This window comes from Camellia sinensis, chromosome 1 (assembly GCF_055761805.1).
Source record: "Camellia sinensis isolate YWXY chromosome 1, ASM5576180v1, whole genome shotgun sequence".
Taxonomy (NCBI): domain Eukaryota; kingdom Viridiplantae; phylum Streptophyta; class Magnoliopsida; order Ericales; family Theaceae; genus Camellia; species Camellia sinensis.
Genome location: NC_138961.1, coordinates 140,551,685 through 140,695,863, shown reverse-complemented (window position 1 = coordinate 140,695,863; position 144,179 = coordinate 140,551,685). Strand labels below are relative to the sequence as shown.

The following is a 144,179-nucleotide window of genomic DNA, read 5'->3' as shown; positions in this document are numbered from 1 at the left end:
GGTAACGGCTCACTTTTCAGTTTGTATAAAATTAAGAATTTCAGGTGAAGAACGTTATCATTGTTTACTTTATATGACTCATTTTTTAGTGGTTCATGTCTTCTGAAACACTGTTTGTTTTGCATTTTTTTTATTGCATTTATGTCTTTTATATCTGTATCAAGTAGTATCGTCTATTTCTCTAGTAAGTACGACCTTCTGATTTCAAATTTGATGCTCACTTTCACCTCACAGATTATCCAATTGGTGTTTTGTAGCCATCATTTTTGTTTAAGCTGAAAGAGGTTATTGTGAGTATTGACTCACAACCCTGTCTGGGTGGATGTTACATCAAGAAAATCTGGAAAACAGTAGTTCATTGTGCTGTGGTCCTATATTGTCCAACAATGAAGCATGAGTTGAACTGAAGTCATATACATATATATTTGGTCGACAACGAAAAGGCATTTTATTAAAAGAAAAAAATGTACAAGAGGACAAAGAGTCCACCAAAAGAAATAAAAACAGGAACAAAGGAAATCAATTTCTCAAACTACACATCACACACAAACTGCCCTCCAATCTCTAGAGATCATAAAAAGAGAAAAGAAGAAAGGAGTCCCTTTAAATGAAGAAGAAGTGGACGCCTAAAAAGATGCCAAACAACAAACTCTATCCCATGATGACTTAATATCCTTGAACATATCCTAAAGAATCCTAGCATTCTGTTCCAACTACAGGACCCAAAAAAGTGATTAAGTCACACAATTCCATAAAGCTTATGCTTTCTTGTTGCAACGAAATCCCAAAAATCAATCGCAAGCATTTGAGCACATAGAGCTTGAACCTCCCAACAAATATTTGCCAACTAAAAGACCAAAACCAAAGGACATTGCAAGCATAAATGTTCCAAAGGTTCCTCATTCCTCTTACACATACATGACGCTCCAAAGATTGCGATTAGGTTTTCTTTTTTAGAGTGTCATTAGTCATGATGATACTTCTATAGGCCAAAGTCCACATGAAATCTTGACTTCAAGAGGTACAACCACTTTCCAAATTCTTCAAGAGGTACAACCACTTTCCAAATTCTTGTAAAATGAAAGACGAAATCCGATGGAATTGTTGATAATTTTGTCAAAAAGGATTCACATGAAGAGATAACCAGAGAATTAAGAGACCACATTCTTTTGTTATTGACATTGGTCTCAAGGAAAAATCATCAAGCATCCAACAAAAGACATCTACTCAATAGTCTCCCGGTCATTGGGATTTCTAAAGAAAATGAAATTTGAAGATCTCAAAGTCAACTACGAATGAGTTATAGATGAATGAAAAGATAATGGGCGCAAGCTAACCGATACAAATGTGGAAACAACTCATCAAACGAAGAGTCACCTACCCAAAAGCCAAAGTGAGTTGTTCTACAGAGCCCAAATAATCTACCAAACCTTTCACATGGGTGTGAGACCTACACACATGTGGATTTGTGTGGCTCCCACCATGTGAGAGGTTTGGTAAAAAATTTGGTAAATTATTTGGGATACATAGCATTTTCCAAAGCTAAAGTAATATCATAATAAAGAAGAATGTGCAAAACTTTCAGAAAAGTGCTCTCCCTTTTGTAGAATTTTTTAATGTTTTTTTTTTTAATTTTTTTATTTTGTAAATAAATGTATTATCATTTAAGAACTCTGTTAGTTTCCCGGCTGGCGACTACTTTGGTCATAATTGAAACTCAATAGCACATCACAACTAGATTACACGGGTTCTTTGGTTTTTAGGAGATACTTGTGTTGACATGACACTGGTATGATTGTGTGATACGGTCGGAACACGACACTTTGCATATGGATATGGCATAACCCTAAATGTAGAAGAGAAAGAGAAGAGAGCAAGAGAACCTAGTTGCTCAAAGGGTGAAGACATCAATCTCTTCTTCTCTCTCTCTTAATCTCCTTTTTAATTTCGACGTGTCTTGTCTCCGCTTATTCTCATTCTCTCTCTCTCGATCTAACAAATAATAAATAAAGTAAATAAAAAAACCTAAGAAAATCATCTATTTTATATATAATAACAAATAAAATAAATCATCTATTTTTTTAAAAAAATAAAAAATAAAATCATATATATAATAAAAAAAATCTAATAAAATTTATAAAATAAATCATCTAATTTTTTTTTTAATATTTCTTCCAACATAATTTGTTATTCCTTATTTTGTTACACTTTTATTTATTTATAATATATATATATATATATGTATAGATGTCAATTAAAAATAAAATATATATATAGATAAATTAAAAATATTATTTTTCAGAAATCATTAGGTGTGGTACTTTTGGTTTGACAAGAAATTATAATAGAACCGTCATGTTATCAAAAAAAAAAAATACATAATATTTATCAGAAAAATACATAATATATTTTTGACACATTCATATATAGCTGTATCCACGTACACATATCTAATTTTTTGAGTGATTTTTAGTTATACCTGTGTATCTCCATTTATTGTCGAATCGGACTTCTAGATTACGTGTTCACAGCCAACACTCGTATCCAAGTTCATGTAATATAACTTCACAATTTGTACTTGTGGAAAAGACAATTAAAATTTGTTTGCTCTTACATTTAACTTTGTAACTTCACCTGATTATGACATGTTCTGTTTGTTTGTTGAGGCCAGTGGCTTGAGTTGAGGCTGTCTGCTTTGTCTATTAAAGCCTTCGTTTGGTAAACATATTGGGACTAAATAAGTATATAAAGGCAAAAACAGTTCACAAAATAACAAAATGACAAAATACTTGACTTTTGATGTAAAATTATCAAATTGATTCATATATAAACAAAAAGTCAAAAAATATCATTTTCAAGTGGAGGGCAATTTTGTCATTCTAATGCAAGAAAAATAAAAAATAAAAACCAAATAAAAAAATCAAACGAACAAAAAAGTCTCAGATTAAAAAAATTAAAAAAATCAAAAAGTTAAATTTGTCAAACGACACCTAAGAGATGTCTTTGAATATGGGCGGCTGCCATTGTTGTCGGCTGCAAATCCTCAGTGTGTATGCAGATATCATACAGCTAGTTTAAAACAGTTTTTAACATGTTGTCTTGGTGAAACGTGCACTGTTGTAGCAGTGTATGCAGACATCATACAGCTAGTTTAAAACATTTTAACATGTTGTCAGACCTGTGTAAAGTTAATTTGCTTTTTTTGTCTTGCTGTTTATCCATTTATTAACTGTTCCAATGTTGATTTTTTATGGAAATTTCCAAGCTTGTTGAATTTCTAATTTTGTCAAAGGGGGATAACGGTGACTGAGTTGGGAATCACTAGCTATACATTAATTTGTATTTGATTCATTCAAATGATGGGATGATCATTCAAAAATATTAAAAGTTCTAAAAATTTTGATAAAATTTTTACTGAATGTCTCATATGAATATGGGACTCACATGAGACTCACATGGTGTGAGTCTCATACCTATGTAAGATATTTGATAAAAATTTTAATAGAACTTTTAGGTTCTCTAACATTACTCATGATCATTTTCATAACATAGTGAAAGATAATTTTATTTATAATGCGTTTGTCATTATAATTTTTATTTTTTATTTATTTTATTTTATTTTATTTTTTTTTTGGTTACAGGAAAATCCTTCCACTCTCCCGCAGGTCCAAGGCAGCGCTCGCATAGCGGCGGAGAATTAAACCCACACCAGGTCCAAGGCAGCGCCCCTTGAGGAGATCACCAGGGTGTTCGGTTGTCCGTTCCGAGTAAGAGACTATAACCTGGAAGCTTGTCCCGACCTCCCAAGGCAAGCTCCGCTTAAGTCAGGACTCGCACAGCGGGAGAGAATTAAACCCACACCAAGTAGCTGATAAAGCATCCTTGAGGTCAACCTCCTAACTAACTGTGCTACGCCTAGGAGATTGCCCCAGAGGGGAGTTGAACCCAGGACCTAGGGGCTTAAACCCCAGGCCCTTACCAGGTTGCCACTCACCCCTGGGTCATTGTCATTATAATTTTAATCCAACCAAATAAGAAAATAAATATTTTGATAAAATAGTAATTCTATTTTGGTTCAATCCAATGAACCAAACATTACCTAAGTGTTTGGTTGATTGTGTTTTTATTTTCGCTTTACATTTTCTTTTATTTCTTACTTTTTATTATTATTTATTTATTTATTTATTTTTTTTTGTGTTGTCGTTGGAAATGAAAAAACCAAAAGTTAGAAGTTAGTCATCCATTTTTTTTTGTACGAAATTAATTAAAAACTAAATTTTCAACAAAAGCTTGTGTAACGTTTGTCTTGACAATGCATTAAAAAAGAGGGGAACAACGAGAAGTTATTGGTTGGTATATTGGAGCGCCGTCATATGGTGTCTCAATGGTATTGTGATTGGTGGAGAGGATGGGGTTCATGAATTTATGTTAGGTAATTGGAGAACATGATGAGATATGGTGAATTGTGATTGGTATGGGATATAATTACGTGGCGCTCCAAGACTAACCAATAATTTTTTAGAAAAAAGGTAAAATTCATTGTCAAAGTCATTGGAATTACACTTTGTTTGTCCAGGCAAGAAAATATTTTTCATTTTTTTTAATGTTACAAAAAAAAAAAAATTGAAAATTAATGGAAAATATCTCTGTAATCAACAGAAAATATGCCTATTTAGATAAAAAAATATTTTCTACTTTTAAAAGGTAGAAAATATTTTTCGAATTAAAATCTTATCACTGCACCACCACCACTATTGCCTTACCATCACACCACTGCACCACCCTACCTCCACCTTTGCCTTGCAGTCGCCACCACTAATAGAATCATTAGTACATTAGTTTCAAGAATGTAATCAAACTTAGGAAAACGTTTTTTTTTAAAAAATATTTTTTGGAAAAGTTTACATAAAAAATATTTTTCATTTAAATAAACAGAGTATTAGAATATGCTAAAGAGTGCTGGTAATTGCCCCACTATTCTTCTTTGGACTCTCACCTCTTTAATTTTTTATTTTTTTTAAACTATTTTTTTTTTACTACAATTATCATATCATAAAATTTTCATACTACCCTCATTCCTAATCTTCCGAACCTTAACACTAACTTTAACTCCGCCTTAGCTACCACTCACCAACACCTCTGGCTGTCACCCCAGACCTTGCCCTCCCCTCTGTTGCTATCCCATTTCTCCTAACCCTCCTCTACTACCCTAGCCATTTCCATAACTAGCCCTACCACTCGCAAGTCCTTCATCACCCTTTCATACCCCTTTCCTTGAGAGAGAGAGAGAGAGAGAGAGAGAGAATTGTGCAAGAGAAAAAGAAGACAAAGAAGAAACGAGTCTCTGTGGTGATAAAGGCTTTGAAGGGTAGTAGTGGTAGGTGGAGAGAGGTTGAGAAGTGGCGGGGTGGATGAGGAGTGACAAAGAGGGGAAGAGGAGGGTGGCTGGGCACTAGAGGTTGTAGTGTAGTAGGTTGAGAGCTATTAGTGCCTGGAGGTGGTGATGGTGTATGAGTTAGAGGTAGGATTAGAATTTGAAAGAATTGATAATAATTTTAATATTTAATAAGGTGTTTAAAGAGATTTTATAAAACTTTAAAATTTGAGGTGAGGGGGCAGAGTCGTAATATTGAGAGCACAGCAGACTATTATGCTCCGTTTGGGAAGTGGGTTGGCTTTTTGGCTATTTTAGCCTGGGCTATTTTAGCCTGGTTTGGGAAGAGCTTTTTGGCTTTTTGGCTTTTTTGACTTTTTTTGTGAGAGAGGATTGTAATGATTATGGGTTGGATTTGATGTTTTGTTTTTTGTGGCTAAAATAGCCTATTTTGTTTTTTGTGGCTATTTTAACCAAAAAAAGCCTGGGCTTTTTCTTGCCAAACGGAGGCTAAATGGGTTGGTAAGCACCATATACTATCAATCCTGGGGAATGAAGTCACATTTGACCACCCATTAAATTGGATCCCACTAGAGATATAAAGTGAGTTTCAGAATGTGAAAGCAACCAAAAAAGAGCACAAGTTTTTGATCGTGAATGGCATATAAGAGTCGTATAAGTTTCTTTTCCGATGTACCTGTAAGATAAATTGATATATATTATTGATTGATTTTGTATATTACAAGATTGTTGTATATAGATTTTGTATATTACAAGCTATTATATAGGAGAGGTGTGAGGTAGGTGAGTGGTGGTAGTGGATGGTAGTGGAGGTGGTGGGTGGTAGTGGAGATGGTAAGTGTGTTAGGTTTAGTGGAGTGGATGTAGTGGGTTGGGTTAGGTTTAGTGTACATTAACAGCCCCCCTCAAACTCAAGGAGGTTAGACACAAACCAACTTGAGTTTGGAGAGAGTTACAAAACAGAAAAATAAACTGATAAATAAAATAAAACAGGATAGGAGACACGGTATGGTCGTGTCAGACCGTTGTAGCAGACAGTTTACGGGGTCATGTCGGACCGTTGAAGCAGACACTGTGTGGTCGTGTCAGATGTAGAAGACAGTTTACGGGGTCATGTCGGACCGTTGTAACAGGACAGTTTACGGGGTCATGTTGGACCGTTGTAGAAGACAGTTTACGGGGTCATGTCGGACCGATGTAGCAGGACAGTTTACGGGGTCATGTCGGACCGTTGTAGCAGACAGTTTACAGGGTCATGTCGGACCGTTGTAGCAGACACTGTGTGGTCGTGTCAGACCGTTGTAGAAGACAGTTTATGGGGTCATGTCGGACCGATGTAGCAGGACAGTTTACGGGGTCATGTCGGACCGTTGTAGCAGGACACTGTGTGGTCGTGTCAGACTGATGTAGAAGACAGTTTATGGGGTCGTGTCGGACCGTTGTAGAAGACAGTTTATGGGGTCATGTTGGACCATTGTAGAAGCTGACCGGAATCAATGTCGGGACAGTTTATGGGGTCATGTCGGACCGTTGTAGAATGTTGTGGTGGTGTACCAAGGGGGCGACTTAGGGAGTGCGCCATGAGTGACTTATACATGATACTGTGTATAACCCCCCCTCAAACTCAAATAGGTGTGAAGATAGAAACCTATTTGAGGTTGAAACAAAGGGATTGATAAAGCTGACTGGTGTAGAAGACACTGTATGAGTGTGTATATAGGCTGCCCAAAAGATATACATGGATGTAGATATCGAGCCCTCAAAAGTCGTGCCCTCAAAAGGTGTGTCATCAAAAGGCGTGTCATCAAAAGACGTGCCCGAGTCATGAAAAGGTGTGCCATGAAAAGGCGTGCCAGGTTGTCGGTGTCAAAAGGCGCGCGATGCGCGTGGCTGTCTCTGTGTCATGGTCGTTATAAACCGAAGCGGAGGAGGCAGAAACTGAGACAGAAAAACTGAGAGAAACCTCTGAAAAATTCTTCATTTTGCTGAGAAAGAGAGGTCGTTTTGCTGAGAGAGATAGTCTGTAACACTCTGTTGCTGTTGCCCAGAAAATGGCTTCGTCGTCCCGCGGGCTGCTCACCCTCTTTCCCGACCTCAACGAGTCCACAGGAGAGAGAACTGGTGCGGTGGCCAGTGAACCTCAACCAAACACCGCTGGGTTTGCTCCGCTGAACTTTCCGATGCAGTCGGTGGAGCAAAAAATGGCAGTGCAAACGGATGTGGAGGCGAATCAGTATACTTTGAAGGCATGTGTGGAGTCCATGACGGCGGTCACAAACTTGTCGCACCGGCTGCAGAGTAGGACAAATGAGGTGCAACAATTAAACTCCCAGTTGGCTCTGCTCCAACGCATGTATAAGGATGCGCGAGCAGAGATAAGCGTGCTAAGGGCAGAAAACAAGGAGCTGAAGCGGAAGGCCACCGTGATGTTCCGATTTGGAGGGCCGCCATATGCTGCAGTGGAGGAGCAGGGAGGAGGCAACTTGCTTGGTGGTCTAGGAAGTACGGAGGCAATACCGGCAAGGGCCGCCCAGGACGGAGGCAAGAAGAAAAGACCGGCGGCAGAGTAGAGAAGAAAAATCCCGCCTGTGGGTTTGAACATTTTTTTTTTTTTTTTTTTTGTGGTGTGTAATTGTGATCGGGGTTGATCCCTGAGATGAATAAAATAAGGTAAGGTTTGGTGTGCAAATCGTTATCACACGGATATGAAAAACAGCAATGGTGTTTGGAGATGTTTTTTTTTTTTTTTTTTTTTTTTTTTTTTTAATAATAATAATAATAATAATAATAATATATTAAGATAGAAACCATATGTGCTGGTGAGAGTTGCATATAAAAGATATAAAAGAGAGATGTGATAAAGAAAAGAATGGTGTTGGAGAGAAAAGGATACGGGTAGTGGAAACATAATGATGATGATAAAATATGATGATGGAATTAAAAATAAAATAAAAGGAAATGATGATAGAGTTAAAAAAAAAAGAGTGCAGGTTGGGGTAGTGCCCTGCAAAAGAGATACTTTTGTGGAGTGGGTCACATGGGTGAGGAGAGAAAAACCCAGGTCTCTACCATCTACCAGAGAAAGAGAGAGACCGTAGCAGCTTTGAACATTTTTTTTTTTTTTTTTTTTGGGTGTGTATATGAGGTGCATGAAGTGACTGTGTGCTAGAGATAGATAACCAGAGAGAGGGAGAGGGCCTCGTGTGGCTGCTGGATGTGATCGGAGACCGAGAGAGGAGAGGGGCCAAAATCAGAGAGATAAAGAGAGATATAGAAAGGAGTTGCTCTCTTTCTCTCTCTTCCCGATGAACAATTTGTAGGGTTTGAAGAAACAAGTGATTGTTGCTTTACGGAAGGAGATTATACACAGTATGGCGGGGCCGCTTGATCAATGCACAAGGCCTTGCTGTGAGGAATCCTCTAGTTATGATGAAAGAAAAGAACTGCAATCAGATGAGGAAATCTCGGAGGCTTTCCAGTGCCTCGTCTCATCTCTCCAACGGCCGAGATCCTTGAGCAGAGAGAGTTGCCGAGAGATGATGAAGGAAGCCAAGTCCCTCCTCCAATGCTGCAGAGACAACGACGTCAATTTCTTCGACAACGCCGAGGTCGACGCCAACGGCCGAGCCGAGGAGATCATGGGTCAGGCGATCCGCGAACTGGGTTGGAAGCGATCCGACATCGTCGTGTCCACCAAGATCTGCTGGGGCGGGTCTGGACCCAACGACAAAGGCTTGTCCAGAGAACACATCATCGAAGGCACCAAAGCCTCGCTCAAGAGGCTTGAGATGAGATGGACTATGTGGATGTGATCTATTGTCATCATCCTGATTCGTCGACGCCGATCGAAGAGACAGTGAGGGCAATGAACTATGTGATCGGATCTGGTGCTGCGGTGGTGAAGTGTTGTTGAAGAATCTGCCATTGAAGAAGAAATTAGGAAAAATTTGGGTTTGTCCGGCGGGCGGCCAGGGCGAGATTGCCGCCCGCCGGTGGAACGAAATTACTAGGTTCTTAACCTAGCTCTGATACCATGTAAGATAAATTGATATATATTATTGATTGATTTTGTATATTACAAGATTGTTGTATATAGATTTTGTATATTACAAGCTATTATATAGGAGAGGTGTGAGGTAGGTGAGTGGTGGTAGTGGATGGTAGTGGAGGTGGTGGGTGGTAGTGGAGATGGTAAGTGTGTTAGGTTTAGTGGAGTGGATGTAGTGGGTTGGGTTAGGTTTAGTGTACATTAACAGTACCAAAAACAGAATGACATATAAGAGTCCTAATTGGGTGAAGCCTCTCACCAATTTTCAACAACAATATCCATGGATGCGCTGGTTTCCATGGTCCCAGCTCGACATTCTTGTCCCTATGTGCTGCTGCTACTACTATTTTCTCTTCTTTCTTTCTCTATTTTCTTCTTTTTTTTTTATTTTTTTTTAATTGTAATAAAGTGAGGTAAAGTAGTGTGAGCGAACTATCAAATACTAGTAATACACTGCACAACATAGCAGCCTCACAACACAAAGTATATTGAGAAAATTACATCTTAATGAAGTAAATACAAAAATTACACAAATATGGAGCGTGTGCAACTCAAAATTACACCCTCACAATAAATGAGTTGTACCCACCACATAAAGAATTGCACCCTCATTTTTATAATAAATAAATAAAAAATTTGTGTTCTATCCTGTATTGTTATTTTTTCCAACTATAGTTGACCCTTTGAGTATGTTTTTAGCCTTTCTTTTGGGGTTGGGGTTAGGAGAAGGGTTAGGGTTGGGTTGTGGGGGTCGGGGGTGGGGTCGTGCTGTGGGGGTTGAGTGTGTTTTTAGCTTTTTCTTTTGGGGTGGGCATGGGGTGTTGGAGTTGAGTGTGTTTTTAGGTCGGGCTGAGTTTGGGTTGGGCCCGTGTTACATAATAAGAAATTGTGTAGCACGGTCTGACCCTAATATCGGGTCTCTGTATCTATCTAAATCCGGTTTAAAAAATAATTATAAATCTCAAATCTATCCATTGGACTATATGTTAAAAAAATAAAATAAAACATTGCATAATTAAATTCAAGCACACATTATATTTCTTAAATAAATATATTGACATTATATATTGAAAGATTCTGTGTACCAATTAAAGAATTTTTAAAATAAATTCAATCACACGTCACCACAAATGTGAGTTTTAATAAAATCAATAAAAGTAAAATCTATATTCCAATATATATATATATATATATATATTATAAACAAATAATTAATTAAATAGCTGGTTAGGTCGGATTGAGTTAAAAATATAAATTTCAAACCTAATCTATTAATATTTTAGACTAAAATGAGATAAAACAATCTTCCCAAATATTAAAGGGAGACTTATTTATAAGTCTTTTTTTAGACATTTATACTAGGTTAAGTCCTGTGTAATTTCTTATAAAATCTCAAGTCCTATTTAGATAGGAATGTGTTTTACAAGATCCTACATAAACGTAACGTAACGTGACGTGACACTTACATAAACGTAACGTAACGTGACACCTACATAAACGTTACGTGACACCTACATAAACGTAATGTAACATGTCGCGTTATGTTTCGCAAACTTAATGAGTTTTTATTTTTTTAAATTGAACGTGAAATATTACTGGTTTATATTGGTGTCACGTTACGTTTCATATAAATATGATCTATGGCAACATTCAATTTCCTTCACGTTACGTTTATATAGGTGTCACGTTACGTTACGTTTATGTAGATATGATCTATGACAACATTCAATTTCTTATGAAATTGAATGTTATCATAAATCATAGGTGTCATGTTACGTTTATGTAGGTGTCACGTTACGTTACGTTTATATAGATATGATCTATGGTAACATTCAATTTCCTATATATGGTTTTACTATTATTTATGATATTAACCACTAATATTGATGGTAAATATGTCAACAAACTTCTCACAGGACTTATGAGAATATAAATTTTTTAGTCAAACCATATGTAGCATAAATCTCCTAATAGAACTTATAAATAATTTTCTCAATATTAAAAGAATAAAATTTGGTCAAACGAACTAGGCGGGCCGATGTCTATCCCTATGTGGTGGTGGACGTGGGGTGTGGTGGGGCGGGGGTTGGTGCCCCGTGCCCACATGGCATTCCATTCTCCGGCCAAGCACGTGAACTGTTAGGTGTATTTATGGCAACCACATTATTCACATGGATTTAATGGGCCTCAATTACAGTGATCTTGTCTTTAGTAAAAAAAATTAATATTTAGTTTTTCGTTTTGAGAAAGTCTATTAGGTGCACTCTTTTTTTTGGCACATATAGTATGTATCTTATATAATAAAATATTATTTTTTTCATAAAAAACCTTTTACTTCTCACCAAAAATATAATTTTTTACTTCTCACAAATGTTTATACATAATTTGTATGTGCATATCACAATTTTATCATTTATAACTTTCATTATAAAAATCGTAACTTTCATCATAAAAAATTCACAACTTTTATCACAAAATCTTAACTTTTCTTACAATGCACAAGTGCACATTGTAGCATTTCCCTTTAGTTTTTATTTTTTTTTAAATACACTTAATTTAGATGTATTTAAAAGGTAAAATATATAAAATAAATTCAATAAATATCAATAAATATAAAAATTTAGTGAATTTACATATATTTTTTGTGTTTTGTGAATTTAAAAATATTTTTCACAAACATTTTATTTTTTAGGTACATCTTAAAAAGTAAAAGAAATGATTAAATTATTAAAAAAGTTCACTGCAGACACAAAAATATGGAAAATAAAAAATTTAAAAATTCAAAACCAAATAGAACAATTTGGAATAATTACATTAATTTTCGTTTCACTAAGACTCCAGGGACCAAAACTAATGTGCATGATATGAATGAATGCAATATTATAAGATAGTAAAATATACATTTACGTATAAATATTAGGAAAAATTATAATTAAGCGAAACTTTTAAAAGTTTTTGCAGTTTTATGAAAAATTTTATGATTTTAATTATTAATATTAAGGGTGGACAACCATCCACTCGATCCGCCAAAACCAAATGGTCCGAACTAATCTGCCACAAAATAAATAGTTTCAATTTTCGTAAATGAATTTTAATCAATCCATATAAGTTTGAATAGATAGCGGATGGGAGGTTACCCGATCTGCCAATACTCCTAAGAAAATGAAGTTATACTTTTATATTTTAAAAAATTCTATTTATGAAATATGAAAGTTGGGCCTTTATTTTTTATTATAAAAAATGAAAAAGCAAAAACTTTTGGGCACAAAATTGTAAAAAAATAATGGAAAATAGTTCGAAAAAATACTCAAAACAGTAAAGCCCAAATCGCCAAACTAATCTCCATCCAACCGCCACCTCGCTCAATTTGCATCTGCTAACCAAGCGGACGGATGCAAATTGATTTTTTCAATTAGCCTAAATTTGGACGGAGCGAATAAGAGATTACCTGACTCAACCTAATCCGCGAGCATCCCTAATTAATATTTATAAAGTTTATCACTGATTTATAATTATTTTTCAAAACACCACTTATTTGATCCTAAATATTACTAACAAATTACTTTTGAAATAAATAGGGATTAAGTATTATATGAATTAAAATCTTAAAATGTCAATGTAATTATGATAAATTTGTGATACTGATTGTATTTTTTTAAATTCTAAATTTCAAGGAATATCAATGTTATTTACTTATTTAATTACAATAGCATGAAAAATATATTGCCAATTTTACTCATAAAATAAATATTGATTCAAATTCAATTTTTATATAATGGGATTCACATTTGTACTAAACATGGACCATATGCTTATTTTGTGGGTAAATTTCTCAAAACGTTTTACAGAGTGCCTAAACTTGCTATTGTTTAAAAATGTTACCAATATATAGGTTTGCAACTCATTGGATTGAAATTTAAAAAAATTATACAATAATACTGTGGGGATATATTTTCTGAGTACCAACACGTGGCCAAGGTGACGCCGACGTGTCAGCCGAGGTGCCACGTGTCCTAGTTGTTATGCCGAGGTCGTCTCGGATAGGCTGAGGTTACCTCCGAAGATATCGGAATCCGAGATAAGCGGATGAGGGGCAAAAGTCCTAGCATAAGAGAAGACTTCAGTTTGTATTAAGATAAAATTCATAGAGAGTTTATCCTAATCTTACTGGGAGTCCAAGATTAGCAGTAATCCTGAGTCCATAGAAGTTAGGCTTCTATTGGGACTAGGTTTATGTTGGCTATAAAAGAGAGGCACTCCCATGGGTCTAAGGTATGCTTTTGATACTCAAGCTTGTGAGTTTAGCACTTGATTTATCTTTGAGAGATATATTGACTTGATCGTCGGAGTGCCCCCGGGTGGACGAACCACCGCCGAAATCTTCTCTTTCTGTTGCAGGTCAGCCAGGTGCCATCTATTTTGCCGGTGCTCTCCAGCTGGTTACTAAGCGGGCAGTGTGGTCAGAATATCACCCATACAATTTGGCGCCGTCTGTGGGAAAGAAAGAAGAATAGATGGCCAATGAAAGAAAGAAGAATAGATGGCCAATGAGGGACAGAAGGATCAGATTGGAGACAATGCTCCTGCTGGGAGTGGGAGACCTATCAACCTCGACGTTGAAGGGGACAACCGCAATACAGAAACTCGTGACCAGAGTCACGGAGTGAAAGACGCCGGCTAGAAAGGTGACGCACCAAAGACAACATATCGAAGCGGATACTACAACGAAGATGACCTCTAGGTATGGAAGGATAGATAACTGCGGAGGAACGAAGACCCTTCCAGAAGGGATGCAAAGACATGGGGCATGAGCGCTCCCAAGGAGATAACATTCAAGTATAGAAGAACTTATCCTAAGTGAGCAGATCCCGGATTCCAGATCCTAGATCCCGGATCCTAGAAGACATGATCTCGGCCTAGATGAGTAAGTCCGAGAAGAGAAGAGCTCAACCTGAGTGAGCAGATCCAAGATTCTAGCAGACAAGATCTCGACACTTAAGTCCGAGAAGAGAAGAGCTCAGTGAGCAGATCTCAGATCCCAGAAGATAAAAAAAGAAAACACACAAGGTTGGACTGCAGTTAGCCAGGTTGAAGACCTTTTATAAAGTTCGCAAAGGAGAATGTGGAAGCCATGCAGGGGGCAGAGAAAAGAATAATATGTTTACCACTTGTTGAAATTTGTAGCAATTTATAAGTTGGTTAAATCGAGATGATATTTAACACTTGTTGAAATTTGTAGCAATTTACAAGTTAGTTAAACTGATATGATGTTTACCATTTGTTGAAATTTGTAGCAATTTACAAGTTGGTTAAACCGATATGATATTTAACACTTGTTGAAATTTGTGGACAATTTACAAGTTAAAGTTAAACCGAGAGTATTGTTTAACACTTGTTGAAATTTGTGGACAATTTACAAGTTGAAGTTAAACCGATATCATTGTTTAACACTTGTTGAAATTTGTGGACAATTTACAAGTTGAAGTTAAACCGAGAGCATTGTTTAACACTTGTTGAAATTTGTGGACAATTTACAAGTTGAAGTTAAACCGAGATCATTGTTTAACACTTGTTGAAATTTGTGGACAATTTACAAGTTGAAGTTAAACCGAAATTATTATTTAACACTTGTTGAAATTCTGTGTAAATTTACAAGTTGAAGTTAAACTGAGATGATGTTTAACACTTGTTGAAATTCTGTGTGAATATACAAGTTGAAGTTAAACCGAGATCATATTTAACACTTGTTGAAATTTTGTGTGAATTTACAAGTTGAAGTTAAACCGATGTGATATTTAAACACTTGTTGAAAATTTTGTGTGAATTTACAAGTTATAGTTAAACCAAGGTCGTATCGAAAGGAAGATGGTTTAACACTTGTTGAAATTTTGAGAAAAATTTACAAGCTGAAGTTAAGCCGAGGCTATGATAAAGGATGATGGTTAAAAGACTTGTTGAAATTTTTTAGAAAAAATTACAAGTTAAAGTCAAGCTCAAGCAATATCTGCGTACTTGCCGAGACTACCAAATTGTCAAAACTTGAAATATGAAAAACTGAAGTCTTGATAGAAGACATTGAGAAAGTGACAAGTCTTAAGTAACACTTGTGAAAATATTTGTTACAATATTTTCAAGTGTTAGGACAAGGCCGAGATGAGCAAGATTAGAAGTTGTGACAGAGGTATTTTACCCGAAGAGAGTGCACAGTCAAGGTGTACTTTGAAGACATGCAAATTATTCTAAGTGTAGAATCATACAAGAGCAGAAAAAAGAAGACATTCATTCAAAGAAGAAATTAGAGAAATGCATTTAAAGAAGAAAGAAGGCACTTCGGCCTGAATATTGAAAAATAAATTATTCAGACTACAAAAATGGCACGTCAGCCGGATTAAAAGCATACAAAGAAGGACAAAGTACAAGGTACAAGGAGTAAAAGAAGGAAACAAAACTAGTCGGCATCAATGGCAGGATATAGAAGACAGTTGGAAAGACTTCTCAGCAGCCTTCTCGGCCTCGAGCTCAGCATCGATCTCCCGAAGAGTTTGATCAAAGCTCTTCTCGGCGATTGGCACTTCGGAGTTTGAAGGCAAGGATTGAAAGCAAGAATCTGGAAAAAGACACAGAAAACAGAAACAATTCGTAATCAAGAATGATGATGAAGCTGTCAGGAAATCAAGACAAAAAGATTGCACAGGTGTGTCAAGCCAAGAACAGTGGCAGACATCAAACATATGTGTGAACAGTGTGTATTCAAGAAGATCATTTGGAAACAACAAGTAAAACAACAATGGTGATTAAACAATGAAACAGAGCTTCTTGGAAAGCAACAAGAAATAAAACCAGGAGGAACAGTGGCTTACCAGAAAGAGGGAAGCTGGAATGAGAATTGCCGAAGTCTGACGACGGATGCGAAAATGACAAAATGACGTAAGCTTCACCGGAGGAGAGGAACGAAAACAATTACAGAGCTTGAAAGCTTGGAACAATGACGGATTTAAACAAAAGAGCTAGAAAAGAAAAAAAAAACTAGAGGATTGAATGAAAAAAGAGAAAAATCAGAGTCAAGAAGACGACAAAGTTCAAGAATAAAGCCAAGTGCACAGGTACTAAGTAAGTATGTGAAGAATAAGAAAGTAATGACCCAGACATGATACTAGCAACAGAAAGCGGATATGGCAAGAACAGTGCCAGGCGTTCAAACAATTCAAAACTTGAAAACAGATGAAAATAGAAGACAACAGAAGGCAAGTAAACGGATTTAAAAGAATTATGAAAGATTGAGCTTAATAAAAGAGTTTATGAACCTACCAAGAGAAATGAACGCAGATATGAAGATCGCCGGAGTCAAATAGATGACTGGAAGTCGGGAACCCACCGAAGAATGTGAGTGGAGCAGTTGCAAAGCTCTTCGAGTTTATGAATTAATGGAACAAGAACCTCGGCTAGGAGGTGTGATCTCGAGCAGCTTGGAAAGCATGAAGCTTGATACTTGACAGAAGTGGACAGTAAAGTCCAGAGAACTTTGAGGTCGGCGAGTTTGATCTCGGACAAAGGGGCACAGATCAACGAACAGTGTAGGTTCCATCACCTCAGAATGCCGAGGTAATAAAACCTATGGGCAGTTGTGGGGATATATTTTCTGAGTACCAACACGTGGCCAAGGTGTTGCCGACGTGTCAGCCGAGGTGCCACGTGTCCTAGTTGTTATGCCGAGGTCATCTCGGATAGGCCGAGGTTACCTCCGAAGATATCGGAATTCGAGATAAGCGGATGAGGGGCAAAAGCCCTAGCATAAGAGAAGACTTCAGTTTGTATTAAGATAAAATTCATAGAGAGTTTATCCTAATCTTACTGGGAGTCCAAGATTAGTAGTAATCCTGAATCCATAGAAATTAGGCTTCTATTGGGACTAGGTTTATATTGGTTATAAAAGAGAAGCACTCCCATGGGTCTAAGATATGCTTTTGATACTCAAGCTTGTGAGTTTAGCACTTGATTTATTTTTGAGAGATATATTGACTCGAAATCCTCTCTTTCTGTTGTAGGTCAGCCAGGTGCCATCTATTCTGCCGGTGCTCTCCAGCTGGTTACTAAGCAGGTGTAGATGTCCCCGAACGCCCCCGGGAGGAACGAGTCCCCCCCGTTCCATTCGATATTGGGCTCACTACAGTTCAGGACTCTCAATTGTCATGGTTCTTAATCTGAACCAAAGAGTCCAAATCCGGCAAATCGTTTTGAGAAAACAAATTTTTAGAAAAGAAGTGCCAAACATGGACTGCTTTGCCAGATACAGAGTCGCCACCTAAATATTTTATTTTGGGAAAATTTAGGAAACCCTGACTTATTTGCCTAAGGCCACGTGTCCGTCATCACCAAAGTTGCCTCGGCTCGGGAACTTGGGTACGATTGGGGAAGGTCACTTCGTGAGCACCCCCGCTCGCCCGATCAAAGATCGGCCTCTACTAACCATGATATCTATTTTTAAAAAAATTGTGTGTTCTTATTCCGGTTATTAGCCTAGATTACTATGTGATGCGCACAGCATACAAGTATAGACTGGATCGCCTAAATGGGAACAAAACATTTCATGTTTGTTTGTTTGAAAATGGTTTGATGGTGCTATCCGCAAGTAGGCTAATACGTGGATTTGCCACCCTTGAGTGGGCTTAGAAAAACATGATTTTGCCACTATCTAGTGGGCTTAAAACACACATTTGATGAATTGTTCCGATTCAAATAACCTAACCTTCACCCACAGGCATTCAGGCAGTTATATCACATAAGCATATAGCCTCATGGTAAGCATGCTATTCATGGCAGTCACTCACACGCATGCAAGGATGCTAAAGCATAAAAACTCATCAAGTACTCCAAGCCAAAACAGAAACCGATTAGAAATCCATGCATAATCCTAATTATACAGAAATTCCTAATGCAACACATACAAAAATGTAACTATAGCAGGCTCGGCTATTCTAAACATGGCATATGAGATGCAACAGCTAACAAGTACTCAATTTGGAATTGAAATACGAATGCAGTTAGTATGATGCGCCGAGCCCGGCGCGTGCAAGACAGATGAATGAATGCAAACATGCTATCATACTGTATGCTAATTGAAACATGCCCTAATCTAACCATCATAAGTAGGTAAATAAAAGGGAAGAAAGACGTGGGGTTGGAAGACATACATCACACTCACCCATACTTATTACAATTATGCCCTCGCACAGAGGGTCCGAATAAATAATATACATTCCCGAATAATTACAGTCAGTATAAATAATACAGTCCGAATATGTACAAAGATCCTAATTAATTACCAAATTAACTAAGAAAGCTTATAAACTAGCATGCAAACCAGGGACTGCCTTGACTCCGCTTCGGATGATGAATGATGCATGCTCGGGTTGCCTTGCGCAGAAATCCACTAGGATGCCCCAATTAGCCTCTGTTTGTGATGGTTCTTGGAAAGCGCGCCAAACTCCGGAAGGCTGCTGATTCTTGATTTGCTGCAACAGAGAGCAAGAAAGGGGCATGGCAATGTATTTTCACATATGTATGCATGTCTCGATCCTCGTGCCACCAATCACGCATCTCGATGCATGATGGCCGAGGAGTCGAATTGCACAACTCAATATAGAATGAATGCACATGAAAACTCAATTAAAACCTAACTCCATCATGGATAATCCGGAGTGTCGGTGACTGGGAATTGAGACACGTTCCGTCACTCGGAGTACGAAATGCCCCTCGTTTCCCATGCTCGGGCTAACTCCTATCCCAAGCACAATGCAATATGCATGACATGCATGAATGCAACTAAGATACAATCTAACATGCACAATGCTACGGAATGGCATACACGATGCACGAGATAACATGGCATACACAATGCGCTAACATACAACCTAGCATACACAATGCTGTGAATCGGAATGGCATACACAATGCATAATGGACTTACACCAACACAAGTGGACCTCAGCCACACTCACATAAGAGGCCATTAGATGAAAATGAGACAATTCGAGATGCGTGCACGCATGCACGCAAACCGAGGATCGACCCTAAGTCACAAAATGCCACTCTAACCAGACATGGCAAGGCATGGAATATGGCATACAAGCATGCAAATTTCAGTACCGAAATACGATGCAAAACAGCCCCGAAACATGGCAATATGGTACCCGATGCACGGAATGAACCCGAAACACGAAACTAGGCATATGCATTGGCCTATAGCTATACAAAACATGCATTATTTGAACATGAAATGTGAAGAAAGATTCAAGGCAGCCCCAAAACAAGCATGTTTACAGTTTTAAGTAAGGCCAAACAATGAACACAAATGGGGCTAAGCTAGCATGCGAAAATGGCCCTAAATGTGAGATAAAGAAGCAAGTCACAGCTGCTGACCCCAAACAAGAGAGGGCCCTTCAGAAATGTTGAAGAGGGACCCAAAACATGGCATTTTACAGTTTATGATCAAACCCAAAACAGTGCACAAGCATGCTCAAAATACTATGCAAAACAAGGCCAAAAAGAGAGCTATAACACAAAGTACAAAAATTATGCCTCAAATAGTAAAAGACCATTAATGAAACATGAAGAGGGGGTCAAAATAAGGTCATTTATAGTTTGGACCAAAGCCCAAAAACAGAAGCACAAGAGGCTAACAAATCATGCAAAAACGGAGCCAAAAGAGAGATATAAAAGCAAGTGGCAGATGGAAGCCTCAAACAGTGATGAGCCCTTCAACAATGTTGAAGAAGGGCTCAAAATAAGCTTCTTTACAGTTTAGCTCGGAGCCCAGAAATGCTTAAAAACAGGGATAACATATCATGCAAGAATAGGCCCTAAAAGAGAGGTAAAGAACAAAGGGGGAGAAGAAGACTTCAAATAGCAAAATGTTCTTAATCAAACATGAAGATGACCTCAAAATATGATCTTTTTCAGTTTAGATCGAAGTCCAAGAATACTTTCAAGTAAAGCTAAACAATCATGCAAAAAAGTGCAAGTTTAAGGGAAATAGGGACTCACTCTTGAAGAACAACTTTCCAGCAGCTTTTAGTCCGAAAATCTGAGCTTTCAACCTCTTCAAATGTCCTCCAAGGTACTGAAATGAGTAATGGAGGTGATAGGCTAGGGGTTGTAGTGTAAAAATGGTCCAAGAACAAAGGGTTTTGGAGCTTGGAAGAGAGGGAGAGGGAGGTTGTGTGTATAATGCTTCAAACAATTTTTTGTAACCCTCAAACACAGCTGGGAGCTGCTGGTTTTATAAGCAAAAGAGGTGGAAAAGAGGGGGAAAAATGGGGGGGGGGGGAAATTGAAATTCAAATTTCACCCCAAAAAGGCCAAAAAGTGGGATATAAAGGCAAGTGGTAGCTTCTGGACCCAAATGGCCGAGAGCCCTTCAACAAAGTTGAAGAGGGGCTCAAAACAAGACACTTTGTAGTTTATGACCAAGTCCGAAACAGCTCACAAGTAAGCCTAAAATACCGTGCAAAAATAGGCCTAAAAGAGCGTTAAAGAAGCAAGTGATAGGAGGAGATCTCAAAAAGGAAATGGTCCTTAATAAAACATGAAAAGGAGCTCAAAATATGACTACTTCTAGTTCAGGTCGGAGCCCAAAAATGCAGAATGAAGGTTCGGGAGCCAAAACACGCAGTTCGGGGCCCCGAAAGTGGGCTGTTAGGCACCAGAAGTGGTGTCCGACCACGAAGTTGGTCTCTCGGACCGCAGTGTTCCTCAAAAGGGAGTAAATAAGATGCATGCCAAAAACTGGAGCAAACGGAGGTGGTTAAGCGGTCCCGAATCGAGGCACACGACCAACGGCTCCGAAAAACCGGAAACGGGACTCCAAACGGGCAAAACGGCCTACGACCACGAAACGTAGCCTACGGCCACTGAGAGATGATATACGAGACCTCTCCCTCCCTTCGGGAAGAGAAAACAGAGAAAATGAAGCCTGGTTCGCAAACCGAGGCAAAGCACAAAAGAGTCTGGAAGTTTGGAGGCAAGGCTCGCAGCCGAGACTCTGAAACTTCTGAACGAGCACAATATACAATATCACCGAGCGCTCAACTGGTGACGTCTGAGTCTCAAGGTCGGTCAAAAATGAGGTGTCTACAGTTGCCCCTCTTTGACAGAACTCGAAAGTCATAAGTGACGGGAGTGAATGTCAAAGCCCAGAGATGACCCATTTTTGACAAGACCGAAGACTTAGACAAACATACAAAATAACACAGATGTGCCCGCAGGCATGCCCCCAGGGAGGGGCAAAATGCAACTGCCAATGCAAGAAGCTGAACATAATTTATGATCATGCAAAGAAAACTGTAATGAAGCATACCATGCAACAATTTTAAGCAAGTGAATACAAATCTAACTACATTTCATGTAGAAAGGATGTAAGAAAATTATGCAATTCTCACTGCGTCTCACGCGGAGAAGGCTAAAAGTGACTGTTGAGAATACCCGGAGTCTTACACATAACATCTCTCTGCGTATCACACATAGGAGAGGAAGAAGGTAAATCTCTCAGCGTATCACACGCAAAAGAGGAAAGGTAAACTTCTCAGCGTATCACATGCAAGAGAAGAAAGGCAAATTCCTCAGCGTATCACACGCAAGAGAAAACCTCTCAGCATATCACATGCAAGAGAGGAAAGGCAAATTTCTCAGCGTATCACACGCAAGAGAAAACCTCTCAGCATATCACATGCAAGAGAGAAAAGGGAAATTTCTCAACGTATCACACGCAAGAGAAAACCTCTCAGCATATCACATGCAAGAGAGAAAAGGGAAATTTCTTAGCGTATCACACGCAAGAGAAAACCTCTCAGCATATCACATGCAAAAGAGAAAAGGGAAATTTCTCAGCGTTTCACACGCAAGAGAAAACCTCTCAGCATATCACATGCAAGAGAGAAAAGGGAAATTTCTCAGCGTATCATACGCAAGAGAAAACCTCTCAGCATATCACATGCGAGGGAGGAAAGATAAATTTCTCAGCGTATCACACGCAAGAGAAAACCTCTCAGCATATCACATGTAAGAGAGAAAAGGGAAATTTCTCAGCGTATCACACGCAAGAGAAAACCTCTCAGCATATCACATGCAAGAGAGAAAAGGTAAATTTCTCAGCGTATCACACGCAAGAGAAAACCTCTCAGCATATCACATGCAAGAGAGAAAAGGTAAATTTCTCAGCGTATCACACGCAAGAGAAAACCTCTCAGCATATCACATGCAAGAGAGGAAAGGTAAATTTTTCAGCGTATCACACGCAAGAGAAAACCTCTCAGCATATCACACGCAAGAGAGGAAAGGTAAATTTCTCAACGTATCACATGCAAGAGAAAACCTCTCAGCATATCACATGCAAGAGAGGAAAGGTATGAATGAACACCGGAACTCGTTCGAATGTTCGAAACCGAAGATGTCCTAACGCACCGCATGCGAGAGGAGAAAAGACGACAATTGCAAGTGAAAAGGCTCATAACGATGCAGGTGAAGTGTACATCACAATGCAAGTAATGAGCATAACAATGCTAGATAGATGTGCATAACAATGCAAGTAATGAGCATAACAATGCTAGATAAATGTGCATAACAATGCAACGAATGAGCATAACAATGCTAGATAGATGTGCATAACAATGCAACGAATGAGCATAACAATGCTAGATAGATGTGTATAACAATGCAACGAATGAGCATAACAATGCTAGTGGAACGCGCGTGACAACACCCGTTTCAAACAAAAATACCGAATAAGGGAATACAAGCCTTAAGTAGACCAAATTCCAAACGCAACCTCCGATTTACCTCTCGGAGGGGTCACGATACATTCCAAAAAGGATACACCTCGTGCATGCCGACTGACGATGAGCTACACATCGAAGACATGAGTTGAAAATTCCGCAGAAACATTTTGAGCTGAAAAGAGTGGGTTCTTCTTGCACTTTCTTGATTGTACTTCCAAACCGCAGTTACTACCTTTCCTTCCTGGCCATGTTCATAACTTTCCCTATTCTCCAACGGGGTGACAGACTAGGTTGATTCAGTATCCAGAATCGAGGCACATTCACATGCTATCTCAATCTATGGGGCTGCCATACAGATTTCAAGCCGAGGATAGACCCCTGGGTATTTAAACCAGACTTTAGTCTCGGAAATTCCGAACCTTTGCGTTCTAGGCGATAGCCGTCCGAACTCTAGTTTCCACCGTCGCAGTTGGTCTTCTAGGAACTCATTGCAAACACAACCAAGATGCATTTGGCAGGGGCTGGTTTTCTGAGGGAGCACTTCGATTGCCATTCTGGCATTGAAGTAGGCTTGAGTTTGGGAGTAGAGGCACACTCATACTTCGGAGCATTGACAAGGCCTGAAGAGGTACATCTGGAGTATAATAACAGAGAGTATAATCACGGAAACTGAAACAAACTCAAATGCTCCAATTTTCCCTCTTTTCTTTTGCTTCGCAGCCTGGAACCTATATAGCTTCAGATAGATCCTGATTTTACTGTTCTCACATGACTTGGGTTGAACCGTGCGGTTTTACGAAAGAACGAATCTTGTTTTGCACAATCATAAAGAATGGCACAGCACTCTGAGCACAAAACGATTTTATTTTTGAAATTAAGAAATGAGTTCTTAACCGGGTATTGAGCCTACGACTGAACACAGCGAAAAAGACTCAACAACGAAAGACAAAAAGGTAAACAACCTAAACACAACGAGACACGCTCGGGATGGCTCAAAGCAGGAATCGAGACAAACAAAACAAAAGACACGACACACAGACGTATCACAAAGATGACAGACCTCTCAGATCGCGAGGAGCCAGTTTCTCCGGATATTGTTTCCCACCCTTTCTCATTTGTGTCTCTCACATCACTCGGCCCTCAGGCTCTGTTTTTCTGAAAAAGCCCTTTCCTCACTTTTTGTCTCAGCGCACATCTCTCTATTCTTCAATCTCTCATTTTTTATCCCTCCCCTGGGTGGTTGATGGACAAACAGAAAGTTGCGGGCTCTTGCCCCTAGCATTCCGATAGATTTTTCTTCTTGTTCACAACAGTGAGTTTCTCCCACAGAGGGGTTGTGATGCGGCTGGATGTGCAGCAGATCTGTAATTGACATTGGTTGATGATGCTCCACCGGGGAGTTTGGACGTGATCAGATCATTCCAGTTTGTGCTTTGCACTTGGCTTGATACCTCGCTGCTTGGAGGATGTTGAGAGCTTTCAGCCCTTTTCTGCTAACTTCAGTTGTGCCCTCTTCTGGCGAATACGATGCCCTTTCTGGCAAGTAGAGTGCCCTTTCTGGCAAATGCATTGACAACGAGGAAAAGACAGGAAGCCTGACTCAACTGTGCCCCTAGTTCATCAATTTGACCATTTTTTGTTTTGGCTTTCTAAAACAATTTTGATCAAAATGAGAGTTAGATTAACGCGCTTGTTTGATTTTCTGGTTTGAAATCATGCAAGTTAGGTTGTGAGCACTAAAAATTTTCCCTTTTTGGGGTCCAAGAAATGGTCCAGTTTTGGAAAAATGGAATAATTTTTGAGAGAAAATTAGTCAACTTCATTAAAAATTCTCAAAAACTATTTTTGCAAACGGCCACTGCTCAACGAGCACGGAACCCGCTCTTGAGATGCACAACTTCAGATTCGAAGGAAAATTGCCCCTTGCTTGAGGGGAACTACATGGCAACGGAAAGTTGCCCCTTGTTTGAACGGCACCGCGGCGCATTGAATGGCAACGGAAAGTTGCCCCTTGTTTGGATGGCACCGCAGCGCATTGTAGGCAGTCCTCAGAGTGACGAACACAACCAAATCCTCAGATACAGAGAAGACAAAGATGACCAGAACCATCGCATGGACACAATCGAATTGTTTTACGGCTGGACTTCAGAATGAAGTTGCCTACGTATCCCAAAGATGAGAATCAAGCCTTACGTAGTTCGGGGTTAAGGTACACTCGGGTATTTAACCTCTCCTTTTTATGCTCTAACTTTTGCCAAGGCGCCTGTTGCGGGTTTTCGACCTTGCGAGCTTTGTTTTTCTTTTCTTTTCAATTCTTTTCATTTCTTTTCTTTTTTGATTTTCTTTTTTTTTTTGTTCTTTTCTTTGCATTTTTCTTCATTTTTCTTCTTTTTTTTTTCTTGCTCTAACTTTTGCCCGAGCCGCCCTTCCGGGTTTTCAGCCCAGCGAGCCTCTCAAAGGGTAAAAGTGTAGCTTTGTCCATGTCCAATGGTTTTGAGATCCTGAAGTCGTCTGAATCCAGGAGAATGGTTGTTATTTGCTGACGAAGTAGAAGTCCATCCAATAGGGGTTGAATTTGCCCCTAGTGTTGTGGATAGAAACTCGGCTGTCCTTCAGCAATACTTTCTTCTTTCCTCCCTTCTAGGATTTGGCATTCTTGCCGATCTTCATCGACTTGCGGAATGATCCGCCTTTGGCTCTTCGAGCTGCCTGACATTTTTTTTTTGCCCCTAGTTTGCCCCTAGTTCGAAGGGTGCTTCTGACCTAGCTTCGCAAGCTTCTTTTGATGACATCTGGTCTTCTTGATCTGACTTTGGTGCCTCTTGTTCGAGGGCTGTTTCAAATCTGGCCACACAGGCCTCCTAGCGCGGTTGACCGTTGAACACTCTGAATCCAAGGTTAAGGTTTGAAAGCAAGGGCTCAAGTCTCGAGGCTGAGAGCGATCCTAAGCTGCACAATCTCAAGAGCGATTCCACACAGGTCTTCGCAGGACCGCGCAAAACATTTGTTTTTGAAAATTTTTAAGAAAGCGACAAATCGCTCGCGCTGAAGATAATGTGAAACCAGTCTGGATCAAGCCAGGGTCCTTCTCAGTACTCACGCTAACAAGCATGATTTCATTCATTAAGGGACTTAGCACGCCTCTCTTTCTCTCAATTGATCAAAATTTTGCAAAACCCGAGGAATTCCTTCCTCTTCGTTTTCACCGCAGTGTTCAAAAAGTTTTGGAAAACTTAGGTCGATGCAATGAATTCAAGGCACAGAAAAGACACAGCTTCTAGTCAGATACTGCCATCTCATTTGGAATTTCTGGTACAACTAGCACACGGCAGAAGCAAGCACAAAAGCATGAAAAACCACTGCTATTTCATTCAAATCTTCGGGTGTTACTGGCTCCCTGACAGAAACAGACTCAAAACAAAATGAAAAGACAAACACAAAACAAAATGGTGATGCCTGAGGCAACACCCCTTGGAATCACCCGACTCCTATACAACAGGACTGACTCGATACAACAAGACAGACCCAAAACAAAAAAAAAAAGAGATTGACTCAAAACAAAAAGACAGACTCAAAACAAAACAACAAGACTGACCCAATATCCAAGTCAGAAAGCACAAAAGCTAGCATTCGCAAATGCTCAAAACAGTGCATGCCATCAACCATATCTGAAATAAACTGAACGCCGCCCGCAGGTGGTTCATCCCTCGATCACATCACATTATCCCCTATACGTTCACTGATCAAGCGCCGATAGACTTTGCAGGACCTGGTGCGGGGATGACCCCGTTGTCAAACAGATCATGGCGCAGATGAAAGCAGTCGTCGGTAGTATGGCCGGTTTGCTGATGGTACGCGCAGTACTGGGTAGCATCATGTGTAGCCGGAAGAGGGTTCGGGAGAGGCCGAGGCTCAAGGGGTTTGAGATGGCCTTGTCCAATAAGGATTTGGAGAGCTTTGGACAAAGGCATATAGAGGGCATGGAAGACCCTCTGACCTCGGGGTTGGTACTTCAAAGTTTGTGGATTTTTGCTGGACGCACCAGCAGAGGGATTAGCAGGTGCTGGCCTGGTTTGCTGATCTCTTCCGAGTGCAGGATTATAGCTGAAAGGAACGTTTCTGATGCAACGACCCTTCTCCCGGCTTGCCCCTTGATTCAAACTGCCCCCAACTTGAGTGGCGAAAATGTCGTCCACAGTTTTTGCAACAACTGCGAGCACTTGCTCTTTGTTCAGTCCCTCAGCTTTCAAAGCCTCAACAACCAACAGAAGATATTCATAGGGATTCATGTCCGCCCCCATCTTGTTCCTTCCACTCGCCTCCACTTTGCCAAGGGATTGGCATTCCTCATATACAGCCCGTTCCAAGATTGGGGAGCCTTTTGACATGAACTTCCTGGTATGTGATGTGGTTGATGACGGAGCCGATGTCCTGGAGGCCAAATCTGTCACAGTTCTCTGAAGATCCTCGATCATTCCCATCAACTCAAAATTAGTGGGTTCACGGGTTTGAAATAACTGGGGTTCCCAGATTGGATGTGCGGCGGGTGACCTGGGTGGGTGTGGCACTTCAACATCGGTATCACCCTGTAATGTGATTCCTTGGTCTGATGCGGCTGCCATAACCACACTTTCTTCCGAATTTTGCATCATCACAAGTCTGCTGAACTGATCGGAGGTGATGTAACTGGTGACTGACGGATCAGATGGACCGGACTGGTGATTGACGGATTTGAAGAACCGGTGAACCTTTTCCTGTCTTGCCTCAGCAAAGGAGAGCACTGGTTGCTCTGAATCGAGTCTCTGAACCTAACAAAGTCTATCAGCACTAGTCCAATGTACCCAGGGGATATCGAAGCCTTCTGAAGCTATGGTTCCCAGACTACCCCCTAGCAAAAGAGAAAACATGCAGCATCTCAGCCTAACTTCACCAAAACAGATACGAGCATAGTAGGATGACTGTGCCCTCTACTGAATTCTGCCCCCAAAATTCTGCCCGTAAACTGATACCCTCAGGTGAACTGAATCCCAAAGTACTGAATTGGTGCCCGCAGGCCTGATGCCCAGATTACTAAACTGGTGCCCGCAGGTCCGATGCCCAAACTCGTAGACTGATATATGCATTCCTATAGAGACGCACTCTAAAAGCACATAACAAGCAAGTGAGAGCCAAAACACCCCTATGTTGGGGGTAGGGTTTCCCTGTCCTATTTTGTCAGGAGCTAGGGTTTCACTACGCACGCAGCGGTTTCAAACAACCTATAAATGGGTAAGCAACCTGTCCTAGTTTGGAATGGTCACTATGGATTCCAAATATGCACTAGGTCGAATGGTCAAAAGGGTGCCTCGGTAAAACCGGGGTTTGTGTTCCCATACTGGCAGAGCCCACAACCGGTCAGCCTTATGGTCATGCCTTGACAAGACAAGCCTCCGGCAAACCGCTCAGGAATAGCAGATGGCAAACATGGTGTCCTAGGCGCACCAATGCAAATGCAATGCAAAGAAACACATAAGTGTAATCAAAACAAGATATCATGAGTTCGAGTCAAGTTCTCTAAATCCCCAGCAGAGTCTCCAGAAACTGTAGATGTCCCCCGAACGCCCCGGGAGGGAACGAGTCCCCCCCGTTCCGTTCGATATTGGGCTCACTACAGCTCAGGACTCTCAAATGTCACGGTTCTTAATTTGAACCAAAGAGTCCAAATCCGGCAAATCGTTTTGAGAAAACAGATTTTTAAAAAAGAAGTGCCAAACATGGACTGCTTTGCCAGATACAGAGTCGCTACCTAAATATTTTATTTTGGGGAAATTTAGGAAACCCTGACTCGTTTGCCTAAGGCCACGTGTCCGTCATCACCAAAGTTGCCTCGGCTTGGGAACTTGGGTACGATTGGGAAAGGTCACTTCGTGAGCACCCCCGCTCGCCCGATCAAAGATCGGCCTCTACTAACCATGATATCTATTTTTAAAAAACATTGTGTGTTCTTATTCCGGTTATTAGCCTAGATTACTATGTGATGCGCACAGCATACAAGTATAGACTGGATCGCCTAAATTGGAACAAAACATTTCATGTTTGTTTGTTTGAAAATGGTTTGATAGTGCTATCCACAAGTAGGCTAAGACGTGGATTTGCCACCCTCGGGTGGGCTTAGAAAAACATGATTTTGCCACTATCTAGTGGGTTTAAAACACACATATGATGAATTGTTCCGATTCAAATAACCCAACCTTCACCCACAGGCATTCAGGCAGTTATATCACATAAGCATATAGCCTCATGGTAAGCATGCTATTCATGGCAGTCACTCACACGCATGCAAGGATGCTAAAGCAGAAAAGCTCACCGAGTACTCCAAGCCAAAACAGAAACTGATTAGAAATCCATGCATGATCCTAATTATACAGAAATGCCTAATGCAACACATGCAAAAATGCAACTATAGCAGGCTCGGCTATTCTAAACATGGCATATGAGATGCAACAGCTAACAAGTACTCAACTTGGAATTGAAATACGAATGCAGTTAGTATGATGCGCCGAGCCCGGTGCGTGCAAGACAGACGAATGAATGCAAACATGCTATCATACTGTATGCTAATTGAAACATGCCCTAATCTAACCATCATAAGCAGGTAAATAAAAGGGAAGAAAGACGTGGGGTTGGAAGACATACATCACACTCACCCATACTTATTACAATTATGCCCTCGCACAGAGGGTCCGAATAAATAATATACAGTCCCGAATAATTACAGTCCAAATAAATAATACAGTCTGAATATGTACAAAGATCCTAATTAATTACCAAATTAACTAAGAAAGCTTATAAACTGGCATGCAAACCAGGGACTGCCTTGACTCCGTTCCGGATGATGAATGATGCATGCTCGGGTTGCCTTGCGTAGAAATCCACTGGGATGCCCCAATTAGCCTCTGTTTGCGATGGTTCTTGGAAAGCGCGCCAAACTCTGGAAGGCTGCTGATTCTTGATTTGCTGCAACAGAGAGCAGGAAAGGGGCATGGCAATGTATTTTCACATATGTATGCATGTTTCGATCCTCGTACCACCAATCACGCATCTCGATGCATGATGGCCGAGGAGTCGAATTGCACAACTCAATATGGAATGAATGTACATGAAAACTCAACTAAAACCTAACTCCATCATGGATAATCCGGAGTGTCGGTGACTGGGAATTGAGACATGTTCCGTCACTCGGAGTACGAAACGCCCCTCGTTTCCCGTGCTCGGGCTAACTCCTATCCCAAGCATAATGAAATATGCATGACATGCATGAATGCAACTAAGATACAACCTAACATGCACAATGCTACGGAATGGCATACACGATGCACGAGACAACATGGTATACACAATGCGCTAACATACAACCTAGCATACACAATGCTGTGAATCGAAATGGCATACACAATGCATAATGGACTTACACCAACACAAATGGACCTCAGCCACACTCACATAAGAGGCCATTAGATGAAAATGAGACAACTCGAGATGCGTGCACGCGTGCACGCAAACCGAGGATCGACCCTAAGGCACAAAATGCCACTCTAACAAGACATGGCAAGGCATGGAATATGGCATACAAGCATGCAAATTTCAGTACCGAAATACGATGCAAAACAGCCCCGAAACATGGCAATATGGTACCCGATGCACGGAATGAACTCGAAACACGAAACTAGGCATATGCATTGGCCTATAGCTATACAAAACATGCATTATTTGAACATGAAATGTGAAGACAAATTCAAGGCAACCCCAAAACAAGAATGTTTACAGTTTTAAGCAAGGCCAAACAATGAACACAAATGGGGCTAAGCTAGCATGCGAAAATGGCCCTAAATGTGAGATAAAGAACCAAGTCATAGCTGCTGACCCCAAACAAGAGAGGGCCCTTCAGAAATATTGAAGAGGGACCCAAAACATGGTATTTTACAGTTTATGATCAAACCCAAAAAAGTGCACAAGCATGCTCAAAATACTATGCAAAACAAGGCCAAAAAGAGAGCTATAACACAAAGTACAAAAAGTATGCCTCAAATAGTAAAAGACCCTTAATAAAACATGAATAGGGGGTCAAAATAAGGTCATTTATAGTTTGGACCAAAGCCCAAAAACAGAAGCACAAGAGGCTAACAAATCATGCAAAAACGGAGCCAAAAGAGAGATATAAAAGCAAGTGACAGATGGAAGCCTCAAACAGTGATGAGCCCTTCAACAATGTTGAAGAAGGACTCAAAATAAGATTCTTTACAGTTTATCTTAGAGCCCAGAAATACTTAAAAACAGGGATAACATATCATGCAAGAATAGGCCCTAAAAGAGAGGTAAAGAACAAAGGGGGAGAAGAAGACTTCAAATAGCAAAAAGTTCTTAATCAAACATGAATATGACCTCCAAATATGATCTTTTTCAGTTTGGATCGAAGTCCAAAAATACTTGCAAGTAAAGCTAAACAATCATGCAAAAAAGTGCAAGTTTGAGGGAAATAGGGACTCACCCTTTAAGAACAACTTTCCAGCAGCTTTTAGTCCGAAAATCTGAGCTTTCAACCTCTTCAAATGTCCTCCAAGGTACTGAAATGAGTAATGGAGGTGATAGGCTAGGGGTTGTAGTGTAAAAACGGTCCAAGAACAAAGGGTTTTGGAGCTTGGAAGAGAGGGAAAGGGAGGTTGTGTGTATAATGCTTCAAACAATTTTTTGTAACCCTCAAACACAGCTGGGAGCTGCTGGTTTTATAAGCAAAAGAGGTGGAAAAGAGGGGGAAAAATGGGGGGGGGGGGGAAATTGAAATTCAAATTTCCCCCCAAAAAGGCCAAAAAGTGGGATATAAAGGCAAGTGGTAGCTTCTGGACCCAAATGGCCGAGAGACCTTCAACAAAGTTGAAGAGGGGCTCAAAAAAAGACACTTTGTAGTTTATGACCAAGTCCGAAACAGCTCACAAGTAAGCCTAAAATACCGTGCAAAAATAGGCCTAAAAGAGCGTTAAAGAAGCAAGTGATAGGAGGAGATCTCAAACAGGAAATGGTCCTTAATAAAACATGAAAAGGAGCTCAAAATATGACTACTTCTAGTTCGGGTCGGAGCCCAAAAATGCAGAATGAAGGTTCGGGAGCCAAAACACGCAGTTTGGGGCCTCGAAAGTGGGCTGTTAGGCACCAGAAGTGGTGTCTGACCACGAAGTTGGTCTCTCGGACCGCAGTGTTCCTCAAAAGGGAGTAAATAAGATGCATGCCAAAAACTGGAGCAAACGGAGGTGGTTAAGCGGTCCCGAACCGAGGCACACGGCCAATGGCTCTGAAAAATCGGAAACCGGACTCCAAACGGGCAAAATGGCCTACGACCACGAAACGTAGCCTACGGCCACTGAGAGATGATCTACGAGACCTCTTCCTCCCTTCAAGAAGAGAAAACAGAGAAAACAGAGCCTGGTTCGCAAACCGAGACAAAGCACAAAAGAGTCCAGAAGTCCGGAGGCAAAGCTCGCAGCCGAGACTCTGAAACTTCTGAACGAACACAATTTACAATATCACCGAGCGCTCAACTAGACGTTTAAGAATTAATGATACAGAGCACTAGTTACTTTGCTTGGTTTGAGTTTTCTAAAAACATTTTTTAGAAAATTCTATTTTCTTGTTTTCTGTATTTTTTTTTACTGAATTTGAAAAAACCGAAGTGATTTGTGATTCTAACTAGCTTTAATTGCAGCAACTCCCAAACAATTAAAACAAACAACCTAAATTATCTAGCACATAGGAAAGTGATTTAGATTGTTGCTTTGAAAACAATAAATTGACACAAATGATTTTTACTTGGAAAAACTACAATTGGAGCACCTCTAATTGTGATAAAAAAAACTAATGGCAAAACGCCACAAATCAATCCACTACGAAGGTAAGAAAGAATACAAATTTACTAAAACAAATTACCCAAAGGCAATCAATTTGTTTTCAACAATCTGTATCTCTTTCACCACCGCCTTTGTCTTGGAATTGACCAGCTTGATGTTCAATCCACAACATCCATGTCGAACCAACGACTACGCACAGCTTCGAACTCCTTCGAACTCTCCATACAATCTCCAGATTCCATCGAAGAAGAAGAACACTCTTGAAGGTAAACAATCAAACTCTTTGATGTATGCTTGTCAAACCATGAGTTGAATACTTAATCAAACATCGAAGAAACCTAGCAAAATAGCTCTAGAAGAAAACCGTAAAACCCTCAAAGAAGATTTGGAAGCCGTGCCCAAGATTTGGACCAACCTGGAGTTTTATAGCTGCTGAAATCGCGATGTTCGCTCGAGCGCAAGAATGGACGCTAAAACGCGTGTTCCAAACTAGGATTCACGCTTGAGCATAGGAACTTACGCTCAAGCGTAAAATCACACCTCACAGTATATTTGCAGACTAGCCAAAGTACTGGAAAGGCGAAAACTCCGCTCGAGCGCAACTTTTCCCGCTCGAGCGAAAAGACTAAAAATGGAGGAAACATTACAACTCGATTAACCCAAGCATGTTCGCAGAATTGGCAATAAGTATGGTCCTAACAATCTCCCCCTTTGTCAATTCCTAGACAAAACTTTTCTAATAATGTTTCCTAGCAAACACATGCACTAGACAACTAACATAATTAAAAGCCTCGGCCAAACAAAAAAAACAACAACTGCAAAGTCACACAAGCCAATTTTGAACCCTTTTGAACAAATCACCTGTGGAAAACATCAAAATACCTCACCAACCAAAACAATGGAACGAAATGAGATAACAAAGATAAATAGAGAGAAATAAGCAACATATCCACATATGTATAACCAAATCTATCTACGCCAAAAAGTCTAACATATCCCAATATACCCACATATATATAACCAAATCTATCTATGCCAAAAAATCCAACATATCCCAATATCCACAATCCCTAAAACTACTCCCCTTTTTTGTCCGGGAGACAAGTACAAAAAACAACAAAACAAAAAACAAAACACAGAAAAAAAAAACTGGAAAACAGTAGAGAAAAAAAAAAGTGTGCATAGCAAAATACCTTGTCCAGAGAGAGAGAGAGAGAGAGAAACAAGTATCACTGAGCCGGCGACGGCGAAGACTGTTGTAGTTGAAGCATAGTCAAGATCTGAGCAATATGATGGGAAGATTGAGCAATAGACTCCTCAATGCGGCTGGAAGAGGCCTCCAAAACAGTGAGTCAGACATTGGTGGTGGTCTCAAGATCAGTAAGTCCAGCTTTAAAGATATCCATCTGGCCCTCTAAGCGATCAAAACGGGAAACCATGGCTTGTTCAAACTGACGCAGCTGGCCTCTGAGAGAACGAGTCGGAGGAAGCTGCTCCCTCTCACCTGTAGCAGCAGCGTTATACTCGACCTCCTCGGCCAAAGGACCATCTCCTACACTTGCACCAGAACTACCCACTCTTGAAGGAACCGCCTTGACATAAGACTGACTCTGAGAGACAGTCTTTTTGGTGAATGGGTGGGTAAGAAAAGCAAATTCATTCTCGTCAAAAGAAAGAACCTCAAATTTGGTGAGAAGACGGTTAATAAGGCAACCATAAGGAAGATCTAAGTTGTTTCGCTCAAAAGCAGCTACCATTTTTTGAATAATGAGGGTGGCAAGATTGATAAAACGGTGTTGATTAATGAAAAATAGTACAAAGCCTTGTTCTTGATTGATTTCGGAGCTATGGGTGGCGACTATGATGTTGGCACAGACAATGAGATTTAGCAAACGAAACTGGAGAAGAAGCTCATGTTGTTTTATCAAGGTGCCCTTAAACCAAGGACGGGATGTGCCACACAATGTAGTGGCCACCTCGTAAAAATCACAGGTGGGTTGGACATGGAATGGATAGTGACACGAAAAGACCTCGCCTATACCTAAAAGCTCACGGATAAGATTGGGGGTAATGGTGATAGACTTAGACCTAACCCAGGTCTTGAAGGAAAGGCCTATATCATCAATACTGTCGATGTTATAACAAAACTCCTGTATCCAATCAAGGTTTTGACAACTCGACAAAGAAAGAACCAAGTCACCCCCTAATGGATTAAACAATGGGCGAATGGGAACGGACTCAAAGGTGTTGGGCTGTACATTACGCTCTAAATAAATTGTTCTAGAGGTATAAGACTCTTGAAACGACTTGGCTTTGTTTGCCGAGGGAAACCGATCGGTGTTATAAGAGGAGCAAGTGACAATGGACTTCTGACGTTTGACAACCCAATTATAACCATAACCCCCCAAACCCAACAGTAACCAAACCAGTAGTCAGAAAAAAAAAAAAAACAAACAAGATTAGTAACCAGAAAACATTAGTGACTAAAGACAAATGACTAATATCTAGTAGATTATAATCCATTAGTGGCAAACCTTAGCAGAAACATAATCAATGAGTAACATTAGATTAGAACAAATGCAGATGAAAAACAAACAGATTCAAACCAATGATAGACTTAAGGCCACAACACGCAGATGCCAAAACACAACAGAGTATAAACCAGTAAAAAATAACTATAGAGCAAACTCAACTCACATAGGAACCAAAAATCTATAAAAACAGACACGACCAAGAGAATGTGAAAAGAAAAATATAAACGAGAGAAAGCATGCCTGAGGCACGTGAAACAAAGCACTGAGATGAGCACACCAATCCAAAAACCAAAGAGGGATGAAAACAGAGTCGCCAAAGGAACCCTAGGAGAGAGAAAGATGAAATTTGGGAAAAAAATTCATGACCCAAACCTGCCCCTATAGGTTTAGCGTCGTAACCGGCCAGTAATCCGTGATTACAAGGCCTGTTTAACAATAATGACAATAATACAATATAAAGAGGCTGGCGGAAGCCAATCAATAACATATATTGTCCAATGAGCTGTGAGGACCTGAATGGAAATAAACTTTCATATATATGGGTATATACGCAAACACTTAAGTCTATAACACACATGTGTACATAACAAAACATAAGCTAGGAAATTAAATCCCATTGCCAAAAGTAGTTAACAAAACTCAATAAACATTCTTATCTCATAAAAATAATGTCAAAAGGGTGGATTTGAATCACCTATTAAGCCCTGACATGCAATGGTTTGGAACCTCATAGTGAGGCACAGTAGTTGGCTTAACAAAAACAGGGTTCGGGTCGACGCCGCTAACTCTGATCCGGTGCCCGATCACCTACATATATAATAAATAATGAGCTAGAGCCCAGTGAATAACATCTGCGTAAAGAGGTTATGAATGATGTCCTCACAATATTTGAAACAATCGATTATCAATAGAATATTTTCTCAATTAATATCTTGTGTCAATCAATCATTCAATCGTTCAATTTAACAATCATTCAGATTCATATAAGTCATACATGGTACATCTAATAGCAACAATACAATTGGTCTTAAAGATCGAACAATCAATTGATGGCCATCAAACAATAGACAATAGTTCCAAGAATTAGAACTGACAAAGGTCTCTATAAACAATAGCGATAACAACATCAATAACAATAGCAATATGCTAAGGATGCCACGAATACAATTCAGAAAATAGGATCATTATTCAACTGATAAAAAGTATCACTTCAGAAAACAATATAATTTATCAATCAGAAAATAAATATGATTGAACATATCTTTACAACAATGTTACTCACAGTGGGCTCCTGAAAACATGTACTATTTGTGCGGCGTCTTACCTAAACAAATAAAGTCGAGCACAACACAATTACAATCACACTCATATAATTCTATTCAATTCGATTTCACTCATTCGGTTCTAATTGCTCATTCGTTCGATTCAATACACTTATGTAATGCAAATGCATGTTTAAGCACTTTAAAACCATGCAAAGGAGGCTTGGAGGATAGAGAAAAGAAGCAAAAATAAAACCAAAATTTTTCATGAAATCACACGTGCGGTAGCCCCATTCTGCACGTACAGAACTGCTAAAAATGCAGCCCGAAAATCTGCTTTGTTTTTGGAATCCTTACTTTCAAAATCTAACTTCATAATTTGTATAATTCAATCCCTAACTACTTATGAACTTTAATTTGCAACCATCAATTTCAAACCATAAATTTATAACAATACTTAATTATTCAATTTATAACCAAAAATCTTTAAAGCAAATTGTAAAATCTTAAAATGTATATTCAAGCTACAACTCAAGTTTTTAAATGAGAATTTCTTAGAAATTATCAGAGACCAAGCAAGAATTCATGTATATAAAACAAATTTGTCCATGAGATGATCATATTTCTTGGACTCAAACATTTTCAAGTGTAAAATCACCATTATATATACAAATTATGTTCTTTTCCATAACTCTTGAGATTTCCTTCTTAAAGTTCATACATCATGCAAGAAAACAATTGTTTTGTTCGTGGATTCTTGAAAACATTACATGCATGTAAGGATCATGCAACTTAATAAGTGTTTGACTAAAATTATGCCATGCATGTATAATTTGTTTCCAATTTTATCAACAATATGTACAAATAAGCTCATGTTCTTCCTCTATGATCTTGATTTCCAAAGTTATGAGTACAACACTTCAAATTCACGGGAGTAGGGAGAAGAATCTTAACTAGAGGGAGTGAATTGAGGAGAATTAGGTTGATTTTCAATAGTTTCTAAAGCTTCTTTTTCAATTTTCTTCTCTTTCTTCTTGGTGTTCTTGATGACCTCTTACTCTCTCTCTTGATTCTTCCTCTTTATGGGTGTGTGTTTCAAGGGATGAAAAAGACCACTATCCTCCTTTTTTTATTCACTTAGTTGATGAGTAGAACTCATACATTACTTAATTATAATTATTTATTTATTTTCTTTTTATGTTATTTCCTAAATTAATTTACATGCAATTATTTCTAATTAAATTATATCTCATAATTTCATAATCTCAATTATACTATATTAAATTATACTAATGTGAATTAGGCTTTAATTCCTATCAAATTATTTAATTCTAACTTGTTAAAATTAGTGAATCAGACAGGTTTAATTTTCATTCTAACCTATCTGTTCAAACAATACAAGTCAATAAATCTCATAACAATCAATAACACTAAATCACATAATGAACATGTAGGAACATAATTAATAGTTCCATTAAGACTCAATTTAATCACAGACAATTTTAGTAAACTGAATCAATTTTCAATTAAAATTTCCAAATGGCTCTAAAAATTCTCATGAGTCCATCCATGCGCTCAATTTCAATTTGTGCACCCAATAAGATTGTCGATTTCAGTTTCAAAGTTGTAACCTTAACAGGTACATTTCCAATTCGGACATATATGCACAAATTAAATTACTAGGCACTTAGTTCAATTAGAATTAACACATAATTAATTAATTAAAATCACGATTAGCAAGTCTAGATCGTCACAAAAAATGAAGTGAACAGTCAAGGGCTGGGTTTTCAAAGCAAACCAATCCGCTTGAGCAAGGGTTTAAACACTCAAACGAGATCCTGTACACGCGTGGCTACGCTCGAGCCAAGAATCATGTGCTCAAGCTCCAAAAACACCCTGTTAGAAGTTTTTCGCTTCTGCAAAAGTTCTGGAAGAGTGACATTTCTGCTCGAGCGCCACTCTCACCGCTCAAGCGGGGTAAAAAAAAAAGCACAAGGCAAAATGCACCCTTCTGAGCAGATTAAAAACACCCACATTGTTGAATGAAACCTAAAACAAGAGGGGTGAGCACAATTGCAAGAATGTGACACTAGGATGAAATAATCCACATACCATGAAACCCATGAACTCGCAATTTTGACAATATAAAACACATATCATGAGCAAATCAGGTAAATATCGATCAATGAGCATAAAATACATGGGAATGCAAAAATAAAAAACAAACATGAGAGCTCACATACTGAATGTGTATTGTAGACGGCGCCCGCGCGTGCCTCATGCTACAGTTCGGACTCGCGATTTTGTTTCACGGTTCTAAATCTGAACCAAAGAGTCCAAATCCGGCAAATCGTTTTGAGAAAACAGATTTTGAAAGAAGTGCCAAACATGGACTACTTTGCCAGATACAGAGTCGCCACCTAAATATTTTTTATGGGAGAATTTAGGAAACCCTGACTCGGTGCCGAAGGCCACATGTCCTTCATCACCGGAGTTGTCTCAGCTCGGGAGCTTGGGTACGATCGGGGAAGGTCAGCTATGAGCACCCCCTTTCGCCCGGTCCGAAGACCGGCCTCTACTAACCGCGATATCCGTTTTTGAAAACTTTATGTATTCTTAATCCGGTTATTAGCCTAGAATTACTATGTTATGCGCACAACAAACAAGTATAGACCAAATCGCCTAAATTGGAACAAAACATTTCATGTTTGTTTTGAAAATGGTTTGCTACTCGCAAGTAGGCTAAAATGCAGGTTTTGCCACCCTCAAGTGGACTTTTAGAAAAGATGGTTTTGCCACTATCTAGTGGGCTTAAAACTCACAGTTTTAATGCATTATTCCAATTTAGGTAATTCAGCCTCCATCCACAGGCATTTAAGCAGTTATATCACATAAGCAGCTAGCCTCATGGTAATCATACTGTCATGGCAACACTCACACGCATGCGATATGCTAAAGCATAAAAGCTTACCTAGTACTCCGAGCCAAAACAGAAACTAGTCAGTAATCATATGCATGATCCTAGTTCATGTTAAAAATGGCTAATGCAACACATGCAAAGATGCAATCTAAACAGGCTCGGCTAACCCTAAAATGGCATATGAAATGCTACAAGTAACATGTATTCAATTTGGAATTGAAAAGTACAATGTAGTTTGTATGATGTACCGAGCCCGGTGCATGTCAACAAATGCATGAATGCACGCATGCATAGCATAAGGTATGCTAATTTAAATATGCCCTAGTCTACCATCATAGGCAGGTAAATAAAAGGGACAAAGAAGTGGGGGTTGGAAGACATACACACACGCACGCACACTTATTACAAATATGCCCTCACTCGGAGGGACCAAAATAATAATACAAATTAATTAACTACGCAAGCTAATTAAATATTACAAATTTCTTAATTAATTAACAAATTAACTAAACTAAAGAAAAATAGTAAACCGCCTCGGGGCGAGGGCCAGATGCAACACATGCTCGGGACTGGCTCGGAATTGCACTGCCATGCATAGTTTGTCTCTGTTTTCCCTGCTCTGCTCCTCTGAAAACTGCCAAAGTCTCAGGGATGCCTCTCAGGACACTGGGGGATATCATCGGCTGAGCAGAATTTCCACCGGCAGTAGCATTTAGTCACCGGCACAAAATAGATCCACCGGCCATCGATTGACTGCCGGTCGGCACTAAATACTGCCGGCCGGCAATAAATTCCTGCAGAACCTGCAACTCACAGCAGCAGAGGGCAAAATCTTGCATGGCAATGCAATTCAAGCAATTTAGGCACCCATCACATTCCTTATCATGTTAATGACTCAAAGGAGGATGTACCCCAATTCTCGGACCACCAATCACGCATTTCCATGCATGATGGCCCGAAGAATCAAGTGTGCAACTTCAATTTCAAAATGTATGCAAACCAAATAAACACACAAGGAGGCCTAACCTCTATCATACTCATCTCAAGAGGCAAGGTGATGCATGCAAGATGCAATGCAACTTAGGCATACGAGCTAAGGATGCAACATGCCGATACAATCAAACATGCAAGGTGAGCATGCAAATAAGCAAAGGATGGTCTTAAACATGAATTAGGCAGCTCTAGTTAGGCCCAAAACAGTGGCCAAAATGCTAAGTGCATGGAGGCAAATGACATGCAAACATGCATAGATACATGGTCCAAGACTTAAGCATAATGAAGCCACTTTTCAACACATTTGAAAGGCACAAACATGGACAATTTTCATGCGAATTTCAGAGGCGATAGGTGATGCAAAACAGCCCCGAAACATAACGAAACGACACTCAACGCATGGAATGAATCCCGAAATGCAAAATTAGGCACATGAAATGGCTTACAGCTATACAAAGCATGCATAATATGGACATGGAGCATGAAGACAGAAGCAAGGCAGCCCTGAGATAAGCATTTTTACAGTTTATGACATGGCCAAACAGCAAGCAAAGATAGGGCTAAAATGGCATACAAAAACGGGGCTACCACATGGATTTCAAAGCAAGTAGCACATAGAGTATCCAAACAGTGTTGAGCCCTTCTTCAATGTTGAAGAAGGGCTCAAAAGAAGCAACTTCACAGTTTATAACATGCCTCAAAACAGATCACACGCAAGCCAAAAATATTATGCAAAATTATGGCATAAAGAGGGCTAATGAAGGAAGTGCTAGCTACTGTCCTCAAACAGCAAGGGGTCCTCAATCAAACATGAAGAGGACCTCAAAATATGATGATTTGAAGTTTGGGTCGGAGCCCAAAAGTGCAAGCAACTATGGCTTAGATATGAAGCAAGAAAAGGCTAGAAAAGGGAAGATGAGGACTCACCCTTGAAAACCAGCAAACCAACACCTCTTGGACCAAGTTTAGGTGCTCCTAAGCTCTGAAGAACAGCCTCAAGTTGCTGCAATGGAGTAAGGATGCCTTGTGCTATGAGTTGATGAAGAAATGGCCCAAGAACAAAGGTGTTTGATGGTTGAATGGGAGAGATATAGTGAGAGATGAAGGGATATATGTATGTATATATCAGATATATCTATATATCTCTGGTTTTTTGTTCCAAAAATCCAACCTCACCAATGGAGGAGGAGAGGCCCCTTATATAGGCAATACTAAGCTTCTAAGACAAGCTTCAAAGGGTCAAAGGGGTTTAAAGGGGAGGTCAAGGCTTATTGGAGAAGCTTGGACAGCTGGTAGGCTTCTTGAGGAAGCCAAGATAAGGGGTCAAGGCTTCCTCAAGAAGCCTTGAGCAAAGGGTGCAAAAGAGGGGTCCAAAGGTGGTCAAGGGTTCAAAATAGCAACATATATGCACGGGGGAGTGTGCTGGTGCATTCCAACTGGCACAGCTGGGATGCACCAGGCTTGGAGAGTGCAAATGGTGCAAACCGGCCAGAAAATTTGGTCGTCGGCCAAAATAAAGTGCCGGTCGGCATAATATTTTGCCGGTCGGCAAAATAGATTGCCGATAGATGATTCCAATGTCAAAAAATGGCCGGTGGGTATGCAAATTGAAGCCCCGGATGTTATCTTTCCAATGGCGCAAACCTTGCATCAAAATTCCTCCTGTGCAAAAAGTTATGCCCTTTTTCGTGAAGCCGCGCAGATTCGATCCAACCGGGATGATGCCCGACTTCAACTGATCATATCTCCCCCACCCGGACTTGGCTCTAGGAGATTCTTGAGTGCAAAATGAAGCCTCGGAAGTAAGCTTTCCGACGGTGGTGGCCCCATAGCTAAACTCCAAGTGTACAGATAGATAAGCCCGATTCAGCGAGGGCTGCTCGACTCGCTTCTACCCGGATTCATGCCGAACTTCTCCCAAACTAGTTTTCTCCTCTCCTTTCCTCTCTTCTTCAACTCCAAAACCCTAAACAAAGTGTTTTGAAGGATTTGCCTCTCTCCTTGCCGAGGAAACTGAACATTTGCCCTGCACACCTTTCTCCGCCAAGCAAACCATCAGTAGTGCCCAAGTCTTAAGGGCGGTCAAAAATGGGGTGTCTACAGTTGCCCCTCTTTGACAGAACTCGAAAGTCATAACAATGACGGGAGTGAATGTCAAAGCCCAGAGACGACCCATTTTTGACAAGGCCGAAGACTTGGACAAACAAACAAAATACCGATAAATAAATGGTTGTGCCCACAGGCTGCCTACGTATCCCTTTGCAAGGAATCAAACCAGCGTAGTTCAAGGGCAGGATGCAAATGATATGCAGGAAGACTTTGATAATTGGACTTATACGCCACGCGAAGCCAGTTTGCATTCAAAACAATGCAATGTACTAACAAGTACAAGTGAGGTGCGCAAAATAGCGCGAATGTAAACTGCACAAAACAGTGCGATGCGCAAAATAGCGCGAATGTTGAACTACACAAAACAGTGCGATGCGCAAAATAGCGCGAATGTAGCTGTGATGAAGCAATTATGCAAAATAAATGCAACATTTTAAGCGAATGCTATGCTAGCAAGTAGACATGAACCAAACTACATCTCATGCAGAAAGGATGTAAGAGAATTATGCAATTCTCACGAACATGTGCGTTAGATACACAAAAGTGAACGAAGTGTGATAGATACACTGAGTGGACAAACATGCGTGATAGATACACAAAAGTGAAGAGAGTGTGATGGATACACTAGGTAAGCATAGTGTGATGGATACACTAAAGGTGAACACAAAGCGTGATAGATGCACCTAGTGAACAAGTATGATAGATATACCGAAAGCGAACACGAAGTGTGATAGATGCACTTAGTGAGCAAGTATGATAGATATACTAAAAGGGAACACAAAGTGTGATAGATGCACTGTGTGAACAGAGTGTGATTGATACACTAAAAGCGAACACAAAGTGTGATAGATGCACAGTGTGAACAAAGTATGATTGATATACTGAAAGCGAACACGAAGTGTGATAGATGCACTTAGTGAGCAAGTATGATAGATATACTAAAAGGGAACACAAAGTGTGATAGATGCACTATGTGAACAGAGTGTGATTGATACACTAAAAGCGAACACAGAGTGTGATAGATGCACAGTGTGAACAAAGTATGATTGATATATTGAAAATGAACACAAAGTGTGATAGATGCACTATGTGAACAGAGTGTGATTGATACACTAAAAGTGAACACAAAGTGTGATAGATGCACAGTGTGAACAAAGTATGATTGATATACTGAAAATGAACACAAAGTGTGATAGATGCACTATGTGAACAGAGTGTGATTGATACACTAAATGAATGAAGTGTGATTGATACACTAAGTGAACATGCGATAGATACACAAAGTGAGCATAGTGTGATAGATACACAATGCGAGAGTGTGTGGTTGATACGCGAAGCGAACGGGTGTGATTGATACACAAAGCGAGCATGTGATAGATACACTATATGAAGCAAAGTGTGAGCGTGTGATAGATACACTAAGCGAGTGTGGTGAGCATAGTGTGATAGATACACAAAGGGTGAACACAAAGTGTGATAGATGCACTAAGTGAACAAAGTATGATTGATATACTAAAGGTGAACACGAAGTGTGATAGATGCACTAGGTGAACAAAGTATGATTGATATACTAAAGGTGAACACGAAGTGTGATAGATGCACTAGGTGAACAAAGTATGATTGATATACTAAATGTGAACACGAAGTGTGATAGATGCACTAGGTGAACAAAGTATGATTGATATACTGAAAATGAACACAAAGTGTGATAGATGCACTATGTGAACAGAGTGTGATTGATACACTAAAAGTGAACACAAAGTGTGATAGATGCACAGTGTGAACAAAGTATGATTGATATACTGAAAATGAACACAAAGTGTGATAGATGCACTATGTGAACAGAGTGTGATTGATACACTAAAAGTGAACACAAAGTGTGATAGATGCACAGTGTGAACAAAGTATGATTGATATACTGAAAATGAACACAAAGTGTGATAGATGCACTATGTGAACAGAGTGTGATTGATACACTAAATGAATGAAGTGTGATTGATACACTAAAGTGAGTGTGTGTGATTGATACACAAAAGTGAATGACCTTAAAACGGAACTTCTTTGAATGAACCGTGCATACAATATCGTGCATGACTGAGGAAGAAACTTGATAGGTATAATGCATTACAATGCAAGTGAAGTGGGTGCATAACAATGTAAGTGGAAGAGTGTATAACCTTGAAGCAGGATTGATCTTGCGCCTGAGGTAGAGGTACACTCATATTTCGGAGCATTGACAAGGCCCTGAAGAGGTACGTCCGGAGTACAATCACGGAATTTTCTGAAGTTGACACAAACTCAGATACTTCGATTTTTGCTCTTTTGTCTTTGCTTTGCAGTTTGGAACCATCATAGCTTCAGATAGGTCCTGGTTTCACCGTTCACACTTATCGGGGGTGGACCCTGCAGTTTTATGGAAAAAAGAATCTTGTTTTGCACAAACGTGAAGGATGGCACAGCACTCTGAGCACAAAACGATTTATTTTTGAAATTGAGAGATGAGTTTTCGACCAGGTATTGAGCCTACGACTGAACACAACGAGAAAGACTCAACAACGGAAAACAAAAGGTAAACAACCTAAACACGTCGAGACACGCTCGGAACGACTCAAAGCAAGAATCGAGACAAACAAAACAAAAGACACGACACAGACGTGCACAGGGAGCCTGTTTCACCGGGTATTATTCCCACCCTTTCTTATTTGTGATTCTCACATCACTCGGCTCTCAAGCTCAATTTTTCTCTCAAAACCCTTTTCTCGCTTTTTCTCTCAGCGCACATCTCTCTATTCTTTAATCTCTCATTTTTCATCCCTCCCCTGGGTGGTTGATGGATAAGCTGGAAATTGTGGGCTCTTGCCCCTAGTATTTTACCAAACTCTTGTTCACAACAGTAAGTTTCTCCCATAGAGGGGTTGTGCTACAACTGGGTGTGTAGCAAATCTGCAGCTAACATTGGTTGATGATGCCCTGCTGGGGAGTTCGGACGTGATTAGATCTGTCCAAACAAAGGAGTGGAATATCTTGATCCGTTCCCGTCCGTGCTTCGCACTTGGCTTGATACCTCGTTGCGTGGAGGATATGAGAGCCTTCTGCCCTTTTGCGGTCAGCTTCAGAGGTGCCCTTTTCTGGCAGGTGCCCTTTCTGGCAGATGCATTGACAACGGGGGAAAGACAGGAAGCCTGACTCAACTGTGCCCTTAGTTCATCATTTTGACCATTTTTTGTTTTGGTTTTCTACTAAAACAATTTTGACCAATATGAGAGTTAGATTAACATACTTGTTCGATTTTTGATTTGAAAATCATGCAAGTCAGGCTATGAGCACTGAAAATTTTCCTTTTTTGGGTCCAAGAAATGGTCTAGTTTTTGGAAAAGATGGAACAATTTTCGAGAAAAGTAGTCAGCTTCAGTAAAAATTCTCAAAAACTATTTTTGCAAACGGCCAATGCTTAACAAGCACGGAACCCACTCTTGAGACGCACAACCTCGGATTTGGAGGAAAATTGCCCCCTTGCTCGAAGAGAGCTACATGGCAACGGAAAGTTGCCCCTTGTTTGCATGGCACCGCAACGCATTGAATGGCAACGGAAAGTTGCCCCTTGTCTGAATGGCACCGTAGTGTATTGTAATCAGTCCTCAGAGCGACGATTGCAACCGAACTCCCGGATACAGAAAAGACAAAGATGACTAGAACCATTACATGGACACAGTTGAATTTGAAGTGTTTTAGGGCTGGACTTCAGAATGAAGTTGCCTACGTATCCCAAAGATGGGAATCAAGCCTTACGTAGTTCGGGGTTAAGGTACACTCGGGTATTTAACCTCTCCTTTTTAGGCTCTAACTTTTGCCAAGGCGCCCGATGCAGGTTTTCGACCTTGCGAGCTTTGTTTTTCTTTTCTTTTCAATTCTTTTCATTTCTTTTCTTTTCATTTCTTTTCATTTCATTTCTTTTTTTTTTGATTTTCTTTTTTGTTCTTTTCTTTGCATTTTTCTTTGCATTTTTTTTGTATTTTTCTCTTGCTCTAACTTTTGCCTGGGTCGCCCTTCCGGGTTTTCGCCCAGCGAGCCTCTCAAAGGGTAAAAGCGTAGCTTTGTCCATGTCAAATGGTTCTGAGATCTCGAATCCGTCTGAATCCAGGAGAGTGACTGTTGATTTGCAAGAGGACTCATCTTCGGCTCTTCGAGCACGTCTGACATCTTTGCCCCTAGTTTGAAGGGTACTTCTGTTCTAGCTTTGCAAGCTTCTTCTGATGAGGTCTAATCTTCTTGATCTGACTTTCTTGCCTCTTGTCCGAGGGCTGCTTCGAATCTGGCCACACAGGCCTCATATGGCGGTTGGCCATTGAACATTTTGAATTTAAGTCCGAGGTTTGAAAACAAATGGACAGAATCTTGAGGCTGAGAGCGATCCTAGGCTGCACAATCTCAAGAGCGATTCCACACAAGTCTTCACAGGACTGCGCAAAATATTTTTCGAAAGTTTTTAAGAAAGCGACAAATCGCTAGCGCTGAAGACAGTGTGGGACCAATTTGGATCAAGCCAGGATCCTTCTCAGTACTCACATTAACAAACATGATCTCATTCATTAAGGGCTTAGCACGCCTCTCTTTCCCTCAGTTTGATCAAATTTTGCAAAATCTGAGGAATTCCTTCCTCTTCGTTTTCACCGCAGTGTTCAAAAAAAGTTTTGAAAAGCTTAGGTCATTACAATGACTTCAAGGCACAGAAAAGGCACAGCTTCTAGTCAAATATTGCCATCTCGTTTAGAATTTCTGGCACAACTGGCACACGGCAGAAGCAAACACAAGAGTGTGAAAATCACTGCTGTTCATTCAAATCTGTTGGCACAACTGGCTCCCTGGCAGAAACAGACTCAAAAGGACAAACACAAAGCAAAATAGTGACATCCGAAGTAACACCCCTGAAATCACCCGACTTTAACAAAACAGGACTGACTCGATACAACAAGACAAACCCGACTGACTCAGTATGAAAAGACTGACTCAATACAAATTGAGAAGACTGACCCAATACCCAAGTCAGAAAACACAAAAACTAGCATTCGTAAAATGCTCGAAACAGTGCGTGCCAAACGCCACATCTAGAGTAAACTGAGTGCCGCCCACTGGTGGTTCATCCCCTGATCACATATTCGTACTATCCCCCGAGTTCACTGATCCAGTGGTGATAGACTTTACTGAGCTGGTGCGGCAATGACCTTGTTGTCAAACAAATCCTGTACATCATGGCGCAGACGAAAGCAGCTATCGGTGTCATGACCGGTTTGTTGGTGGTACGCACAGTACTTAGTCTGGTCATGCTTTTCAGGGATAGGATCGGGTAGGGGCCGTTGTTCCAACGGTTTCAGATGTCCTTTCCGGAGTAAGACCTCTAGAGCCTTTGACAAAGGCATATGAAGTGGAGTGAAGACCCTCTTGACTCGAGGTGGATATTTGGTTTTTTGTGAGCTACTTCCGGATGCACCGGTGAATGGGGTAGCTGTTTTTGATGCAGTGGTGGTAACCATGTCTACTTCAGAAGATCTTGCACCTGCATCACCACTGGTGGTCGCATTCGAACTGCGGGAAAACGCCCTCCTAGGCTGCTCCTTCTCCTGGTCAATGAGGCCCTGCTTCATAGCATCCTCAATATGTACCCCCATCTCATGTAAATCTGAAAAGGTGGGGAAGGGAAGAACAATCATCTTCTGCATGAGCTTGGGCTGGAGATTGCGCACAATCATCCGAATCTAATCTTTGTCAGTGGGCCTAGTGGTCATCATCGAGGCCTTAGCCCGCCATCTGGCTACAAATTCTGAAAAGTTCTCCTTGGGTTCTTGCCTCGTTGTCTCGAGATCCCGGGTCGTGATCTCGATTTGCGTATTGTATGAGTACTGCAGGATGAAGGCCTCAGCCATCTCGTCCCAACTTCTCTTGACGTCATCCTCCAATTTTGCATACCATGCGGCCGCTACACCCGACAGGGTCCGGCCAAATAAAGATAGCTTCTGCAGTCTAGTGAGGCCCATTGGCCTTAGGACGTCTGAAAATAGTCGTAGGTGCACCATGGGATCCCCAGACCCGTCAAAACGATCAATTTGTGGCATCTTAAACCGATCTGGCAGCGTCACGGCTGCGTCAGTGTATCCGTCTCCAATGTCCGGAATGGACTTCACACCTTGAGATTTCTTGAACAACTTTTCAAGCTTGTGCATTTTTAATGCCACAGACTCCACCTCGGGCTCGAAAGGAGAATCTGATTGGTTGATAGGAGTGGGTGCTTTGGATAGTTGAGGCGGGATCGGGAGCGGAGCTGGCCCCGTTGGAAGGTCGGTATCCTTCTGGACGTGGGTTGCCTCCCCAAGTATGGGAACTCTTGGTGGGGGGGGGAGCCTGGTGCGAAGTAGATACTCCAGTTTGCTGCTCCAATCTGGCAATTGTCTCTGCCTGTTGGGTTATGGCCACAGCCTGTTGTTTGGCGAATTCCGCTTGACGGACAGCGTCTTGCTGCATGGCTTTCATACTATCCTGGAGTTGGCGCACCATCTCTTCCAGACTTGACATACTGTTCTAATCTAACTGAGCAACCGGTATATCTGTGTCGGCAATAGGTTCGGAAATCTCAGCCTGACTGCTCAAAGATCACTGATCTGGTAGCTGTTGTACTGGTGGTCTGTGCCTGACTAGCCTTCTCTAGCCCTGATTACCCTTGAACTGAATCTCTGACTTGACAAAGTCTATCAGCACAAGTCCGATGAACCTCGGGGGATATCGGAGCCTTCTGAAGCTATGGTTCCAGGACTACCCTGCAAAAGGGAAAACAGACAGCATCTCAGCTCGGATATGATCATAGTGGAATGACTGTGCTCAACACTGATCACTGTTCCCCAAATATCTGTCCCAAAATTGATACCCTCAGGTAAAACTGATTCCCCAAATACTGATGCCCACAGGCCTGATGCCCAAACTTGCAAACTGATATATGCATTCCTATAGAGATACACTCTAAAAGCACATAGCAAGTAAAAAGAGCCAAAACACCCCTATGTTGGGGTAGGGTTTCCCTGTCCTATTTTGTCAGGAGCTAGGGTTTCACTACGCACGCAGTGGTTTCAAACAACCTATAATCGGGTAAGCAACCTGTCCTAGCTTGGAATGGTCACCATGGATTCCGAATATGCACTAGGTCGAATGGTCAAAAAGGGTGCCCTAGTAAAACCGGGGTTTGTGTTCCCATGCTGTCAGAGCCCATAACCGGTCAGCCTTACGGACATGCCTTGACAAGACAAGCCTCCGGCAAACCGTTCAGGAATGGCAGATGGCAAACACGGTGTCCTAGGCGCACCAATGCACATGCAATGCAAAGAAACACATAAGCGAAATCAAAACAGGATATCATGAGTTCGAGTCAAGATCTCTAAAATCCCCAGCAGAGTCGCCAGAAACTGTAGACGGCGCCTGCGCGTGCCTCATGCTACAGTTCGGACTCGCGATTTTGTTTCACGGTTCTAAATCTGAACCAAAGAGTCCAAATCCGGCAAATCGTTTTGAGAAAACAGATTTTGAAAGAAGTGCCAAACATGGACTGTTTTGCCAGATACAGAGTCGCCACCTAAATATTTTTTATGGGAGAATTTAGGAAACCCTGACTCGGTGCCGAAGGCCACATGTCCGTCATCACCGGAGTTGTCTCGGCTCGGGAGCTTGGGTACGATCGGGGAAGGTCAGCTATGAGCACCCCCTTTCGCCCGGTCCGAAGACCGGCCTCTACTAACCGCGATATCCGTTTTTGAAAACTTTATGTATTCTTAATCCGGTTATTAGCCTAGAATTACTATGTTATGCGCACAGCAAACAAGTATAGACCAAATCGCCTAAATTGGAACAAAACATTTCATGTTTGTTTTGAAAATGGTTTGCTACTCGCAAGTAGGCTAAAATGCAGGTTTTGCCACCCTCAAGTGGGCTTTTAGAAAAGATGGTTTTGCCACTATCTAGTGGGTTTAAAACTCACAGTTTTAATGCATTATTTCAATTTAGGTAATTCAGCCTCCATCCACAGGCATTCAAGCAGTTATATCACATAAGCAGCTAGCCTCATGGTAATCATACTGTCATGGCAACACTCACACGCATGCGATATGCTAAAGCATAAAAGCTTACCTAGTACTCCGAGCCAAAACAGAAACTAGTCAGTAATCATATGCATGATCCTAGTTCATGTTAAAAATGGCTAATGCAACACATGCAAAGATGCAATCTAAACAGGCTCGGCTAACCCTAAAATGGCATATGAAATGCTACAAGTAACATGTATTCAATTTGGAATTGAAAAGTACAATGTAGTTTGTATGATGTACCGAGCCCGGTGCATGTCAACAAATGCATGAATGCACGCATGCATAGCATAAGGTATGCTAATTTAAATATGCCCTAGTCTACCATCATAGGCAGGTAAATAAAAAGGAGAAAGAAGTGGGGGTTGGAAGACATACACACACGCACGCACACTTATTACAAATATGCCCTCACTCGGAGGGACCAAAATAATAATACAAATTAATTAACTACGCAAGCTAATTAAATATTACAAATTTCTTAATTAATTAACAAATTAACTAAACTAAAGAAAAACAGTAAACCGCCTCGGGGCGAGGGCCAGATGCAACACATGCTCGGGACTGGCTCGGAATTGCACTGCCATGCATAGTTTGTCTCTGTTTTCCCTGCTCTGCTCCTCTGAAAACTGCCAAAGTCTCAGGGATGCCTCTCAGGACACTGGGGGATATCATCGGCTGAGCAGAATTTCCACCGGCAGTAGCATTTAGTCACCGGCACAAAATAGATCCACCGGCCATCGATTGACTGCCGGTCGGCACTAAATACTGCCGGCCAGCAATAAATTCCTGCAGAACCTGCAACTCACAGCAGCAGAGGGCAAAATCTTGCATGGCAATGCAATTCAAGCAATTTATGCACCCATCACATTCCTTATCATGTTAATGACTCAAAGGAGGATGTACCCCAATTCTCGGACCACCAATCACGCATTTCCATGCATGATGGCCCGAAGAATCAAGTGTGCAACTTCAATTTCAAAATGTATGCAAACCAAATAAACACACAAGGAGGCCTAACCTCTATCATACTCATCTCAAGAGGCAAGGTGATGCATGCAAGATGCAATGCAACTTAGGCATACGAGCTAAGGATGCAACATACCGATACAATCAAACATGCAAGGTGAGCATGCAAATAAGCAAAGGATGGTCTTAAACATGAATTAGGCAGCTCTAGTTAGGCCCAAAACAGTGGCCAAAATGCTAAGTGCATGGAGGCAAATGACATGCAAACATGCATAGATACATGGTCCAAGACTTAAGCATAATGAAGCCACTTTTCAACGCATTTGAAAGGCACAAACATGGAAAATTTTCATGCGAATTTCAGAGGCGATAGGTGATGCAAAACAGCCCCGAAACATAACGAAACGACACTCAACGCATGGAATGAATCCCGAAATGCAAAATTAGGCACATGAAATGGCTTACAGCTATACAAAGCATGCATAATATGGACATGGAGCATGAAGACAGAAGCAAGGCAGCCCTGAGATAAGCATTTTTACAGTTTATGACATGGCCAAACAGCAAGCAAAGATAGGGCTAAAATGGTATACAAAAACGGGGCTACCACATGGATTTCAAAGCAAGTAGCACATAGAGTATCCAAACAGTGTTGAGCCATTCTTCAATGTTGAAGAAGGGCTCAAAAGAAGCAACTTCACAGTTTATAACATGCCTCAAAACAGATCACACGCAAGCCAAAAATATTATGCAAAATTATGGCATAAAGAGGGCTAATGAAGGAAGTGCTAGCTACTGTCCTCAAACAGCAAGGGGTCCTCAATCAAACATGAAGAGGACCTCAAAATATGATGATTTGAAGTTTGGGTCGGAGCCCAAAAGTGCAAGAAACTATGGCTTAGATATGAAGCAAGAAAAGGCTAGAAAAGGGAAGATGAGGACTCACCCTTGAAAACCAGCAAACCAACACCTCTTGGACCAAGTTTAGGTGCTCCTAAGCTCTGAAGAACAGCCTCAAGTTGCTGCAATGGAGTAAGGATGCCTTGTGCTATGAGTTGATGAAGAAATGGCCCAAGAACAAAGGTGTTTGATGGTTGAATGGGAGAGATATAGTGAGAGATGAAGGGATATATGTATGTATATATCAGATATATCTATATATCTCTGGTTTTTTGTTCCAAAAATCCAACCTCACCAATGGAGGAGGAGAGGCCCCTTATATAGGCAATACTAAGCTTCTAAGACAAGCTTCAAAGGGTCAAAGGGGTTTAAAGGGGAGGTCAAGGCTTATTGGAGAAGCTTGGACAGCTGGTAGGCTTCTTGAGGAAGCCAAGATAAGGGGTCAAGGCTTCCTCAAGAAGCCTTGAGCAAAGGGTGCAAAAGAGGGGTCCAAAGGTGGTCAAGGGTTCAAAATAGCAACATATATGCACGGGGGAGTGTGCTGGTGCATTCCAACTGGCACAGCTGGGATGCACCAGGCTTGGAGAGTGCAAATGGTGCAAACCGGCCAGAAAATTTGGTCGTCGGCCAAAATAAAGTGCCGGTCGGCATAATATTTTTCCGGTCGGCAAAATAGATTGCCGATAGATGATTCCAATGTCAAAAAATGGCCGGTGGGTATGCAAATTGAAGCCCCGGATGTTATCTTTCCAATGGCGCAAACCTTGCATCAAAATTCCTCCTGTGCAAAAAGTTATGCCCTTTTTCGTGAAGCCGCGCAGATTCGATCCAACCGGGATGATGCCCGACTTCAACTGATCATATCTCCCCCACCCGGACTTGGCTCTAGGAGATTCTTGAGTGCAAAATGAAGCCTCGGAAGTAAGCTTTCCGACGGTGGTGGCCCCATAGCTAAACTCCAAGTGTACAGATAGATAAGCCCGATTCAGCGAGGGCTGCTCGACTCGCTTCTACCCGGATTCATGCCGAACTTCTCCCAAACTAGTTTTCTCCTCTCCTTTCCTCTCTTCTTCAACTCCAAAACCCTAAACAAAGTGTTTTGAAGGATTTGCCTCTCTCCTTGCCGAGGAAACTGAACATTTGCCCTGCACACCTTTCTCCGCCAAGCAAACCATCAGTAGTGCCCAAGTCTTAAGGGCGGTCAAAAATGGGGTGTCTACAGTTGCCCCTCTTTGACAGAACTCGAAAGTCATAACAATGACGGGAGTGAATGTCAAAGCCCAGAGACGACCCATTTTTGACAAGGCCGAAGACTTGGACAAACAAACAAAATACCGATAAATAAATGGTTGTGCCCACAGGCTGCCTACGTATCCCTTTGCAAGGAATCAAACCAGCGTAGTTCAAGGGCAGGATGCAAATGATATGCAGGAAGACTTTGATAATTGGACTTATACGCCACGCGAAGCCAGTTTGCATTCAAAACAATGCAATGTACTAACAAGTACAAGTGAGGTGCGCAAAATAGCGCGAATGTAAACTGCACAAAACAGTGCGATGCGCAAAATAGCGCGAATGTTGAACTACACAAAACAGTGCGATGCGCAAAATAGCGCGAATGTAGCTGTGATGAAGCAATTATGCAAAATAAATGCAACATTTTAAGCGAATGCTATGCTAGCAAGTAGACATGAACCAAACTACATCTCATGCAGAAAGGATGTAAGAGAATTATGCAATTCTCACGAACATGTGCGTTAGATACACAAAAGTGAACGAAGTGTGATAGATACACTGAGTGGACAAACATGCGTGATAGATACACAAAAGTGAAGAGAGTGTGATGGATACACTAGGTAAGCATAGTGTGATGGATACACTAAAGGTGAACACAAAGCGTGATAGATGCACCTAGTGAACAAGTATGATAGATATACCGAAAGCGAACACGAAGTGTGATAGATGCACTTAGTGAGCAAGTATGATAGATATACTAAAAGGGAACACAAAGTGTGATAGATGCACTGTGTGAACAGAGTGTGATTGATACACTAAAAGCGAACACAAAGTGTGATAGATGCACAGTGTGAACAAAGTATGATTGATATACTGAAAGCGAACACGAAGTGTGATAGATGCACTTAGTGAGCAAGTATGATAGATATACTAAAAGGGAACACAAAGTGTGATAGATGCACTATGTGAACAGAGTGTGATTGATACACTAAAAGCGAACACAGAGTGTGATAGATGCACAGTGTGAACAAAGTATGATTGATATATTGAAAATGAACACAAAGTGTGATAGATGCACTATGTGAACAGAGTGTGATTGATACACTAAAAGTGAACACAAAGTGTGATAGATGCACAGTGTGAACAAAGTATGATTGATATACTGAAAATGAACACAAAGTGTGATAGATGCACTATGTGAACAGAGTGTGATTGATACACTAAATGAATGAAGTGTGATTGATACACTAAGTGAACATGCGATAGATACACAAAGTGAGCATAGTGTGATAGATACACAATGCGAGAGTGTGTGGTTGATACGCGAAGCGAACGGGTGTGATTGATACACAAAGCGAGCATGTGATAGATACACTATATGAAGCAAAGTGTGAGCGTGTGATAGATACACTAAGCGAGTGTGGTGAGCATAGTGTGATAGATACACAAAGGGTGAACACAAAGTGTGATAGATGCACTAAGTGAACAAAGTATGATTGATATACTAAAGGTGAACACGAAGTGTGATAGATGCACTAGGTGAACAAAGTATGATTGATATACTAAAGGTGAACACGAAGTGTGATAGATGCACTAGGTGAACAAAGTATGATTGATATACTAAATGTGAACACGAAGTGTGATAGATGCACTAGGTGAACAAAGTATGATTGATATACTGAAAATGAACACAAAGTGTGATAGATGCACTATGTGAACAGAGTGTGATTGATACACTAAAAGTGAACACAAAGTGTGATAGATGCACAGTGTGAACAAAGTATGATTGATATACTGAAAATGAACACAAAGTGTGATAGATGCACTATGTGAACAGAGTGTGATTGATACACTAAAAGTGAACACAAAGTGTGATAGATGCACAGTGTGAACAAAGTATGATTGATATACTGAAAATGAACACAAAGTGTGATAGATGCACTATGTGAACAGAGTGTGATTGATACACTAAATGAATGAAGTGTGATTGATACACTAAAGTGAGTGTGTGTGATTGATACACAAAAGTGAATGACCTTAAAACGGAACTTCTTTGAATGAACCGTGCATACAATATCGTGCATGACTGAGGAAGAAACTTGATAGGTATAATGCATTACAATGCAAGTGAAGTGGGTGCATAACAATGTAAGTGGAAGAGTGTATAACCTTGAAGCAGGATTGATCTTGCGCCTGAGGTAGAGGTACACTCATATTTCGGAGCATTGACAAGGCCCTGAAGAGGTACGTCCGGAGTACAATCACGGAATTTTCTGAAGTTGACACAAACTCAGATACTTCGATTTTTGCTCTTTTGTCTTTGCTTTGCAGTTTGGAACCATCATAGCTTCAGATAGGTCCTGGTTTCACCGTTCACACTTATCGGGGGTGGACCCTGCAGTTTTATGGAAAAAAGAATCTTGTTTTGCACAAACGTGAAGGATGGCACAGCACTCTGAGCACAAAACGATTTATTTTTGAAATTGAGAGATGAGTTTTCGACCAGGTATTGAGCCTACGACTGAACACAACGAGAAAGACTCAACAACGGAAAACAAAAGGTAAACAACCTAAACACGTCGAGACACGCTCGGAACGACTCAAAGCAAGAATCGAGACAAACAAAACAAAAGACACGACACAGACGTGCACAGGGAGCCTGTTTCACCGGGTATTATTCCCACCCTTTCTTATTTGTGATTCTCACATCACTCGGCTCTCAAGCTCAATTTTTCTCTCAAAACCCTTTTCTCGCTTTTTCTCTCAGCGCACATCTCTCTATTCTTTAATCTCTCATTTTTCATCCCTCCCCTGGGTGGTTGATGGATAAGCTGGAAATTGTGGGCTCTTGCCCCTAGTATTTTACCAAACTCTTGTTCACAACAGTAAGTTTCTCCCATAGAGGGGTTGTGCTACAACTGGGTGTGTAGCAAATCTGCAGCTAACATTGGTTGATGATGCCCTGCTGGGGAGTTCGGACGTGATTAGATCTGTCCAAACAAAGGAGTGGAATATCTTGATCCGTTCCCGTCCGTGCTTCGCACTTGGCTTGATACCTCGTTGCGTGGAGGATATGAGAGCCTTCTGCCCTTTTGCGGTCAGCTTCAGAGGTGCCCTTTTCTGGCAGGTGCCCTTTCTGGCAGATGCATTGACAACGGGGGAAAGACAGGAAGCCTGACTCAACTGTGCCCTTAGTTCATCATTTTGACCATTTTTTGTTTTGGTTTTCTACTAAAACAATTTTGACCAATATGAGAGTTAGATTAACATACTTGTTCGATTTTTGATTTGAAAATCATGCAAGTCAGGCTATGAGCACTGAAAATTTTCCTTTTTTGGGTCCAAGAAATGGTCTAGTTTTTGGAAAAGATGGAACAATTTTCGAGAAAAGTAGTCAGCTTCAGTAAAAATTCTCAAAAACTATTTTTGCAAACGGCCAATGCTTAACAAGCACGGAACCCACTCTTGAGACGCACAACCTCGGATTTGGAGGAAAATTGCCCCCTTGCTCGAAGAGAGCTACATGGCAACGGAAAGTTGCCCCTTGTTTGCATGGCACCGCAACGCATTGAATGGCAACGGAAAGTTGCCCCTTGTCTGAATGGCACCGTAGTGTATTGTAATCAGTCCTCAGAGCGACGATTGCAACCGAACTCCCGGATACAGAAAAGACAAAGATGACTAGAACCATTACATGGACACAGTTGAATTTGAAGTGTTTTAGGGCTGGACTTCAGAATGAAGTTGCCTACGTATCCCAAAGATGGGAATCAAGCCTTACGTAGTTCGGGGTTAAGGTACACTCGGGTATTTAACCTCTCCTTTTTAGGCTCTAACTTTTGCCAAGGCGCCCGATGCAGGTTTTCGACCTTGCGAGCTTTGTTTTTCTTTTCTTTTCAATTCTTTTCATTTCTTTTCTTTTCATTTCTTTTCATTTCATTTCTTTTTTTTTTGATTTTCTTTTTTGTTCTTTTCTTTGCATTTTTCTTTGCATTTTTTTTGTATTTTTCTCTTGCTCTAACTTTTGCCTGGGTCGCCCTTCCGGGTTTTCGCCCAGCGAGCCTCTCAAAGGGTAAAAGCGTAGCTTTGTCCATGTCAAATGGTTCTGAGATCTCGAATCCGTCTGAATCCAGGAGAGTGACTGTTGATTTGCAAGAGGACTCATCTTCGGCTCTTCGAGCACGTCTGACATCTTTGCCCCTAGTTTGAAGGGTACTTCTGTTCTAGCTTTGCAAGCTTCTTCTGATGAGGTCTAATCTTCTTGATCTGACTTTCTTGCCTCTTGTCCGAGGGCTGCTTCGAATCTGGCCACACAGGCCTCATATGGCGGTTGGCCATTGAACATTTTGAATTTAAGTCCGAGGTTTGAAAACAAATGGACAGAATCTTGAGGCTGAGAGCGATCCTAGGCTGCACAATCTCAAGAGCGATTCCACACAAGTCTTCACAGGACTGCGCAAAATATTTTTCGAAAGTTTTTAAGAAAGCGACAAATCGCTAGCGCTGAAGACAGTGTGGGACCAATTTGGATCAAGCCAGGATCCTTCTCAGTACTCACATTAACAAACATGATCTCATTCATTAAGGGCTTAGCACGCCTCTCTTTCCCTCAGTTTGATCAAATTTTGCAAAATCTGAGGAATTCCTTCCTCTTCGTTTTCACCGCAGTGTTCAAAAAAAGTTTTGAAAAGCTTAGGTCATTACAATGACTTCAAGGCACAGAAAAGGCACAGCTTCTAGTCAAATATTGCCATCTCGTTTAGAATTTCTGGCACAACTGGCACACGGCAGAAGCAAACACAAGAGTGTGAAAATCACTGCTGTTCATTCAAATCTGTTGGCACAACTGGCTCCCTGGCAGAAACAGACTCAAAAGGACAAACACAAAGCAAAATAGTGACATCCGAAGTAACACCCCTGAAATCACCCGACTTTAACAAAACAGGACTGACTCGATACAACAAGACAAACCCGACTGACTCAGTATGAAAAGACTGACTCAATACAAATTGAGAAGACTGACCCAATACCCAAGTCAGAAAACACAAAAACTAGCATTCGTAAAATGCTCGAAACAGTGCGTGCCAAACGCCACATCTAGAGTAAACTGAGTGCCGCCCACTGGTGGTTCATCCCCTGATCACATATTCGTACTATCCCCCGAGTTCACTGATCCAGTGGTGATAGACTTTACTGAGCTGGTGCGGCAATGACCTTGTTGTCAAACAAATCCTGTACATCATGGCGCAGACGAAAGCAGCTATCGGTGTCATGACCGGTTTGTTGGTGGTACGCACAGTACTTAGTCTGGTCATGCTTTTCAGGGATAGGATCGGGTAGGGGCCGTTGTTCCAACGGTTTCAGATGTCCTTTCCGGAGTAAGACCTCTAGAGCCTTTGACAAAGGCATATGAAGTGGAGTGAAGACCCTCTTGACTCGAGGTGGATATTTGGTTTTTTGTGAGCTACTTCCGGATGCACCGGTGAATGGGGTAGCTGTTTTTGATGCAGTGGTGGTAACCATGTCTACTTCAGAAGATCTTGCACCTGCATCACCACTGGTGGTCGCATTCGAACTGCGGGAAAACGCCCTCCTAGGCTGCTCCTTCTCCTGGTCAATGAGGCCCTGCTTCATAGCATCCTCAATATGTACCCCCATCTCATGTAAATCTGAAAAGGTGGGGAAGGGAAGAACAATCATCTTCTGCATGAGCTTGGGCTGGAGATTGCGCACAATCATCCGAATCTAATCTTTGTCAGTGGGCCTAGTGGTCATCATCGAGGCCTTAGCCCGCCATCTGGCTACAAATTCTGAAAAGTTCTCCTTGGGTTCTTGCCTCGTTGTCTCGAGATCCCGGGTCGTGATCTCGATTTGCGTATTGTATGAGTACTGCAGGATGAAGGCCTCAGCCATCTCGTCCCAACTTCTCTTGACGTCATCCTCCAATTTTGCATACCATGCGGCCGCTACACCCGACAGGGTCCGGCCAAATAAAGATAGCTTCTGCAGTCTAGTGAGGCCCATTGGCCTTAGGACGTCTGAAAATAGTCGTAGGTGCACCATGGGATCCCCAGACCCGTCAAAACGATCAATTTGTGGCATCTTAAACCGATCTGGCAGCGTCACGGCTGCGTCAGTGTATCCGTCTCCAATGTCCGGAATGGACTTCACACCTTGAGATTTCTTGAACAACTTTTCAAGCTTGTGCATTTTTAATGCCACAGACTCCACCTCGGGCTCGAAAGGAGAATCTGATTGGTTGATAGGAGTGGGTGCTTTGGATAGTTGAGGCGGGATCGGGAGCGGAGCTGGCCCCGTTGGAAGGTCGGTATCCTTCTGGACGTGGGTTGCCTCCCCAAGTATGGGAACTCTTGGTGGGGGGGGAGCCTGGTGCGAAGTAGATACTCCAGTTTGCTGCTCCAATCTGGCAATTGTCTCTGCCTGTTGGGTTATGGCCACAGCCTGTTGTTTGGCGAATTCCGCTTGACGGACAGCGTCTTGCTGCATGGCTTTCATACTATCCTGGAGTTGGCGCACCATCTCTTCCAGACTTGACATACTGTTCTAATCTAACTGAGCAACCGGTATATCTGTGTCGGCAATAGGTTCGGAAATCTCAGCCTGACTGCTCAAAGATCACTGATCTGGTAGCTGTTGTACTGGTGGTCTGTGCCTGACTAGCCTTCTCTAGCCCTGATTACCCTTGAACTGAATCTCTGACTTGACAAAGTCTATCAGCACAAGTCCGATGAACCTCGGGGGATATCGGAGCCTTCTGAAGCTATGGTTCCAGGACTACCCTGCAAAAGGGAAAACAGACAGCATCTCAGCTCGGATATGATCATAGTGGAATGACTGTGCTCAACACTGATCACTGTTCCCCAAATATCTGTCCCAAAATTGATACCCTCAGGTAAAACTGATTCCCCAAATACTGATGCCCACAGGCCTGATGCCCAAACTTGCAAACTGATATATGCATTCCTATAGAGATACACTCTAAAAGCACATAGCAAGTAAAAAGAGCCAAAACACCCCTATGTTGGGGTAGGGTTTCCCTGTCCTATTTTGTCAGGAGCTAGGGTTTCACTACGCACGCAGTGGTTTCAAACAACCTATAATCGGGTAAGCAACCTGTCCTAGCTTGGAATGGTCACCATGGATTCCGAATATGCACTAGGTCGAATGGTCAAAAAGGGTGCCCTAGTAAAACCGGGGTTTGTGTTCCCATGCTGTCAGAGCCCATAACCGGTCAGCCTTACGGACATGCCTTGACAAGACAAGCCTCCGGCAAACCGTTCAGGAATGGCAGATGGCAAACACGGTGTCCTAGGCGCACCAATGCACATGCAATGCAAAGAAACACATAAGCGAAATCAAAACAGGATATCATGAGTTCGAGTCAAGATCTCTAAAATCCCCAGCAGAGTCGCCAGAAACTGTAGACGGCGCCTGCGCGTGCCTCATGCTACAGTTCGGACTCGCGATTTTGTTTCACGGTTCTAAATCTGAACCAAAGAGTCCAAATCCGGCAAATCGTTTTGAGAAAACAGATTTTGAAAGAAGTGCCAAACATGGACTGTTTTGCCAGATACAGAGTCGCCACCTAAATATTTTTTATGGGAGAATTTAGGAAACCCTGACTCGGTGCCGAAGGCCACATGTCCGTCATCACCGGAGTTGTCTCGGCTCGGGAGCTTGGGTACGATCGGGGAAGGTCAGCTATGAGCACCCCCTTTCGCCCGGTCCGAAGACCGGCCTCTACTAACCGCGATATCCGTTTTTGAAAACTTTATGTATTCTTAATCCGGTTATTAGCCTAGAATTACTATGTTATGCGCACAGCAAACAAGTATAGACCAAATCGCCTAAATTGGAACAAAACATTTCATGTTTGTTTTGAAAATGGTTTGCTACTCGCAAGTAGGCTAAAATGCAGGTTTTGCCACCCTCAAGTGGGCTTTTAGAAAAGATGGTTTTGCCACTATCTAGTGGGTTTAAAACTCACAGTTTTAATGCATTATTTCAATTTAGGTAATTCAGCCTCCATCCACAGGCATTCAAGCAGTTATATCACATAAGCAGCTAGCCTCATGGTAATCATACTGTCATGGCAACACTCACACGCATGCGATATGCTAAAGCATAAAAGCTTACCTAGTACTCCGAGCCAAAACAGAAACTAGTCAGTAATCATATGCATGATCCTAGTTCATGTTAAAAATGGCTAATGCAACACATGCAAAGATGCAATCTAAACAGGCTCGGCTAACCCTAAAATGGCATATGAAATGCTACAAGTAACATGTATTCAATTTGGAATTGAAAAGTACAATGTAGTTTGTATGATGTACCGAGCCCGGTGCATGTCAACAAATGCATGAATGCACGCATGCATAGCATAAGGTATGCTAATTTAAATATGCCCTAGTCTACCATCATAGGCAGGTAAATAAAAAGGAGAAAGAAGTGGGGGTTGGAAGACATACACACACGCACGCACACTTATTACAAATATGCCCTCACTCGGAGGGACCAAAATAATAATACAAATTAATTAACTACGCAAGCTAATTAAATATTACAAATTTCTTAATTAATTAACAAATTAACTAAACTAAAGAAAAACAGTAAACCGCCTCGGGGCGAGGGCCAGATGCAACACATGCTCGGGACTGGCTCGGAATTGCACTGCCATGCATAGTTTGTCTCTGTTTTCCCTGCTCTGCTCCTCTGAAAACTGCCAAAGTCTCAGGGATGCCTCTCAGGACACTGGGGGATATCATCGGCTGAGCAGAATTTCCACCGGCAGTAGCATTTAGTCACCGGCACAAAATAGATCCACCGGCCATCGATTGACTGCCGGTCGGCACTAAATACTGCCGGCCAGCAATAAATTCCTGCAGAACCTGCAACTCACAGCAGCAGAGGGCAAAATCTTGCATGGCAATGCAATTCAAGCAATTTATGCACCCATCACATTCCTTATCATGTTAATGACTCAAAGGAGGATGTACCCCAATTCTCGGACCACCAATCACGCATTTCCATGCATGATGGCCCGAAGAATCAAGTGTGCAACTTCAATTTCAAAATGTATGCAAACCAAATAAACACACAAGGAGGCCTAACCTCTATCATACTCATCTCAAGAGGCAAGGTGATGCATGCAAGATGCAATGCAACTTAGGCATACGAGCTAAGGATGCAACATACCGATACAATCAAACATGCAAGGTGAGCATGCAAATAAGCAAAGGATGGTCTTAAACATGAATTAGGCAGCTCTAGTTAGGCCCAAAACAGTGGCCAAAATGCTAAGTGCATGGAGGCAAATGACATGCAAACATGCATAGATACATGGTCCAAGACTTAAGCATAATGAAGCCACTTTTCAACGCATTTGAAAGGCACAAACATGGAAAATTTTCATGCGAATTTCAGAGGCGATAGGTGATGCAAAACAGCCCCGAAACATAACGAAACGACACTCAACGCATGGAATGAATCCCGAAATGCAAAATTAGGCACATGAAATGGCTTACAGCTATACAAAGCATGCATAATATGGACATGGAGCATGAAGACAGAAGCAAGGCAGCCCTGAGATAAGCATTTTTACAGTTTATGACATGGCCAAACAGCAAGCAAAGATAGGGCTAAAATGGTATACAAAAACGGGGCTACCACATGGATTTCAAAGCAAGTAGCACATAGAGTATCCAAACAGTGTTGAGCCATTCTTCAATGTTGAAGAAGGGCTCAAAAGAAGCAACTTCACAGTTTATAACATGCCTCAAAACAGATCACACGCAAGCCAAAAATATTATGCAAAATTATGGCATAAAGAGGGCTAATGAAGGAAGTGCTAGCTACTGTCCTCAAACAGCAAGGGGTCCTCAATCAAACATGAAGAGGACCTCAAAATATGATGATTTGAAGTTTGGGTCGGAGCCCAAAAGTGCAAGAAACTATGGCTTAGATATGAAGCAAGAAAAGGCTAGAAAAGGGAAGATGAGGACTCACCCTTGAAAACCAGCAAACCAACACCTCTTGGACCAAGTTTAGGTGCTCCTAAGCTCTGAAGAACAGCCTCAAGTTGCTGCAATGGAGTAAGGATGCCTTGTGCTATGAGTTGATGAAGAAATGGCCCAAGAACAAAGGTGTTTGATGGTTGAATGGGAGAGATATAGTGAGAGATGAAGGGATATATGTATGTATATATCAGATATATCTATATATCTCTGGTTTTTTGTTCCAAAAATCCAACCTCACCAATGGAGGAGGAGAGGCCCCTTATATAGGCAATACTAAGCTTCTAAGACAAGCTTCAAAGGGTCAAAGGGGTTTAAAGGGGAGGTCAAGGCTTATTGGAGAAGCTTGGACAGCTGGTAGGCTTCTTGAGGAAGCCAAGATAAGGGGTCAAGGCTTCCTCAAGAAGCCTTGAGCAAAGGGTGCAAAAGAGGGGTCCAAAGGTGGTCAAGGGTTCAAAATAGCAACATATATGCACGGGGGAGTGTGCTGGTGCATTCCAACTGGCACAGCTGGGATGCACCAGGCTTGGAGAGTGCAAATGGTGCAAACCGGCCAGAAAATTTGGTCGTCGGCCAAAATAAAGTGCCGGTCGGCATAATATTTTTCCGGTCGGCAAAATAGATTGCCGATAGATGATTCCAATGTCAAAAAATGGCCGGTGGGTATGCAAATTGAAGCCCCGGATGTTATCTTTCCAATGGCGCAAACCTTGCATCAAAATTCCTCCTGTGCAAAAAGTTATGCCCTTTTTCGTGAAGCCGCGCAGATTCGATCCAACCGGGATGATGCCCGACTTCAACTGATCATATCTCCCCCACCCGGACTTGGCTCTAGGAGATTCTTGAGTGCAAAATGAAGCCTCGGAAGTAAGCTTTCCGACGGTGGTGGCCCCATAGCTAAACTCCAAGTGTACAGATAGATAAGCCCGATTCAGCGAGGGCTGCTCGACTCGCTTCTACCCGGATTCATGCCGAACTTCTCCCAAACTAGTTTTCTCCTCTCCTTTCCTCTCTTCTTCAACTCCAAAACCCTAAATAAAGTGTTTTGAAGGATTTGCCTCTCTCCTTGCTGAAGAAACTGAACATTTGCCCTGCACACCTTTCTCCGCCAAGCAAACCATCAGTAGTGCCCAAGTCTTAAGGGCGGTCAAAAATGGGGTGTCTACATGTATGTGTGCAATCCTTGTGATGCCATAAAGCTAGAGTTAATCCTCGTAGTGATCGGATGGCTGGATCTTCAGCAAGAGTAACTAACCATCACTGAGAATAGTCAAATCACGAGAAATCATGGGGTATTTGTTGAGTAAAGGTGGAAGCTCCCCCTCAATCAATAAGAATTTTATTTTATTTTTTTATATTTTTAATTTTGACTTTTATGCTTGTGGGCACTCATTGGTGGCATGCATGCTCAAGAGTATAGAGACCAAACCAGAGAAGCATGGAATCAATACGGATGGCTTTGTTGGTGCCTCTGAGGTAGCCTTTTCCTAATGCTCGGACTTCAATGAATTGATGGAGGAACCGCGAAAGTAAAAAATGATGGTAGATAGTTAAGAGACTCAACATCACACATGATATGCCAGTATCGGTCAATTCCTCTAAAAATGGATGAGAGACACTGTTAGAGGTCCATAGAGAACTTTGATCACTTGTGCGGAAACCCCTGTAATAGTTTATCTCAAGGATGTGTACATAATGAGATCATGAAGTCAATGAATATGAGCATTCAGAATAAGCTATGAACAAAGACGAATGAAATCTTGCAAAAAGCATGAGAGGTGCCCATATGAGTCTAAAAGTAGAGATAACAAGAATCAATGAAAATGAGATTATAGCATCCAAGTACACATAAAACCAATCTCTCTCACCCACTCAAGTAACCGGCAACACCCTAGTGACTGAGCACTACACCCAAGGTCTTTCTAAGGAACTCAAATCTAAGAAAATCAAAGGGTTTTGTAAAAATATTAGCCTTTTGATGCTTAGTGGGTACACGTTCAAGAACAACAAGGCCCTCTTCCACTAACTCTTGAATGAAATGATGACGAATGTCAACGTGTTTGGTGCGAGAGAGTTGGACATGATTTGTAAAAATGTTAATGGCACTTGTGTTATCACAAAAAAGAGTGAGAGTATCCTGGTTTATACCATAGTCATGAAGCATTTGCTTCATCCATAACATTTGTGCACAACAACTCCTTGCTGCAATGTACTCAGCCTCAACAGTTGAAAGAGATATGGCATTTTACTTTTTGCTATGCCAAGCAACCAAATTATTTCCAAGGTAAAAGCACCCTCTAGATGTCCTCTTACAATCATCAGCACACCCTATCCAGTCGGCATTGGAAAAACCAGTGATTTCAGCGGTAGTGTCGATTGTAAAACAAATCCCATACCCTAATGTCCCATTTACATACTTAATGATGCGTTTAATTGCAAGCAGATAAGACTTTTTAGGACAGGCTTGGTAACAGGCACAAACACCTACACTAAATGCCATGTCAGGACGACTGGCTGTGAGGTACAAGAGACTCCCTATCATACTCCTATAAAGGGTTAGATCAGCATCAGTACCAAAAAAATCTTTGGAAAGGTGAAGGCTAGTGCTCATGGGAGTGCGAGCATGTTTGGCTGACTCAAGACCGAACTTAGACACAAGGTTTTTGGCATACTTGGTCTGAGAAACAAACATACCCGAGGGAGATTGTTTAATTTGAAGACCTAAGAAGTAAGACAATTCCCCCATCATACTCATTTCAAATTCATGTGTCATGCAATCCGAGAAATATTTTACAAGAAAATCAGCAATGGATCCAAACACAATTTCATTAACATAAATCTGAGTAACAAGTATATGAGACTTAGTATGTTTCACAAATAAGGTCTTGTCCACATTAACCCTTTGGAAATCATTAGCAAGAAAGAAGGTAGTAAGTCTATCATACCAAGCTTGAGGAGCTTGTTTCAACCCATACAGTGCCTTGTCTAACTTGTAGACATGATGTGGACATTTTGGGTCCTTAAACCCTTTTGGTTGCTCAACATAAGCCTTTTCTTTCAAGTACCCATTCAGAAAGGCACTTTTCACATCTATTTGAAATAGTTTGAACCTTAGAAAGCGTGCAACACCAAGTAAAATATGAATAGATTCGAGACGTGCAACAGGGGCAAACATCTCATCATAGTCAACACCCTCTACTTGTGTATAGCCTTAAGCAACCTACCTAGCTTTATTTCTGACCACAGTACCATTATCATCAGATTTATTTTTAAAGATCCACTTCGTATCTATCACATTCATGTTTATAGGTCAGGAAACAAGAGTCCAAACTTTGTTATGTTCAAATTGTCCTAATTCATCATGCATAGCATTCACCTAACTATTATCTACTAAGGCCTCTTTTATATTTTTAGGTTTAATTAATGAAACATAGCACATGTGACTTCCCTTTTCTCAAACTTGTTTTCGGGTTTTCATTTGGTCTGAAACATTGCCAATTACCTGTTGAACCAGATGGTTCAGTTTTACCCTTGTGAAGGTTTTAAACCTAAACTAGTTGTGACAGGAGCATCAGAGGTGGTGTCTCTTTGAGTACTCTTTGGACTCGGACTTACCATTGAAGTTGGTACTGACTCACTTTCTTGAGCTTAACCCTCTGTTTCTCCTTGACTCTGTGGTTTAGTATCCAAGATTGGAGACTCACCATTTTCTTCCTCATGTATTGCTGGAGTAGGAGAACTTGTGTCATCTATAACCACATTGATTGATTGCATTAGAGATAAAGTACGCCTGTTATAGACACGAACAACTCTACTAGTAGTTGAATACCCTAAAAAAATACTTTCATCGCTTCGAGAGTCAAATTTTCCCAAGCGCTCTCTATCTTTGAAAATGTAACATTTACTCCCAAAAGTTTTGAAGTATTTTACATTAGGTTTTAATCCCTTTCAAAATTCATATAGAGTTTGTAAAATGCCGGGCCTAAACTACACACGATTCACAACATAAATAGCGGTATTTAAGGCTTTAGCCTAAAACTTTGAATAAACTTTCTTGCTAAGAAGCATGACCCTAGCCATCTCTTGAACAACTCTGTTTTTTCTCTCAACAACTCTATTTTGCTGTGGAATAATAGGAGCAGAAAACTCATGCTTAATACCATGCATATCACAAAAATTTGAAAATGAGTTATTTTCAAACTCAGGACCATGATCAGTTTGGATTCTTATGATACGCCCAATAGAAACACCCTGTTCATTTTGGATTTTAAGGACTAATGTCTGGAAAGCATTAAACGTATCAGATTTTTCTCTTAAAAAATTAACCCATGAAAAATGAGTGTAATCATCCACAGTTAAAAAAATGTATCTTTTACCTCCAATGCTTTCAGTGCGAGTAGGTCCCATAAGATCCATATGAATCTGTTCAGGAGGACGTTTAGTTGTGAAGCTGTTCACCTTTTTATGAGGGGCACGAGTTTGCTTCCCAAGTTGATATGGCCCACACACATGGTTCACAGTCTTACCCATTTTTTGTACTCCTCTCATAAGCTCTTTGTTGTCTATCTTAGTTAGGTCTTTGAAATTCATGTGACCTAATCTTTGATGCCACTGATCAATATTACTTATGATGGCTGAGTGGCAAGTGAGATCATTAGTGGTAACAATCCCATAGCAGTTATCAGATGTGCGAACCCTATGCATGACAGTATTTCCCTTCTTATCTACAATTTCACATTTATTTTTTGAAAATAATACTTCATGGTGGGAATCACACATTTGATTGATGCTTAAAAGATTTGCTTTAAGGCCATCAACAAGTAATGCATTTTCGAGCTTGGGAAGACCAACCACACTTATAGAGCCCTTACCAATGACTCTAGAAGTGCCACTATCTCCAAAAGTAACAATTCCTCCTTCATATTTTTCAAGAGAAGTGAAGTAGGATTTGTCACCAGTCATGTGATGAGAGCACCCACTATCAAGATAACATATGTGTGAGTCACGTGGTTTTTCAGAGCAGTGTGAACAACAAAACAAGTCAAGTCACTATTTCTCACCCATGTCTTTTAGTCTTAACAAAATCAGGACTGGCAGCCTTGGTAAATGTCTTAGCATTGTGAACATCCTCATAAATCTTGGTGTTCCGCCTAGACATGTAAGGCTGTCTCCTAACCGAAAAAGTATTAGAATTTCTACCCTTTTAAGACACCTTACCAAACAACTCGAAACAATAAGGACAAATGTGGACATACCTACCATAATGATGACAAACAAAAAAATTTTTTGCCTCTCTTTTGTTGATCTTACCCTTGTTAGGTTGATGAAGAAAGGGATCACCCTGTTGAACCTTCAGCTTTCCCTTTGTTTGAGTTTTGATGTTGTGTGATGTGGAGGTCTGTTTCTTTTGAACTGTTGTATTACAATAGCCTAGCCTACTTTTGTCACAATTGATTTGTTGAGACCCGAGGATGTCTTCCAGTGTCTTTGACCCTTTGTTCCACATATCAATCGTGGCTCTTGCATCTTAGAGTTCTTCATCTTTCTGACTAACCATCTCTTCTAATGCAGCTTGTGACATCTCAAGGATTTTAATCTTCTCTTCATATGTGGCATATATTTTCAGAAGTTCATTCATTTCAGTCTCACAAGATAGAAGTTTTCCACATAGGTATTGCCTATCATTAGAGATCTCGATGACATCCTGCTTTGCTATTGCAATCTATCTCTTTAGCTTGACATTCTCGCTTTCACATGCTCTTAGCTTGAAAGTCAATTGGTCATTGATCTTGGACAAGTTCAGAGATTCATTGTAAAACTTTTCATAAGATTGTTGTAGATCATCACCATCGATCTCATCATTATCTTCCGAGCTTTTATCATCTTCATCTTCTTTTTGTTCCTCTTTCTTCTTGACCTCATCTAGTCGAGCAACCAAGGCATGAAAGTTGGTGGATAGTGGTGACAATAACTCTCTTCTTTCATGGAATTGACTCAGAATGTCCCATGCATCTTTGGCTTTTGTGTAGTGAGCAATTTGTTGTTATTCTTCTTTAGAAATTACTTCACGGATGACAGTGAGAACTCTTTGATTGATTGGATTGTCAGCACTTTCAACATCCTCTTCAATGGCTTGCCAACTTTCAGGGTCATGAGCTCTAAGAAACATCCTTATTCGAATCTTCCAAAATAAGTAGTTTCTCCCATCAAAGATAGGAACACGGTGCAGATTCTAACTATGAGGAAACTCCACTTGCTTTGGAGGAGGTTGAGTGACGGTAAACCAGAATGCCATGTAAGTACTATCTCCATCTTCACCGGATTCAGCTTCTTCGGATTCTTTCTCTGACCTGCTTTCATCATTCCAAGTCATTATATAGACTTTCTCCCAGTTCTTTTTCGATGGATATTCAAGAGCAATATGACTAAACCCTTGACATTCGTAACACTTGACACCTTGCCCCTTCACACTCTTTTTTTTATTTTTTTATTTTTTTTTCCAGTTTTTGGAGCAACTTTTGATGGAAAAGTTTCGGATTTTTCATTACCCTTATCTTTTAAAGTAGGATCCTTGAAATTAGGCTTCTCTTTCTTTAATTTTTTTTTTTTGAACTGTTTGGTAAACATAGCCTTCATTTCAGATTCTAGATCAAACTCAATCTCAGGGGTCTTAGCAGTCTCATGAGCACTAGAAAAAGCCACACTATCTTTTTATTTTTTCTTAGAAATTTAGTGGGCTTCATAAGTCTGCAAGTTTTCAACCAACTAATCAAGCTTAAAGGTATCAACATCCTGAGTCTCCTCAATAGCTGTAACTTTTGATTGGAACCTCTTAGGTAAATACCTCAAAATTTTTCCAACAACCTTAGCTTTAGGAATTTTTTCACCAAGTGTGAAACAGGAATTCATGATGTCACTAAGTTTAGCATAAAAATCATCAAACGTCTCATCATTATGCATAAAAAGAGTTTCAAAAGAGGAGGTGAGACATTGAAGTTTTGACCTTTTAACATAAATAGTACCCCTCGTGAATAGTTTCAAGAATGTCCCAAGCCTCTTTTGCTACCATACATATGCAAATACGATGAAACTCTTCAGGTGTGATGGAGCAAAAGAGGGAATTGAGAGCCTTACTGTTCCAACTCGAGTTCTGATAGTCGAATGCTTCCCATTTATCAAGAGGTTTAGGGATATCAACACCATCAATGATGACAACAGGTTCACTCCACCCATAGATCACATAGTGCTATACTTTCTCATCGATAGATTTTAAAACCACTCTTATACGAGCTTTCCAATAAGAATAGTTTGTACCATCAAGTAATGGAGGTCCATGGGTCGAGTTACCTTCGCGAATTGAATCCATATTACCAATCACACAAAATCACACTCTATAGTTTTGAAAAAACAAAGAGTGACCCGCTCTGATACCAATTGAAAAAATCCAAGTGATTCGTGATTTTGACTAGATTTAATTGCAGCAACTCCCAAACAATTAAAACAAACAATCTAATTCATCTAGCACATACAAAAGTAATTTAGATTGTTGCTTTGAAAAGAATAAATCGACACAAACGATTTTTATGTGGAAAAATCACAATTGGAGCACCTCCAATTGTGATAAAAAAAATCACGGGCGAAACGCCACAAATCAATCGACTATGAAGGTAAGAAAGAATACAAATTTACCAAAACAAATTACCCAAACGCAATCAATTTGTCTTCAACAATCTGTATCTCTTTCACCACCACTTTCGTCTCGGAATTGATCAGCTTGATGTTGAATCCACAACATACATGTCGAACCAACGATTGTGCACAACTTTGAACTCCTTCGAATTCTCCATGCTTCAATCTCTGGATTCCACCGAAGAAGAACACTTTTGAAGATGAACAATCAAACTCTTTGATATATGCTTGTCAAACCATGAGTTGAATACTCAATCAAACATCAAAGAAACCTAACAAAATAGCTCCAGAAGAAAACGCTAAAACCCTCAAAGAAGATCTGGAAGCCGTGCCTTAGATTTGGAGCAACTTGCAATTTTATAGCTGCTGAAATCGCAATGTCCGCTTGAGCACAGAAATGGATGCTCGAGTGGAGACGCTAAAACGCGTGTTCCAAACTAGGGTTCACACTTGAGCGTAGGAACTTACGTTCGAGCGTAAAATCACACTTCATAGTATATTTGCAAACTAGCGAAAGTACTGGAAAGGCAGAAATTCCGCTCGAGCGCAACTTTCCCCACTTGAGCGGAAAGACTAAAAACAGAGGAAACATTACAACTCGATTAACCAAAGCATGTTCACGGAATTGGCAACAAATAGGGTCCTAACATAATTATTTTGATATTTTAAGCATTTTTTTGTAATTTTTAGACACACTTAACATAAATATACTTAAAAAGTATAATTTTTGTGAAAAAATCTTTAAAAAATTCACTAAATACCAAAAATACGAAAATTCAGTATATTTTTTATATTTTTGTGTATTTATTAATTTTTTAAAATATTATTTCACAAATATTTTACTTTTTAGACACATCTAAGTAAGATGCATCTAAGAAAGTAAAAAAAATGCTTAAAATTTAAAAAATATTCACTAAAAACAAAAAATAATACGAAAAATAAAAAACTCAATTAAAAAAAAATTTAATTCAAAAAACTCAAACCAAATCATTAAGTAGTATTCCAATACTACCAAATAATAACACTTCGAATTTAGCACAAAACCTTATGTTGGGTTTATTAGTCAGTTGTCATAAATTATTACACTTTTTAAAAATATAATATGAAAAGATTTTTCAAATTTTATAAACATTAAATAAAATAAAGAATTAATTTGAGTTAAATATATTAAACAGTAGAATTAATTACATTACAATTTAATTTAATCAAGCACAGAAAAATAATACATATTTTATATGCATTTCATATTTATTATATAGGCTTTTGATAATAAAATTCAACTTGCCCCGATTGTGGGAGTCACTTTCCACCCTCAACTATTATACGGAAAATTATAGAATACTTTTATGATGTGTTTGGTTAGAGGATTTGAATAGATGTTTGAAAAATGAAAAGAAAAAATTGTATGAAATTAAGTAAAATGTAAATATATTTTATTAATATTTCATCTTCCTTTGTTATTTTCCTTAACAAATTCTTCCTCAAATCTCCCAATCAAATGCAGCTTAAAGTATCACGTCATTGTACTTCTAACCAATTATTATTTATTATACCCCTTTATATTTCTCAATTACTCAATATAATACTTCACCTACCTACATTTTCTATCAATCACAATACTATAGAGTATCACGTATTCATATTTCATGATCACTAAATAATTACCTACATATGCCAAAGTCATGTTTTGCACTACAACTAGGTTAGGTCCACCATAGTTGCACTCTATTGATATCAACAATGCTTGGTAGGTCAAATTTTCATAGTACGAATGACTTGAATACTGCAAAACAACGTCGTTTTGGGAGTAAAACGACGTTGTTTTGATACATTCGAGTCATTTGGGTCACACAAATTCAAGCTACCAAACATTTTTCCTATTGATATATCATTCTGGATTAATATTTTATTTAAAATAAATTTATATAAGGGTAAATTACACTTACTTCCCTAGAGATTTCTGATAATTACAGAGATCTCTCTTATAATTTGAATAATTACACTAACTTCCTTTACTTTTAAAACTATTATCAAAGTTTTCCCAATCTATTAAGTTCGTACAAACGGCGTTAACCCTGTTAGCATTAGATATTAGTACCTAATTTCCATTGTGTTGCAATGAGCAGAACATTTTTTTAATCTTTATTAGGGCAAATTATATAAGTGATCCCCTCATTTCACCCATTGTGTCATTTTAATTCTTACATTTTCAATTGGCTCAATTTTAATTTTTAATTTTAAATTTTATGTTAATTTGGTCTAATTGATAATATTGTTAGTATTTTTTACAAAAAATTATCATTAAATTAGTTAAGGTTAACCTGTTGAATTTAGTAAGTTTATAATTTTGTTATTAAAAATAAGATACATGATATTTATGTGCATATTTTTTATAAAAAGATACTAAAAGTTATAATCGATTAAAGTAAATTAAAATCAAATTACAAATTCAAAATTAAAATCAAATCAATTAAAATTAAAAAATAAATAAAACAAAAATCAAATTATAAGAATTGCCGTCGTAATTTGCCTTTTTATTATCATGAGATTTGACTATTTGGTTTTCTATCCATACCCATTAACTTTTTTTTCTTTTTTTCTTTTTTCTTTTTTCTTTTTTTTTTTAAATTTTTGAAAAAAAAAACTCTCTTCTTTTTACTAAGGCCAAGTTTGGGGAGTTCAAAAAAAGCCAAAAAGACAAAAAGTTACTCAAAAAGTTAAAAAGTTAACACTATTCACCAAAAGTCAACAATTACGGCTGCACAACTCCCAATTCAAATTTTTCCCTACAAATCAATTTTTACAATTTTTTATTACACATTTTTCAATAAAAAGTCAAAAAGTTAACCCAAACATCCATATTTTCAACCTCAATTTTTTTAGTCCAAAAAGACAAAAAGTGCACTTTTTTAGTCTTCCCAAACTTGGCCTAAGTCAACAATGCTACACACTACCATAAACACACCCGTGTTAACTCTTAGACTCGCTCTCTATATATAACTCTATCCCTTCTTTTGCTCCCACTCTTCCCGACTGCTTTATGAATACTTCCTTAAACATTTCCTCCTGACAAGGACACCCAAAATCCTATAACACAAACACAAGCGCAGAGAATTTTCATCTTCCATCTTGAATTCAAACAGAGGTCAGCATTTTGATTTCAATCTTCAGAATCAATTCACAAAAACTCTCAAAAAATGGAGAGACAATTACTTGATTACATTCTGGTACCAACAGGCCTCCTCATAATGTTGGCTTACCACATCTGGCTCCTCTATCAAGTCGTCAATCACCCTTCTCGCACCGTCATCGGCATCAACTCCATCAACCGCCGCTTCTGGGTTCTCTCCATGATGGAGGTCTGCCCCCTCTCTTTCTGTCTCTTTCATTCATTTTCTCATACACCTGGTCATCATTTTCAAAAAAAATCTCATGCATGCTATGATTTTGATTACAATCTGAATTCTGAAATGGGTTTTATTCCTCACTTCGTTCCAAAATATTATTGCTTTATTTCATCTTTTATTATTTTAAAATATTAATCCATTTTCAAATTAAAATAATATAAATTTTTTATTTTTATTTTTTTTTAAAATTCATTAACAATACAAATAAAAAATATAATTATGACAAGTGATATTTAAAAAAAAATGTACTATTAAAGTGTAATTTTAAAAAATTAATTTTTTTATAGTGCAATAATTATACTATTAAAAAAATTAAATTTATCAAAATCAACTATTATTTTGAGACGGAAGTACCATTGAAATCCAAATTTGTTCAAATTTCAGGACGTGTCGAAGAACGGAATTTTAGCGGTGCAAACCCTGAGAAACAACATAATGGCATCAACCCTATTAGCATCCACCGCCATCATGCTCAGCTCTGTCGTCGCCATCTTGATGGCCAACGGAGGCAGCAATCGGTCCGCCGGAAAGATCGTCTACGGTGACCGAAGCCAGCTTGGATTCTCCATCAAATTCTTCGCAATCTTAGTCTGCTTCTGGGTAGCATTCTTGTTCAATGTGCAATCCATCAGGTATTACAGTCACGCCAGCATGCTCATCAATGTCCCATTCAAGAAAATGAATGATCTACGTGATCATCATAGCATTCATCTCACAGCAGAGTATGTGGGGTGGACTGTGAACAGAGGAAGCTATTTCTGGTCATTGGGTCTGCGAGCTTTCTACTTCTCTTTCCCTATGTTTCTTTGGATTTTCGGGCCAATACCCATGTTTATTAGCTGCGTTGTTTTGGTCTTCTTGCTTTATTATCTGGATGTGACCTTGGACTTTGGGTGGGTTGCTGGGGCTTCTGATGGAGAAGATGATCATAGGAACGTGGATGCGTAGGACAGAACGGGGGGGTGATTTGGGTAAGCGTTTTGTTAGTGGCAGTGGCACATATGTATAGAGACAGAGGAGTGATTTGGATTCAACTTAAGTTGAATTCAACTGTTCATCTTAACTAGTTTTTGTTTTGTGGCTTTTAATATCCGTATGTGGTGCAGAGAGTTGAAATAAGAATAGGAACAATTCACCACGGATCCTCTAGAGTGAAATTTTTCTAAAGTTTCCTAGAGTGCTATATTGTGTGCTTGAGATTTACTGGCAAGTCACATCAGAAAAATTGATGTGACTTGCCAGTAAATCTCAACCACACAATGTAGCACTCTAGGAAACTTTAGGAAAAAAAGTTTCCTAGAGTGCTACATTGTGTGCTTGAGATTTACTGGCAAGTCACATCAGAAAAATTGATGTGACTTGCCAGTAAATCTCAACCACACAATGTAGCACTCTAGGAAACTTTAGGAAAAAATCACTCTAGAGGATCCTTGCTCGGAACAATTTGAGGGTGACACTGTGCATTGGCTTATACCAACTGTTTTGTTTTGTCTTGTTTTTATAATTGTCACCGAATGGATTAGAATACTCTACTGACTCAATTTTGTCAAGAAAATTATTATGATCGGAGAAGTGTGATTGTGGGATAATTATTCAGTAATTTTAAAATATAAATATTTGGTATTATATAACATTGTGATTGGTAGGGAAGGTCAGTAGGTAGGTGGGGTATTGTGTTGGTGCTTGAGGAACATGAAATGGTATATTAAATGATGATTGATTAATGAATACAGACACGTGATACTCTGAAAACGAATAATTTTCTGTGATTGAGATGGAAAAGACTATGATATGTGCACCTTATAAAATTGGTGTAATTTTATATTTTTTTAGTCATAATTAAAAAATTAAAAAAATCATAACTAAATATGAACGTCATAATTAAAGAAAAAAACTAATTATAATTTAAAATAAAAACATAATTAAAAATATATATAGTATGTAGTAGGTATAGGTGGTGTTTAGGAAGCCAAACTTGGACTAAAATAGCCATGTCACGACAAAGGTGGCTTTTTTAGCCACATGGGGACAAAACCTCCACAGGTGTAGCCTAACAGCCAATGCCAAGATCAATTTACGAAATTACCCCCACATGTTAATTTTGGACATCACCTTCAACTGCAGAACACAAAAATTAATAAAAAAAAACCTTTTTCCAAAACACACCTTTTCGTAAATTTAACAAAGAAAGTTGAAAAAAAAAATTTAAAGCATTTTTTTGTTTTTTGTTAAAATATTTTATAAAAATAAATTCAAACTCTATTTATAAAAATATTTTTAAATATTTTAATTTTTTTGTTATGTATTTGGTTATTTTTGGAGTGTAGAATTGTGAAAGTAGTATGGAGTTTTGAGTTATGTGTTTGGTTATGAGTTTTAAAAATAATTTATTAATTGAGTTTTATTTTATGTGTTTGGTTACGATTTGAGTGTAGAGTTGTTTTTAAATTTAAAATATTAACATTTTAAATTATTTAAATTTTTTTGTTAAAATAATTTTTTGAATATTTAAATTATTTAAATGTTTATGATTTAATTTTTTTGAATATTTATTTTAATTTTTTGCTTATTAAATTTTTTAGATTATTTACATTATTTAAAATAAAATTAAAATTAAAATTAAATTAAATATTTAAAATTAAATTAAAATTAAATTATTTAAAATACACAGGACAATAAAATAAAACCTCACTTTTTATCATTTCATAGAAAATGAAATAAAAATTAAAATAAAAAACACATGAAAAAACCATTTTCCAAAAAAAAAAAAAAACTTAAAATGAAAAAAACATAAATTAAAAAAAAATAACAAGAAAAAACTTAAAAAATGAAAAAAAAACGTAAATTAAAAAAAATAACGAGAAAAATACGCCTCATTCAAAAATATTAAAAAAAAACATAAAAACATAAATTACCATTCGTGACGTAATTTAGAAATAAATAAAACACATGAAAACTCATTTTTGAAAAATAAAAAAAAAGTTATTGTATACCAATAAAAATAAAAAAGTAAAAAAAAACATAAATTAATGTGAGTGAATAAAAAAATGACAAAATTGTAAATTTTAAAAAAATAACGACAAAAATACGCCTCATTCAAAAACATTTAAAAAAAAACATGAAAACATAAATTACCATTCGCCACGTAATTTACAAATAAATAAATAAATAAGTTATTGTATACCAATAAAAATAAAAAAGGCAAAAAACATAAATTAAAGAACAAGAACTAATTAATGTATAAAAAAAAAAGACAAAAACATAAATTTAAAAAAAAAATTAAGCAAAATATGCCAAATCCAAACCCAAAATAAAATAAAAAAAACAAAAAAAAAATGGACGCAAAATACGCCAAATCCAAACCCAAAATAAAAAAATAAAAATTTAAGCAAAATACGTCAAATTCAAACCGAAAATAAAAAACTTAAAAATAAAAAATTAAGCAAAATACGCCAAAATTCAAACCCAAAATAAAAAAAATAATAATAAAAAAAATTTATTAGCAAAATACGCCAAATCCAAACCCAAAATAAATAAAAAAATTTAAGCAAAATACGCCAAATCCAAACCCAAAATAAAAAAATAAAAAAAATTTAAGCAAAATACGCCAATTCCAAACCAAAATAAAAATAAATAAATAAACATATAAGCAAAATTTGCCAAATCCAAACCCAAAATTAAAAAAAAAAAAGCCAAAAAGGGCATATTGGTAATTTAACAGAAAGACACTTCACCAAAAAGTCAAAAAGTCAAAAAAATTAAAAAGTCCTTCCCAAACCAGACTTTTTAGTCCCAGACTAAAATAACTAAAAAAAACCAAAAAACTAACAAGTCAACCCACTTCTCAAACGAATGCCTAATAAAATTCTCCAATTGAGATATATCGGTGAATTATAGAATATAGGTACGTATTGATGTTTTTACTTTACATAAAATCTTGATTTCAATATTATGACTTATATTATTGAATAGTTTACACTCACTTTCTTTTTCGAATGAATACCTCTTTCTCTTATAAAAATATATCGCTATTTTTCGGATGGGTAAAGAAGCAAAGCATATGATAGAAAAATGTGAGTGAGTTTTTTTCTTCTCTTACTTTTTGCTCGGTATTAAGAAAAATACGCAACTAATCAATTTCATTTATCATAAAAAGCATTTTTTTTTTTGTGAGAAACAAAAATTTCAAAACAAATGAGCTTTTTTTTTTTTTTTTTTTTCTCCCCCCATTATTTCTCACTTAATTTTTGTTGTCATTCTATGGTGAATCTCATACAGGAGATTCACCATATATGATGATGTGGGGACATATTTTTTGGATAGTTCACGTAGCTGAGGTCGTAGCCAAGGTGCTACGTGGACGGGCTATGTCGCCGAGGTTGTTATGATATTGTCAAGATATGGTGCGGCAATATCAGAGTCCAAGATAGTCGATAGAGGACAAAAGTCCTAAGTGAGTTGAGGCACTCTGATTCAACAAAGATGAGACTCTTAATTAAGATCTTTCTTATCTAGCTCAGAGTGCAAGATAAGTGTTATATTTGAATCCTAACAAGTAAGACACTTTGAGTCTAAGGTACACTTTTAATTGATAGTTATTTTACTTGTGCCAATATCTTGTGAGATAAGTTGACTGACTTGAGCGTCAAAGTGTCTTTGGATAGGCGAGCCATCGCAATATTTCTTTTTTTCTTGTGCGCAAGTGTTGACTTAATCTATGCTTTCGTTTGCTCTTTAGTTAAATTCCCTAGATCTTGACGATGAGATATATTTAGTTATGAGGTTAGAAATCAACACACACGTATGATATCCATATTTTATTTCATATTTATCTGTAAAAATTATCTATACACTTAAATGCACTTTTTTTTTGAAATTACTCAACATGGAATTATCTATAAGTGATTAATGTCGTATATAAAGGACAGAGCAATATGTATTCCTCCACAATAATATAATATGGAACGCGTAGAAGTAGACAAGTAGTCCCTTGTGAGATGCCTACCGAGGGTTATTTGCTCCATTGAGTTAGCTCTAATATCTAGGTCTTATAGTTGCATTATTGGTTTTGTTTTTCATAAGATTTTTTTTTTATTTTTTTTATTTTTTATTTTTTTATTTTTCACTAACGGTTCTTTTTCTATCATGTCTTACTAATGTTTTGTAATTATTTTTATTTTTACTTCTTATGTGTTTTCACACAATAACTACCTTTATCTACATGTAAAATTCACTATATCCATATATAATTCTAATCATCTTTTTTTAGTTATGATAGATCCTACACCTATGCAATATCCAATTTCAGCGAAATGAGCTCTATTTAGGCTAAGTTTGGCATGTCTTGAAAAAGACAAAAAGTCAAAAAGTCACTATCCTATTTAAGTCACATCATCTTATTTAAGTCACATCATCTCTCTAACACATCACTTCAAACCCAACCCAAATCCAACCCATATTTCATAAAAAGTCAAAAAGTGCACTTATTTAGATCATCCCAAACAACCCCATTTATTACTAATTTTTTAATTTTTTAGAGCCAAAGTACATGCGCATGAGATAATAGTGTTGCTACAGTGATGCCCCCAGGGCCACCTTTGATTTTTCCCCCCCATAGTTGTGGATCTATTTATTTTATTTTAAGATATTTATATGTGACAAGATTCATACAACAGAATAGAATATAATTAGAGATGTTCCATAAAGAGTCATGTCACCCAACAATTTTTTGCAACTCATTGGCACCAATAATAGCATTTTGGAATGTTCTTCTGATCTCTCATCAATTTCATTCATAATATTATTAGAAATGTACAAGAATATAAACATCATTTCTTCTTCCAGAGATTTTGGTACAGAAGTCCCTAATTCATTCTTTGTATAATTTCTTACTTTGAGGACGTGCCTCGAATATACCATGGATAAAGTGAGGCAGAACATGATTTGCAAATACTGGGGAATATGAGATAATTATGCTGATAGAGATGTGGAGTTAGGTTACTTATGCTTTTATGCAGCAAGTACATAAGCATCTTCAAAGAAGTTAGGCTCAATTATTATGATTTTGGTTATGCTCTATGCAGAAGAGAAATTAGGTTCATATTCTAACCAACCAAACCAACTTCATGCTTAAGTGAAATTCCAAATTTTGTCAACTTTCTCCGAGCTTCCAATACTTCGAATGAGCAAGGAAATGAGTCTCAAGAGGCTCTAATGTGACGTCGGAGCCAGTCAAAAACAAAGGATTTTAGGAAGTTGGTAGAAAATTGACTTTTTGACTTTTTTAGTCTATTTTGTGTTTTTATGAGTAAAAAATGTGAGAGGTGATGACTTAAAATGGGTAAAAAACTAAAAGCTAGGTAAAAAGCTACTTCCTAAAAGATTGGCTTACCTTTTGGGCTAGTTACAAATCCCATATATACCGGCCCTCACTTACCTAATGCTGTGTTTGGTTGGGAGATTTGGGGAGGGATTTGGAAAGAGAAATGAAAAAGGTGTGTGAAACTAAGTGAAATGTAGGTATATTTTATTCACATTTCACCTAACTTTTTCCTTTTCAAATTCCTTCTCAAATTCCCTAACCAAACACAGTGTAAGGGTAGTTCCTTGTGGTTCAAGGTTTCCTTTATTTGTCAAGCCTCATTAACTAATGAGATCAGTTACAAGCCACATGCGGTTGCACCACGTGGTTGTGATAGCTTTTAAAATAATGCTAGAATGATCTTCTCATCTCATCTCATCATATTTTATCTACCGTTTGATGTAGCACATATTAGCCGGTTAGAGTCCATTATCGTCGTTAATATATAACTAATTTGTGTATGCCACATTAGCTACTGGATAAAATGTAGTATGACAAGATGATCATTCTAACATTATATGCAACTAAAGTGCCTACTTCATATCTGATGACAAATAAAATGTAGTAAAAGAATCATTATAGCATTAGAGCATCTTCAACTGTTCACTACTTTTTTCATCAAATTTGAGTAAAAAATTTCTGATTTTCTTAATTTGATATGGGTTGTTCCAACGGTACATCAAAAGGGAAGGGTCATCCGGTGAGTCGACCGGTAAGGCTAATTTTATTTTTTTTTAAACCTATTTGAACCTTTTGACCTGTTTGAACCTACCTATTTGAAAGGGAACCGGTCGACCGGTTGGTCAACCGGCCGGCCATCCGGCTTGTTGACCGGTTGGTCTCCCCCAACAGTAAAGCACAGTAAAATAATGAAATCTAGAGCCTGTTCTCACTTTGATGAATTTTTTGTTTCATTCTCATTTTGATACCAATTTGCTGAAATCATTGGAGCTCCAAAAAGTGACTTTTTCACCAAATTTCAAATCTGATGCAAGGTTTGATGAACCGTTGGAGATGGCCTTACTATTGCTTTTAATCTGTTTCCTAACCTAAGCTTGGGGTTAGGTCACTATGGGCTCTTTTACCCTGGGCCTATTAGGAATGATAATTTGAACTCAGCCAGACGGGGACCCGCCCCGCCCTATCCCGCCGCGATAAGTCGGGTTTTTTTTTCCCGAAAATTATCCCCATAGGGTCGGGGCTAGTATTGAAAAATGGATCCCCGACGATTTTCTGGCCGGGGACGGTGATAGGTTCTCTCAGCCCCGGCCTCGCCTCGAATTATCCCCAAACATCCCCGTATATATATATATATATATATATATATATGTTTAGTGTTTTTCCTCACACACACACTGACTTCACTTCTCTCACATCACAGATCTCAAATCTCTCTCTCTCTCTCTCTCTCTCTATATATATATATATACATATATCCGTTTCATTCTCTCTCACAGGTGTAATCATCGTTTCATTTCTTCATAACCCACCGACGGGTTTCATCACCGCCTTCCTGCCATGGCCTTCATCTTCGACGTCTGCTTCGGCGCCGCGCCTCCATCTATCTCAGATCGGCGCTATCATGTATCTCAGATTCGTCGGTGCCAGATCTCTGATGATCTCAAGATCTCCGAACACTCCTCTCTCTCTTCAGTTGTCACAGATCGATCCATCGCTGCCATCATTCCATGCATTCTGCCGGAGAGAGTTAGGGTTTATAGATCTCGATCTCGGTTTGGAAGATTAAGGCAAGAAGTAGCTTGATCGACTCTCTCCCTGTAACTTTCTCTCTCTCTCTCTCTCTCTATATATATATACATGTATATACAAATAACGAAGAGCACATGCACAGATGCTGTGAACAAAACAATGTGAAGAACTATTTGAGAGAGAGAGATTATGGTGATAAAAATAATTTGGACAAATCTGGATGTTTGTGATGCAATCTATGGAGAAGATCTTTGTCTTGTTTTTTTTTGTTTTTTTTTTTTTGGACCGGGAAATATTCGGGGTCGGGGAAACCCGATCCCCGTTAGGGGGCGCGGGTGGGGACGATGATAAATTCCCTGTCGGGGATCGAGGCCAGAGCCGAGGACGAGAGAATTTTCAACATCGAGGATCAAGGACGGAGAGTGTAATCCGCAGCCCCGTTCCGATCCGTTACCATCCCTAGGGCCTATCCATAATATGAATTTACTAATAAGGACAATACACACTAATTAGTTATTCCTATTCAAATTTTTGTATCTTCTTTCTTAAGAGATCAAAGTTATTTCTTCTTCTTCTTCCTCCCTCCAAAACTCCAATTCATTCTACCAAAACTCACCATCATCATTAACATCATTGTTTTTTTTATTATTTTGAAACCTTAAATCCTAAAAGAAAGTTTGAACAAAATCAAATAATGAATGAAGGTAATAATCAAAATAGTTTTTTGAAACAACCCATCAATAATGAGATAAGTATTCATATAAAGGGGTTTCACAATTTTTGTAGAACATCATCAATTATTTTCTATATCTTTTTTTGACAAAAAATAAAAGGTCCAGTAATTAGATTAACAATTATTGGAGTTGTTCTTATTTATAAGTTTGGTTTTTACTTTTTCCATGAGCATTCTTGTAGATAATTTATAATATAAAAGTTTTTTTTTCCCCTCTGTATTTGAGAATTATTTTCTATATTGAATTTTTTTTTGAAAGAATTTAATTTTTTTAGTTTGTTTATTATTTATTATTTGGGTTTACCTTAAAAATAATTTGGAAAAAATAATAGTGTAATGAGAGTAAAATAAATTTTTAAAAAATTAAACAGAGTGTACTTAGAAATTAAGGATACTTAATAATTTTTTGAGTGTGAATAGAACCCCTTTGCCGGTCCATCCTAGTTCACATCTGAGCCCCGCTGGTCCCCCAGTGTCTGTAGGGCTGAAGTTGCATCCGAGTATCCACCCTCAACAGGTCATCCATGACCAAGTATGTTTGGTAACATATTAATAGTCAAAAAGTAAAAAAAATCACCATTAAAAAGTCAACTCTTCTATTTATATTTCTGTATATTTTTTCCTAAAAAATTAAAAAGTGAACTAAGGCCACGTTTGGAAACAGGTTAATTTAGTAACTTTTTGACTATTTGACTAAAATATGAGGCTAATTTAGTAACTTTTTGACTATTTGGCTAAAATATGAGCTAAAAAAAACTAGTATGTTTGGAATGACTTTTTGACTTTTTATAAAAAGATATGCAAAAAGTAAAGAGAAAAAAGAATCTTTGACTTTTTGGTATGAGTTGTTGGCTTTTTGACTTTTTTAGTAAATTTTTGACTTTTTGACTAAATTGACATGTTGCCAAACGAGGCCTAAAACAGATAGCTCTCAAAACAACCCTTAATATCTACCCTTCAATCTTTTAAAACAAATATATAAATATACAGATGGTTTGTTTTTTCCAACTAGCAATCTGGGATTGGATGTTCTGTGTGCCTCGTCAAACTGACACCACAGAACTAACCCAACCACAGAACTAACCCCAAATTGGGGAAAAAATAAAGAAAATAAAAAATTCACAGTTGCAAAACTATGTCCCAGCGTATTACCAAATAATGTTACCTCCAGACTCGTAAATAGCAGAGTTTAGTGAGAGTATCACAGTTGATTCTGCATCTACCTAAGAACCCAAATTGTCTGCAAAAGCTATGGTTATGAACATCCCGTGGTTTTGAGCCAGTTCGCTGTAATCATTCAAAGCCAGAGAATTGAAGAACTTCCACATTATACACCTGCATTCTTTTGTTTTTCTTTTTCCTTCTTCTTGTTTTGGGTGCAGCACCTGCATATTTATATATAAGTTTCTTGCATGAACACCAGAAGAGGCCTATGAGATTGACATGTATAACAAAACATACTTTGAAGTTTCAAACAGTTCATTATATATATCAACAAAAGCTTCAATCGATTCTCTTATAAAGCCAAGTCAAGGAACAAAATTTCATTTTTTTCCATTGCTTTTCCATCGAAATGGTCGAAACATTTTTGTTTCTTAGGAAACCAAAACTAAACATCAGTGGAATGCCAAAATTCCAATGTCTCCACCGAGCTCGATGAAACATGCCGAAATAATGAGTTAATTTAACTCCTAAACATCAGTGGAATGCCAAAATTCCAATGTCTCCACCGAGCTCGATGAAACATGCCGAAATAATGAGTTAATTTAACTCCTATTAAGAATTTTTAAAACAACGCTTATTTCTATTTCCACCTTTTTTTTTCAAAAGAAAAATTTGAGAATAAAAAGAGAAATTTATTAGAAAATCTAGATATCAGGAGAGAAAGAGAGAGAGAGAGCATGATTAAGTCACTTTTTATAAAAAAATATAAAATACAATGGTAAACCTCTTCACTAACTAAACCTTTAAACTATTTGTTTAAAGATTCTTAGTTCTAATATTTTTGTTTTCTAACATTTTCAAAAGTTTTTATATTATTTCTCATTTCCCTAATGTTTTGGAAATATTTCCATTTCCAAGCTAACAAATTTTTGATCCTTGAACCAAGTATCTACACAACCTTTTGCCGATGTAGAGCTTTCTATAAACATGATCAGTTTTTGATAACGTGAAATGACATAACATCAGAAAGACAGGTGATATCTACGTATATATCACTCAGATAAAAGGGGTCAATGTATTTGTAATACTTCAATCATTGATTAGTATGTTATCAAGTTAATATACAGATTTACTAGAGTGGGAGGACGAGGAACACCGAGAGCCTCTATTATCTTGACGATGACAACTTTCGGTATCACTTCAAAAAAATAAAAATAAATAATTGGAATTATGGTCCTACTACCATGAATTCTCCTTCAATGAAATGGAATGCACGAGTGAGGTCATTGCTTACCCTCTAGAACTGGATATGCCTGGTAAAGTCCAAAGAGTCATTCTTCTATTAGTTTATGATTCTCTTTCAAGTATCTGTGTGCCTTTGTCCTGTGATTTTGATATCACGGTATGTCTCCTTACAGTATTCTAATAACAACTCTGAACGTGATCCTATCGCAAGAATATTCCTGTGCAAAGTACTGGCTCACACATGAGAGAGAGAGAGAGAGAGAGAGAGAGAGAACTTGTTAATATGGTTTAATAACATCAACTTTAATGTCTACCTAACATCTCAGTGCCAGCAAATGAATGAATGACGACTATTTTATGACAGGAGTGAGCGAAGGTACAGGGGAAGAGTTATTGGCATGTTAAAGTTGGGAATGTCCTTAAGTTCAGCTTGGTTTCAAGGTGCATATATATATATATATATATTCCCATTCAAATTACAAAAGTACATGCATTCATGATATACGACTACATAATGATAAGATCGTGAATTTAATTGGTAGAATAACAAATGTCCATAAATTGGTTATTTACCCATTTCATAACAATACATACTAATACTAAATATAACTATGAAAAACTAATTTATGCCTATAAACAGTTTGTATATGGTATTGGATGCCAAAACAGAGCAAGAACGCTCTTCATTGTGAAAACATGAATAAAGATGGGACCCTGTAGAGGATCCGGCAATCAGATATAATAGGGGCTAGTGTCCTCTAATGCATATGCATCATTGAGGACACGAATTCTTCCTTACCAGTCAAGTTGTCACATCCACCAGTTTCAACTTCAACTTCATTTTACCCGCTTGAACTATTATTTCTTCTTTGGATGGCTCCACTTTTAAGACAGTAGCTTCCTTGTTAAGGGAAGAAATGTGAACCATATCACCCACATTGGGCAGTTTAGCCTGCTTCTCTGCAACAGGAATAGGAAAAAAAGTACGGCAACTTAGCAGGAGTTCAATAACATCCCGATCAGTATGGGAACAAAATGAGGATGGCAGGATTCCATACAAAGAGTAGTGTTCATATAATTATGCTCTAAGAAGTTATCGGCCTTGTTTGGTACAACTTATGGGGCTGTTTATAGCTGCTTCTTTTTTTCTTTTGAAAATATGTACTAGCCTATTTGGTGCAACTTTTGCTTAGAGCTTATATGAGGCAGAAATAGCTTAGATAAGTTAAAAAGTAATTATTGAAAAGCACGTGAATGGGTGCTTTTAGCTTTTACATTTTGATTATCAGCTTGCAAGAAGCTGCACCAAACAGGCCCATCAACTGGGAGCAGCATGAACGACTATGGGAAATCATACAAATATTTTAAAAATAATATACCTAGTGGTGATTGCCTGGCATTATCAGAGGAATATGCAGCCTTAGTTGCTATAGAAGGTTCACTAGAATCACTATTATCTGCTGCAGCATGCTGGCTGTTAATTGTGGATTTAAGTTGGTTGTTGTTTGCTACAGTAGGCTGGAAAGGTTGAGTTGCAGATCGAATTTGTCGCACTTTCTTCTGAAGTATAGAACGTGCCATTGCTGCCATCTCAGAAATTTTTCGCATCTTCATGTATCTTTGATCAGTGCTATGATCCATGACCTTTCTTCTAGTCGTTAGTAGATTTTCATGAAGCTCTCTTGAGAGCCTGCAGAAACAAAAAAGAGCATCTTGTGAGCTTGTGGATTTATATTCACTCCTCTCAAAATATCAGTATCATAATTAACCACGATTGAGCTTATGTTAGCAAGCAAGCTATGCTTAAAAAAAATGTTTACTTATATGAAAATTTTATGGACAACTTGTGTTCATCATCAACATAATAATCATCATTCCTCATTATCATCTCATGATTTCCTTAGTTCAATGCCAGTCATATGAGTATAGATAATTGCATGGATACTTTCTAACAGGTTTTTATGCATTCACAATTAAAGATCTGGATTCTGGAAAACCACCTCTTCAATTAAGGGTGTAATTATGGCCATTGATTGTCAAAATTATACCATACATGGAACATGGTAGGGTTCAGATGGAAAGTCCTATCCTTCCACCAGTAGTGGCTTCAATAATCAAACATAGGAGGGCAAATGTCACATTGCTACTATTTGTACGTATGAACTATGAAGCCATCAGAAAATTAAACAAAAGAAATTATTTAGAAAACGCTTCACAGTAGCCTTCCAAATGTCTGCCATAAACATTGGACCATTACTACGAAACTGTTTGCCTTGTAATTAAAGCTAGTACTATAAGTAGAAGACATCATTGTCGCAAGAAGTCAGATTAGTAGAGCAAAAAATTCTCACTTGAGATAATTCTGTGCTTCAGAAACGTGATCATGTATGTTCTGCTTAAGCCTTTCCATTTCAAGTATGACCTGCATTAACCATACAATCAAAAAACTTTCATAAGTGACATTTGATAAAAGCATTGCAATGACAAGTGATAATCATTTATCCTCAAGCAGACGATGAAAGCAAGCAGCTTAAATGTCCAAACTGGTTAGGATTCTACCTTGTTTCACCTTACGCAAGTCAAACTTAACTACCTTATTTCTTTTTTTAAATACTCGAAACCTCAGCCCATAACAACAATGGTCTATCAATTAAAAAGATGACCAATTGTGAGAAATGCAAAGTAGATCAGTAGGGGGATCAACTTGGGCATGGACATTGTCTTTTCCCCATAAAAATAATCACTTTGCTTGATTTGGATTTTCTAAAAACACTTTTCAGAAAATTCTACTTTCTTGTTTTCTGTATTTTTTTGTTTTTACTAAATTTTTTAAATATTTTAAATAATTTTTTTAATTTTTAGACACACCTAACATAAATACGCTTAAAAAAGTATAATTTTCGTGAAAAAAAATCTTTAAAAAATTCACTAAATACCAAAAATACAACCAAAAAAAAATAAAAATGAAAATTCAGTATATTTTTTGTATTTTTGTGTATTCATTAATTTTTTGAAATATTTTTTCACAAATATTTTACTTTTTAGATATATCTAAGTAAGGTGCATCTAAAAAAGTAAAAAAAATGCTTAAAATTTTAAATCTATTTACTAAAAACAAAAAAACACAAAAAACAAAAATACTCAATTTTCAGAAAGCTGAATTCAGAAAACTGAAACCAAACACATTGAATGCTTCTGTCAAATTTATTCCTGAGTATTCCATGTTCTAGTCTTTAACTAATGCTTAAATTCTCTATAGCAGGGTTAGAAGTCATATATAAATCCAGTTTCGATGCCTGTAGTAGGTTTTAAACCTTGAAATATAGTATCTTGCAAATAACATCTTATTCTTACCTCATTAATCTCTGCACTAGCCGCACCATATAGTTTACGAGCAATATCCAAAATTACGTTGGGTAGTCCCAGCCTTTCAGCTATATTAATTGCATTTGAACGTCCTGCAGCAAAAACAATCAATCACTTTTGTCATTCATTTGCACTGATTCTACAACAATAAGATACCCAAAGAATGAGAAAAAACATGAACATGCGCTAGACAAACCAATAATTACTTGGAGAGTAAAAACAATGCTTAAATACTCCTAAGCATAACAACCAACCACTGGAACACAAGTAGAGAGGATAAACAGTTTTTGTCGGGGGTAAAAAGTGCACTTTTAAAACAGCAAGCGTTATTTTTTTGGAGCTTTATGAAGGCATGCTTCAAAACCATGCCAACCATGCCATTGATTTCGGTCACACACACACATGCGCTCCCCCTTTTCTTTTCTTTTCTTTTTTTTCTTCTTATTTTCTAGTTACTCGGGTGGAGGCGGGGACAAAAAAAAAAAAAAGAACAATATAATGATGACAAAGGATGAGGCATCCAAATCTTTGGGCTACATAAAACCCAAATTGTAGAATTAGAAGGTTTACACATGTAATCAATTGCAGCAGAAAAATGAAAACATTGGATGTTTACAAAGATCATTCCAACCATCTAGTAGTACAACACCAAAAATTTACTTGTGAGTCCAAGAGTACAGCACAAACCTGGTACCCCCCAGAGAATCCTATAAGTTGGCTTTAATTTCACTTCGTCAAACTCCATACAAGCATTCTCAAACGCGTCATTACTGTCAATTCATATTTTCAGAAACATGAAACTGAGGTTTCAAAGTAAGCAGCATTTAGCTCTGAAGTTCATATAATTGTCTCATCTTCAATTCAATTATTAACTACCTGTATTTGAGGGTTTTGAGTTCGCCATGATGTGTTGTGGCTATGGTCAATAAAGGACCAGATTCAGCAAAAGATTCCAGTAGTGACATCCCCAGTGCAGCTCCTTCAAGGGGATTTGTCCCAGCACCTACCTAACTAGTACAGACAGATGACATGCATTATCTATTCATCCGAGCATACTATAAATTTTTTACCACAATTTTTTTTTTCATTTTTCCAGTAAGGAGGTAGTAAACATGTAATCAAATAATTACGTTGCTCTAAGTCAATTGTTACTCAAGCACATCAAAAGACAGTACTTGTAGCACTTCACCAAACACCATAAAATAATCAGAAAAGACTTTTTGATACATACTTCGTCTAATAGCACTAACGATCGACTTGTTGAGTGCTTCAGAATTTCCTGCGAAGCATTATACGTGAAACTGCTCAAAAACGATTAAAAAAAAAAAAAAAAAAATTTTGTGTTGCGAAGTGTTATATGGAAACTATAGTAATAAACTAAAAATTTACCAGATAAATTGTTAAAATCCACCTACTCTCCACCTACTTCACCCACTTAAACCTACTCCACTAAACCTAACCCACTACACTACTACCACCTCACCTACTCCACTAAACCTAACCCACTACACCACTACCACCTCACCTACTCCACTAAACCTAACCCACTACACCACTACCACCTTCACTTCACCTACTCCTTACCTACTACACACTCACCCTCTTCTATATATAGGAATCATGAATCATTGTAATACAATATAACAATTACAAACATCAATCAATAATACAATCATTTCTCTTTATACATTAAATTTCTACATGGTATCAGAGCAAGGTTAAGCTCTTGGTGCTCTTCGCCTTCTGGCGGGCGGCAACTTTGCCTTAACCGCCCGCCAGACCTCAACCAATTAAAACCTACCAAAACCTCCAACCACTGCAGCAACTCAAACCACTGCTAGCTCGAATTGACGCCAACTCTTCTCGCCAAGATGAAGCTTACTGTAAAGACTCTCAAAGGCAGCCACTTCGAAATTAGGGTTCAACCCACTGACACCATCATGGCGGTTAAGAAAAATATTGAAGATGTGCAAGGAAAAGACAATTATCCATGTGGACAGCAATTATTGATTCACAATGGAAAGGTTTTGAAAGATGAAAGTACTCTGGCAGAGAACAAGGTCTCTGAAGATGGTTTTCTTGTTGTCATGCTTAGCAAGAGTAAAACTTTGGGCTCAAGTGGGACCTCATCCACCCAGCCTGGATCTACAACTCAACCAATTTCTAATCCTACTTCTGCACCTGAAGCTCCTGTACAAGCACCGGCCCCAGAAATCACCTCGTCTGGTTCCAATGTGGCAACAGCTAATGCTCCTTCTGATACGTATGGTCAGGCTGCTTCCATTTTGGTTGCTGGTTCTAACCTTGAGCAGACCATTCAACAAATAATGGATATAGGTGGTGGCAACTGGGACAAAGAAATAGTTACCCGTGCACTTCGAGCTGCTTACAACAATCCAGAGCGAGCTGTGGATTACTTGTATTCAGGTATTCCAGAAGCAGCGGAAGTTGCAGTGCCAGTGGCTCATTTGCCTGTGAATCAGGCAACTTCTGAGGGGGCTGAAACACGTGCAGCAGCAGCTGCACCCATCTCTGGAGCACCTAATTCATCTCCTTTTGATTCTCTCTCTCTGCTCTCTTCGATCCCTGAAAGTGTCAATTTGGGTTTTCATTCACATTCTCTCTCTCTCATCTTTCCACTTTCAAACCCACAATCCTTTTTTTTAATCAACCCACTACCTCACTTTCTTTAAACCCCACTTTCACTCACACTCACATGGGCTTGTCCCATTCTCCTCTCATCTTTTCAACTTTTCTTTCAACTTTTTTTCCAAAGTATTTGATCTGCCCAAGACGTGGCACAACACTTTATTTTATATATTATTATTATTCTTATTATTTCAACCAAAAAAAAAAAAACAAAAAAACAAAAAAAAAGGCAGAATTGCACACCAAACCTTCCCTTATTTTATTCATGTCGGGCCTCACCCCGATCACCATTTTACATAAAAAAAAAAAAAAAAAAAAAAACCCAAACACCCACACACACAGGCGGGATTTTTCTTCTCTACGCTGCCGCCTGTCTTTTCTTCTTGCCTCCGTCCTGGACGGCCCTTGACGGTGTTGCCTCCGTGCTTCCTAGACCACCAAGCAAGTTTCCTCCTCCCTGCTCCTCCACTGCAGCATATGGTGGACCTCCAAATCGGAACATCACGGTGGCCTTCCGCTTCAGCTCCTTGTTTTCTGCCTTTAGCACACTTATCTCTGCTCGCGCATCCTTATACATGCGTTGGAGCAGAGCCAGCTGGGAGTTTAACTGTTGCACCTCATTTGTCCTGCTCTGCAGCCGGTGCGACAAGTTTGTGACCGCAGTCATGCTTTCCACACATGACTTCAGAGTATACTGATTGGCCTCAATATCAGTTTGCACCGCCATTTTTTGCTCCACCGACCGCATCGGAAAGTTCAACGGAGCAAAACCAGAGGTGTTTGGTTGAGGTTCACTGGCCACCGCACCAGTTATTTCTCTTGTGGGCTCGTTCAGTTCTGGAAAGAGCGTGAGCAGACCACGGGAAGAGGAGGCCATGTTTTGGGTAGCTGGACGGGAAGAAGAGGCCATGTTGCTGAGTGTTTCAGAGACGGGTTGGTTACAGAGTATTACAGAGTTTCTCTCTCAGGCAAGGAAGAGTTTTTCAGAAGTTTTTAGCAGGTTTTCTGCCTCAGCCTCCGCATTGATTTATATAGCACATGACGAAGAGGCCGACACGCGCACTGTCGCTCACGTGCCTCGCCGCGTCTCCGGCTCACCTTTTGATGGCTCGACGCTTTCTGTCGGGCACGACTTTTGATGAAGTGGGCGCGCCTTTTGAGGGCGCAACTTTTGATGGCACGCCTTTTTATGGATTGGACACGCCTTTTGATGGCACGCCTTTTGACAGATTGGGCACGCCTTTTGAGGGTGCGACTTTTTAAGGGTCCGACAAGACTCTGTAAACTGTCCCGACATTGATTCCGGTTAGCTTCTTCAAGGGTCCGACAAGACTCTGTAAACTGTCCCGACATTGATTCCGGTTAGTTTCTACAAGGGTCCAGCAAGACTCCGTAAACTGTCACAACAACTATCACAACAGTGTCTGTTACAACGGTCCGACATGACTCCGTAAACTGTCTTCTACATCGGTCCGACATGACCCCATAAACTGTCTTCTACATCGGTCTGACACGACCACACAGTGTCTGCTACAACGGTCCGACATAACCACATAAACTGTCTTCTACATCGGTCTGACACCGCCATCCAGTGTCCTCTACACCGTTATGACACCACCATACAGTGTCCTCTACATGGTTATGACACCCCCATACAGTGTCCTCTACAACGTTATGACACCACCATCCAGTGTCTTCACCAATGGTCTGACACGACCATACAGTGTCTCTTATCCTGTTTTATTTTTATGTATTTTCTTGTTTTGTTACTCTCTCCAAACTCAAGTTGGTTAGTTCCTATCCCCCTTGAGTTTGCGGGGGGCTGTTAAAATCCACCTACTCTCCACCTACTTCACCCACTTAAACCTACTCCACTAAACCTAACCCACTACACTACTACCACCTCACCTACTCCACTAAACCTAACCCACTACACCACTACCACCTCACCTACTCCACTAAACCTAACCCACTACACCACTACCACCTCCACTTCACCTACTCCTTACCTACTACACACTCACCCTCTTCTATATATAGGAATCATGAATCATTGTAATACAATATAACAATTACAAACATCAATCAATAATACAATCATTTCTCTTTATACATTAAATTTCTACATAAATTTTAAGAAAATAAAGACTATTTTATTCCAAGTGCTGGGCACACAATTGCTACGCTGACTCCAGAAAATCAAGGTAATGTTGATTCTACCATGTCTGTGTTTTACCTTTTTAGGATCTGCCATATCACCATGTCTATGTCATCTTATGTTTGTGTTGCATGTCTGTGTCTATGCTATGTTAATGGTGAAAAGCCAATATTTATTATTTGATAGAAATGGTGCACATTTTAAAGGCCAATTTTGCAGCAAGTGGGCTATTCTACTAAGAACAATATTCTCAAAACGACTGGCCTTGCAATGCTTATCCTTTGGGATCATGAAATATTTTCATTCAGGCGAAAGAAAATAATAAGATTACAATAGCTGTACTATGCTGTGCAAATCAGTTTTAAGATTTTAGATTACACTCCAACTTACGCTAATTTGTTTCAAATGGCCGGAGAAGGTAGACAAAGATTGTGACAAGGACTGTTCATCACCAATATCAGCAAATACAGAATCAAACCAAGGGATCTTCACAGGTTCAGAAGCTAATACATGAAGACCTGCGATAGAAAATAATTTACTGAGGTTGTGTGGTAGAATAAAAGAACTTCAATCAGAAAGAAATTATAGTCATAAAAGGAATAATAAATCATCATCTGATATGAACAGTTTAGGTGACTACTCATCCCCTCTTTACTGACTAGGTTCATTTATGTTGTTTGTGAGCTACTGAGTGGATGTAAAAGTGGAAGGTTAGTGAGGAGGATTGAGAAAGTATCAAGAAAGTCAAGTAAAACTTTGCATGTTTGTATAATTGGGCATCTTTTTGTTCTAAAGTTTATTCCTGAAAGGTCCTACTGTTACCTAGCTTACATTTGTAGAAACAAAGCACAATTTATTTTATACATGTCATTCTTTGAGAATGAAATAATAATAAAACCAAATTAAAAAAAAAAAAATTACTAGAGACAAAAACTGTATCTAAATGTGATGTCTACTAATAAAATAAAGCAGGCATACAGCTACAAGAGAAAGTGGATTGAATGAAATGTCAAAGTGAACCTGATTTGGCCATCACAGCAGCCAACCCAACTGTCTTTAGATAAATGGTTTTCCCTCCGGTATTGGGACCGGTTATAACTAGAACTTTAGTTTTCTGAGCAACAAAAATATCAACGGGAATAGGATGAGCTTGTTTCAATTTAGTAACCTGAAATCCAGAAGGAAATTTATTGAATGAGGTATTTTATATTATTAGATGCATAACAACAAACGATGAAAGACATACAGTTAATCCATCAAAAACAGTTACCTGCATTTCCAAGGCTGACAGATTTATGTCTGTTTCTTCTCTCTGGGTCATATTTTCCCCTTGCAGCTTTCTCCTTCTAATTTCCTGCGGGCAGTGGACGCTGAGTGATACAAAACGCTCATGATTTGTAAGTAATTAGCAAATCTACAACTTAGAACCCAAAATATTACTCAATGGAGGAATTGTAATCCCAGATATTAACCAAAAATCCAATCTCTGACAACAGGTAATAGATTCCCACACTTGTGCACAGGTAAACAATAAAATAAACCCCCAAAAAAAAATAAGAACACCACAAATGCCATATTTTTTAGTTCAGTTCCCTGTTAAATTATACAAACTTGTGGATATCATAGATAAAAGTGGAAAGAACTCAAAACAAGCTTATCGCCCAATCACCATGCATGACTTACAGCGGTAGCATTACTGACATCTTTCATGGCCTTTCGCAGATTTTGTCGATGCTGTTGAAGTAATAAAGGATGATAAGCTCTCGGAAGATACAATGTCCATTTCCTCTCAGTCAGGTATGATGGCGTTAAATTTGTATTCCCTAGTAAGGCATCAAGGGCAAGACCTCCATCTTTGGCCTCTGGTAAAAATAGATCAGGACATGTGCCTCCAAATGAAAGACTGTAGGTTGCTCTTGCATTAATCTACAAAGATTCATGAACTAAAACACAATCACAAACTAGAACTATCAGATAATACAGCATCTACAAAATACATTGAATATAATCAAAAGATGAACCGAATTGGCCCAAGAAAAAAACTTCAACGGGTCAGGACCATAGTTGTCAAATTGAGATTCAAATCGTGAATCAAAATAGCCATGTACCAAATCACAAATCGAATTGTGAATCATAAAGATTCAATCACTTTTTCTAGTTGCTTAGAAAAATATATCTACACCTATGAAGCATGGGTACTCCAAAAATGGTGCCGTACGAGTATTGGGTACTTACCGGGTGCGGGTACCGGTACTGGTACGGCGGTACGCGTACCGGGTACGCTGAATACATGCCGGGTACGGCAAATACATTTGGATACATCGTGGGTAAGTCATGGGTATGGCACAAGTACGGCGAGGTGATTATTTATTTATTTATTTATTTTTTGCAGCTGCTAGAATTTATTATAGCCTTTATTATTCTTCTTTCAATTTTGAAAATATCAAGTAATTTATTTCCAACACCCTTTACTCATGAGTCATGGTTTTGCTCTTTTTTGCATCATGTTTTAACTTTTTAGACAAGTTGTATTCTTTTTAGTTTTGATATTGAAACTTTGATTTGTATGTTGGATGTTTAGGTATAAATTTAAAAAAAATAAAAAATAAAAAATAAAAAAAATTGACGTACCTCAGCCATACCCATACCCTACTTTTTAAAGAATTTTCCGTATCGGCATACTCGTATTGTACCCGCATCCGTATCCGTACCTGCACCCGTACTTCATAGATCTATACACTTAAATGTTAAATATATCTTATAAATATGAAACACTTGGACATAAATAAATGAAAATGTTGTTTTAAGTGATGATCACGTGGTCTAATAGGTAAGAAGTTAACACAGTCCACGGATTCCCATGTAAGATCACTATCTTACTTTTTTCCCTTTCTAGATATTTCTTATCAACCATTTTTAACAAAGTAAGTAAACAAAAACAAATTCTCAATTTTCACGTAACAATAACTTAACAATGATGTTGATATTTGGACAATAAGCATACATACCTCTCCAAGTAACAATGACTCAATAAAAATGAATTAATCAGTATCTTTTATTTTAAAATTTAAAACACTTTAAAAGGTATTTATGCTTATTGTTCAAAACGTTTATTTTTTATTTTTTATTTTTTTATTTTTTAAAATAAACTTGTGAAACCATTAGGTTTAACCAACCTCAACCATGTAAAATTAAATTATATTTACTTAATAAAATACTAATAGATAATTCATGATGCAAATTACTTTAACCTTAAACATTTTAAAAGATATATTATCATTTTTTTTTAAATATGAAGAAAATATTAAAAACATATTGGGTATAACTAAATCTGATTGGATCCTGTTAAAAACTCTTTGATCACCAAAATAACAACAAATCATATATATATATATTGGTTATTTTCATACTAAATACTATTAAAAGTTGTATTATATCATTTTCACTAAAGGGGAAGAAAAAAAAAATCGAAATATAGATTGATTGCGAATCGTGCGATTCATCATAGATTCACTTCCAAAATAGAGTCCCCATAGATTCATATCGATTTTGCACAAATTGCAAATTGAATTGTGAACTGAATCGCGAATCATAAGATTTTGATAATAGAGGTCAGCACTGAAGGCCTCACTACGCACAATTGTTTGGGAATCTTTCTCAAAGTAGCAGTAGAGATGGTAAACTATTTACATTTACATTTACAATGGTAAAATATTTTCAGTAGAATATGTTTATACATTTACATCATTGCTCAAGTCAAAAGATAAAATGCATGTATTTTATCCTATGCCGTTTGACAAGTAGAATTAATTTGACTACAATGAAATAATTCTGAACTGAATTGCTTGCTTATTTACAATATAAATTCTTTTGGAAATCCATAAAAGAAGAAATTTGTCTTCAATCAGTACGGAAACCTACAAAAATGTAAGCTTGGTGACAGACACCTACCACATCCAGTTGAATCATGCTGTTGAATAAATTTTCGATGTCACCAAGATCACCTTGCATCTGTACAGAGAAAAACAAATATATATATATATATATATATATGAAACACGGATGGTAAACTATTTTAAAGTCATAAAAGCACTTGGATAAATCCAGCATAACCTTCTCTGTTATCTTTAACAGCACATCTGCCTCTGCCTTTGCTACTGATGCCTTTGCTTGCTGCAATTCATCATTTAGTGGAACAGCAGAGAGTGGCTCTACAATGCTTCCACCACCTGAACCACTACAACAGAGTATTACCTTTCAGGAATCATGTTTGAAAAATGACTTTGGAAAAGAAAGTTGACTGCAGCTGTCCTTTGATTGTCCTGTCCTCTATGTTAATCAAAGCAATTCAAATGAACACATATTTCTTGTCCATAGGTAAAAAGTCAACAAATTGAAGCAAAGATTATTAATTCTATGTGATTATCTCATCAGTGAAGTAACTGATATTTCTTAAGGTTGCAGTTTCTTATAACTGAAACGAAAAGAAATAGTATATATATATGATCAAGCATTTCTAGCACTGTTAAACATCGACCAATGAGTACTTGAGCGGTCAATGACAATGAAGAGTTGTTCTATAATGCACCTGGACAACAATAAGCCCTCAAAACTTGTAGGTGAATCAGCTCCCAATCTTAAGCACATTCTTCCATCAACATTACTCACTTCCTGAACAAATAAATTCCAAGCCAAACTCAGCCTTGTGTCCCACTCGAGTGGGGTCGGCTAACTAAAAGAGTAATACTAATAATTAAGGAAAAAAAAACATTGGGGGAATGAAATACACCCAAAATAAAGCACATCTTACTACAGTGGATGTCTCTTTCATCTTGTTCCTGATTAGGCTGTCCATCAACTGGTATAACTGAATCAAGATGCCAACAGAAAAATAGAAGCCAATAAGTAATATATATTGCCAAGCTAAAAACAAAGCTTTATGCTTGTACCCTAAGAAGCACGAACACTTCTAAGAAGGTGGTGAATCCATGTCGGACAGCGACACTCATTGAACACTTTCCGACATGCGTCTAACGCTCGTCAAAACGTATCCTATTTTTTTAAAAAAATTTTAAAACGCGTGTCCATTAATTAGACACGCATGAAACTAATTATAAGTTTGAACTAAATAACTTAGAATACAATAATAAAACAAAAACAATGTAAATTTATAAAACTTATATTGAATTTTTTTATTATCTTTGAATGATATATTCTTATATACGGCATAATAAATATATAAAATTATATATTTCATGCGTGTCTCCCCATTTGTTGTGTCCTGCATTTTTTTTGCAAAACTCCTTAGCCTTTACCTAAACTTGAGATTTCATTCAATCCTTTGCTATGTTTTCTCGTTTTGTCAGTTACGATCTCTGTTACATGGATACTTGCTAAAAGTAATGTTTTTGAGACAATGACTAGTGTCTGAATTTGTCAAAATGCCTTTCTTTGGACTTATGCCCAACAGCCATGTTTGACAGAGTAAGAAAATAAAACATATCTACTTTGCCAACTTTCCTTCAGTACTTCTTTTTATCTATTCCTGACTTCTTATATTATGCATATATTGCAGAACCATTGCAGACTGATGTTAGAAACAGTACATACATATAAGTTTTTGAGGATTCATATCCATTTCCTGAAAACAGAATGCATATCCCTAACATTTCCATGATGTCTTCATGTGTTCTAACTCTAATATTTCACAGTTGAACAATAACTTACTGTTCTCAGCTATCAAATAAATAAAGGCCGACATGATTGAAGTTTAAATTACTTGTAAGACAGCAACAACATAAAAGGAATGAAAGCATAGATCAAATGATTAATGCAATGGATAACAATCTATGAGGTCACCCTTGGCACATGATCTCGGTAAGAGAGAATAATCCAGAGAATAATCCCTAAACCCTAAACTCATTCTTTCAGCGTTTAATGTGGAAGATGGTAATTTAGATTTCTTGGTTGATGGAATTACACACAACCTTTAATTATTCAAATCTTGGGTAAAACTCTCAACAAAGGAATTGGTACGAAAGACCTGATGAATTGCATAAGACCAAGTAACTCTCCAAACAATAACATTAATTAGGAGGCGGGGAGGAAGTACCTTGTTTTCAAGCATTCTCACTTGATCACGCAATCGTTTCAAGGCAGAACTCTGAAAAGAATCAGAAAAAAACTAAATAAACAACATGAAATACGAATCAAGGTCAAATAAAACCGCATTCTATGAGTAAACAATTTCCCTCCTTTACAGAACGATAAACAGGTGTAATTTAAGAAGCACAGACACTTCTAAGAAGGTAGCATATCCTTGTCGTGTCCGTCAGACACAGATTTGGACACTTCCACGATACGTGTCCGACACTTTTCAAAATGTGTCCTATTTTTTTAATTTTTTTTTAGAGACTCAAACACTCTTTGGACACTTAGAGAACACATGTGTCTATCACTTAAACACACGTGTTTATCGATTAGACACAAGTGAAACTAATTATAAGTTCGAACAAAATAACTTAAGATACAATAATAAAACAAAAACCATATAAATTTATAAGAATTAGTGTCATATTGCATTTTTTATTATCTTTGAATGATATATATTTATATATATAATATATAATAAATATATAAAATTATATATTTCATGTGTGTCCCCACGTGTCGTGTCCTGTATTTTAAAATTGGCATGTTGGCGTGTCCGTGTTGTGTTGCTTATCCGTGTCCATGCTTCTTAGGGTGTAATAAAACAAGCATTGATAAACCTTTATTTGACATCACAAAAGATGAGATCCATGCATAGGGAAAAAAAAGGGGCAGGGGGTGGGGGGAAAGGAGAAATTCCCTGGTAAACGGAGAAAATGTGACACTTCGTAAGATTCAGTTTATTCTAAATAACTAGATGCATCAATATGTACAGAGCCACAAAATAGACTGTCAACATGAGGAAATGAAGAACAAACTGCAGAGTCTTTAACAGAGCCATCTTCATCTATAAGTTGCTGTACGAACTTTACTAATGATCGACTTACAACCAATTCCATGATCTGCCAATAAAGTTACAAAAAGCAAGCTATCAAACCATACAAACATACAGGAACATAGATATTCTGAAAAATGTTGATGAAATATGTACCATTTCAGCAAGGGGCATGAAGCGCTGATACCACTCCGTGTCTTCTTTGATTGCAGCTTTTAGATTTAACTGCAAATTTTCAGCAAACTGTAGCAAAGCTACAATAGCCATTGCTTCACTTCCATTGACTGGCAAACCCCTTTGAGCATGTTGGATAGCAGATTTCACCTTCAAAGATGATAAGCCAGATGCTTATCTAGCATTCATAATGTGTATAGGGAGATATCAACATTATGTCCATGATAGAGAAAACAGGAGTGAAATATCAGAGGTGTCAGCCTAATCAATTTTGAATGAGTGAGAGTGTGAATAATCCATCCATAATCACAATGCTCTTGGCATAAAAGTATGAATAATCATTGTATGAGATGAAAAGCAAGTACTTCATGGTACCTTTCACAAGTATCCAAGTTGTACAACATAGAAAAGGCATTTGATTTGTTACTATGTAACAAAGCCTTTTGTCCTATAGGATCAACTACTAACCTTTCTCACAACTATTGGATCATGTTTTTATAAGGACTAACCTTTTTCCTAGGTATACACGTTGCTTAGATCATGAGCCAGTGCCAGTATGTCTTTTCTTCCTACCTCAACTGATTCCCTCATAGTCTTCTCTTCTTAGCAAAACCTTCAACTTAACCTAGTGTTAGTCCCTAATAATGGAGGGTGCTGGTAGGGGTAAGACTAGAGACAGACCTAATCTAAAACATCAATTTCATCACTAGAATAGGTGTATATGACTAATGTATCACACCTAATTTCTCTCATTTACTAGCACTACTAATTCTCACAAACATAATCACACTTTCCTCCTATTTGTCTAGTCATGTCAATTGTCTCTGCCAGCATCACTGTCTCCAAATGCATCCAACATCATACACCTTGTTCTGTTTTGTCCACAATACTATTAAAGTAACCAAAACCAAAAGGTCTGAAACCAATATTGTAGCAACATTATCTCTTGACTCTAGTGTTGTAGCTCAATGTCTTGAATGTGTTTGCATTAATCACCTATATGTTTTCATAATATACAAGTAACAATCTCATCCCTTTTTCTTCTAACAACTATAACTTCATTCCATAATTTGTAATACACCATTATGCTAATCCAATTATTACATTTTCCCACTCCGGCATAATAAGACTATTTCAAAATTTCAATCTCCTATGTTATCTCCTAGCTACTCAATTTCTTACAAACAACTTACAACTTATTCCTTTCCAGTTGTTGCCTCCACCAATTCCATTCTTAATTATGAAGATGTTTTTGTATTCAAGTTCCTGGATGAACTTCTTTAACCTCAATATAAGGAAAGTGACAGAACTTAATTTTCACTGCATATGGGTGGCAGGAGTCATTATTTTCAAATAATGCCTTACTGACACTTGTTCAGTTTTCATAGCAAATGGATGATTCTTATGTGAAACCTCCTAGCATCTCATCAAGAATTTAATGGATCAAAGTTCATCAACATCATATTAAATGTTTTGCCTCTCAACTGCCAAACAAATCCTACTTGCCTTTTATGGGCTTCAAACTGGCTATGTGAAAAAATATGGCACCGAAGAACATGGATGAAGTTATTATGATCTCTATAATGCAGAACGTATTATACAAACAATTGTCTCAATCATACATACAAGGAAATGATAACATAGTGTATACTGTATGCAGCAAGTGACACTCATTTGTTTAGGCACATTCTCATGCATGTACTACTATATACTAGAAACATATTTCAACGAAAACTCTAGATCTTCTCGCACATAGGGAAAAAAACTCACGAAGAAAGTTACATTCTACAAATCTAGGAATTCCTGTATGAGAGTCTGAAGGTCTTATGCTTGAACACTAATTTTCTTTCTCTTAAATGAATTTTTATAGTATTTCATGAACAATATGTAACAAATTTGCTATTACATTAGTCTATTTACTAAGTATTCACAAACAAATTACAAATTTACTACTATGACTCATTATATAACAAATTTGCTGTTATTTTAAAATTATTGTTAGTTATTTTTTACTCTTAATTGTGATTTAAATTATAAGGTCCTGTGTATGCACAGGATACTACTAGTTAATATGTACGCAAAAGTCTGGATAATTATTAACCCATTACATCAAAAAATCTGGATATGAAGGTAGAGGTAAGGGCAGGAGTCTTTAGGGACCTTCAAATCACCACAAGCAAAACCAAGTAAATCTAAGTGTTACTTATCCAAGGTTTGGTTTTAGAAGTAAGCTGAAACGCTAGTTTTTCCCCCTTTACACTACTTACTAGTAAATAAATTCACTCACCAAGACAACATCAATGCCATTGAAGTCCATGACGCAACCACCATGCTTGTGCATTTCAACAGCCGCATTGGTCTCGCCTAAGAGTCTCATACTCTGTTCGTAGGTCTGATTCAAATACCATAGTTGTGCCTGAAAACATCCCCAACCTATGAAGCATAAACACAGATACAAGACACAGATACGGTACGACCAAATATTAAAAAAAATAAAATAAAATAAGATACAGGTACAACTAGGGCACATTAGCAATTTTATTTTATTTTAAAAATTTTTAATAGTGAGTTACTCACAAGTTCAAGAATGTTGAGGTAGTACTATAAATTTCTAATACAAAATTCTTATATTTAGAAATTAAGTTATAATTTAAGCAAATAACTAATGTACTTTCTAAATTTACAATGTCTTGAAAATATTTCATTTCAATATCAAGTCTAATATGTATATATTACAATAACAGAACAATCCACAACTTCTCACAGTGCTTTTCCCTTACGCACAAGTGTTCAAATGCAAAAATGTTGTATGCAAGTTTAATTTCTTGTTTAATTATTGATAGATGATTTTATACTCTTTCCCATCAGGGTAAATTACCAATAAATCCTAATAGTTAGACTTAATTTTCATAAAATCCTATTAAAAATAAGTCCTAGTAAAATCATTGCTAAAAATAATTTTTTGTAGCGATTTTTGCATATCGTTAAAAATTAACAATTAGTGACTTTTTTTTTTGTCACATTTTTTATAATTTGTCGCTAAAACTTACCGTTAGTGACGTTTTTCTATGACTAATTTTTCAAACTGCCACTGAAAGTTGAAAATTACTAACCTTTCTAAGCTAAAACTTATAATTAATGATAATTGTCACTGAAAATTAACAATCAGTGACGTTTTTTTAATAGTATTTTATGAAAAATAATAGTCCACCTATAAGCCTCCTAATCCTTACTTTCTATGAAGGTATTGTAAGAAATTAGGTATTATTTGAACTCAATATGTTTTCCCTATCAAACAATTAAGCAAATTATTAAAAAAATATTACTATTGTATTTACCCTTGCAATTATAGTATAATACTATGCAAGAAATGCTACAATTCGAATTTCATAAAGTTTCCAATATATTAACTTTGAAGTAGAAGTTTCCGAAATGGATATGACATGCTTCATAGTTCCGAAACATAATGAAGCAATTAAAGAGAGAATTGACAATCAAATCACATACATGCGTTGATATAAACAGAGGGAGAGGGAGAGGGAGAGGGAGAGGGAGAGACCTTAGTGGCTTGTTTGCCGAAGGAAGTGGAGGCGAAGGAAGAGACGGAGTCGCAGAGCTTGTCCCATTCGAGGAGCCTGAGACTGTTGTCGAGAACAACTGATGATGTATCGGCGTCTTGTTTCGGAAACAAGGGCAAGGGGGGTTTGTTGAGGAAAGCTCGACTCTTGAAACGACCCAACCTACTACTCCTTCTACAACCAGTATTGGTGATTGTAGAAATGGAGCTGATGGAGGAGATGTAATAATTGTTTCCAAACACAACAGAATTAATCATTATATATTTATTTATGTTCCTCCCTTCAACAAACTGGTATGAACAAGCATGAACAGCCAGGTTTGGCGATTTGTAGCAGAGGCAGAGAGACAGAGAGACCAAGGGGCCTATCCTCTCCGCTATCAACAGTGGCTATAATAGTAGTACCGCTTTTGTTTTACCAAAATAAAAAATTAATCCAAATCTAAAAAAAAATAAATAAATAGGTTAAAATCGGTTTCCCAAAATCAATTTTTGGACATGGTGCACAAAAATTAATTTTTGAGGGATATTTATATGTAAGTCTTAATAAATGAATTTATTATCTAATATAGAAAAAATTTGTTATAAAAAAGTCACTAATTGTAAGTTTTAGCGACAATTTATAAAAAGCATGACAAAAAAAAGTCGGTAATTGTCAATTTTTAGTGACGTATGTAAAAAATTATCAAAAAAAAATTATTTTTAACAATAATTTTACCAACATTTATTTTTAATAGGACTTGATGATCATTAAGTCTAAGTATTAGGATCTATTGATAATTTACCCTAATTTATTTTTTTTAACTACATTATTTCAATAGAAATTTGTCATTTTGGCACAATCATTTATTAAATTTGACTAACTTTTTTTTCTAGCAGTTTGATGATCTTTGTCCTCATACCTCTTTCTTTTTTCTTCATTCGGCAGTAAGATAACTTTGTCAAACATTTAGCTAATTTTGGTTCAAAATTCAGTTTTATCATTTTTTAGCAGGAAGTCAAAATTTCTCAACTAAACCTCTGTTTGGAGAAAACAAACAACCCAATTTATTTTGTTTTATAAACTTGTGGCAACTTGACCTATGATTAGCATATAATTCTAGATTAAAAATGCTTAATAAGTAATTAAGTTGAAATCCTAAGTTACTTGCATGTGCCATGTGTTACTTGTGTTTAAGTCTATCTGTTGTAGGAATATCTGTCGGTAATGTTGCTTGAACCTGTGAATTAAAGGCCTTATAGGCCACCGAACATGAAATTGACTGCGCCAATGTGTTAATTTGGATTTTTAGGATTTTTTGGTGGGTTTAGTTGAAATTCAATTCGGAACCAAATAGTTAGACTGAATTAATTATTAAGTTGAATTTATTTGAATCTAATTATAATTAATTAACCTATGAATACAACATTCCATCTTCATTTCCTTGAGACCAACTTGGGGGGAGAGAGAGAGAGATTGACTTAAGAGTGGGAGAAGGAAGAGAATTCAAGGGAGATTTGTGAAGATTGAAGATAAATTGGAAAATTTTGAAAGATTTAGCATCAACACCTCTAAAACCAAGGTTTAAGGTAGGAAATTCACCCATTTACTTGTGAATTTGAGTTACTTAGTGTAAGAGTTCAAGGGAATTAGAAGAATTACCATGAGAATTAAGTTAAGGATGTGGAATTGAGCATGATTCATGCATTGCATGCATTTTTCATGGCATTTTGAATTTGATTTCCAAGAATTCTCACATGCATGGGTATATACTTGCATGATTAAAATTCAACATGATTCTTCTCTTCTTCCTTCATTTGGACAAGTTTTGGAACCAAAGATTGTGTGATTACATGCATGTAAGCATATAAAAAGTTTCAAGAATTGTTTTGAACAATTGACTTGCTTTTGAGCCCTGACTTTGCGAAATGGTTTTCAACACATGATATATTATGAGTTTACACATGTTTGCTCAAGTTTTGGGCCCAAAAAGATGTGTTTTGATGCTTTGAAATCAAGTTTTGAACTTGGAGAGCAATCTGGAAATCCCAAAATTCGAGCAGTTTGCTCGATCGATGGAAGTGTCGTTCGAGCATACATTTCAAGCTTCCAGTAGTTTTGCAGACAATTGCATGTTGGCTCGAGGGACCAATTGTGCACTCGAGCGAACATTCTTTTCCTCGGTACTTGGCTCGAGCAACCGTCGAGCGTAAAAATCGAGCATCATGTACTTTTGCAGACTTCGCAGACCACTCGAGTGAACAAAGTTGCGCTCAAGCGAACTACCCTATTTTCAGAAAAATTGCATAGTGTTTCTAAGTACATTTTTGCATCTTCATTGCATCTAAGGCACTCCTAGGCCATGTTTAAGCTACAATAATGAGGGTAAGAGTTAGACACACACACTAAGAAAGAAGAATGATGAGTTAAGCGTTTTGGGGCATGTGTTCAATGTGTATCTGTCTCGTGTTTGTGTAGGTCATGTGTTATCGCCCGCCTGATCAATCAGTTCTGTCCAAGTGAACTGTTCTGCTTCTGGAGCTATCTATGAGTAACAACTTTGTAAAGTTATGTTTGACTATAAGTATTTTTTGAGCAACACGATATGATCTGTTTTCTCGAAATACTATTTTGTGAATTATGAATGATTGTTCATTTTTTTGAAATGTAATCGTGGTATCCTTAGCATCATGTGATTCATGTGATATCTGTTATATGTTACTTGGTACCAGGGTTCACTTGGGTTTCATTAACGAGGCTGGTTACGCATAACCACTTATTTGCTCTACAAATGGGTCTTTTGTGACCAAATCTCATGTAAATAAGGGTCTTCATGACCATCTCAAGTGAATATGGGTCCTTATGACCACCTCATGTGCACGTGGGTCTTTATGACCAATCTAATCTGTAACTAATAGATGTACTACGTATGATTATTTATGAAATTTATAAAAGCACATGAATTTGTATCTGTTTCTGATATGAAATCTATTTTCTAAATCTATTTGGACATCATTCATAAACCGTTTACTTTATTGTTATTCACTAGGCTCCAGCTCACCATATTATTTATGTATATAGGTGATCAGATGCACGACCAAGCTTAGGACTTCAAGTCTAGATATGTTCTGTCAAGCCAACCACTGCGCCTCACGTGGAGGTTCCTGGAAATTAGTGTAGTCGAGTTTTTGAAATGAAGTCTTAAGCCTTATTTACTTTTGTTAATCTGGACAAACTTTTGTTTATTTTCTGTATATAGGGCTAAGTCTCTTTTTGTTATATCTGTACATGGGATAACGTCATCATATATGTGAATAAGTTTAAAATTTTTTGCCCATATAAGTCTACACAGCTCAATGGCCATTGTATAGTTGTTTTAGCTTCCACTAGCCCCTTATTTTGTTAATATGTTTCAGAGGCCTTCAGTAATCTTTGGATTACTGGTCGGTTACGATGCTAAACCTATAGGGGCGGGTTTGAGTCATGATAGAGTGGTATCAGAGCACGGGTTATACCACACTCACGAGTTCGTACGAGCTACAAGATGTTATAGAAAAGAATTAGGGACATTACATCTGCATGTGTGATTGTGTGTGAAATCATATGAATATATCTAAACTGAAATGAACGTATGAACATGTGTAATACGAAATAAAATGAACATGAACACTGTGAAAATTGTAAGGATTATTTGCCTATGTTTATTAGTGCTCTGTTTACTTATAGAATATGGAAATGACAAGAATTGATAATGTAATAGAATCTTCTGATGCTCGAATGGACCGAATGGAAAGAATGTTAGAAGTTTTAACAGAATCAATGAGACAACAACAAAGACAACAACTGCCTCTTTTGCCTTCTCTGGTACAAATCGAGCCAATGAACAATGATTTCATTAGTTTGACTCAAAAGTTCAACAAGATAAAGCCACCGACTTTTCTGGGAGGCATTGAGCTATTGAAAGCTGAGACGTGGATGTTAGAAACTAAGAAACTATTTGAAGTGTTTCCTTGTTTAGAAACTCAAAAAGTATTGTTGGCAACTTATACTCTGAAGGAAGAAGCTTATCTTTGCTGGATACTAATTCGAAATGATAATGGGTCCATGATTTGGAGTCAATTTAAAGAATCTTTCTACGAAAAGTATTTCCCTTAATGCTTCCATGATCGAAAGGTGTCAAGATTTGAGTAGTTAAATCAAGGTAGTATGTCAGTAGCAAAGTATGAGGCTAAGTTCATCGAGTTAGCCTGATTTTCACCTCACATAGTCGACACAGACTACAAGAAAGCTCAAAATTTGAAGGAGAGCTTAATCTGGATGTGTTTGACCGAGTGAGAGTTCTAAAACTGACTAAATATGTTGACGTGTTGAATAGAGCATTAATGACTGAAGCTAACTTAGCAGCCATGAAACAAACCAAAGCCCCAACAATTGAATAGAGAGGCAAACGGTCTGGATTTAATTTTAGAAAGGGTTAGTCATTCTCAAAGAAACAAAATACGGGATCTACGAGCAGCTCAAGTCAGGGAAATAGTTTTGCACCTAATTACCCAGAATATAGAAAGAAACATAAAGGTGTGTGTTACTGAACAACAGGTGCCTATTTCCGGTGTGGTCAAGTTGGTCACATGGTAAAAGATTGCCCACTTTTGAATCAAAACACTAATCGTCTTGTGACAAGTTCAATCGGATCTGCTTCAGTACTGAGATCAAATACAAGGGCCAATATGGGAAAAGAGACTTTGAGACAAGGTCGAGTTTTTGCATTGGTGCCGAGAGATCTTCAAAACACCGAATCTGTGGTGTCAGGTATACTTCCTATTTGTACTCAAAACGCATATGTGCTGATAGATTTTGGTTCTACACATTCGTTTGTATCGCATGCTTTTTCCCGAAAATTGACTAGACCTCTTGAACAAATGAACTATGTGTTATTTGTATCTACACCATCTGGGGGTTCCATGATATGTGCTTATGTGTATCCTGCATGTGACATTCTGATTGGTGATGTGATGTTGTATATTGATCTTATGCCTTTAAGTATTGTCCATTTTGACTGCATATTGGGTATGGATTAGTTGATGAAATAGCATGTAACAATTGACTTTGTGAGTAAATCTGTTGTGTTTCGACCACCGAAATTACCTGAATTTGTATTTGCTGGAAATGGTGTTGTTCCGCTCTCGTACCTGATTTCTTCTATGAAGGCCAATAAATTGTTGAAAAAGGGGTGTAGGGGTTACTTGTGTTGTGTTTTGACTGCAGCTCCCGATAGTACTGATAGTCAATGAATTCCCTGATGTTTTCCTAATGAACTACCCAAAGATCTGATTGATAGGGAAGTTGAATTCACTATTGAAATAGTACTTGGAACACAACCAATTTCTAAAATCCCATATAGAATGTCTACAACTGAATTGAAAGAATTGAAAATCCAACTTCAAGAACTATTAGACAAGAAGTTTATCCGACCGAGCACTTCGTCTTGGGGTGCTCTAGTTTTGTTCGTTAAAAAGAAAGATGGAACTTTGAGACTATGTATAGACTACTGTGAGCTGAACAAAGTGACCATTAAAAACTAATATCCACTACCCCAAATAGATGATTTGTTTGACCAACTTCAGGGGGCACAAGTGTTCTCTAAGATAAACCTTAGATCTGAGTATCACCAGCTAAAGGTCAAAGCAGAAGATATCGAGAAAACAACTTTCCGAACTAGATACAGGCACTATGAGTTTTTAGTAATGCCGTTTGGGGTGACAAATACGCCAGCCACCTTTATGGACCTAATGAATAGGGTTTTCAAATAATTTCTTGATGAATTTGTTGTTGTGTTTATTGATGATATTCTTATTTACTCTAAAAGCAAGGAAGAACATGAAAACCATTAGAGAATTGTGTTACAGAATTTGAGAGAAAAGAAACTATATGTAAATTTTTCCAAATATGAGTTCTGGCTTGACAATGTGACTTTTCTAGGACATGTAATCAACAAAGATGGCATATCAGTTGATCCACATAAAATAAAAGCTACTATGAATTGGCCAAGACCGGCTATTGTGACAGAAGTTAGAAGCTTTCTGGGACTTGCTAGTTATTACAGAAAATTTGTGAAGGATTTCTCCAAACTTGCTATGCCATTGACTCAGTTAACACGAAAAAATGCGCCATTTGATTGGAATGACCAAAGAGAGTCTGCCTTCCAAGAATTGAAAACCAAATTAGTGACTGCCCTAATTCTAACTCTGCCTAATGGTACAGCTGGATTCCAAATCTATAGTGATGTTTCATATAAAGGATTGGGGTGTGTGCTAATGCAAAACGGTAAGGTAATTGCCTATGCTTCTTGACAACTTCGACCATATGAAAAGAACTATCCAACCCATGATCTTGAACTTGCAGCTGTGGTTTTTACTTTGAAGATTTGGCGCCATTATCTGTATGGAACGACTTGTGAAGTGTATACTGATCATAAAAGCCTGAAATACTTTTTAACTCAGAAATAATTGAATATGAGACAGAGAAGATGGCTTGAATTGATTAAAGATTTTGTCTTACAAATTATGTATCATCTAAGGAAAGCTAATACAGTTGCAGATGCTTTGAGTAGAAAGGAAATTGGGAATTTGGCATGTTTGCACACCGGTCAAAAGGAATTATTGTGTGATCTGGAAAGAAATGAAATTAAGATTGTTTTATGTGAACATGGTGGAGTTTTAGCTGTTATTTCTGCATAGTCAGCTATTATTGAAGAAGTTAAAGAAAAACAACTAGAAGATGGATTTCTGAAAAAGATTGTTGATGAGATTGAATCAAAATTGAGACCAGGATTTGTGTTTGAGGGCAATGTATTGAAATTTCAGGATAGGCTTTGTGTACCGGATTGTTCAGAACTAAGAAAACATGTCATGATTGAGGTACACAATTCTAAATTTGCTATGCATCCAGGAAATACGAAAATGTACAAAGATTTAAAACAAAATTTCTGGTGGCCTGGAATGAAGAAAAACATTGTTGATTTTGTAGCCAAATGTTTGCATTGCCAACAAGTGAAAGCCGAACATCAACAACTCGATAGATTGCTTCAGCCGCTTCCAATACCAGAATGGAAATGGGAGCACATTATAATGGACTTCATTGCCAGTCTACCTCGTTCTCCTAGAGGTATGGACTTTATTTGAGTTATTGTTGATCGTTTGACTAAGTCTGCCCACTTTTTACCTATTAGAACATTTTATAATGCGGATAAATTGGCTAATATTTAAATTGATGAGATTGCACGGAGTGCCAGTATTTATTATATTTGACAGAGATTCGAAATTCACATTAAGATTATGGCAAAGTTTGCAAAAAGCCTTGGGAACTGAACTGAGACTTAGTAGTGCATATCATCCATAGACAGATGGCCAATCAGAACAAACTATTCAGACTTTGGAAGATATGATAGGAATGTGTGTGTTGGATTTCTAAGGAAATTGGAAGGCCTATTTGCCTTTGGTCGAGTTTGTGTACTACAATAACTATCATTCGAGTGTCAGTATGGCTCCTTATGAAGCTCTTTATGGAAGGAAATACCGATCACCTATTTGTTAGGCCGAAGTAGACGATAAACCATTGTTGGGACCCGAACTTGTGCAAGAAACGATTGAGAGAAAGTGAAACTGATTCAGTAACGATTGAAAACTGCACAAAGTCATCAGAAAAAGTTATGTCGATGTCTGAAGAAGAGATAGAGAATATGAAGTGGGTGACCATGTGTTTATTAAAGTAACTCCGATGAAAGGCCAGACACGGTTTGGAGTTAAAGTCAAGTTGGCACCGTGGTATATTGGTCCGTATGAAATCATTGAGAAACTCAACCCGGTGACGTATCAAGTCGCCTTACCTCTAGTTATGGAAAATATGCATAATGTCTTTCATGTTTCGATGCTTCGGAACTATTTGCGGGATCCGTTACATGTGATTGAACTGACACATGTGCTACTGAAAGATGACTTCATATATGAAAAACGACCGATTCAAATTGTCAATCGAAGGATCAAAAGATTAAGAAACAAAGAAATTTCGTTGGTGAAAGTAGATTGGCAGAATCACAGAGGGACGCATGCAACTTGGGAGACCAAAGAAGATATGATGAGATAATATCCAGATTTGTTCCCTCTAGACCCAGCATTCTTACAAAATGAAGGTAATTCAAGTTTGGAGGACCAAACTCTTTAAGAGGGGAAGACTATAACAATCCCGACATGTGATTAGCCTATAATTTTTGATTAAGAATACTTAACAAGTAATCAAGCTGAAATCCTAAGTTACTTGCATGTGTTATGTGTTATTTGTGTTTAAATCTATCTGCTGTAGGAATATCTGCTGGTAATGTTGCTTGAACCTGTGAATTGAAGGCATTATAAGCCACCGAACATGAAATTGACTACGCTAATGTGTTGATTCGGATTTTTAGGATTTTATGGTGGGTTTAATTGAAATTCAATTTGGAACCAAATAGTAAGAATAAATTAATTATTAAGTTGAATTCATTTAGTTCTAATCATAATTAATTAACCTAAGCTAAATGGACCTATATAAGACCACTTATAACTTATGAATAAAACATTCCATCTTCATTTCCTTGAGACCAACGTGGGAGAGAGGGAGAGAGAGAGAGAGAGAGAGAGATTGACCATAAAGTGGGAGAAGGAAGAGAATTCGAGGGAGATTTGTGAAGAATGAAGATAAATTGGAAAAATTTGAAAGATTTAGCATCAACGTCTCTAAAACCAAGGTTTAAGGTAGGAAATTCACCCATTTACTTGTGAATTTGAGTTACTTAGTGTAAGAGTTCAAGGGAATTAGAAGAATTAACATGAGAATTAAGTTAAGGATGTGGAATTGAGCATGATTCATGCATTGCATGCATATTTCATGGCATTTTGAGTTTGATTTCCAAGAATTCTCACATGCATGGGCATATACTTGCATGATTATGAAAATTCCACATGATTCTTCTCTTCTTACTTCATTTGGACATGTTTTGGAACCAAAGATTGTGTGATTACATGCATGTAAGCATATCCAAATTTCAAGATCAGTTTTGACCAATTGACTTGCTTTTGGGCCTTAATTTTGCAAAATGGTTTTCAATACATGATATATTTTGAGTTTACACGTGTTTGCTCAAGTTTTGGGCCCAAAAGGATGTGTTTTGATGCTTTGAAATCAAGTTTTGAACTTGGAGAGCAACATGGAAATCCCAGAATTCGAGCAGTTTGCTCGAGTGATGGAAGTGTCGTTCGAGCGTACAGTTCAAGCTCCCAGTAGTTTTGCAGACAATTGCATAGTGGCTCGAGGGACTGATTGTGCGCTCGAGTGAACATTTTTTTCCTCAATACTTGGCTCGAGCGATTGTCGAGCGACCGTTGAATGTGAAAATCGAGCATCCAGTACTTTTGTAGACTTTGATGACCGCTCGAGCGAACAAAGTTACGTTCAAGCAAATTGCCTTGTTTTTAGAAATTTTACAAAGTGTTTATAAGTACATTTTAGCATCCTCATTGCATCTAAGGCACTCATAGGCCATGTTTAAGCTACAATAATGAGGATAAGAGTTAGAAACACACACTAAGAAAGAAGAATGATGAGTTAAGCACTTTAGGGCATGTGTTCAATGTGTATCTATCACATGTTTGTGCAGGTCATGTGTTATTGCAGCCTGATTAGTCTGTTCTGTCCAAGTGAACTATTCTGCTATTGGAGCTATCTATGAGTAACAACTCTGTAAAGCTATATTTGACTATAAGTATTTTCTGAACAATATGATATGATCTGTTTTCTAAAATGCTATTTTGTAAATCATGAATGATTGTCCATTTTTTTGAAATGTAATCGTGGCATCCTTAGCATCATGTGATTCATGTGATATCTGTTATGTGTTACCTGGTACCAGGGTTCACGTGGGTTTCATTTATGGGACTTGTCATGACCTGAACCCGCCCTTATGGGTCAAGGATATAACCGGCCAGTAATCAAGGGATTACCTACGGCCTCAAACCAAATCAGATATAACTCATCAGAATAAAGGGGCCAAACGGAAGCAAACTTACAAATTGTCCATAGAGCTGTGTTTACATGGCACATCATAACAGTCCATATACATACATGTTAATAACTCACGTCAAAATAAGGAATAACATAAAGTTCTGTACATACAAGATCATTAAGTCTAAGTCAATCAAGCCCAAAGTTTATGTACAAAAGTAATCCACTATTTTCGCCAACATGACAAAATTATGACAAAAGAACAAAAGAGGCAAAGACAAGTCTCGTGCGTGAGACGTTTGGGCTGACTCTTCAAAACCGTTACTGTTTCTCACGTATTTCACCGAGGCTGGGTTTGGACGTCCATTGGCTCACCTACATAAACATGAATGAGCGTGAGCGAAAGCCCAGTGAATAATATCAAATAAAGGAGATACACAAACAGTATTTAGAATAACGTGCTTCAAATGGCGTTTGGCCCAATTTGTATTTCTATCTAGCATATATATAAATATAGGTCAAGTGACTGTGGTTCCAAACACGTCATACGGCCTCGGGCCCAATTTATTCGTGTCATACGGCCTCTGGTCCATTCATTCACATCATTCATGTCAAACGGCCACTGGCCCATTCATTCGTATCATTCATGTCAAACGGCCTCTGGCCCCTTCATTCGTATCATTCATGTCAAACTGGCCTTTGGCCCAACTATTCTTCCATTCATGTCAGATTGGCCTTTGGCCCAACTCATGTCAGACTGGCCTTTGGCCCAACCATTCTTTCATTCATGTCAGACTGACCTTTGGCCCAACCATTCTTTCATTCATGTCAAACTGGCCTTTGGCCCATTCATTTGGCATAGCAAACATTTGTCCACCATTCAAATTAACGAACTCATAAGACTTATATGGAGGTAAGAAATTGAATAAATAACATACTTCAGATATCTTTATTAAGATATTACTCACAGTGTTCTGCCGGTGGATTCACCCTTGAGCTTGACCCTACATATTACATAACACACATGGGTCACAAACGATTCAATCTGTTCCTTAATTCATACATCCCTCTTAGGCTTCTTTCTTATTCTTTTAATTCATTCACAATGCTCAATATATGCCTAAGAGTATTTAGAAGTGAAAGAGAACAGAAAATGAAACACAGAGCACCTTAATCAAATTTTCTGAAATAGGGGTTCTCGCTCGAGCAGACCCATTAGGCCTGCAAAAGTACTGGTTGCCTCATTTCTACGGTCGAGCGTGAAGTCGGGCGCTTGAGCTGAAAGTCACTCTATATAGCTCCCCGCTCGAGCGTGAACTTCCTCGCTCGAGCGGACATCAATGTCTGCAAAAATACTGGGAGCTCGCATTTCCCGCTCGAGTGTCTATTTCCCCGTTCGAGCGGACATGCCAAATTCTGGAAAATCCAGAATTGTTCTTGGGCTTCAAACTTGCATTCAAATCAACATATCTTGCATATTATGACTCAAACCTCACATATACACTTACTAACATGATCCAACACCAAATTCATTATATTATGAAGCTCAATTTCATGAATAATCACATACATGTCCCAAATTACACCAAACTTAATTCCAACATGACAATTTCATGTATTCAAAACCCACATTCTTATGAATTGTGCATGCATGTAAGATATAGCTCTCATTCTCAATTTAAATGATGAAGACATGATCAAAGGAATGAACTTCAATCAAAGATTCAACATGGATCATGTCTTCCAAGCTCAAACATACAATTTCATGGCAATTTCCTACATGCATGTGTATATTGACTCTCAATTTATCAAAACCAACTCATTTTCATCATAATCAATTCAATTCATATTCTTGATCATTATTCAACCTTGAATTCACAAATTACAAACTAAAATCCATGAGTCAAGGGTTGATTACTCACCTAGGAGCCTTAATTCTCACAATTGTGGTCAAATCTTGCACCTAGCCTTCCCAATTCACAAATCTTGAGCCAAAATGCACAAAGATGTCTCCTCTCTCTCTCTCTCTCTCAAAGTTGGTTCTCTCTTTTTCTAGAGAGTTGATCTCAACCAAAATGATTTAAAAGAGGAGGAATTAAATGTAATAAGGCCCTTTTATAGCCCCACTCAATCAAATTTGATTATAGCTAATTAATGACACTTAATTAATCGTTTTGAATCTAATTATTTTGATCCGAATCAATTTCCAATTAAATTTCACCGTAGGCTCTAAAAATTATGCTAATCACAATGGCGTAGTCAGTTTCGGTTTCTATGGTCGATAAGGCCTTCAATTTTCAGTTTATAACAGTAAGTTGAACAGATATTCCTACGGTGAACAGATAGAATTTCAAAACCACATATATTCACATAAATGGCACACAAAATCATATCAGACACATAATCACATTCATAATACAGACCAATTAGCATAATACGGAACAGGGATATCACAGTCTTCCCCCCTTTAGGAAGTTTGGTCCTCCAAACTTATTTTACCTTCGTCGGGGAACAAATATGGATAGCATAGTCGCATTTCATCCTCTTTTTCTCATGTGGCATCTGTCCCTTAGTGTTCTTTCCACTCTATTTTCACCATTGGGATGGACTTCCTCCTCAATTGTTTCACTTGCCGGTCGATGATTCGTTCCGGCCATTCGGCGTACTCCATATTTTCATCAAGAGCTACCCGGTGATAATCAATCACATGAAACGGGTCTTGGAGATAACCCCTCAACATCGACACATGAAACACATTATGGATTTGCTCGAATCCCGGTGGCAAAGTGACTCGATAAGCAATTGGGCCAAGCCTTTCTAGAATTTGAAACGGCCCAATGTAACGGGGCGACAACTTACCTTTCTTTCCAAATCTAACTTGGCCTCTCATTGGAGTCACGCGAATAAACACATGGTCACCAACCTTATACTCAAGAGGTCTTCTTCGAACATCTGCATAATTCTTTTGTTGGTCCTGAGCTGTTTTGAGCCTCTGTTGAATGGTTTTGATCTTCTCAGAAGTGTCTTGTATAATTTCAGGCCCAAGTAAAGCTCTATCCCCGACTTCTGTCCAACAAATTTGTGATCTACACCTTCTACCATACAAAGCCTCGTATGGTGCCATACCGATGCTGGAGTGGAAGTTGTTATTGTATGCAAACTCTGCTAGTGGCAAATAGTCTTCCCAACTCCCCTGAAAATCTAAGGTACACATTCTCAACATATCCTCTAACGTCTGTATAGTCCGTTCTGATTGCCCATCTGTCTGGGGGTGGAATGTGGTACTAAACCTCAATTCTGTCCCCATAGCTTTCTGCAAACTTTTCCACAATCTAGATACAAATTTCAGATCCCTATCCGACACAATAGATACCGGAACTCCGTGTAAATGGACAATTTCATCAACGTATATAGTAGCCAATCTATAAGCATCAAATGTAGTTTTAACAGGTAGAAAATGTGCAGATTTAGTCAGTCTATCAACTACAACCCAAATAGAATCCATACCTCGAGGAGTTCGAGGTAGACCAACAACAAAATCCATAGTCACATGCTCTCATTTCCATTTAAGAATAGGGAGAGGTTGAAGTAGACCGCCTAGTTTTTGATGTTCAGCTTTAACTTGCTGACATTGAAGACATTTAGACACATATTCTGCAATTTCTTTCTTCATTTTGGGCCACCAATAACTTTGTTTCAAATCCCGATACATTTTATTGTTACCCGGATGTATAGCAAACACTGATTTATGGGCTTCATCTAAAACCTTTTTCTTTAGTTTCGGAATATCTGGGACACACATTTGGTTTCGAAATCTCAACACTTCGCCTTCGATGCTGAACTCTGCTTTCGGACTTGTCCCAAATTCGTCAACCACTTTCTTGAGGAATTCATCATCTTTTTGTTTCTATTTAATCTCATCAATGATTGCCGGTTCAGCTGAAATAGCAGCTATCAATCCTCTCTGTTTGCACAATACCACTTCAATTTCAGACTTCTCAAAATCTTGCAAGATTTTTTTCTGTTCAGTAAGCAAACAAGCCAGATTCCCTGTTGATTTTCTGCTCAAGGCATCAACAACTGTATTAGCTTTCCCGAGGTGATACTGAATCTCAAGATCATAGTCTTTTATCAGTTCAAGCCATCTCCTCTGTCGCATGTTCAACTCCTTCTGTGTAAAGAAGTATTTCAGACTTTTGTGGTCCGTGTAGACTTTACACTTTGCCCCATACAAATAATGCCGCCAGATTTTCAAAGCAAAAACAACTGCGGCCAATTCTAAATCATGTATTGGGTAGTTCTTCTCATGTGGCCTCAACTGTCGAGAGGCGTAGGCAATTACCCTTCCGTTCTGCATTAGCACACAACCCAACCCAACCCTTTATAAGATGCATCACTGAAAATTACAAAGTTTTCTGTACATGTGGGCAATGTTAATACTGGTGCAGTGGTCAGTCTTGTCTTTAGTTCATGAAAAGCAGATTCTCTTTCGTCATTCTATTCAAATGGTTGCCCTTTGTGTGTCAGTTGGGTAAGAGGTATAGCTATCCTTGAAAAGTCTTTCACAAATCTCCTGTAATAACCGGCTAAGCCCATGAAACTGCAGACTTCTGTCACATTTGTCGGGGACTTCTGTCACATTTGTCGGTGTAGGCCAATTCACAATTGCCTCTATTTTCTGTGGGTCCATTGAAATTCCTTCCTTGTTGATCACATGCCCTAAAAAGATAACTTCATCCAACCAAAATTCACATTTCTTTAGTTTGGCAAATAATTTGTTTTCTCTAAGTGTTTGAAGGACAGTTCTCAAATGATGTTCATGTTCAAGTCTATTCTTGGAATATATCAGAATGTCATCAATAAAAACCACAGCAAATTCATCAAGGTAGGTTTTAAAAATTCGGTTCATTAAGTCCATAAACGCTGCCGGAGCATTAGTCACTCCAAATGGCATAACAAGAAATTCAAAATGACCATACCTCGTTCTGAATGCGGTTTTCTCAACATCTTCTGCCTTTACTTTCAACTGATGATACCCGGATCTCAAATCAATCTTGGAAAACACTTGCGATCCTTGCAACTGGTCAAATAAGTCATCAATACGAGGTAAAGGATATTTATTCTTTATTGTCACCTTGTTCAGTTCCCTATAGTCAATACACAGGCGCAAGCTCCCATCTTTCTTTTTCACAAATAACACCGGTGCGCCCCATGGTGAAGTGCTAGGTCGGATAAACCCTTTGTCAAGCAGGTCTTGTAACTATTTTTTCAGTTCTTTCATTTCAGCAGTAGCCATTCTGTAGGGAGTTTTAGAAATAGGCTGGGTGCCTGGCATGATTTCAATAGTAAACTCTATCTCCCTGTCCACCAATTCCCCTGGTAATTCATTTGGAAACATATCTGGAAATTCTCTAACAATAGGGATACTGTTCAATTCAACATTCACAAATGGTTCAGACAACACATAGCACAAATAGCCCTGGCACCCTTTCCTGATTAATTTGCATTCCTTCATTGCAGATATTAAGTAAGGTGGAGGCACTACCCCATTACCCACAAACAGAATTTCTTTATGTTCTGGTGGTTTAAACACAACCCATTTTGTCACACAATCAATAGTGGCACAATATTTGGTTAACCAGTCCATGCCCAAAATTACATCGAAATGTCTAAAGTTCAAGGGCAACAAATCTACATATAGGATAGCATCCTCAATACGTATGTCACAAAACCGGTATATAGATTCACACAATACAGATTCCCTAGATGGAGTAGACACACATAGTAGATATGACAATAATTCTAGAGGTCTACTCAGTCTAGATGCAAATGTATATGTTACGAAAGAGTGTGTTGATCCGGAGTCAATTAATACAAAAGCATCCTGATTACATATAGAAATAATACCTGAGACAACTGCATTAGCATTCCGTGTATCGCTCGGAACAAGCGCAAAAACTCTCCTTTGTCTCACGGTATCCCTGGTGGTAGTAGATCTCATAGTATTTCCCGGCTTCGGGATTGATGTAGTTGAGCTAGCAGCTAGCTTCCCACTGTTCTGGTTACAATCTCTGGCCATATGCTCTTGTTTACCACATTTAAAACAGGCCCCTGACACACGGTAACAAACCCCACGATGCCTTTTACTACAAATATTACACATTGGGGATATATCTCTGGAAGAATTAGAAGTACTCGAGGAGCCCGTATTCTGCTTCTTCAAAAATTTCTTCTTCGAAAAGAAGCCTTGCCTTTTACCACCTTTCCAGTCAGTTGTTGACTTAGCCTGTCTAGCTATGTTAGCTTCTGATATTATGGCCCTGTCTAGCACCCCAATATAGCTTTCCAGCTTCAAGACATTCACTATTTCTAAAATGTCGCTTCGAAGCCCACCTTCAAAGTGCCTCGCTTTCTTATAATCAGTATCAATCACATGTGGTGCAAACGTGGCCAATTCAGTGAATTTGGCCTCATACTCAGCCACTGTCATGCTGTCTTGTTTGAGTTCCATGAACTCCGACACTTTCCTGTCACGGACACACTGAGGGAAGTACTTATCATAAAAGACTTCCAGGAATTTGATCCAGTCAACATCTTTATGATTCTCACGCATTAGCATCCACCATCTTCTTGCCTCGTCTTCTAGCATAAAGGTGGCTAGAAGTACTTTCTGTGTCTCCGAACGAGGGAACACTTCAAATAGCTTTTCGATGTTGAGGACCCATGCTTCAGCTTTTAACGAATCTAATCCCCCATGGAACTGTGGTGGTTTCATTTTCTTAAATTCTTTGGTGAGAGCTATTATTCGGTCATCATTCTGATTATCTGGCACGGGTGGTGCCGGAGGTGGAGGTTGTGGTTGCCGCCACTGTTGTTGCCACTGTTGTTGTTGCCTTAATGTCTCTGCCATTTCCTGAATTAATCTTTCCATTCTATCCATTCTGGCAGTAGAGGACTCCTCTATCTCATCACCTCTTGTTCTCACTATCTGATTAAACTTGCATTATACTTTATACAAAAGATTCACAGTAGGCATCTGCTAAAGAGCACACATATTCAAATAGTTTGCAATGCAAGCAAATCACAACTTATAATGCATAATCGTTCACATAAAAACATTTAAGCGTATTCTAGATGCTTCAGTTTCATACTTATTACATGAATGCATCCTAGATCTTTTCTAGATGCTTATTGTCATTTGGACAAGTGTGTGAGTTATTAACTCGTGCTCTGATACCACTGTGTTATGACCCGAACCCGCCCCTATGGGTTGAGGACATAACCGGCCAGTAATCAAGGGATTACCTACGGCCTGAAACCAAATCAGACATAACTCATCAGAGTAAAGGGGCCAAACGGAAGCAAACTTACAAATTATCCATAGAGCTGTGCTTACATGGCACATCATAACAGTTCATATACATACATGTTAATAACTCACGTCAAAATAAGGAATAACATAAATTTCTGTACATACAGGATCATTAAGTCTAAGTCGATCAAGCCCAAAGTTTATGTACAAAAGTAATTCACTGTTTTCGCGAACATGACAAAAGAACAAAAGAGGCGAAAACAAGTCTCGTGCATGAGACGTTTGGGCTGACTCTTCAAAGCCGTTACTGTTTCTCACGTATTTCACCGAGACTGGGTTTGGACGTCCCTTGGCTCACCTACATAAACATGAAAGAGCGTGAGCGAAAGCCCAGTGAACAATATCAAATAAAGGAGATACACAAACGGTATTTAGAACAACGTGCTTCAAACGGCCTTGGGCCCAATTTGTATTTCTATCTAGCATATATATAAATATAGGTCAAGTGATTGCGGTTCCAAACACATCATATGGCCTCGGGCCCAATTTATTCATGTCATACAGCCTCTGGCCCATTCATTCACATCATTCATGTCAAACAAGCTTTGGCCCATTCATTCGTATCATTCATGTCAAACGGCCTCTGGCCCCTTCATTCGTATCATTCATGTCAAACTAGCATTTGGCCCAACTATTCTTCCATTCAGGTCAGTTTGGCCTTTGGCCCAACCATTCTTCCATTCATATCAGACTGGCCTTTGGCCCAACCATTCTTTCATTCATGTCAGATTGGCCTTTGGCCCAACCATTCTTTCATTCATGTCAAACTGGCCTTTGGCCCATTCATTTGGCATAGCAAACATTTATCCACCATTCAAATTAACGAACTCATAAGACTTACATGGAGGTAAGCAATTGAACAAATAGTATACTTCAAATATCTTTATTAAGATATTACTCACAGTGTTCTGCCGGTGGATTCACCCTTGAGCTTGACCCTACATATTACATAACACACATGGGTCACAAACGATTCAATCTGTTCCTTAATTCATACATCCCTCTTAGGCTTCTTTCTTATTCTTTTAATTCATTCACAATGCTCAATATATGCCTAAGAGTACTTAGAAGTGAAAGAGAACGGAAAATGAAACACAGAGCACCTTAATCGAATTTTCTAAAATAGGGGTTCCCGCTCGAGCGGACCCATTAGGCCTGCAAAAGTACTGGTTGCCTCATTTCAACACTCGAGCGTGAAGTCGGGCGCTCGAGCTGAAAGTCACTCTATATAGCTCCCCGCTCGAGCGTGAACTTCCCCGCTCGAGCGAACATCAATGTCTGCAAAAATACTGGGAGCTCGCATTTTCCGCTTGAGCGTCTATTTCCCCACTCGAGCGGACATGCCAAATTCTGGAAAATTCAGAATTGTTCTTGGGCTCAAACTTGTATTCAAATCAACATATCTTGCATATTATGACTCAAACCTCACATATACACTTACTAACATGATCCAACACCAAATTCATTATATTATGAAGTTCAATTTCATGAATAATCACATGCATGTCCCAAATTACACCAAACTTAATTCCAACATGACAATTTCATGTATTCAAAACCCATATTCTTATGAATTGTGCATGCATGTGAGATATAGCTCTCATTCTCAATTTAAATGATGTAGAGATGATCAAAGGCATGAACTTCAATCAAAGATTCAACATGGATCATGTCTTCCAAGCTCAAACATACAATTTCATGGCAATTTCCTACATACATGTGTATATTGACTCTCAATTTATCAAAACCAACCCATTTTCATCATAATCAATTCAATTCATATTCTTGATCATTATTCAACCTTGAATTCACAAATTACAAACTAAAATCCATGAGTCAAGAGTTGATTACTCACCTAGGAGGCTTAATTCTCACAATTGTGGTCAAATCTTGCACCTAGCCTTCCCAATTCACAAATCTTGAGGCAAAATGCACAAAGATGTCTCCTCTCTCTCTCTCTCTCTCTCTCTCTCTCAAAGTCGGTTCTCTCTTTTTCTAGAGAGTTGATCTCAACCAAAATGATTTAAAAAATGAGGAATTAAATGTAATAAGGGCCTTTTATAGACCTACTCAATCAAATTTGATTATAGCCAATTAATGACACTTAATTAATCGTTCTGAATCTAATTATTTTGATCCGAATCAATTTCCAATTAAATTTCACCGTAGGCTCTAAAAATTATGCCAATCACAATAACGTGGTCAATTTCGGTTTCTATGGTCGATAACGCCTTCAATTTTCAGTTTATAACAGTAAGTTGAACAGATATTCCTACGGTGAACAGATAGAAATTCAAAACCACATATATTCACAAAAATGGCACACAAAATCATATCAGACACATAATCACATTCATAATAAAGACCAATCAACATAATACGGAACATGGTTATCATAGGACTGGTTATACATAACCTTTTATCTACTCTGCACGTGGGTCTTTTATGACCAAATCTCATGTGAATAAGGGTCTTCATGACCATCTCAAGAGAATATGGGTCATTATAACCACCTCATGTGCACGCGGGTCTTTATGACCAATCTATGTTATAGCTAATGGATGTACCACGTATGATTATTTATGAAATTTGTAAATGCACGTGAATCCGAATATATTTCTGATATGAAATATGTTTTCTAAATCTGCTTGGACATCATTCATAAACCCTTTACTTTGTTATTATTCACTGGGCTCTAACTCACCGTATTACTTATGTATGTAGGTGATCAGGTGTGTGACCAGGTTTAGGACTTCAAGTTTGGATCTATTTTGTCAAGCCAACCACCGTGCCTCACGCGGATGTTCTTGGAAATTAGTGTGGTTGAGTTTTCGAAAGGAAGTCTTAAGCTTTATTTACTTTTGTTAATCTGGACAAACTTTTGTTTCTTTTCTGTATATAGGGCTAAGTCCATTTTTGTTATATCTGTACATGGGATGACGTCATCTTATATGTGAATAAGTTTTAAATTTTCTGCCTCATATAAGTTTGCACAGCTCAATGGACATTGTATAGTTGTTTTGGCTTCCGCTAGCCCTTATTTTGTTAATATGTTTCAAAGGCCTTCAGTGATCTTCTGATTACTGTCCGATTATGATGCTAAACCTATAGGGGCAGGTTTGGGTCATGACAAAACCCCTAAGGAGGATGCGCATAATTGAGTTAGGACAAAATAAAATATTCTCTTTTTTTTTCTTTCATGGATAATATTTCTAGAATAATATGTTAATGTGAACTAGATTAAGATGTTACTATCAAATAGAATAACATATTACTGTTTACATCAATTTTGACAGTAATATATATATATATATATATTTTAAGAATTTCATAGTCAACATGGATTTTATTTAATAGATCTTGATTAGAGGATTCTAAAAATACTAATTTTATTAAAAACTGACATTTAGGTAAAAAATTATATTATTTTAAAGTTTAATATTTTGGTAATAGTGGGATGTGTTGATTTTTTTAAGGAAAACTTTTTGTACTTGTCCTTAATGCATTAAAGTTTTATTGTGAAAAAGTTTTGAACAAATCCCCATTTTTTAACTAGAGGAATGGCACATAATTGGAACATCAATTTTGTCAAGCCAAGCTATATTTTAACTTTGGCATGAGCAATAACACAACCATTCAAGATGCTATTGGTACTGACATTTTGATTCAACATTTTGGGGATATTGGGAAAAAAAAAACACTAAAGCTTTGAGCATTATAATAAAATAATTTTCTAATTTTATTAATTTAAATCATAATTTTTTATTTTTTTATTTAAATTATTCATCTATTCTCGTTAATTAAAATTGACAGAAAAGAGTACTTTGGTCATTAAAATTAATGTAGATGTACATAAAATGTTTTAAATATCATTTTTCGTAAAATTTAATAGCTAAAATATTATTTTTTTTTGTCAATTTTACTTAACAAAATTGGAAAGTAGTTTAAATTAAAAATAAATTAAAATATTAAGATTTAAATTAATAAAAGTAAAAATTTTAGAATTTATTTTGTTTTAAGAATCAAACTCTCAATTTTGTTTTTATACTTTCTCCTAACATTTTTTTATTAATTATTCTTATATGTCTAATTCTAATTGGGCTTCAGAGAACTAGAGCCCTTGTAAACGACATGGTACGGGAATTCACTCATCAAATTTCTCGGATTCAACTTTGTTAGAGCATTTTCAATGGCAATCTATTGGAGTTATTGCCAAATTATGGCAGCAGTTAATAGAAATTCACCTTCAATGGTAAGTTTTGGCAACTGCTATCTTTGGCAAATGCCAAAGCTGCCAAATCACCAAAACCAATAGTTTCCTCCCGCCCTCCCTCCCTTTCTCATCATCCTTCCCAGCAAATAGTTCCAAAACAGAAGCGAAATTCACCCAAAAATCCATCAAAGCATAAATAAATTCTGAAGCTTTTTTTTCTTTCTTCCAAAATCAATAATAAATCAATCTGAAGCAAAAATAAATAAATAAATAAATAATTTGGATTTCAGGAATTTCAAGCTGAAGAACTATAGAAATCTTTCTCATTAACTCAATATGTGATTACAATCTCTTATTTATACAATATTTTCTAACTAACCAAATAATATTTGTAACTAACTAAACAATCTAGCAAACTCTATCTAACTACCATACGAGACAGTTGAGCAGTTTTGCTGAGTCATCTTAAGCTGCATAAGCTATTGAAGTTGTAGCTCCAGTTAATGGCTTTAGCTACGGATGTAGCTCCAATTATAGGTGTAGTTGTTGTAGCTCTTGTATTGTCATCAGCCCCCTGCAAGCTGATGGGAGAGGGAGTGACCAACAGCTTAGTCTGAAGAAAATGAAATCTGGAACTAGATAAAGGTTTTGTAAAAATGTCTACTATTTGATCCACATAAGGAACACATTGGAGAACAATTTTCTTGGCTGCAACCTTCTCACGAATAAAGTGACAATCGACCTCAATGTATTTAGAGTGGGTATGAAACACATGATTTGAGGCAAGGGCAATAGCGGAGAGGTTATCACACCAAAGAACAGGAGATGAAGTAGTGGGAAGATGAAGATCATGAAGGAGCATTTGTAACCAACTCAATTCTACTATAGCATGAACTAAAGGTCTATAGTCAACCTCAGTGCTTGATCGAGATACAATGGGCTGTTTCTTAGCAGACTAGGAAATGATATTAGAGCCAAGATAAATGCAATACCTTGAGGTAGATCTTTTATCCGGATTATCTCCAGCCTAATTAGAATCAGAAAAAGCTTGAAGCTCAAAAGAATTGGGAGAAAATGTGATTCCATAAGAGAGAGAACCTTTAACAAATCTGAGAATACATTAAACAAAGGCAAAATGGCCATTAGTGAGAGGATGCATATACTAGCAGGCTTGATTAACTGCGAAAGAAAGATCATGTCTTGTGATTGTGAGATACTACAAAGCTCCAACAAGACTTTTGTATAATTGTGGCTAATCAAATGGTAGAGAAAAAGCAGGAGCGAGTGAAGGCTTAATTGAAATAGGTGAAGGGCAGGGTTTACAAGAGGTCATGCCAACCTTGATGAGAATATCAGATGCATATTTTTGCTGAGACAAGAAGTAGTTGGCTCCCACATTTTGAATAGATATGACTAAGAAGTAAGAAATGTTGCCTAACACTTTTATTGCAATGGCAGAATGCATTTGTTGAATAAGATCTTGAATAAAAAGAGAGCTACATCCAGTAAGTAGAATATCATCTACATACATAAGAAGAACTAGAATATCAGTGGAAGTCTTCTTGATGAACAAAGAGTTGTCATAATGGCTGTTGACAAAGCCTTGAGATAAGAAAAACTTGAAAAAGGTTGAATACCAAGCTCTAGAGGCTTGTTTCAGTCCATAAAGAGCTTTTCTTAGTCTGCAAACATGATTGGGATTGGTGGCACTAGAAAAACCAGGTCGTCGCAGCATATAGACTTCTTCATCCAAAGTGCCATGAAGAAAGACATTGCTAATGTCTAGCTGCTTTAAAGGCCATTGATAATACAAGGCAATGCAGAGTAAAATTCTGATAGTAGGTTGCTTTGCCACAGGACTAAAGGTCTCATTATAGTCCACACCTTCTTGTTATAAAAATCCTTTTGCCACTAACTTGGCTTTATATCTGACAATGGTGCCATCAAAATTTTTTTAATTTTGAAAACCCATTTACAGCCAATGGCTATTTTGGCAGATAGAAGAGGAACAAGAGACCAAGTGTTTTAAGCAAGAAGAGCATTATACTCTTCAAGCATAGTAGTATACCAGATTGGAGAAGTGGGGGCTTAGTGATAAGTAAGAGGTTCTGTATCAGCAAAAGAAGAAGAAGAACAGGCCACAAGACAATTAGTTTTGGATCTAGTGAGCATAGGATAAACATTAGTAAAGGTAGAAGCAGGTAAAGATGAGGTAGGTAAATATGGTAAGTCTATAAAGATGGAGTGAATAGGAACAGAAGAATGGACTGCATGGAGCAGAGGAGACTGGGTTGCACTAGGCTGAGATAGAGGAGTGGGTGTAACAGGACTAGCAGGCAGAGAATTAGGTGTTACAGAAGACACAACAATAGATTGAGATAGAGATAGAGATATAGACAAAGGAGATATAGACAAAGGGGCAAGTGCAGCAGGACCAATAAACAGAGATGTAGGTACTGCTGAAGACATAGAAATAGGTTGCAAAGATGGGGAAGCTGGTCCAGGAATAGATACAAAATGATGCTTAGAAATAGGCAGAGGAAGAGACAGGATAGAAGAGGGAGTAGACAGATGATTAGATATAGAAGTAGATCTATGAGAAGAAGAAGACCAAAAAAAGGATTGTAGTTGAGATAAAAAAGATGAATGAGAAGGAGACTAAGAGGATGTAGCAAACGGAAAGATATCTTCATGAAAAATGACATGTCTAGAAATATGAATTTTGCCTGTAACAATGTCAAGACATTTGTACCCTTTAAAATAGGGATGATAACCAAGAAATACATAAACAGTAGATCTAGGTTAAAGCTTATTAGAAGTGTAGGCCCTAAGCCATGGAAAGCATTGACAGCCAAAAACTCTTAAATAGGAGTAATCAGGAGAAGAATGGAAGAGGAGCTCATAACAAGACTTATTAGAAAGCTTAGAGCTAGGCATCCTATTAATGAGATAGATGACTGTAGACACTGCATCAAACCAATACTTTAGAGGAACAGAATAATGATGAAACAAGGCAATTGTTGTTTCAATGATGCATCTATGTTTTCTTTCAAACGCTCCATTCTGAGGAGGTGTGTATAGACAAGACATTTGATGAATTATACCTTGAAGCTTTTAAAAATTGAGTCATTTGAGTATTAACAAATTCAATGCCTCCATCAATTCTTAAGACGTGCTATTTGGTGGAGAATTGAGTTTCAACAAAAACCTTAAATTCCAAAAATTTGGAAAACACTTCACTTTTGTAACATAGAGGATAAAGCCATGTAAATTTGCTAAATTTATTAACAAAAAGCACTTAGTACTTATATGTAGACAAAGAAGAAAAAGGACCCCACACATCACTGTGGATAAGGGATAATGGTTTTTGCAGTGGAATTAGAAAGCATAAATGTGAGTCTATGGCTTTTTGCCACACAACAATGAACACAAGGAGACATATCAGTTAAGGTTTTATTAGCAATATCAGGCAAATGAGTCTTCATATGTACAAAATTCAACTGAGATGGATGTCCCAATCTCTTATGCCAAACTTTTGCAGAAACAACTCCAGTTGTGGAAGTAAGTAAAGCATGAGATAAAGAGGGAATGAAAGTATGTATAACAGGAGAAGTGGTAGGAAAGTGATATAAACCATGAGTATTAAAGCCCTGGTGCAAGACTACCTTCGAGGACTTGTCTTAAACCACAAATGAAAAATCATCAAAACTGACAGTACAATTATTGTCTTTGGTAAGTTGATGCACAGAAACAATATTGGAAGAAATAGAAGCATGTAAAATCTTTTTAAGCTTAAAGCAGTAATGAGGAGTAGGCAAAATACCTTTCCTTATGTATTGGATAGGCAGAGAATTGCCATTTTCAACTGTGATTTGATCACTACCTTGATATGGCTGGTACATGCTGAGATTCGAGAGATCAAGTGTGATATGATCAGAAACAGTAGAATCAAGATACGAAGAAGAAGATTCAGATGGAGCAGAGACAACATATGCTTTTGGTAATGATGAAAAATGTGATTGAGAAGAAGAAGAACACTAGTGATTAGTTGTATCCAATCGATGCCAACAATCTAAGGCAATATGATTTGCTTTTCCACAAATTTGACAGATGAGTCCTGAATGTTATGGACTGGATACCGAATTTTGTCTGCCTTTGCCTCTGAAAGATCTTCCTTCTCGAAAAGCACCTCTAGAGTTGCCTATGTAACTGCGAATTGATCTACCTTGAGAATATGAGGAAGATAAACTAAAAGTAAAACCTCTTGTAGCAACATAAGCAACATATGACTCCAAAGTCTAACTCTTCCTTTGCTTTGCTTCAATGTGAATAGATTCAGAACAAAGCAGAGAGGTCAATTCAGCCATGGAAATAGCTTTAACTCATGCACAAATGGTGGTTTTAAGAACATCGAATTCTTCATGTAATCCATTTAAGGTAAGCAACATAAGATCTTCTTCATCAAAAGGTGATTAAGTTAGAGCTAGTTGATCAGCAAGTTTTTTAATTTGACTCAAATAGTCTTCAATCGACTTAGATTCCTTAGTTATATTATTCAATCTATTCTTCATTTGATGAATATGAGATCGAGGAAGCAGAGTAAATTTCTTGCATAACAGATATGAAAATAGCAGGTGTAAAAGTTGCTGTAATACAACTAAGCAAATGTAGATCAATCATATTCCATTGTGCTCGACTTGGATTCAGTACTTCTTCACTACTTGAATTCTTGATCACCAATGGAGGACATGGAACAGATCCATTTACCAAAATCCAATAGCTAAGTTGCACGAAGACATTTTGAAACTAACTTCTCCAGATGATGAAGTTTGTAGAATCAAGTTTGACTGTAATGAAGGAGTTTAGATTTGAGATCAAAAGATTGAGATTAGCAGGCAAGGAAAAAGAAGATGAGGAAAAAGATGAAGCCATTGATGGATTAATTTCAAGCTTGAGAGAGCTTTAGTGATGCTCTGATACCATAAAGAATTATAGAAATCTTTTCTGATTAACTCAATATGTGATTACAATCTTTTATTTATTCAATATTTCTAACTAACTAAATAATATCTATAACTAACTAAACAATCTAACAAACTCTATCTAACTACCATGTGAGACAGTTGAGCAGTTTTGCTACGTTATCTTAAGCTGCAAAAGCTATTGAAACTGTAGCTCTAGTTATGGCTTTAGTTGCGGATGTAGGTCCAGTTGTAGCTGTAGCTGCTGTAGCTCATGCATTGTCATCACAGGCAATATAAATGAAGCAATTTCAATCAATGAATTTCAACAAAAAAAAAATAAAAATTGAATTTTAGTAAGATTTCAGAATTAGAAAAAATACCTGTAATTTGAAAAGGAATTTGGCTTCATCTGCTTTATCATCGTGTTTGGATCATCTTCATTACATCTTTGAATTGATCTTCTTGGTCTTCTTTGGATGGTCTTCATTAGGGTTTTGGGTTTGGATAATTTTTTAGAGAGAGGAATCGTTTAAGAAGAGGTTTAGAACAGAAGGAGAGATGGGATCGAAAAAGGAGAGAGGAGATTATTTTGGTTAAGGTTAGGGTTTCGATCGTTAAAGAAGAGGGAATAGAACGGAGGGAGAGAGAGATAGAAGAGGAAGATGATAAGAAGAAGGTGAGAGATAGGGGGTTGTGATGGAAAAGAGGATTGGAGAAGAGAGAAGGAAATTTGGAATTTGAGGGTTGGAGATCGGTGGTGGGTGTGGTGGTGGTTCTGTTGGTTATGGTGGTGGTGGTTCCTGTGGTTGTGATGGTGATTGTGGTGATGAAGAAGGTGAAAGACAAAGGGAGAAGAGGTGTCACGACCCAAACCCGCCCCTGTAAGTTTAACATCGTAACTGGCCAGTAATCCGTGGATTATCGAAGGCCTCTGAACATATTAGCAAATCGTAAGGGGTTACGGAAGCAATTATACAAAATAGACAAGGTCTAATGTGCTGTGATAACATACATGGGACATAACCTTTCAAAACTTATATATATACATAAACATGCCAGTCAAGGACACCAATATTTACAAAATATTTACAGAAGTGAACTTCCCAAGACCTGACTTTACAAAGTAGTCACAGAGACTAGCATAAGCACAAAAACAGCCATGGAAATGGACTTCAATCGGGACCTCCTCGGGAGGCACAACGGTTGGCTGACAAAAATAGAAACAAAGGCCGTCAACTCTGGCCCTAGTCACACGCCGGCTCACCTACATATATAATATAAACTGTGAGCGAAAGCCCAGTGAACAATAACAGAGTAAAGGGGTTTCAATGAATGAGTCCGAAAAGATTCAGAAATCATAATTCAGTTTCATATCAAAATCATAATTTGTCCAGATCATATACAGACAGAAATCATAAGTCATGCGCAAGCATACGTGATGCATCCATTAGCATTAACAGAACAGAACAGAACGTATACACGTGAGGTTACGAATAACTAGTTCCATAAAGGAACCTCCGGATCCGGGTAACAGAACAGAACATAAATATGCTGAGCCCCCGTGACGGGGCCTCCGGTATGGGTAACAGAGTGCTAATAAATTAAGTTCAATAAAGGAACCTCCGATACCGGGTAACAGCTAATAGATATCACATGATACTAAGAATATCACGAATACATATCAGAAATTGGACAATCATTCATTGAACAGAACATATCATTTTAGAAAACAGATCTCATTTTATCACACAGAAAATAAATACAGTTGAACATAACTTTACTAAGTTATTACTCACAGTTGGCCTTGAGACAGACAGACGGAGCAGATTGGTTAACAGTGTATGGCGCGTGACCTACAGAACACATAACAGATACACACTTGAAACATACTTTCGAATTGAACACAACCTGTTTCGTTTGCTCTTAGTGTGTTTCTAACCTTTAATCCTCATTATGGAGTCTTAAACATGGCTTAGGAATGCCTAGGATGGAATGAGGATACAAGAATGCATTGGAAAACATTTCATAAAAATTTGTTGAAATAAGGTCCACGCTCGAGCGTGGCTTTCCCCGCTCGAGCGGACTGTAAAATTTGACAAAAGTGTTGAATGCAGGATTTTCACACTCGACGAGTGCTCGACCCACGCTCGAGTGTGAGACTCAGAGTCTCGCTCGAGCGTGGGTTCCCCCGCTTGAGCGAACTGCAAAACATACAAACTTCTGGGTATACACATTTCACGCTCGAGCGTAACTCTCGCCGCTCGAGCGGAATGCATGTACTCAGGGTTCACGCTCGAGCGTGAAAGTCCCCGCTCGAGCGTGGGTCAAATTTCTGGAAAATCCAGATTGACCTCCAAACATGAAATTCAACATTCAACCATCTAAAACTCATTTTTCTGGGCCAAAACTTTGGAAAACACTTGGTAACCCATAAAACAACATGTTAAAAGCATCATTTCAAGAAATCATAGCTCAAGAGCAAACCAATTATGCACAAACTCAACTTAAACTTTATAGATGATCCAAAACATGACATGCATGCATGAATTAATCCTCAATTCAACATTTTAACCCAATTCCTAACTTTAGACACTAATTAACCATGAACCATGAAAGAAACAATTCAAATTCAAGTTCAAGGGGATGAAATCTCTACCTTAGGTCTTGAATTCTAGGTGTAGGAGCTCAAATATGCAATTCTTCTTTAATTTCTTCTAAGTCTCCAAGCTAAATCTCTTGTTGAACTCAAATTCTCCTACTCTCCCTCTCTCTCTCGAATTGGTCTAAGAAAGAATGAAGGAATGATGCAAAAAGATATAAAATCTATTAATGGCCTAAAGTGCCCACTAGTGGCAAAGAGGCAATTAATTCAAGTTAATGTAATTTAATTTTATTTAATCATACCAAATCAAATTTAAATTAAATCTACCATAAAATCACATAAATTCTAATTGACACATAACACCAATCAATTTCGGAATCGGGCGCCGATAAGGCTTTCAATTCGCAGTTCAAAGTCAAAACATGAACAGATCGTTCTACACCGAATAGATAGAACACAAAAATCAAACAACACACATGCAAATTAATTCCAAATTCCTCCTAATCTACTGTTAGGCATAATTATGTGCGAATTAACATTAATCAGATGTCGGGGTTATTACAAGAGGGTTGGAGAAGAGAGAAAGAAATTTGGAGTTTGAGGGTTGGAGATCGGAGATGGATGTGGTGGTGGTGGTTCTTGTGGTTGTGGTAATGAAGAAGATGAGACACAAAGGGCAAGAGTGAGTGAGAAAAAATGAAGACGGTGAGAGAGAGGAAGAGCGATGAAGATTGGTTCTGGAAAGAAGAGAGATAGAGAGGTAGACATTGGGAGATGATTTGGATAGACGGAATCAGAGGGTAATGTTAGATCATTGGATTAAATAATCCAATGGTACTCTTTTGTCATTGGAATGCACAAATTGAGCAACGACACTTTTTCTTCCTCCAATTCAGAAAAGTTTGAAACGGCTATAAATTAAACGAATAAAAAAAAGGGTCATATTTTTACTCCCTATAAATATAAACAACCAATCTCAATTTGAATACACAACTTTCAATCTACATAAATTTTTTGTTTGTTTTTTTACACAATCAGTATAGAAAATTCATGAAAAACAAAGAGAGGAAAATCATTCACCGCTCAAGAAGATGTGACAATTTGTAGAGCTTGGTGTCACATTATTGAAGACTCAATTGTTGGAAATTCGCAATCTCATGTTCATTTTTTGGGAGGAATTTTTGAAAATTATTACTCGCTGCAAAATGATCACTTAAGAACACAAGTGTCTATCTCATCTACTTAGGGTGTAATCATGAAATGTTGTAACAAATTTTGTGGGTGTTTAGTGCAAGTTGAAAATCTACACTCAAGTGGGATGTTTCAAGTTGATATAGTAAGATTTCATCTTCATTTATTATGTTAGTTTTTTTTTTAATTTTTTATTTTATCTTATATAAAAATTAACTAATTAATTAATTTAATATTTTATTCATACAGATGCTTTAACCAAAACTTTTATACCCTCAAGATGGAAACAAACATTTTGCTTTTTAATATTGTTGGCCAATCTTGCAAGACAATATTAGGTGGCAAGATGTAACTCCTATAAACATAGTGAAGTCAAGGATACATACATCGTTTTTCCCTAATTCAGCCCCCAAATCCCCTATGGATAACTGCATTTATCTTGAAGACAACAACAGTTCAAGTGTTGGTAACAATCTAACTATTGGTAATAATCCAAATGATGATGGTAGTGTCTCTGCAAGGGGTAAAAGGGCTATGGGTAGGAAATCTGCAAAAGAATTGCTTTGGATAAGTGAAGCTATTTAAGCTGAAGTCCACAAACTGAAAGAGAAGAAAAAATGGTTCAAGCATTGCAGGAGATGAAAAAACTTAAGATTAAAAAAGAAGAATTTTTGCAGGAGTTTAGAGAACTTGAGATCGAAAAGAAAGAACATTTGATAATGACTATGGACATTTCTCATTTGGACCCTCAGACGAAAGCGTATTACATAATGCGCAAAAATGAGATTTTCGCAAAGTGGTTCGCATATGTCAGCAACCTAAATTACTATTTTCCTTTGCCTCCTGATGAATAATTATGGGAGAATGTATTTTTTAATTTTGCAATGTCATTTATTTGTCAATGTAATTTTGAGTCTTTTTTATGTTCCAATGTAATTTTATTTTTGCAATGTAATATTGACTAATTTTTAGTATAATTTTAATTTTTCAATGTTATTATGAAAAAATACATATATTATTTAAATGAAGACAATAAAGTTGCAAATGAAGACAATTTTATTAAAATAAAAATACATTAAATGATATTAAGTGTCATTAAAAATATAAAATAAAAACCTAATCTAACTCTCCAGATCGGGACCACAAGTGTTCAATTAGATCATTACGAATTATATTATAGGCTTTAATAGATCTAATCATCTGACGATTTAACATAAATTCAACATACTCCTGATTTGGATCGCGTGACACTTGACATGGAGTATTAGTGGTATCAATTTGTAGTAGTGTTGCACTGCATTCATTTTCTGGAATATTACGCTCATCTTCAATGATCATATTACGCAAAATAATGCATGTTTTCATGATGCAATACAGATCCTCATCACTCCAACCTCTCGCTGGAACTCTAACAATATTAAAACGTGCTTGGAGCACTCCAAATGCCCTTTCGACATCTTTCCGACCTGTCTCTTGCATCCTCGCAAATAGTTGTCTCTTTAAACATTAAGGTTGAGATATTGTTTTTACAATCGTTACCCAATGAGAATAGATACCAATAGTAAGATAATATCTCATGGTGTACGTGTGATTATTGATGATATAGTTGGCAGCAGGGCACGTCATCTAGTTAATTCAGAAAATAAAGGCGACTTGTTAGGAATAGTAATATCATTCAAAGAGCCAGGCATGCCAAATAAAGCATGCCAAATCCACAAGTCGTAGGAGGCGACAGCCTCGAGTACAACTATTTGTTTGTGTTAGTGTCCAGTGTAAGCACTGGCTTGGGCAGTTAAACATGTATCGCAACGCCAGTGCATACAATCCAAACTTCCTAACATTTCGGGAAACCCGTGTTGCTCTCCCTTTTGCAATAATCTGGTGACATCTGCCTCATTTGGGGATCTTAAGTAAACGCCTTCATAGATAGCAATAATCGTTTTGGTAAAGAAACTCAAGGCTGCAATTGCAGTAGTTTCGTTGATTCTGATGTACTCGTCTACAGGATCAGCAGGTGCGCTGTGTTGTAGGATCCAAAGTGCAGCAGTCATCTTCTGTACACTGGATAATCTAGGAGCACCAGTGGCATCATGGGTTTGCATGAAGTGCTTGTTGACTTGTTGAAGATTATGTAAAATATTAAGAAATAATGACCGCCTCATTCGAAAACATATTCAGAAGTATTTTTCTAGGTAAACAGGATTATTTGCACAGTAATCTCTATAAATTTGTTCGTCACCTTTGACCCTCTCACGATTAATGTATCAACGACCACTTGTGGAACCAACATGTCTGGTTGGTTGGTTTAGGGTTATTGCTTGCATTCTTTGTTGTTGCACTATTAATAGTTGCATTATCATTATATCATCATCAGATGATGAAAATTCATCAAAATCTCCATTGAAGATAGCTTTAGTGAAATTGTTCATTGTGGGTGGGTGGGTAAATATGAAAATTGTAGAAAATCTTGTGGGTGGGTACAGAGAGTTTAGAAGATATGAAAATTGTGGGTAGATAAATATGAAAAATTGTAGAAAACCTTGTGTTATAATTTATTGAGAAAATTGTGGGTGGGTGAATGATAGATAGTTGATGGTGGGTAGTTGTTGGCAAGTGAATTTTTTAATGAATAATGAATGGTTGTTAGACAGGTGGTTGTTGGTGAATGAATGTTGGATGATTGTTGGTCGGTAGTTGTTGGTGAATGAATGCTTGGTGAATGATGGATGGTTGTTGGCAGGTAGTTGGTGATTGTTTATTTTTTAATGTAGTTAATAATTATGTTTTTTTTTGTAGTGGTATGTTTTTTGGTGAGGTGAATTATATTTATTTTTTTTTTCAATTTTTATATTTGTTTAGTCGGGAATTGTAGACACCCCATTTTTGACCGTCCTCAAGACTTGGACATCATCGCTTGTGCACTTGATGATTGAGACTGCATGTGCTCATTTTAGTGCCCAAAGCCCTCGATAGAATGCCTTGTTTTTGAGCCTTCAACCCTGTCCATTCTATGCCTTGTTTTGTACTAAACTTTAGTGCTTTAAGCTTGCAACCCCTGGTGGCTAGCCGACCACTGTTTGAGGCTGTCGACTACCAATTAAGCCTTACTGGCCACCCTTGTGCCTTGCCGGCCTGTGGTGCGGCCTGTCGGCCATCACTGGTGGCCAGCCGGCCACCAGTGACTTTTTTCCAGATATTTTTTTGACAGTTGTTTCAGCTATTGGCACAATTGGTCTCATCTCCCTACACGTGTATGGAGGGATTTATCTCAGCCAAATACATGTTTTTATATATATATGGGGTCTCCTTCCCCATTTTTGAGGGTTAGAAAATTTGGAGCAAAAAATCTCTCTCTCTACATTTCTCTCTCTCTCTCTCTCTCTTGCAATTTTGTGCACATTAGCCTAGATACACTACACTTTTGCCTACACCTCCTTAACCAAAGTTGATCATCTTTGAGCTGAGGTTCCTTGAAGCCTTCTTGGAACTCTTGAAGTTGGTTTTGGCTTGAATTAGTGCCTAAAGTTGATCTTTGCTTCAAGAGGTATACTACTTCCCTTTTAAGCTTTCTTTGTATACTTGTTTTTCTATCTATTCCTACTGTTTTTGGGCTATTTTTGGGCTATGAAAAACTCTATTTTGTGGGTTGAAATTGGCGTTTTAGGGCATTTAAGGTTAGGAGTATCTCACCATTCTTTATTCCTTGTTGGTAAGGCTTTTCCACCTTTGTTTCCCACCTTCAAACTATCTTTTTTGGGGCTTTTGAAAATTGAATTTCAAAGTATTTTCAGTGGTAAAAACCATGTTTTGAAGTCCAAAATTGGCAAGGTTTGCCTCCCCTCCTTGTGTCTAGTTTGCTAGCCTAGTTAGCTCTATGTGTTAGCTTATTTTTCTAGTCATTTGTAGCTTAATTTCTACATGTTTTAGACTCTATTTTAGATTGTTTTGTCTCTAATTTTGGCTGGTTGTTGCATTTGGGTCTTGTTTTGCGTGCCTCTAATGTAATAGTCCTCACAAGCTTGGTGTTTTAGGCCTTTAGACACCCTTTGTTTGAGTTGATTGCCATGTTTTAGTGCTTTTCTCACTTCATTTCAGCACTTATAAATCTCTGCAATCTCCCTCATTTCTTCACTCTTTATTTGCTTTGAGGGTTGTTTCAACCTTAAGATAGCTTAAGCTTGAGATTGAGGTTCATTGCTTAATGGTTTAACCTTCTTTTGGGGATTCATTACCAACGGCATGACATCTCTCTCTTGCTTTAAACTACCCCTTGTTTGACACTTCTTTCTCTTGAGAAGATAACTCACCAATGGAATTAATTGGTTAAGGAATAGAAAGGTAATTAAAATGAGTAAATAAAAATGGAAACTAAAATTGTGCAAGTTAAGAAATTGGTTGTGTTTTGATGTGTTCAATCGGACGTTAATTGAACACAAGGAAAATTGGGACATTTCATAGTCAAAGTGATGAAATGTGCCAAGTTTCTTAGGTCTCCATTGCCCTTGATCATACATGATATGGTGAAGGTTATGAGTCTTATTTGTGCATTTATTAACTTGTACATCTTGGTTTCTTAGCCATCATGCAATGAAATTGCTCGATTGATGGTTTGAGGACCAAGTGTATCACTCATTTGAGATGTTTTGATGATAAGGAGGGATACACAATACAAACAACCTGTGAGAATACCCTCTATTTGCCTTGTTTGCTCTCTCTGTTGTAGCAAAAATAGTGTGTCATCAGTGGCTGGTCGGCCACTATTACTGGCCTGCCGGCTACCAATGTTGGACAGCAACCCCTGAATGGTGGTTGGCCGGCCACCACTTCTAGCCTGACGGTCACTAATGAATTTTGGGCAGTGTGCTTGTGAAGCATGACAAAGTTGATCTGGAGAAGGAAAACAATGCATGGGTTGTGCAAATAGAGGCTTTCGAGGGCAGACAGTAGATGTTCTTCGGGTGGAAACCAAGCATGCATGGGCCTTCTTCGCTTCTTGGGACTAGTTAACTAATTAATTAGTTTAATTAACAATTAATCATTTATTTGTTATAATTAATTAGTTGCAGCTAATTAGTTTGTGTTGTAATATTTAATTAGTTTAGTTAGTTGTAGCTAATTAGTTTGTGATGCAATATTTAATTAGCTTAGCCTAGTTAAATTCTTAATTAATTAGCTTAGATACATAGTTAATTATTCATTCAAGTGTTGTAATAATTAGTTAATTAGTTTAGCTATTTATTCAGTTTGTAATAATTAGCTTAATCAGCTTAGCTTTAATGAGTTGCTAGTTAGCTTCTATTCATTCGGACTTTTCTTCGTGAGAGCATAATGTAATAATGTGTATGTCTTCTATCCCCACATCTTTCTCCCTTTTATTTAACCGCTTTTGATGGTTAGATTAGGGACATCGGGTTTCAATTAGCATATCGCATGTTTGCATCCATTCATCTTGTATTGCATGCACCGAGGCTCGATTCATCATTCAAACTGCATTGTCATTTCAATACATTCGTTGAATACGTGTTTAAACGCATGCTATGAAATTGTTGCAAATAACATGTTAAGTAGCCGAGCTTATTTTAATTGTATATTGCATGTGCTACATTAGTCATATTGCATAAGTTAGGAATCATGCATATTTTTCTAACTCTTTTGTTTATCTTAGCTTGGAGTACTAGGTGAGTTTTTAACGTTTTAGCATACTTGCATGAGTGTGAGTGATTTCCATGACTAGCATGCTTGCCATGAGGCTACATGCTTACTTGTTGAACTGTTTGAATGCCTGTGGATAAAGGCTTGTTGCTTGAATTGGAACAATTCGATAAATTTACGTTTAATCCCACTTTGTCAAGTGGCAAATTCACAAACCTTTAAGCCCATTTGAGGTGGCAAAATCATACCATTTTCGAAAAACAAACATGAAATTGAATTGTTCTAATTCGGGCAAACTAGTCTATACTTGCTTGTGCGCATCACGTAGTAATGCTAGCCTAATAAGCAAAACAAGAGCATATAATGGTGATAAAAAATCATATTATGATTAGCAGAGGCCGATCTTTGATCAAGCGAGCGGGGGTGCTCAATTCATGACGTTCCCCTTGCGTACCTAAGTTCCCAAGCCGAAGCAACTTTGGTGATAATGGACAAGTGGCCTTTACCACGAGTCATGGGTTTCCTAAATTTTCCCAAAATAAAATATTTAGGTGGTGACTCTGTATTTGGTAAAGCAGTCTAATTTTGGCATTTTTGATTCAAAAATCAATTTTTCAAATGATTTGTCGGATTTGGACTCTTTGGTGTTTATCAATTTCACATTGCACTTGTGAGATTAGATTCAAAATCGCGGGAGTCCGAATTGTAGGGCTTTCTTTCAAGCTTCCGAAAGGGGGCGCGAAAAAGCCGAGCTACAATTTCTGGCGACTCTGTTGGGAAAATTAGAGAACTTGACTCAAACTCATGATATGAAGATTTATCTGCACTTACGTGTTTCTTTGCATTGCATTTTGCATTGGTGCACTTAAGTCACTGTGTTTGCCATCTGCTATTCCTGGACAGTTTGCCAGAGGCTTGCCTAAAAAGCTTGCCAAAAGGCTGACCAGTCACGGCTATGCCATGATGGGCGCACAACCCTTGGATCTGGACTACCGCTATACCATTTGATCCTCCTTTTACTTCTCGGTGTAAGGCGTGAGAGGTATATTAGGTAGTCTTATTGAGGTATCCTTTTTGACCATTTGGCCTAGTTGCATATTGAAAGCCGTAGAGACTGTTCCAAACTAGGACAAGATGCTCACCCAAATCCAGGATTGTGTGAAACACTTTTGTTTGAATAGTGAACCCTAGTTCCTGACGAAACTAGGACAGGGTAACCCTACCCCCTCATAGGGGTGTTTTGGCTCTCACTTAACTGGTATGTGCTTTTAGAGTGAAACTCTACAAGAATGTGCGTATCAGTTGAAAGTTTGGGTATCAGATTTGGGGGCAGAAATCAGTGTTAAGTACAGTTCTGCAACTTTTGATTACAATTGTGTGTTGTTAACGTCTGAGGTGAGGTGCTGTGCGGTTTCTGATTTTTGTTTTCCTTTTGCTTTATTTCTTTTTGCAAGGTAGTTTATCACAATTGCTTTGGATAGTTCGGTTACCCCCCCAAGCACTCTGGACCCGTGTAAGGGGACTTTACAGATCTGGGGATCTTGTTAGGGAATAGCCTGTGTTTGCTTTGCTCCCACCGGTTACCAAACGGAGGAGGGTTAGGCATAATTCACCAATTCAGCAATCACCTGCACCAAGTCAGGGACAATCTTCTACATCTAGGCCAGCAAGAGATCATTTGCCTATTCAGATGACTCAATACTCGGTAACCAGTATGGAGGACTTGATTCTTCATCTCTAGCAAACAGTGGAAACCATGCAGCAAGATACTGCCCACCAAGCTGAAGTTACAGCTCACCAAGCTGAAGTGATAAACAGGCTGCAGTAACAACAACAACAGTCGACAGCGGCTTCTACTTCCCATGCACCTCTTGCGTGTATCCCAACACCCGGAATCACTGTCAATGTCCAAGAGAATTTGGGCAATTCGGTAGACCCGATCCCACCACAAGCCTCTAAGGCACTAGTGTACCAAACTGAGGCGCTGTTTGAATTTGAAGTTGACTTGATTGTGCTCAAGGTCAACAAGATGGAGAAGCTTCTCAAGCGGGCACAGGGTGTGAACTTAATCCCCGACATAGAAGATGGATACACCGACTCTGCAGTGACTTTCCCGGACCGGTTCAAAATGCCATATATCGACCGGGTCGATAGCTCTAGGGATCCCATGGTCCATCTTCGGTTGTTTTCTGATATCTTACGGCCGATGGGCCTCACCAAACTTCAAAAGTTGTCGCTTTTTGGCCGGACCTTGTCAGGAATAGCGGCTATCTAGTATGCAAAACTGGAGGACTCTATGAAACGGAGTTGGGAGGAAATGATTGAGGTCTTCATCGCACAATACTCATACAATACGCAGATCAAGGTCACAACCCGTGATCTTGAAGCAACTCGTCAGGAGCCAAAGGAGGGCTTCTCAAACTTTGTAACGAGGTGAAGGGCTAAGGCTTCGATGATGACTACTAGGCCATCCGAGAAAGATCAAATCAGGATGGTGGTCTGCAATCTAGAAGGGAAATTATTGCTGAAAATGATCGTCTTGCCGTTGTTCACATTCACTGAGCTTCATGAGATAGGGGTTCAGATTGAAGATGCAATGAAACAGGGGTTGATAACCGATGAGAAAGAGCAACCCAAGAGGCCTTTTGCGCGTAGTTCCAATGCAACCACTAGTGGAAGCACAACTGCACGACCATCTAATATGAATGTTGTCACCACTACCACCAAAGACTGTTAACCCTTTCGCCAGTACAACTCCACAAACCTCAAACAGCCAAGCCCGATC

General features: G+C 38.1%; 6 protein-coding genes and 1 pseudogene across 39 annotated transcripts in view; 4 read left to right on the top strand and 3 right to left on the bottom strand.

Annotated features, from left to right (window-relative positions):
* The window catches only part of LOC114313860 (putative ribonuclease P/MRP protein subunit POP5), a 4,065-nt gene extending 3,957 nt beyond the window's left edge, over positions 1 to 108 (top strand). For all 6 annotated transcript variants that reach the window (XM_082885459.1, XM_082885467.1, XM_082885468.1 and 3 more), the window contains exon 4: positions 1 to 108. This exon is cut by the window's left edge. The gene's annotated coding sequence lies outside the window, so the exon portion shown is untranslated.
* Positions 109 to 74,881: 74,773 nt separating this feature from the next.
* On the top strand, positions 74,882 to 76,398 carry LOC114313808 (uncharacterized). The gene is made up of 2 exons (XM_082885451.1): positions 74,882 to 75,218; positions 75,651 to 76,398. The coding sequence occupies exons 1-2, from the start codon at positions 75,057 to 75,059 to the stop codon at positions 76,212 to 76,214; spliced, it is 726 nt and encodes a 241-aa protein (XP_082741577.1). The 5' UTR covers positions 74,882 to 75,056; the 3' UTR covers positions 76,215 to 76,398.
* An 8,599-nt stretch (positions 76,399 to 84,997) lies between these two features.
* On the bottom strand, positions 84,998 to 105,849 carry LOC114313858 (DNA mismatch repair protein MutS, type 2). 28 transcript variants are annotated; one of them, XR_014339176.1, is made up of 22 exons: positions 105,371 to 105,808; positions 104,099 to 104,227; positions 101,794 to 101,961; positions 101,621 to 101,704; positions 100,765 to 100,815; positions 99,463 to 99,519; positions 99,241 to 99,323; positions 98,766 to 98,889; positions 98,604 to 98,663; positions 96,336 to 96,578; positions 95,923 to 96,006; positions 95,673 to 95,820; positions 95,043 to 95,170; positions 91,077 to 91,124; positions 90,722 to 90,852; positions 90,533 to 90,615; positions 89,834 to 89,937; positions 88,831 to 88,901; positions 87,859 to 88,169; positions 87,279 to 87,439; positions 86,529 to 86,709; positions 84,998 to 85,455 (listed from the first exon to the last, which is right to left on the bottom strand). XR_014339176.1 is itself a non-coding variant. In XM_082885424.1 (21 exons), exons 1-20 carry the CDS (start codon positions 105,644 to 105,646, stop codon positions 87,282 to 87,284), a joined length of 2,541 nt encoding a protein of 846 aa, XP_082741550.1. In that variant the 5' UTR covers positions 105,647 to 105,808; the 3' UTR covers positions 84,998 to 85,455; positions 87,279 to 87,281. The 28 variants fall into 28 exon arrangements, 4 of the variants coding, with proteins under 4 accessions (XP_082741550.1, XP_082741555.1, XP_082741532.1 ...); XR_014339177.1 differs by having other exon boundaries at positions 86,529 to 86,697; XR_014339181.1 differs by having other exon boundaries at positions 95,673 to 95,766.
* Positions 91,291 to 93,858, top strand: LOC145798005 (ubiquitin receptor RAD23b pseudogene; annotated as a pseudogene). The gene has a single exon (XR_014339194.1). The product of XR_014339194.1 is annotated as a ubiquitin receptor RAD23b pseudogene (transcript).
* Positions 105,850 to 109,996: 4,147 nt separating the features above from the next.
* On the top strand, positions 109,997 to 113,752 carry LOC145820105 (uncharacterized). The gene is made up of 5 exons (XM_082914792.1): positions 109,997 to 110,177; positions 111,630 to 111,697; positions 112,106 to 112,285; positions 112,373 to 112,532; positions 113,727 to 113,752. The coding sequence occupies exons 1-5, from the start codon at positions 109,997 to 109,999 to the stop codon at positions 113,750 to 113,752; spliced, it is 615 nt and encodes a 204-aa protein (XP_082770918.1).
* A 23,106-nt stretch (positions 113,753 to 136,858) lies between these two features.
* On the bottom strand, positions 136,859 to 137,368 carry LOC114314783 (uncharacterized). Its single transcript, XM_028261272.2, has 2 exons — positions 137,282 to 137,368; positions 136,859 to 137,239 (listed from the first exon to the last, which is right to left on the bottom strand). The coding sequence occupies exons 1-2, from the start codon at positions 137,366 to 137,368 to the stop codon at positions 136,859 to 136,861; spliced, it is 468 nt and encodes a 155-aa protein (XP_028117073.2).
* Positions 137,369 to 137,502: 134 nt separating this feature from the next.
* LOC114314791 (uncharacterized) lies at positions 137,503 to 137,904 on the bottom strand. The gene has a single exon (XM_028261279.1). It carries the CDS (start codon positions 137,902 to 137,904, stop codon positions 137,503 to 137,505), a length of 402 nt encoding a protein of 133 aa, XP_028117080.1.
* Between the last annotated feature and the right edge of the window lie 6,275 nt (positions 137,905 to 144,179).

What these genes read in the sequence shown, in the direction of transcription:
- LOC114313808 (XM_082885451.1), top strand. Translation starts at nt 75,057, where the DNA reads ATGGAGAGACAATTACTTGATTACATTCTGGTACCAACAGGCCTCCTC. An exon ending in GGGTTCTCTCCATGATGGAG is followed by an intron (nt 75,219 to 75,650) that starts GTCTGCCCCCTC and finishes TTCAAATTTCAG; the next exon opens with GACGTGTCGAAGAACGGAAT.
- LOC114313858 (XM_082885406.1), bottom strand. Translation starts at nt 105,646, where the DNA reads ATGATTAATTCTGTTGTGTTTGGAAACAATTATTACATCTCCTCCATC. An exon ending in TCATGCCCCTTGCTGAAATG is followed by an intron (nt 101,705 to 101,793) that starts GTACATATTTCA and finishes CTTTATTGGCAG; the next exon opens with ATCATGGAATTGGTTGTAAG. An exon ending in CTCAAAACCCTCAAATACAG is followed by an intron (nt 90,616 to 90,721) that starts GTAGTTAATAAT and finishes ATGAATTGACAG; the next exon opens with TAATGACGCGTTTGAGAATG.
- LOC145820105 (XM_082914792.1), top strand. Translation starts at nt 109,997, where the DNA reads ATGGTAAAAGATTGCCCACTTTTGAATCAAAACACTAATCGTCTTGTG. An exon ending in GAAAACATGTCATGATTGAG is followed by an intron (nt 112,286 to 112,372) that starts GTACACAATTCT and finishes CCTGGAATGAAG; the next exon opens with AAAAACATTGTTGATTTTGT. An exon ending in TCTACCTCGTTCTCCTAGAG is followed by an intron (nt 112,533 to 113,726) that starts GTATGGACTTTA and finishes TATCTGCTGTAG; the next exon opens with GAATATCTGCTGGTAATGTT.
- LOC114314783 (XM_028261272.2), bottom strand. Translation starts at nt 137,368, where the DNA reads ATGACGTGCCCTGCTGCCAACTATATCATCAATAATCACACGTACACC. An exon ending in TTGGTATCTATTCTCATTGG is followed by an intron (nt 137,240 to 137,281) that starts GTAACGATTGTA and finishes TAATGTTTAAAG; the next exon opens with AGACAACTATTTGCGAGGAT.
- LOC114314791 (XM_028261279.1), bottom strand. Translation starts at nt 137,904, where the DNA reads ATGAGGCGGTCATTATTTCTTAATATTTTACATAATCTTCAACAAGTC.